This window comes from Microcaecilia unicolor, chromosome 4 (assembly GCF_901765095.1).
Source record: "Microcaecilia unicolor chromosome 4, aMicUni1.1, whole genome shotgun sequence".
In the NCBI taxonomy this organism is placed as follows: Eukaryota; Metazoa; Chordata; class Amphibia; order Gymnophiona; family Siphonopidae; genus Microcaecilia; species Microcaecilia unicolor.
The window spans coordinates 204,316,416-204,460,594 of NC_044034.1; the positions used below are offsets into that span (position 1 = coordinate 204,316,416).

Sequence of the window (144,179 nt, forward strand, 5' to 3'; positions counted from 1 at the left end):
GCTAAGGGATCTCCTCTGTATGGCCACGCAATAAGACTTTTCTTACCACATGGCCATGTTTGTCTGGGGGCTTTTTACCTTCAGTAGTAAAAAGGGCCCTGGCGCGTGGGAAAAACAGCCCCCTCCTCTAACGCAGGGCCCTTTTCCCCACAGCTGGGTAAAAGGACCCCTTAGCATGCACTAAATCTGTTAGTGCGCCATAGTAAAAGGACCCGCAGTTTTGGATTTTCAAAACTAAGTACATTATTTTAGTAGAATAAAAGTAGGAGCAAATCATTATGGGCATAATTTACCTAGACAGTTCTCAAAGGGAATGTAGGCACATGCTTTTCCTTTGAGAACTGATGAAAGTAACATTACAACTACTTGCATTGTTTTGAAAACTGCCTCCTGAAAGTAAGTCACAAAATATATCAAAATGTCAAAATATCTTCTTTAATTTAAAATGAATTCTTTAAGCTATTGATAGTAAAGTGAATACAATTAGGGGCAATGTATTCTGGATAAAGCAACTTCTGCTTACTACTGCCTGAAAGACATTATCATTCTTTGGTTTTCTGTTCCAAGTATAGCAGAACTCATGCCGATTTTTCTTACTCTTATGGATATAATAACATGCTTTTCTGTCAGCAGTAAATCAGAATAAGGGAGCAAGGGAAGTCCTGGAGTTTTCTTACGAATTTTTGTCTAGTACAAAGCTGAGACCACTCATAGAATGTCCTGCAATTTTTGGGGGGGAGGGGGATTTCTCTATTACTTCAATCCATGTCCTGCCGAAACAGTGTTTTCTACTTGTACCATTTGCTCAGACTAGAAATAGTTCTGTAGGTTGGGGACTGGCGCAGTGTCTGGCAGGCTTTACATAAATGGGTGATCCAATTAGTCCTACCAACTGGCTGTTTTTGTGATTGCCAGTGGAAATAATTCTGGTATCTTTCATTATCTTTTTCCAGCTCCAATAGATAAGCAGCCATTTCTTGTGCACTGGGGAAGTCATCAACGTGGATGAAAGCTTCTCGGGGCAAAAAGCGCTCATAGTTCTCCCGAGTTGAGCCAAGAACTATAGGTACAGCCGATGAGAGCAGGGCATTGCTCCAGAGTTTCTCAGTGATATAATCCTGGTGCTGTGAGTTCTCAAAGGCTAAATAGAACTTATACTGGGAAATGGTTTCATGGTGCTTTTCCCTGGACAGGTTCATGTGACCCTGTCCAAAGACATCTATTTTGATATACTTCCGTAGTTCCTCATAATATTTCACTCTTTTGGAACTTGGGTTCCAGTTGCTGACTGCCCATGCCACCATCTTGGATTTAGGTGGGATACTAAAGTTCCGAGGCTCCCTGAGTGTCTCTAACCAGCCATATGGGGTGAAGATGTCTGAATCAAGCCTGTAGGACATGGTGAGATTAATCAGGTCGTTCATAAAGTCCAAATTAGGGCTATGTGAAGGTGACTCCAGGTTGAACCAGATCCAGCGTTGATTCAACGGTCTTGGGTCTTGAGGCAGTTGTTTCTTGCTAAAACAAACATCCCTATGATGAAGGATTACAGCATCAGCACGATTATACCAGCTCCTGTCAGCTGTGAACTGGCAGCCTGAAATGCCGTACAATTCTGGGCACTTATCCAGGGGAAACTGACCTCCAAAGGGCCATGCCCAAAGTAAAATGATTAGCCCTGGCTTCTCATTTTCATCTTTAATGGATGTTCTGAGTTGCCCTTCTGACAAACTGTCATTCTTAGAGGGGCAGAAAACAAGTTTGGAGTCCCCATTAGTCTGAATTAAGGTGAATAAAAAGAAACTGATAACAATCTGAATAAAAAAGAATACAAAGATCTGCCTCAATGAGTAACTCTTCGTATTGGACTCCATGGCTGGAACTGAGAAAGAAAGCACACAAAAAAATAGTTATGCAGAAAACTTAACACTGAAAAGCAAAAAACATAAGCAGATCATCAAGAGCTGAGAAGCAAAATAAGCAAAATGGAAACAAAAGATGCAATTTTCATATTGCCTTTACAGTTGCAAAGTTTGTGGGTCCTTTCTATCTGCTGGTTGTGCATTAGAGTACAAGTGAAAGTATGTACATAATTTCACTTTGAAAGCTTCCAAAGAAATAACTTTCCCACAGGCACCTCATTTTTTTACTCACCCCCAAATTCTATATATTGTGCCTTAATTTCTGCATGGAAATCAAAGCATATTCTATAACAATGTATATAACTAGCTAATCAGCGCTGTCAACTTGATGTTAACAAGCAACTATCAGCACTCATTGACATTAATTCCGATTTACACTCACAACTCACTAAGCGTATTCTGTAACATGGTGCACATAAATTCCAAGTTGCACAACTGAAATTGGGCATGGTTATGGGCAGTACATGGGCATTTCTAAAATCTATGCACATTATTATAGATTACACCCGCTCTGTTCCTAATATATTTGGAAATGACCAAATTTGGTCATGTTGAGAGGTGCTTAGCATATTCTATATACTGCATGGAAATTTAAGCCTATTCTATAAAATTTAGGCATGCTTTAGAAAATATGCCTAGGCATTTTTTTTATCATATGGATTTTTCAGGGGCCATATATAGAATCTAGCCTTTAGCACATAGTTAAGCTCTGGAGCTTGTTGGCAGAGGATGTGATAAAAGCAGTTAGCATAAACATATCTGGATTTAAAAAGATTTGGACAGATTCCTGGAGGAAAAGTCCATTAACATACTATCCCTCACTGACTTAGGTAGAATTATTCAGGCACTAAGAATAACCACAGCGCCCAGAGATCCCATCCCATCTAGTTTGATCAAATGATTTCTCGATTTCTCTTCTTCCATTCATACGTGCTTCAATCGGGATCAGTCCCTGACTTTTGGAAACAAGCCACCATTCATCCTAAGACTGAGAATGTCTCTGATCCAACCAATGATCTACTAAACTATCATCCAGTAGTGAACCTCCCTTATACTGCCAAGATTATCGCGTTTACAGTACATTCCCAATTTACTGATTTCATAACTAAAACTCGTGTGCTACAACCCAACCAAACAGCAATCAGGAAACATAACAGTATAGAAACCACACTACTAGGTATTATGACTTACATTTATCATGATCTTGACCAGTTGAAATCAGTTTTTCTTCTATCACTAGACCTCTCTGCAGCTTTTGACTTGGTAAATCATTCAACGTCTCCACTCAATTGGTATTACTGATACAGTTCTAAAATGGTTTACCTCTTATCTTACTGACCACACCTATACTGTTCTCTGTAATGGTTCAACCTCAGCTCCATTCCATCCAGGTATAGATGTACCCCAGGGATCCACTCTCTCACCTACTCTTTTCAATATTTTCCTGACCCCTCTTCTTGAATTAGCACAATCCCTTGAACTGACAATGTTTGTCTATGCCGATGACATCCAGGTGTTCTACACCTTGGATACTTGTACTCCTGCTGATATTTCAAAACTAAGCCTTAAACTTTCTGCTATCACTAACTGGCTTCAAGAACACCATCTTTCTCTTAATCCTGAGAAATCTAAGCTCGTTCATTTCTCATCTACATGACATACCTCACTACCATCACATGTCTGTCTCGCCAATATTCCTGTTGCACAAACTGACTGTCCTTATTTTAGGTATTCTCCTGGATTCAGATTTGTCTTTTAAAGCACAGATTGCTAAAGTCGTTTGTGGATGTTTCTATAAACTGCATTCAATAGAGTCTATACACTCACTCATCCTGCCTTCAGCTCTTAATGTCCTGCTCCACTCTCTTGTGATTTTCCAACTGGATAACTGCAATTCTCTTTATCAAGGACTCAGAATAAAAGAATTAAAACATATCCAGATCATTCAAAATACCGCTATTCAACTAATCACTATCAGTAGGAAATACGACCAGATTACACCACATCTTAAAGAAGCTCACTGGTTACCAACTACTCATCGCATCACCTACAAAATTCTACTGCTTACATATAAAATATTACATTCGGGAGAACCTCTTTATCTCTCATCTCACATTATTCCATACTGCCTTCCTAGGTTGCCCAGGTCTGCACAACAAAATCAACTTGTAGTTCCTAGTTATCGTGTCCTCATTCATGAATACATTATACATTCTATTTTCTCTGTCCAAGCTCCTCACCTATGAAGTGACCTTTCCATTTTGGAAACCTCCCTAACAAAATTTAAAACAGATGTTAAAACACATCTATTTAAGGATACATACAGCTAAATTTCACTAGCTTTTCTTTTTCCGGGGAACTCCATACTATATAAGCCCCTTCCATTTTGTTTTGTCCATCCGTCTACAGTATCATTAATATATTTCTCCCTTTTTCCCCCCTTTAGTCCAGTTCTGTCTTTATCTTTGTAAAGGTTTGTCTTCTGTTTAATATTATACATAGATTGTAAACCACCCTGAAGACTCTTAAAGGGCAGGATAGCAAATGGAAAAGAAACTTGGAAACCATTAGTAAGGTAGACCCGGGGAAAGCCACTGCTTATTCCTAGGGGTGAGTAGCATGAAATCTTGTTACTTTCTGAAACTCTACCAGGTACTTGTGACCTGGACTGGCCAAGTATGGCAATTCCTTTGTCTCTCATGTCTCTTAGCACTCCCCAAACCACAGGTTACAAGCCACTCTTCCAAAAAAATAAAAATAAAAATAATACCCCACAGAATACCAAGGATCCAAAATAAAAAATGTCTTCCCTCAATAACTATACAAATACTAGGGATCACTCACTGATATAAAATTTGACCCTCTGCTACAATCTCTGTGAATGGGGGACAGTGTGCAGATGAATGATTTCTCTGGCCTATACTATCTTCTACAAGGACATACTCCATAGCAAAATTTCTGATAGGCCTTTACACTTGAATTCCAAAGCTGACGAGGATGAGCTTACCCTGGAAAAATATATAATCATGGTAGGAAGCAAGCTTTCAAGAATAGTGGGGGTGCTAAACCTAACACAAATGACTCCTTCCTGAACACAGGGGTCCTTTTACCAAGCTGTGGTAAAAAGTGGCATTAGCTCCATTACACAGGTATTTCCTGCATGCTAAGGCCATTTTTACCTCTGCCATAAAAATGCCTTTTCTCTCTTTTTTGTATTAATGGTCATGTTGTACTGATGATGATATAAGGTGAACACAACCCATTTGAAAGCAAGGGGATTTTCACCTCTGATGGTCCAATACCATCAATAAATTTGATTTCAATTGTTAGACACAATAGCGGTTATATATGCTGAGCATATTTTAATGTTCAACAATAATTATATTATGGATCACAAAACATCAAATATACAACTGTAGAATAAAGTTTTGCTAGAACTGGTGTAACAAAGGGAATCCCACATATACAAGTGATTTTAACAATTAAAGAAATAAAACATCAACTGCCCGGGGGCTCTTAACCAACACCTTCAAATTCCCCCTAAATAGGGATGTTATCACAGGTTTTTATTTCATGTAAAAAGAAACAGCAGAAAACAACTCTATTAAGCAGAGAAAAAAGCTGCTATTTTATTTTTAAAAAACAGTATATATATATATATATATATATATATATATATATCAAACATATAAATTGCGAGTGACCGTACTCACCCGCAAATGCGCAGTAGAGACCGAACGTTCAAGGAGCAACACTCCAAACCCCGCCTCCACCATCAGCTCCTGTTCCTGTACCGAACGTAATGCAGCCAATAGGGAGGGGAGGGGCGTGAAAATCGGAGGAGGACGTAATGCAGCCAATAGGGAGGGGAGGGGCGTGGAAATCGGAGGAGGACGTAATGCAACCAATAGGGAAGGAGGGGGCTTGGAAATCGGAGGAGGACGTAATGCAACCAATAGGGAGGGAAGGAGGGGGCGTGGAAATCGAAGGAGGACGTAATGCAGCCAATAGGGAGGGAAGGAGGGGGCGTGGAAATCGGAAGAGGACGTAATGCAGCCAATAGGGAAGGGAGGGGGCGTGGAAATCGGAGGAGGACGTAATGCAACCAATAGGGAAGGAGGGGGCTTGGAAATCGGAGGAGGACGTAATGCAGCAAATAGGGAGGGAAGGAGGGGGCGTGGAAATCGAAGGAGGACGTAATGCAGCCAATAGGGAGGGAAGGAGGGGGCGTGGAAATCGGAAGAGGACGTAATGCAGCCAATAGGGAAGGAAGGAGGGGGCGTGGAAATCGAAGGAGGACGTAATGCAACCAATAGGGAGGGAAGGAGGGGGGGTGGAAATCGGAGGAGGACGTAATGCAGCCAATAGGGAGGGGAGGGGACGTGGAAAATGAAGGAGGACGTAACTCAGCCAATAGGGAAGGAGAGGGCGTGGAAATCGGAGGAGGACATAATGCAGGCAATAGGGAGGGGAGGGGGCGTGGAAAACGGAGGAGGACGTAATGCAGCAAATAGGGAGGGAAGGAGGGGGCGTGAAAATTGGAGGAGGACGTAATGCAGCCAATAGGGAGGGGAGGGGGCGTGGAAAACGAAGGAGGACGTAATGCAACCAATAGGGAAGGAGGGGGCGTGGAAATCGGAGGAGGACGTAATGCAGCAAATAGGGAGGGAAGGAGGGGGCGTGGAAATCGAAGGAGGACGTAATGCAGCCAAAAGGGAGGGAAGGAGGGGGCATGGACATCTGGGAGAGGGAGGGAGGATGGAGAAGAGAACCACCATGTACAAGGGCACAGCAGGAATGACGAAGTGGCCGAGGCAACAAAAAACCCCGCAGCAGAAACCAAGCAGGGACATAGGCGTAGTTTGACTGTTTCATTTGGGGGGGCAAAGGATGGGGCGGAGCATATTAGCATATTCATTTGCATATATACATATGCAAATGAATATGCTAATATGGAGGAAGGAATTGAAATTTACAGGCAAAATATCACAGATGCACATTTCAAAAAGCTGACATATTTCAATTAATATATTCTGAATAAAATACTTTTTTACCTTTGTTGATCATTTAGTTTTTCTATTCGCTTTGGTCCCAGTGTCTTCTGTTTTATGCAGTGTCTTCTTTCCAGTAGGCTTCCCTCTGCTCCCCACCCCTCCCAGTCCCATCTATCTCCTGCTCCTTCCCTCTGCTCACCTCATTTCCCAGTCCAATCCAATTCCTGGTCCTTCCCTCTGCTCCCCACCCACCCACCCCTCCCAGTCCCATCCATCTCTTGCTCCTTCCCTCTGCTTCCCACCCTCCCAGTCCCATCCATCTCTTGCTCCTTCCCTCTGCTTCCCACCCTCCCAGTCCCATCTATCTCCTGCTCCTTCCCTCTGCTTCCCACCCCTCCCAGTCCCATCCATCTCTTGCTCCTTCCCACTGCTTCCCACCCTCCCAGTCCCATCCATCTCCTGCTCCTTCCCTCTGCTTCCCACCCTCCCAGTCCCATCCATCTCCTGCTCCTTCCCTCTGCTTCCCACCCCTCCCAGTCCCATCCATCTCTTGCTCCTTCCCACTGCTTCCCACCCTCCCAGTCCCATCCATCTCCTGCTCCTTCCCTCTGCTTCCCACCCTCCCAGTCCCATCCATCTCTTGCTCCTTCCCTCTGCTTCCCACCCTCCCAGTCCCATCCATCTCCTGCTCCTTCCCTCTGCTTCCCACCCCTCCCAGTCCCATCCATCTCTTGCTCCTTCCCACTGCTTCCCACCCTCCCAGTCCCATCCATCTCCTGCTCCTTCCCTCTGCTCTCCACCCTCCCAGTCCCATTCATCTTCCCTCTGCTGCCCCCCACCGCGAGGTCCAAGATCGTGACTCCGTTTACCCCCTCTCTTCCTCCCTCCCTCCGGCGCAGGCAACAGTCTTCAGCTTTTTCAGCGTTCCTGGCAGCAGTAGCGATGTACACGCTGCCTTCGGCTCTGCCCGGGAAGCCTTCTCTTCAAGTTCCTGTTCCCACCTATGCGGGAACAGGAACTTGAAGAGAAGGCTTCGGGGCAGAGCTGAAGGCAGCGTGTACGTCACTACCGCTGCCAGGAACAAGAAAGGCTTAGAGAAGATTGGTGCTGCCTGCGCCAGAGGGTAGGAAGAGAGGGGGTAGATAGACACGCTCGTCTCCGTCCGCTTCGCTGCTTCCCTGCCCTCTCTGTCTGCGTCCCGCCTTCCTCTGATGTCATTTCCTTTCGGGCGGGACGCAGACAGAGAGGGCAGGGAAGCAGCGAAGCGGACGGAGACGAGCGCGTGCCTGCTTGTTTTTTTTTTTTCACTTCTAGCGCCAGTCCACGTCATCGTCGTTTGGGGGGGGCATTGCCCCCCCTCGCCCCCCCCCCCAGTCTACGCCTATGAGCAGGGATCAAAAAACGTTCTGGGGCCAACAGAAAAGGTAAACAGGTACATTCACTCGCAGCACACACACACAAGTCCTGCTTTGCAGCATGAAGCAAAGACATGGCTGTCCCGCCCCTTTGGCTCACTGAACAGCAGGAGTCAGCAGAAAGGGCGGAACAACAACAACAACATGTATGGGGGGAGGGAGACCGGCACACAACTGAAAAAACGAGCCTGCCTTTCAAACTGCTCTAACAACTGCCTAAAAGGAGACACTGAACCTCCACTGCCACACAGATCCAACAACTGACTACAAGGAGACACTGAACCTCCACTGCCACACAGCTCCAACAACTGACTACAAGGAGACACTGAACCTCCACTGCCACACAGCTGCAACAACTGACTACAAGGAGACACTGAACCTCCACCGCCACACAGCTCCAACAACTGACTACAAGGAGACACTGAACCTCCACCGCCACACAGCTCCAACAACTGACTACAAGGAGACACTGAACCTCCACCGCCACACAGCTCCAACAACTGACTACAAGGAGACACTGAACCTCCACCGCCACACAGGTCCAACAACTGACTACAAGGAGACACTGAACCTCCACTGCCACACAGCTCCAACAACTGACTACAAGGAGACACTGAACCTCCACTGCCACACAGTTCCAACAACTGACTACAAGGAGACACTGAACCTCCACCGACACACAGCTCCAACAACTGACTACAAGGAGACACTGAACCTCCACTGCCACACAGCTCCAACAACTGACTACAAGGAGACACTGAACCTCCAATGAGACAGGGAGTACTAACAGCTCACAAGCACTCTCTCTCACTCACTCACTCACTTACTCACACACAGAGACACACAAGCACACACACACTAGCTGCTCATTCTCACACTCACTGTCTCTTTGGGAGGGCAGGGAACAGAGGACGGTGGCTTGACATGGGGTGAAAGAAGAGGACAGAGGAGGGTTGCTGGACATGGGGGAGGACAGGGGACAGAGCAGACTTGCTGCACATGGAGGTGAAATTAAAAAAACTCGCCCGTTTTAACGGGCTTAACGGCTAGTATATATATATATATATATATATATTTGCAATAATGGAATCCACCTATGTGAACCCCAAAAAAACAAGGTTTCCAATATTTTATGTAAAGAGTGAGCTCAAAATAACAAAAATAGGCTATGCATAACATAAATGTCCAAAAATGCATCTGCTTTGCTTTGTATCTTCACAAAATCTTCTCCCAAGAGAAACATCAAATATTTTGCAACATCTGCATAAAGTGGCATGCCAAGAACGCCTTGACAAGGTAAGGTCCCCCTCATCAGTGGCGTAGCCAGACTGCCAATTTTGGATGGGCCTGAACCCAAAGTGGGTGGGCACAAAATTTTCTCTCTACCCCCCTCCCCCAGCAAAATTTAGTCACGCTAATCAGATGCATTTGTCACACAGGGTAAAGTGCTGCTTTTCAGTGCATCAGATTTCAGAAAATTTATTTAATAGCCTAACACCCTTTTCAATGAGCTTTCAGAGGCCAAAATCTCCTGCCTCAGGTCAGTATAATGCTGTTATGGTATCCTCGCCTGACCTAAGGAAGGAAGTATTGGTCTCTGAAACTTCATTAACACAGGTACCATATTACTTTATCCTAAATTAAAAATAAAACTATTTTCTTTACCTTTCTTGTATGGCCATTTACTTTTTCTCATTGTCGCTCCCAGTCTCTAGATTCTGCTTTCCTTCGTTTTCGCTTAACTCTTCTGCCACGGTTTCCTGGCCATTTCTCATTTTTCTCTCCTTTTTCTTTGCTTTCTTCAATATTTTTCTGCCTCTCTCTCTCTGTCCTGATTTAATTCATTCTTACTATCCATTCTTTAATTTCCTTCATCTACTTATGGCTTTTCATCTTTTTCTCACCCTTGTTCTCCCCATGCCCCTTCCTCTTATTCTCCAGTCTTTCACTACTCTCCTTTTCCATCCAGCAGCTCTCTTCTTTCTCTCCCCATCCTTCCAGTCTCCCCTCTCTCTCCCCATCCTTCCAGTAGTCTCCCCTCTTTCTTTCTGCATCCTTCTGTCCAGTGTCACCTCTTTCTCCCTACCCTTCCATCCAGCGTCTTCCCTCTTTCTCTCCCCATCCTTCCATCCATCTACCCTCTCTCCTGATCCTTCCATCTAATGTCTCTCTCCCTTTCTAACCAGTGTCTCTGTATCACTCTACCCTTTTCTGTTCAGTGTCCCTTCTCTCTCCACATCCTTCCAGTCTCTCACCTTTCTCTGCATCCTTCCAGTCTCTCCCCTTTCTCTCCCCATCCTTCCATCCAGAGTCTCTCTCCCCATCCATCCGTTTTCCCTCTTTCTCTCCCCATCCTTCCATCTGTTTTCTATCTTTTCTCCCCATCCTTCCATGTTTTCCCTCTTTCTCCCCATCCTTCCATGTTTTCCCTCATTCTCTGCCATCCTTCCATCTGTTTTCCCTCTTTTTCTCCCCATCCTTCCATGTTTTCCCTCTTTTCTTTGACGAGGCCCGCCCTGCATGCCAGCGCCAGCCCCCATTGCCGGCCACTGCTGCTTTTCCTGTTGAGCAGCAGGGCCAGCGCTACAAAAATGAAGAAGCGCTAACGGCGCTAAGGACCGTAGGATGAGAAATGTTTAAAAAAAAAAAAAGCGCGGCACCGGCAGGCACTGTCTCGGCAGCCTTAAGGCATTGGCTGCTGAGGCATTGGCTGCTGGCTCGCAGGCTCCTCCCGCAGATGGGAGGAGCCTGCGAGCCAGCAGCCAATGCCTCAGCAGCCAATGCCTCAAGGCTGCCGAGACAGTGCCTGCCGGTGCCGCGCTTTTTTTTTTTTTAAACATTTCTCGTCCTATGGTCCTTAGCGCCGTTAGCGCTTCTTCTTTTTGTAGCGCCGGCCCTGCTGCTCAACAGGAAAAGCAGCAGTGGCCGGCAATGGGTGCTGGGGCTGGCGCTGGGCGGGCCTGGGCTGAAATTGGGTGGGTCTGGGCCCACCCAGGCCCACCCGTAGCTACGCCCCTGCCCCTCATTTTGAAAAAGCTGTGTCAGCTTGTTCACAAATCAAGACAAAGATGAATCAGGTTATATACTCTGCCTTCAACTTCTGCTCCACCTCCTTAAATGAACCAGAACCCAAAAGGAAACATTATAACATTTTTCAAAAAAGCCTCCTATTCCACAGGGTCATTTAAACCTGTAGGGAAAACTGTTTGCAATTTGTAAATCCATTTTTGTTCTCATTGATGTAACATCTTTGAAATATCAGCACGCCTCCCTTTATCATGCATCTGATCAATGGCTAAACATTGCAGATCTTGAAAGCCATGTCCCTTCTGTATACAATGTCTATCAAGCGGAGCTTCTATTTTCCTGTGAAGATACAGCATTTATATTGAGTAATCCTAATTTTCAGTTGCCGTTTCGTCTGGCCTTTGTAGCAGAACCCACAACGGCAGATAGTCATTTAAATCACTGCCTTTGAATTGCAAGAAGTAGAGGAACATAAAGAAATTTGCCTTTTCCTAGCTTCTCTCCATATTTCTATAGTTTCCAATATAATAGTGCAAGCAACACAGTTCTTACCACATTTATGATGGCCAATCATTTGAGAAAGAGTCTCAGTCCTGACATCCGAATGACACAACATATCTGTAGACTTAGAAAATACCCTTGTTTGAAAAACTCTCCCTATAAATGTAACGTCAACATCCAAAAAATGAATTATATTAGGATGGTTATTGTATTGAAATTTAATGGTTGAAAGACAGTCATTAAGTTTCTCTACAAATGATTGCAATTGTTCAATTGTACTGTGCCATAGCATAAATATGTCATCTTTATACTGACACTAGACTAATACTGGCATAAGCACCTGTTCTGCTTTAGGTTCTTTTGAGTATATCTCTGTCAGACATATACTACTATCGAGGCGGTCAAAGGTTATTACATAAACTTTATTCAAATAATTAAATGAAAAATCATACATCACCGCTTGAGTTGCAGACATCTTCCGCCTGCGACTGGGAGGCTTGGAGTGCAGCCAGGCAGACAGTCTCAGCAGGCACAAAGGGCCTGGGTAGCACGTCTGCTCCCGTTCTGAAAATTAACCTCTGCCTGTCTGCCCTTAGCTCCCAGCTTTTATACTGACCAATAAACATGATCTCATTGAATTGAATAAGGCTGACTTGTAGTTAAGGATGTGATAGTTTCTTAATGCATCCCCAGGAACTGGCAAGGTTTCCAGAGATTCATGTGAAACATCATCCTTAGCCCTAAGCATGTTGTCATTCCATTTAGTACAAATTACTTCATCATTTAATATGATAATGCTATCAATTCCTGTCCTGAGAGTCCATTATGCACTTTCAAGAGAGCATTAAATATCCATATGGGAGTCCATTATGTACAGTGCAATCCGCTTAAGTGCAAGGGTCTGGGACCAAAGAAATGCATGCAGTTAACCAGAGTGTACACTTAACCGTTGTGACCCAAAGAAGCTTGACATCTGATAAACATATGTACAGTACTGTTTATTATTATACGTACAGTATACAGTTTCAGTTAACTGACATTAGGCTAGCTAGAAGTAATCAGTTATAGTCCTCGGTACACTCTTGGGTCTTTGAGTTCCATAGACTACGTCTGCCAGACGGTAAAAACTGTCACAGCACTGACATCCAGTGGCCTCCAGATAGGCCCACACGGTGTTGAGACTCTCCAGTGGCACGCTCTTGCAAAAGTGACAGGAGGAGGTTGTTGAATTTCATCAGCATGTGCCTCGCTGCTCATTTTTTCATCTGTTCCATCATCAGCCGTTGTTGCCTGCATGTAGGAGCATATCTCAACATCAGTGCTGTCTTCAGCTGTTTGTAGATCGTAATCAACAGCTACATAGTGATGGAACTCCTCTTCAGTAACACCGGCTGGGATGTCAATAACCTCTTCATCTGACGCGTTTGCAACAGCTGCACCTGTTTCATCCCTCTCCACATCTTTAACAAAGCTTGCCCGCTTGTAGCAGTTCACAACGGTTGCCTGTGTAACATGATTCCAGGCTTCTTTCTGCATATATAGGGAATCCAACAGTGATAGATTACCAGCCAGTTCAACAGCACGTTTATCCTTCCCAGTCTGGTCATCCATAACGCTCATCAGATGACGTAGCACAAGAGCCCGATAATGTTGTTTGAAATTGGCTATTATGCCCTGATCCAGAGGTTGGATCAGAGAGGTAGTGTTTGGTGGCAGGAAGACCACCTTGATGTTAGACAGTCTGACATCATCCCTGTGTGCAGCACAGTTATCACAAAGCAGCAAAATCTGACACTTTTGTGCCCGCATTCTAGTGTCTAACTTCTTTAGGCACTGCTTCCAAATTTCCCCAGTCATCCATGAATTTGCATTAGCCTCGTATGACACAGGAAGTCGCTTAACTTTCTTGAAGCAATGGGGCTGTTTGCTCTTTCCAATGACGAGGGGTTCCAACTTCTCACTCCCATCCATATTGCAGCAATGGAGGATTGTCAGTCGGTCCTTCGATGTTTTAACTCCAGTAGTTTCGGCATGTTTGAATGCAAGTGTTATCAGGAATCGCTCGCCAGTAGAGACCATTTTCATCAGCATTGAAAATGTCATGAGGTGCAAACTCGTTCAAGATGGTAGGAAGAACTGAAACAACCCAATTTTCAGCACCAAAGTCATCAGCGTATTCTTTCTCACCATGCTGTTTCTTGAATTTTATGCTGTTCCTTTCCTTCCATCTTTCCAACCATCCAACAGTGGCTTTGAATTCATTCAGTCCAAGACTTTCTGCTGCCTGGTTAGCTTTCTCCATAAGCAGTGGACCACTGACAGGAAACTGTCTGCTCCTGACTCGAGAAAACCACCGAAGAAGAGCATCTTCTACCTCCTCAGCTTTTCCCGCCCGTTTCCGTATCCATTGTGGATTTGTATTGTTTTGCCAGTCTTCTAGAAGCTGGTCTTTCTGCTTCAAGACAAGTGAAATTTGACTGGGATTGACACCATATTCTTTAGCAATAGATGCTTGACTTTCTTTGTTTTCTAATTTTTTAAGAACTTCTATTCGCTCAGCCAGTGTTAAAGTCTTACAGTTCCGCCGCCGCCGCAACAACCCCGGTGCATGCTCCAACAACATTCTTTCCCCTAATCTGCTGGGGCAGTTAAAGAGGCGGTAAATTTGAAATCTCGGTTATCACATGCCAATCGGCTTCCATATTCCATGCACGCGCTTATGCGGAGCCTTTCCTGCAGAGAAGCAGTCTTGAACCATGCATATAAGCAAATCTTGCACTTATCAGTGGTGCGCTAAAACGAAATTTGTCCCTATAGAAATTGATGGTGCCAAAAATGGGACCGAAGTACGGCATGCAGTTAAACAGAGCATGCTCTTATCCGATGTGCACTTAAATGGAGTGCACTGTACTTCCAAGAGAGCATTAACTATGATATCATTACTTCATTATGTACTTTCAAGAATCATTAAATATGATAACAATACTTAGGCAGAACTCAATGTCAAGCACAAACTTTTCCATTACAGCGCCCAAGGTAATTTACAAAGGCTGTGAGGGTTGGAAGAACCGGGAAAGATCAGGTCCAGGAGGGGTGTCAATCCAGACCAAACACCAGAAGGACACAGAGAGATGACTCATTGTGATTAATTTATCACAACATACTTTGACTCCTTCAGAATATAATGTATTAACTAAGGGACTTTCATTTATTCCTTTCCAAAGTTGTGATCCATTTCAATTTTATTTATTTATTTGTTGCATTTGTATCCCACACTTTCCCACCTATTTGCAGACTCAATTTAGAGTGGACTTTGCAAAATTTGTGAGAATTTTGCAATTAAAATTACTCTTTGGCAATGATCATGTTCCCTCTGCTTTTTCGAACATTTGGCAAAAGTGTACCTGGTCTCCTTCAGTACCTATTGACCTGGCAATTGAAATTTTTAAAAAGCTAGCTCTACAGGATATGTTGACATTGGAAAAGAGACCCTATTATTTTCCCTCAAATTTGACCAAGCAAGAATGTGATGCTCTGTGAGATCTAAAAAGTAATGGAGATATAGTCATCAGAAGGGCGGACAAAGTTGAGACCATAGTGATTCAGAATAAACTGGAATATGTGAATGTGGTGTCAGCTGCTCCTCTCGGCCGCGTAATTGTCTCTCTCCCTTATCCGTGCTGTCTGCTTCCGACTCCACACTCGTCCGTGCAGTTCGCTCTCACTGCCACACAGTTCCGCTAGCAAGGCGGGGCAACACAGTTCAGCTTGCCAGTCTTTTAAACAAAGTTCAGCTAGTCAGGCTTTAAACACAGTTCTGCTAGCTGGGCTTCAAACAAAGTTCAGCTAGTCAGGCTTTAAACACAGTTCTGCTAGCCAGGCTTCCAACACAGTTCGGCTAGCCAGGCCTTCCCCCACCGCCTTCTTCAGCAAGGCCTCAAAACAGTTCAACTTAGCTAGGCTTTAAACACAGCCCAGCTTAGCCAGGCTTTCTCTCCAAAGTTCAGCGCTAGCCCAGCTTTCAAACACCGCCCTCTTCAGCAAGGTCTCAAACAGTTCAGCTTAGCTAGGCTTTTTACACAGCACGGCTTAGCCAGGCTTTAAAGATCCACCACCCTCATTTGTCAACACTTTACCTCTTGACATCCACCCGCTGGATCTCTCCTGACTATTATTCTTTTCTTGATACTTTTGGACTCCTCTAGAAGTCACTCTTCTTCTCCAGCCACTTCCTCTCCCACCTCCATTTCCTCTTCCACACCTTCTCCTCCTACCTGCTCCAACTCCTCCCATTCCATCCCCTCATTCTCCACCCCCTCCCTCAGGTGTTCCACCCTCTCCTCAGCTGATTCCATCTCCCAATCAGCCCCCTCTCCTTTCCTCTCCTGCAGCTCAGGTACTCGTTTGTCCTCATCTCTCCTATTCTTCCAAGCAGTCTGAAATCTGTGTTCTCTATGCTCCTGCCTCTGCCCCTCCCGCAATGCATTCTGGGATTTGTAGTTTTTCCACTCTGGCTTTTCTCTCTTCCCCCCTGCATTCTGGGCTCTGTGGCTTCTCTGATTCTCACATACCCCCCTGCTCAAAATATTGCTAGTCCTTTCCCTTTTACCATTTTCCCCATCCAGACTAGCAATCCTGGACAACACATCCACATGTTGCAATAACTTCCCCGCCCGATGCTCAATATAATACTGGAAGGGCTGTAATGCCAAATACCACCTCATGAGTCTTGCATTATTGTTCTTCATTTGCTCTAACCATTTTAAAGGTGTGTGGTCAGTAATCAGTTTAAAAGGGCGTCCCTCCAAATAATACTGACACTCTTGAATAGCCCACTTAATGGCCAGACACTCCCTCTCAATGGTGGCATACCGAGTTTCATGAGGCAGCAGCTTCCGGCTTAAATATAAAATTGGGTGTTCCTCCCCCTCATGTACCTGGGATAATAAAGCACCTAACCCCACACCTGAAGCATCTGTATGCAACACAAAAGGTTTCTCAAAGTCCACCATTCTAAGCAGGGGTTCCTCACACAATGCTAACCGTAAAGCCAAAAAGGCTTGCTTCTCTCTCTCTCCCCATCTAAGCTGATTAGGTCTATTCCCTTTCAACATGTCTGTCAATGGAGCCGCCAGGGAGGCAAAGTGAGGAATGAACCTTCTGTAGTATCCTATTAACCCCAGAAACCCTCTCAAACCTTTCTTGGTGGTGGGCAAGAGAAATTGACGGATACTCTTCACCTTGTCACACAATGGTCTCACCTGTCCATTCCCCACTTTATATCCAAGATACTTAACCTCCCTTTTTGCTAAATGACATTTTTGTGGATTCAGAGTTAGTCCTGCTTCCCTAAAAGACTGTAATACCTTCCTCAGCTGTACTAGATGAGTTTCCCAATCAGTACCATGAATGATAACATCATCTAAGTATGCAGCCGCATACTCCTGATGCGGCCTCAAAACCCTATCCAGCAGACGCTGGCAGGATGCTGCCGCCGAATTCAATCCAAAAGGCATCCTCTTGAACTGAAACAGCCCAACCGGTGTACAAAATGCTGTCTTTTGTCGAGACTCCAATGAAAGGGGAATCTGCCAATATCCGTTTGTTAGATCTAAGGTAGACAAGAACTGCGCAGGCCCCAGCCTGTCTATCAGCTCCTCAATACGGGGCATAGGATAAGCATCAGGATGGGACAGGGCATTAACTTGACGAAAGTCAATACAAAAGCACCACGTCCCATCCGATTTCGGCACCAGCACCACCGGACTAGACCAAGGACTCCCTGACTCCTCTATCACCCCAAAATCCAGCATTTCCCCCACCTGCTTGATTATTTTCTGCTGTTTAACTGGTGATAACCTATACGGTTTCTGTCGCACCACCCTCCCTTTTTCTGTAATAACATTATGAGTTATCAGATGTGTCTCACCAGGGCAAGACGTAAGCACATCTTGAAATTCTCTCAAAAGAGTCTGCATCTGTTCCTTCTGCTGCTTTTCTAACCCTTCCCCCACCACTGGCTCTTTGGGGCTAAAGATTTCCGAGATTTGAGGCCCTAAGTCTTCCTCCTCTTCCTCCCATACCTTCCCCACAAAGACCTTCCTCTCATAAGTACATAAGTACATAAGTAGTGCCATACTGGGAAAGACCAAAGGTCCATCTAGCCCAGCATCCTGTCACCGACAGTGGCCAATCCAGGTCAAGGGCACCTGGCACGCTCCCCAAACGTAAAAACATTCCAGACAAGTTATACCTAAAAATGCGGAATTTTTCCAAGTCCATTTAATAGCGGTCTATGGACTTGTCCTTTAGGAATCTATCTAACCCCTTTTTAAACTCCGTCAAGCTAACCGCTCGTACCACGTTCTCCGGCAACGAATTCCAGAGTCTAATTACACGTTGGGTGAAGAAAAATTTTCTCCGATTCGTTTTAAATTTACCACACTGTAGCTTCAACTCATGCCCTCTAGTCCTAGTATTTTTGGATAGCGTGAACAGTCGCTTCACATCCACCCGATCCATTCCACTCATTATTTTATACACTTCTATCATATCTCCCCTCAGCCGTCTCTTCTCCAAGCTGAAAAGCCCTAGCCTTCTCAGCCTCTCTTCGTAGGAAAGTCGTCCCATCCCCACTATCATTTTCGTCGCCCTTCGCTGTACCTTTTCCAATTCTACTATATCTTTTTTGAGATACGGAGACCAGTACTGAACACAATACTCCAGGTGCGGTCGCACCATGGAGCGATACAACGGCATTATAACATCCGCACACCTGGACTCCATACCCTTCCTAATAACACCCAACATTCTATTCGCTTTCCTAGCCGCAGCAGCACACTGAGCAGAAGGTTTCAGCGTATCATCGACGACGACACCCAGATCCCTTTCTTGATCCGTAACTCCTAACGCGGAACCTTGCAAGACGTAGCTATAATTCGGGTTCCTCTTACCCACATGCATCACTTTGCACTTGTCAACATTGAACTTCATCTGCCACTTGCACGCCCATTCTCCCAGTCTCGCAAGGTCCTCCTGTAATCGTTCACATTCCTCCTGCGACTTGACGACCCTGAATAATTTTGTGTCATCGGCGAATTTAATTACCTCACTAGTTATTCCCATCTCTAGGTCATTTATAAATACATTAAAAAGCAACGGACCCAGCACAGACCCCTGCGGGACCCCACTAACTACCCTCCTCCACTGAGAATACTGGCCACGCAATCCTACTCTCTGCTTCCTATCTTTCAACCAGTTCTTAATCCATAATAATACTCCATCCAAGGTTTCAACAAATTAACATGATAGGTTTGATTTCTCCCCCGTTCATTCCTCACTTCATATGTCACGGGCCCCAACTGCCTCTTCACTGTACAAGGTCCCCTCCATCTACTAGTAAATTTATGAGGACCATCCGGGATCCTGACCAGAACTTTATCCCCTTCTTCAAATGACCTTTCCTGAGTCCCTTTATCAAACCTCTCTTTCTGATACTCCTGGGCTCTCCTGAGATTTTCCCTGGATAACGCCCCTAATCTCCGTAACCGCCCCTTTAAGTCATACAGATATGAGACCACTGTCTTATCTTCCTGCCCCGGTGGAACCCACTGTTCTTTTACCATGTCAAGCACCCCCCTCGGAGCTCGCCCATACATCAACTCAAAGGGCGAAACCCCAAGGGAGGACTGAACACATTCTCGGCTCACATATAGAGCAAACGGCAGTAGTTGGTCCCAATTTTCATAGTGAGAGCCTAATCCTTTCCTCAACAAGGTCTTCAAGGTTTTATTAAACCTTTCCACTAGCCCATTAGTTTGGGGATGGTATGCCGAGGTGTTAATATGAATAATACCAAAAGCTTCCCATACTTGGGTAAGTGTGCCCGACCGGAAATTCGTTCCTCGGTCAGTCAATACTTCCCTAGGAAACCCCACTTCACAAAACAGCCTAATAAGCTCTGCTGCAATAACCTTGGCTGATAGGGTACGCAGAGGAACTGCCCATGGGAACCGCGTAGCCATATCCATGATCACCAGAATATACATAAACCCCCTTGTGGACCTAATAAGTGGGCCTATAATATCCATAGCAATTCGCCAATCCGAGGAAGTGGATGTAAGGGTACTGGCCCTGGCCCTCTCTCCGCCACCTTCTGACATAACCCACAGGAATCACAGTAAGCCTTCACCTCCTTATACACCCCAGGCCAATAAAACCGACCTAGCAGTTGTTTTAAGGTGTTCTGAGTCCCTTTATGTCCTCCCAATGGGTGATCATGGGCTACTCATAGTATCACCTCCCGAAACCCACGCTCCCAGTTCCCCTAGATCAGAATGTAATCAATTTGTCGAAATATACCTTGAAGGAAATGGAAATATCATTACTTTCCAAAGGGTTGTCTTATGTACCAGTGCAACCCTTTAATACTTTTCAGTTTCGAATTGATCTAGAAAAATTTATCTGCGCTTTGCAATTAAAGATTTTTTTCAATGGGAATGAAATGCGCGACACTGTTTCCCGTGTCAAGGACAAGTCACGGTGGGTCCCCCCTATACCCATAGACCCGGTAGTCAGTTTTTAAACAGCTTGTTCTTAGGGATGTCTACCAGTTTCATCAAAAAAATTCCTTCAGATTCAAAGATAATCTGACACATGATGAGTGTAGAGCCTTACATTCATTAAAGGCAAATAAGGAAGTGGTAGTGAAACAGGCGGATAAGGGGGGTGCCACTGTGATTTTGGATAGAACACAGTATGAAAGTGAAATTCTCTCACAGTTGTCTTATGTGAGTTCGTATGTTCAATTGGATTATGATCCTACGAAAGAATTGCAGGACTTGATTATGAATATCACACATACAGCGGAAGAATCAGGGTTCCTTACGAAAAAGGAATTTCTTTACTTAAACAGAAAATCTCCTATTGTTCCTGTACTGTATGTCCTACCAAAAGTTCATAAAGACCTTCGGAATCCCCCTGGTAGACCAATCATGTCTTCCCGTGGTTCCCTCCTTGAACCGTTATCAGTACATGTGGACACTTTTTTACAAGAGTTTGTAAAGGCTACTCCGGCATACATTAAAGATACAACGCACTTCTTAAATATTTTGCAAGCGGTACAGATACCAAATGGTTCTATTCTAATGGCGACTTTGGACGTGAAGTCCTTATACGCAGTGATCCTACAGGAAGAACTGTTAGTTATTATTGAGAAAACGTTAAATGCAAGACCTAGACCGCATCAAGTTCTGACATTTTTGAAAAAACTAGCGGAGATTGCTTTATGTAAGAACTTTTTTACATTCCTGAAGGACTTTTATTTACAAAAGTCTGGGGTAGCCATGGGTGCTACCTTTGCTCCAACTCTAGCCAATCTATATATGGCCTGGTTTGAAGATCATTGGCTAGTGACGTCTCCCTTCAAGGATTGTTTGGGCATCTGGAGACGTTATATTGATGACATCTTACTAGTTTGCTAACTCATCAGCCATTGACTTACCTGCTAGCTTGTCAGCCATTGACTTACTTGCCTGCCTGCCAACTTGTCAGCCCAATACTTACCTCCTCTCCAGCATCTCCCTGCTCGTTCCTGTCCATCAGCTCCATCATGCCCCAAACCGCCTGCTAGTTTGTCACCCATTTATTTACCTGCCAACCTGCCAACTTGACAGCCATTGACTTATCTGCCCCCCTGCCTCTCCCTTGCTCGTTTCTGTCCATCCGCACCTGCCTGCTCCACCCCGCCTGCAAGCTTGGCAGCCACTGCCTGACTTGCCTGCCTGTTAACCTGCCAGCCACTGACTTACCCACTCTCCAGTCCATCAATCCCTCCAATTCCAAGCTTCCGGCTCTTCGCTCTATCTACCTGCTTCTCACCTCAGTCACTACACTTACACCTGTCACATCGCAATCACTACTTATGGCCCCTGTCCACATCCTCTTCCTTGCCCTGTCCCTTCCTAATCTTTTTCCCCTCCCCTTACCCCTGTCTACCGCTGGAACTCATTGCCCACCTGTGTTCCCTCCCGTCCTGCCTGCTACGGCAATACCCTATTCACCCCCATCCCTCACCACCTCTCCATCTCTCTTGTCCCCCTCCTCCTTCCTAGCCCTTAATCTCCAACACCTCCTTCCTGCCATTAACCCTTCACCATTCCTCCTAAGTGCACCCCGTCTTCGTCGCCTTCGTCGCCCGACCTCCCCCACCCTCCTCCGCACTCTCTTACTCCTCCTCCTGCTCTCCGCAGGAGACATTAATCCTAATCCTGGCCCCCCTCACCTGTCCTCCTCCTATCCATGCAAACAATTCCGTGATGTCTCCAACCTCGTCTCTATTCCCCTCCTCCCCCCCTCTTCCCTTCCCTTCTCATGCGCCTTGTGGAATGCCCACTCGATCTGCAACAAACTGCCCTTCACCCACGATCTCTTCATCTCTCGTTCCCTCCAACTGCTCGCCCTAACCGAAACCTGGCTCTCCCCTGACGCCTCTGCCTCAGTCGCGGCCCTTTGTCATGGAGGTTATCTCTTCTCCCACACTCCCCGCCCAGATGGCCGTGATGGAGGCGTCGGGTTACTTCTCTCGCCCTCCTGTAGTTTCCAACCCCTCCTCCTACCGCAATCTCACTGCTTCTCGTCCTTTGAAGCTCACTCCATCCGGCTATTCTACCCATTACCACTCAGAGTTGCAGTCATCTACCGCCCCCCTGATAAGCCCCTCTCTTCATTCCTTACTGACTTCGACGCTTGGCTCACCGTCATTCTTGATCCCGCATCTCCATCCCTCATTCTTGGCGATTTTAACATTCACGTTGACAACCCATCCAACTCCCACGCTTCTAAATTCCTTACTCTGATATCCTCCTTTAACCTCCGACTATGCTCTACCACCCCTACTCACTGTGATGGCCATTGTCTTGACCTCGTTCTCTTCTCTTCCTGCTCACCTTCCAATTTCTGCACCTCAGTCCTTCCTATCTCAGATCATCACCTAATCACCCTCACACTTCATCACCCTCCCTCTCAACCTCGCCCAACTATAACCACTGCCTTCAGGAATCTCCAAGCTGTCGACCCCCCTACCCTATCCTCTCACACCTCCACTCTCTTCCCTTCTACCTCGTCTTCTGAATCTGTCAACACGACTGTCTCTACCTACAATGAAATTCTCTCCACTGCTCTGGATACCCTAGCACCATCTGTCTCTCGCCGCACTAAGCGCATTAATCCTCAGCCCTGGTTAACCCCTTGCATCCGTTACCTCCGCTCCTGCACCCGATCTGATGAACGACTCTGGAGAAAATCTCGCACCCTGTCAGACTTCACCCATTACAAATTCATGCTATCCTCCTTCCAGTCCTCCCTATTCCTTGCCAAACAGGTATATTATTCTCAATTAACCAATTCTCTTGGCTCCAACCCTCGTCGCCTCTTCGCCACCCTCAACTCCCTACTTAAAGTACCCTCCGCTCCCACCCCCCCCCCTCACTCTCTCCTCAAACACTAGCTGACTACTTCCACGATAAAGTACAGAAGATAAACCTTGAATTCACTTCCAAGCCTTCTCCTCCCTGTGGCTTCTTAACCCACTCCCTCAACCAACCTAACCTGGCCTCCTTCTCCTCCTTCCCTCAGATCACCGAAGAGGAAACTGCTCGCCTTCTTTCTTCCTCTAAGTGCACCACCTGTTCCTCTGATCCCATTCCCACCAACCTGCTTACCAACATCTCTCCTACAGTTAACCCCTCAATCTGTCACATCCTCAAACTCTCTCTCTCCACTGCTACTGTCCCTGACACCTTCAAGCACGCTGTAGTCACACCACTTCTCAAAAAACCATCACTTGACCCCACCTGTCCCTCCAACTACCGCCCCATCTACCCTTCCTCTCCAAATTACTTGAACGTGCTGTCCACAGCCGCTGCCTTGACTTCCTCTCCTCTCAGGCCGTCCTCGACCCGCTTCAATCCGGCTTTCGCCCACTACACTCAACAGAAACAGTACTCTCTAAAGTCTGCAATGACCTGTTCCTTGCCAAATCCAAAGGTCACTATTCCAGCCTCATCCTCCTCGACCTATCTGCCACCTTTGACACCGTCAATCATAAGTTACTTCTTGACACACTGTCCTCATTTGGATTCCAGGGCTCCGTCCTTTCCTGGTTCTCCTCTTATCTTTCCCAACGCACCTTCAGAGTATTTTCTAATGGCTCTTCTTCTACCCCCGTCCCGCTCTCTGTCGGGGTCCCTCAAGGATCTGTCCTTGGACCGCTTCTTTTCTCGATATACACCTCTTCCCTGGGCTCGTTGATCTCATCACATGGATTCCAGTACCATCTCTATGCTGATGACACCCAGCTTTACCTCTCCACTCCCGACATCACAGTCGAAACCCAGGCCAAAGTTTCGGCCTGCCTTTCCGACATCGCTGCCTGGATGTCCAACCGGCACCTGAAACTGAACATGGCTAAGATTGAGCTCCTTGTCTTTCCACCCAAACCCTCTTCTCCTCTTCCCCCACTTTCCGTCTCTGTTGACAACGCCCTCATCCTCCCCGTCTCTTCAGCCCGCAATCTCAGAGTCATTTTCGACTCCTCCCTCTCCTTCTCTGCCCATATCCAGCAGACAGCTAAGACCTGTCGCTTCTTCCTCTATAATATTAGCAAAATTCGCCCATTCCTTTCTGAACAGACCACCCGAACCCTCGTCCACTCGCTCGTTACCTCTCATCTTGACTATTGCAACCTTCTCCTCGCTGGCCTCCCGCTTAGCCACCTATCCCCCCTTCAATCTGTCCAAAACTCTGCCGCACGTCTTATCTATCACGTGAACCGATACTCTCATATCACCCCTCTCCTCAAGTCGCTTCACTGGCTCCCGATCCGCTACCGTATACAATTCAAGCTTCTCCTATTGACCTTCAAGTGCTCTCAATCTGCAGCCCCCCATTACCTCTCTACCCTCCTCTCCCCGTATGTTCCCACCCGTAACCTCCGCTCTCAGGACAAATCACTCCTATCTGTACCCTTCTCCACCACGCTAACTCCAGACTCCGCCCCGCTTCACCTTATGCCTGGAACAGACTTCCTGAGCCCATACGCCGTGCACCCTCCCTGCCCATTTTCAAGTCCTTACTCAAGGCCCATCTCTTCTCCCTTGCTTTTGGCGCCTAACCACCTTCCCCATTCCTGATACCTACACTGACTACATAGCTTATTACCTTTAGATTGTAAGCTCTCTTGAGCAGGGACTGTCCTTCCCCTTGTCTAAACTTGTACAGCGCTGCGTAACCCTGGCAGCGCTATAGAAATGCTAAGTAGTAGTAGTAGTAGTAATCTTTATTGTATGGCATGGAAGTATTGAAGAATTGCAAGCCTTTCATTTATGGCTCAATCAGTGCCATTCTAGGATTCAGTTTACACTCACGTGGTCTGCTGAGAAGATACATTTTCTGGATGTAGAAATCCATCTGTTGGGGAATCATTTTGAAACCAGAGTATTCACCAAAAGCACAGATCGCAACACATTCCTAGAATATGGCAGCTGCCACCCGTTGGCACTGAGACGAAGCCTTCCATTTTCACAGTTTCTTCGTTTCAAACATATTTGTACCTCAAAGGAAGATTATAAAGCACATTCGGAGGTTTTTGTTGTGAAGTTACTGCAAAGAAACTATCCACAGATAATTGTGAAGCGTGCTTACACCAGAGCAAAACACAACAATAGGGATTTGTTGTTGCAGGATAGACAATGCCAGGAACAAGATGAGCAGATGATGACTTTCATAACGAGATATACTCCCGGCGGTGAAGTCACAGCAGGGATAGTTAAGCAGCATTGGGACATTATCAGATCACATCCCCTGTTCGCCAACTGCAATCTGAGAACTGCTTTCTCGCGCTCAAAAAACCTCAAGGAACTATTAAGTCCTGCAGTTTTGCCTGACACTTCTACTCAGACTGTTGCAGCTTCCACTTTGTGTGGTCATTATAAGTATATGAAACCACGTTGTAAGACTTGTCCTGCCACGATTGAAGGAGCAAGCTTTATGCACGGTGACAGGATCTACACCTTGAAAAGCAGTACTACCTGCCGCACCTCGGGGATTATTTATTTCATTAAATGCCCGTGCGACAAAATATATGTAGGCAAATCCATTAGGTCCCTACATGAAAGATTAATTGAACATCGATCATGCATAGCGGCACAGAATATAGGAGCACCCTTAGTCCAACATTGGGTGTCTCATGAGCAAACTATCGACGATCTGAAATGCTGTTTCTTCTGATGGTTTGATAGACTGTTGACATAATTTGTGACGTACCATGGGGGGCGGGTTAAAAGACAGCTGTTTCTGGTTGTAAGCATTAATAAGAACGCTGAGCGCCATTTTCATTGTGAGAAGTGGTTGAGCACATACAGCTAAGATATGCTGAAATTCGGTAAGCCAGGGGCATGTTAATAAAGTAGAAAAATTGATAAATTGAGTATAAGTGATTAAGTGAGCATTGTTGAAGTGGGTAGATGTGACTGTGCTCTTTCTATTGTCAGATGCGGCGTCACTCCCCCTTGAAAAAGATTAACGAAAAGGGGACCTGTCGGGGTGCAAGAGTTCGCCAGCCGGCACAAGCTAAGTGCTGAGTATATTTTGTATTGAGTGCTTTAAAGTCACAAGTTTCTTACACCATTCAGCCTAAATAATTGTGTATTAACGGGGCTGAATGTAATGGTAGCTGTAGGGCGGTGGAGGTTGAGCAAATGGGCACATACAAGTGATCCACCATTGGGTGAGATGTGAATAATCATGTGCAAGATATGAGACTCTAATCCACCTAGTTATTTCAACAGCTCTTGTTTTAAGGTTACTCATCTATATACACTCAGTGTCATTTTTTGCAATATCCTAGAAATAAGCAGTGGATTTTCCCAAGCCCATTTTAATAATGGATTATCAACTTTTCTTTTAGGAAGCTATCCAAACTTTTTAAACAGGCTGCAATACAGTTGAAGAACAAATTGTGAAATAGGGAATATCTTGGAAAGTTAATAGGTCAAGCATACAAAAGAGCCATATGTAATAACAGTGATTTACTCTTGCAGGAAAAAACTTTTCAAAATTAATTAAAGTACCTCACCCAGGCTTCCGTTTTAAATCCTTACCAGCATTCTTAATCCCTTCAGAGATTAAAGGCAAGCTGTTTCTGCTAATCAACACAACAATGCAGTGAGAGACCAGGCTACAAGAGAAACAATTGGAAAAGCTGTAGCTGGCACCAGGCAGAAGTTGGTAGTTGAGCCATAAGGGTCTTGATAGAGCAGGTAAGAACCAGTGTGGAAAAAAAGAGGAAAGAGTGTCAACCCTAGTTTCAATTCCCAGATCGGGTCTTACATTCTCCAGGTTGGCTAGAACTGTGGTGCTATGGAGACAACATTCACAGCACCTGATGAGAAGGAAGACCTAATTATCATATAAAAATGGAAGTCATTGACTGCAGCAAGGTTCTGAAACATGTCTGTTCTGCGGTGAAGACTACTGTTGCAATGACTGTTTTAAAATAAGTTGAGATAAGTGATAAAATATAGGGCTATGCTTTCATCAGAAACAGAACAAGAAATTTTACTTCACTGGATGTCATTTTAAAAACAAATGAAATTTCATTTGTTTACAGTACTATTGAACCCACTTGCCTTCTCCTTTCTTTTCTTTTTTCTTTTTGTCTGTGTTCAATCAGTGGGCCAGATATTTAAATGAACTTATTTAGGTTTTTATTCACACAGATTTTAGTGTGTTCATCACATACTGGCTAACCGGATTCTGAATTGATGTTGTATATATTTTCTGCTGCTAAAGTTCAGTTGCTTGTTCTTTCATATTTATGGGGTCCTTTTACAAAGCTGAGGTAAGCACTAATGTGTGCTTACCACAGCTTAAAATGGCACACTGTGGGGTGCGCTGAGGTGTCCTGTGATCATTTTTAAAAGTGCACATGCAAACTGTGCACTAAAATATTTTAGAACATTTTTTTGCAGAGGAGTCATGTCTGGAGACAGAGAGTGGGCATGACTATTCAAATCGGTTAGTATGTCAGCATTGCCACACAACAACTGATTAACACTGAGGGGCCCTTTTACAGAGTGGCGGTAAGCCCAACACTGGCTTACCGCTCGCTCTTCCGGGACTATTGCTGGCCCAAAGCAGCCGCCAGTAATAGTCCTACCCCAAATATGCACCATTTCTGGGGGAAAAAGAAAACCCCGAAAATGGTTTGTGCAGTGATAACCCAGCAGTAATCAGGAATAACCGTGCACTGCTCGGTTACCACCGGGTTAGCGTGGGAGCCCTTATCACCACCTCAATGGGTGGCGGTAAGGGCTCCCCCCGTAATAGCCATGTGGTAAGTTTTTCACTTAGTGCACGGCCATTTCTTCAGAAAAAGACAGCCTTTTAACAGCTGTGGTGAAAGGGGGCCTCAGTGCGCATCAAAAACACATGCTGATGTGCAAGCCCCCTTTTACTGTAGTTTAGTAAAAGGACCCTTAACTGATTTGCACAGGATTCACACTTGAACCCTTACTGCCTTCAAAATGGGAGGTGGTAAGGGAACAATCTAATTTTTGTTAATGGCCATTTTCAGGCTGTGGGAAAAACAGCCTTAGCACGTGGTAAGGCAGTAAGTGATGAGATGGCAGTAAGGGCTCCTGCACTAACCTGGTGGTAACTAGGCAGCACGCGGCACTGCCTGATTATCGCTGATATATTTTTGTAGGTCCGGAAATGGCGCATTCTGTGAGTAGGAACTACTGCCAGTCTCCTACGGTAGCCCAGTGATAGTTCCGAATTGGTACACGGTAAGCCTGTAGTGGACCCCTCAGTGTGCAGTAGTGTAGATTTGTTATTAGCACAGAAACACCCACTCTACACCTCTGACACACACCCTCCTTGGAAAACATTTGTGTGTGCATATATTATACTTACCGCAGGATGCCTAAGCGTGTGCCACAGTAAACCCTTTTAAGGTGCATTAGGCACATGTTGGTGCCTAATAGAGATAATAGAATTCTAGGAATTTTTAGGAAAGGGATGGTGAATAAGACCGAAAACACTATAATGCCTCTGTATCGCTCCATGGTGCGTCTGCACCTTGAGTATTCCGTTCAGTTCTGGTCGCCGTATCTCAAAAAAGATATAGCAGAATTAGAAAAGGTTCAAAAAAGAGCGATCAAAATGATAAAGGGGATGCAACTCCTCTTGTATAAGGAAAGACTAAAGAGGTTAGGATTCTTCAGCTTGGATAAGAGACGGATGAGGGGAGATATGATTGAAGTCTACAAAATCCTGAGTGGTGTAGAATAGAGAATGACACGGGGATGGGGACTCGCAGTAACCGCGGGGATGGGGACAGAGCTTACAGGGACAGGGTGGGGACAGATCCCATGGGGATGGGGACAAACTTTGTCCCCATGTCATTTTCTACTTTGAAGCCTGTTAATGAACTGGACTGTTATTTATGTTTGAGTAATGCAGACAATGATATTTTGATTTTTTTGGAAAAACAAGAAAACATGCTGGTCACAACTAGCAAAATTTGCATGGGGGATCCTGTACTTCCTGCTACCAGCACATCTTCTAAGAATACATCTTCTATTGTAGGAAGGACTGTGGAAGGTAGGAGAGCTAGACTGAGTCCTTAGATTTTTGATGACTTCTTATTCATCCACAGATTTAAAAATCATAACAGTGCTTCATAGGGCATATTTCTCCACTCTAGGGCATACAGAACGGGTTGTATTTTGAACCCCTGGACATTTTAACAGGGTGGATTAGGATTCCTTGGGGTAGTAGAAATCAGCTATTGTTGGTATTGGAAGGGTAGAGAGTGGTGGGGAGGAAGATTATTATAGCTGCTCGCTGTTATTATTGTTTTCTATTTGTAATTTATACTCAACAGTTGCACAGCATATTGTTCCTTTTTATACTTTAATAAAAAGATTTAAATATAAAATCATAATTGTTCAAGGCTTCTGCAGATGAGGACAGATCCCATGGTGACGGGGCGGGGATGGGGACAGAACCTGCGGGGATGGGGCAGGGATGGAGACAGGGCCTGCAGGAACGGGGCGGGGATGGAGACAGAACCCATGGGGACGGGGCGGAGACGGAGACAAACTTTGTCCCCATGTCATTCTCTAGTGTAGAACTAGTAAAAGTAAATTGATTTTTTACTCATTCTAAAAGTACAAAGACTAGGGGCCACTTGAGGAAGTTATATGGAAATACTTTTAAAACAAATAGGAGGAAATATATTTTCACTCAACGAATAGTTAACAGCGGTTAGCGGATCTGGGTTTAAAAAAGGTTTGGACAAATTCCTGGAGGAAAAGTCCATAGTCAGCTATTGAGGCAGACATAGGAAGCAACTGCTTGCCCTGGGTTTTGTAGTATGGCGTGTTGCCACGATTTGGGTTTCTGCCAGGTACTTGTTACCTGGGTTGACCATTGTTTGGAAAACAGGATACTGGGCTAGATGGACCATTTGTCTGACCCAGTATGGCTACTCTTATGTTCTTATGATCTTAGTAAAAGGGCCTGTTAATGTTCTAAGACAGTGAGATCTGCTGCATTGATGGTCGAATTCAATTATCATCAGATAAATCCTCTTTCTCCAGACAAATCAACTGATTTATAACTGATGTAATGTTTTAAGAAAAATAGTCTGCCAAATCATCAGCAGAACAACTGGCAGACATATTCAAACTTGGATTTTTAAAAAGAGTTTTAACAGCATGGAACAATTGAAGAGCACTCAGCCCACTTTTTTTGTCAGTTTTGAACTATGCGATTAATTTTGTTCATCGAGGCCAGATTCATTTACTATAACTTATTCCTGTGCTGAAACTAATGAATTTAGTGAGTTTTGGCACAGGAGTAAGCTACAGTAAATGATTCTTATATGAAGGAACGAAATTAATCGCATAGCTGAAAACTGACAAAAAATGGACTAAGTGAGTTTTGGAAACAAGCTTGTCAATCCTCAAAATTCATTAACGTTGTGACTAATTTTTTTGGCGCAATAGAATTTTTTAGCCAACAAGCTCTCACTTTCATCATTTTTAGCAGCAGTTCTCCATATGAGTTTGTCATCTACTGCTTGCATCTCAATTCAATTTTTTTCACATGCTCTTTATTCACGTTTCAGCAATTCAAGATCAGGTATAAACCAGAGAGAACAAATATATTTCATTTTATCCCACTTTAGAAGGGTGATAGTAATTGCCAAAGAAGCCAAATTGAGTATTTCAGGATGAAATCATGTTTTGGATACAGCAAGTATTTCTCCTAACAAATGAAGCATGAAATTAATTTTATGATGATCTGATCAGAACCAAAAAGAAGATCAAGTTCATGAACATTCTTACCAGCTGCTAATGTGGGAATCCATTGTAGATTCAGATAAAATGCAAAATTCTTTTTAAAAAGCACATTAGGGTCATCTGAATCATGAAGATATATATTAAAATCACCTAATATGATGTTAGTTTGAAAATTCAAACAAAGCTGATCAATAATCTGCAACACCTGGGGGACAATAAACTAAAAAAACAACTGGCTTTTTTATTTTTATCCCAACTTATGATTAGGGTTAGACAGTTGACACCATTATCAGCATAAGCTACTAAACTAAACTACTACTACTAACAGGACAAATAAAGGATTAGGGAATGATTAAAATAGAAATGGGTACTGAACAGGAGTATAAAGCAGTCTCAGAAAGGTGGACTTTTAGTCTAAATTTTAGTCTAAAGTTTAGAATTTTAGTCTAAATTTTATCATACTTAACCACATAAGAGATAGCTGGACACATAAAACTGGATATTCCATGCCAATAATCGGACATGGTTCAGCCCAGGAATAACATCAGCAGTGGCTAAAAGAATGCTCACCCCTGCTGCTAGAATATCAATCCCATTATTCTAAACATTTACATGTCCTCTTAATGGGAACCAGAAAGAACCATGATCTGGAGCTCCTCATCATGATCAAAGAATGAGGATGAATGTGTGGGCCAAACCTTTCCCATCATGATTACCGTAAATGTACATAATAAGAAATGAGACTGCAGAATACCTAGGAGCAACCCAGAAAGACAAGGAGTATATAATACATAATTTTGCAGCCTCATTTGTAAGAATAAATCAAAGAATATTATTTTGACTATAACATTTCTTTTATGCTAGCAATCAAACTGACATGCAGGGTGCAGTTTTGCAGCCTTATGAACCCTATCTGTTTAATATATTCATGGAACAAAGAATTACTATTTTTTAAAATAATGCATTTTTTACTTTTTGTTCTATCAAGTGCTGTCACCTTTCCTTTCTTAAATTCCATTCTGTTTTATGATCTTTCTACTTTTATTTTTCAGTGTCACATGTGATGAAAAATTATAGCATTCAGTAGAGAAGTTATTAATGTTAGTTTTTTATTTTATTTTTATTTGTTACATTTGTATCCCACATTTTCCCACCTATTTGCAGGCTCAGTGTGGCTTACATAGTGCCGTAACAGTGTTAGCCAGTTCTGGTATGAACAATTACAAGGTGATATTGTGGTAGAATGAGGTTCATGTCTGGTAAATACATTAGGGGAACTTAGAGAGGAAGAGGAAGAGTTATGATATGTCCATTACGGTCTTTGGTTACATTATGTCGCAGGTAACCAGGTTTTTTAATGTTGGGTCAGTAGGGTATGCCTTACTGAACAGGTTTGCTTTTAGTGCTTTCCGGAAATGTAGGTGGTCCAGCATAGTTTTTACTACTTTTGGCAGTGCGTTCCATAGTTGTGCACTTAAGTAGGTAAAGCTGGATGCTTTACTGTTAATATGTATTATTTTATTGTTAACCAGTTGTTAGTAACTAGGGGAGCCTTTATACTAAGCTGCATGAGAAAAGATGTGGCATGGGTGGGGAATGAGTGGAGAGTGGACATGGGAGTGGTAACCACTTAGCTAAATAGTTACTACAGGGTTACCACAAGAGCCCTTACTGACTCAATATGATTTTACTTATGCAGTCTCTAAAGTTGTCCTGACAATCCATTCATTCATTTTTATTCTTTCTATCCTTTATATTTAATTTTATCTTAGTAGTATGTTTTATTTAGACACTGTGAGAAGCATGAATTGTTGTATCCATGTTTTTATTGTGTATTTTTATTGTATTAGTTCATGTTAAATGTAGTTCGCACTTATTTGTTGTTTATAGACTCATGAGGCAGGCACGTTTAGACGAAACACAGTGCTATGTCGAATCTTTAAGCTCCTATCAATAAAGAGTGTTTATCTAATGCTTAGATGCCCCTTGGTTTGTCTTTGGAGAGCCATTATTCATTTCCCACTTCATCCTTCCTTTGCGCCTTTTGTAGGATTTTGGTGTTCCTCCATCTTTGTGGATCCTGCGCACACTAATGGTAACATTAGTGCACAAAGTAGTTCTAAAAGAAAAAAGACCCACCCAATCTATATACAAAACAACCTTATGAAACAAATAATTTCTCAATACCAACGGTAATTTATAGTTTATATTTTATTAGAATTTATTATACCACTCAACCTAACTTGCAAACCTGAGTGGTTTACAAAACTAAGAGTATATAAATAACAGAAAGGTACTACAATATAGACAGGAAAAGAATAAATCATACACACGCAAGAAGGAAGGGTAATAGAAGGCAAAAAGGAAAAGGAGAGGGGGGAATGAGAAAAGAGGAAAGGAAGAAAAGCCAGGAGTCTGAATTTGATTCTCCCTCCTATAGTGAATCAAGAAACATTAAAAGCTTGATTAAACAGCCAGGTTTTTATAGCAGTCTTGAAATTTTTGAAGGATGATTCAGAACAAATGGTTAGCAAAAGATAACTGTTATTTAATTAAGTGGAGAAAAGACCTTAATGAAAAACTCAAATTGCCTGGTGTAATTTAAAACAGTAAATATTCACCATCACTGGTCAGAAAAAAACCCACTTTTCTAAAAATGTACAAAGACCATCTCAAATAATTTTATATATATATTAAATTTCAAACAAACATGAAAAAATAGCTTATCTTTCCAGGTGAAGGGCACTGTTCAAGTGTAGATTCACTAGGGCAGCAAAGAAAAACATTCCAAAAATCATCCAAAGAAACTGTTCAAACTTTAGTACACCAAATAAAGGACCCCGTTTCACCAAAGTCTCATCAGGGGAGAACAAGAGCAGTAAGGGCCCTTTTACTAAGCTGTGTAGGCGCCCATGCATCCCCGGGCAGTAATTCTAATTTTGACGCATGTCCAAAATGCGTGGCAGAAAATAATTTCTATTTTCTACAGTGTGGCGCTAACCAAGTGGTAAGTGGCAGTGTACGCACTGACAATTACCACCAGGTTAACGCGTGAGACCTTACCGCTAAGTCAATGGGTGGCGGTAAGTTCTCAGGGCCAAAATGGATGAGCGCTGATTTTAATTTTGCTCCACGTCCATTTTCAGCAAAAAAAGGCCTTTTTTGCAGGCGCGCTGAAAAATGAACCTGTGCACATCCAATACATGCATCTATACCAGCTGAGGACATTTTTCAGCGCACCTTAGTAAATTGGCCCCTAAATATTCTACTGCTCTGGGGGCCCTTTTTGGGAGTACTGAATTTTGAACATTTTCTTTAGGTGATTTTTGGAATCACAATGCAAACCAGGATGCACCTCTGTGGGACAGCACTTTACAAAACCAGATTTTATGGTGAGAATACTGAAAGGAAATTTTAAGACAATCCAGGAACATAAGATCTTTGAATTCAAAGGGATGAAATATTTTGACACCCACCAGAGAGGACTTAACAAAGATCTGAGTTTTCTATCCCACTATAAACCATAAAATGATACTTTCTCCCCCTCTTATCACCCATTCATCTCTCCCTGTCTCTCACTCACTCAGCTCTCCCTGTTTCTTATCTAACCCACCCTACCTTCTTCCTGTGAGACTGTCTTTGGAATGCTTTTGTGTTTCACGTATATATTCTGATATTTGTCAACATTTGCTCATTTCTGATCTGAAGAAGAAAGGTTGCCTTCAAAAGTGTTAATATATGGCCTAGCTTTAAGGCTACCACTGGAATATTGCTGGCCAAAGCTATGCAGCCTAAAAACAACTGAAAAAGTACTGACTAGGCCAAACAACAAGTAAATGATTTAATATTTGAGAATCTGCAAAAAGCAGGTCTGAACAATGAGTCCTGCCACAAATTGGTACAATTTTTAAATCAAATATAGCATCTGTAATGAAAGATCAGATGAATAAAATGGAGCTTATTAGTTTTGGTATACAATGATACAGAGGTTATACAGAGTTCTTAAGATGGTGTGAAAAGTATTGCGACACAGAGAGATGTGGAACTGTTATCTCAACGTTTCCCAAAACATGCTGATAAGACCGCATGGGAAAGTCTCATGGGAAAGTATCATCTCAGAAATTGAGAGCTAGGTATCTAACCATTGACTTCTATGGAGAGGTTTGTGTATAAAAGAGGGGACAATTTGCCATAGCTTTGGAATGCTCCCCAACGCTTCTGTCAGACGGCAGGGCTCTGTCCGGTTGTACCCAGAATCTGTCTGCTGAATGTACCTGATTAAAGTCTGATGTCTGTATTTGTACCAACTTGAAGACTTGTCTTTGGGTAAGAAATAAAATGTATCTATCTATTTAAACCTATCTCTGTCTTTATTCTATCTTCTCTTTACCTTACATTTAGCTTACAAGGCACATCACATACACTCAGTCTCTGGAGAAACTTAGACAGATTTTTATTAGGCATTATCTGGGAACATAAATGGCCCAGAGTATACCTAGATCCAGGAACACAGAAAGCAGTAGTTATGGGAATTAGAATTCGATTACAGCCCCTAATGCAAACCCAGAGCAGACCTCCTTGTGATTGGGTGGCAATGGAGGTTGGAGAAATCATACAGAACCTGTTATGTGACATAGGTATCGTTAGCCCCCCGTGTGATCTGGAGTCAGAAAGAGGTCCAAGAGGGGGGGAATTAAAACAGTGGTGACCAGCCGTACGCTGACCGTTCACTCTATCCTCTTTTCTCTTCTTTTGAACGCAAGAGGGGATACTTATATTGTGCGTTCAAATGTTCTATGTTATCTTTCTATCACTTTTTTCTCTTTTTCTCTTATCTTTCCTTCCCCAATCTCCCTGCTGTTATTCCTTCATTTTTCCCCTATCACGGACACTGCCCACTTCAGGGGTATTGGGCACCAATGTTCTGTCTGTTCTCACCCCTACTTTAAATACTCTTCTATTCTTCTGTCTTTTTACTTTCTTCCCTGAATGTCTTCATGCCTTGCACTGACCTAACACACCTGCTTCTCTGCCCTTGTCTATGCTGATCTCTATTTGTGGTCAAACCTTCGTTTCTGTCTTTCTATATCCTGTACTGTTTTTTCTCACCTTTTTTTCCTTCCTCCTATTCTGTCCGTCCCTTTGATTTGAAAGATGTGCGCAAGACTGTGCTTGTTGTGTGCTTGGTGCATAACACCGAATCCAGGCGACTGCGATTTGGGGTTGGCTGTAAGTTTATTTCAATGTTCAAAATCTTTGGATTGGTCTTTATGCTAGCATTTCTCGCTTAACAATCCTTAGAGATTGCGCATTTTTCTGTTTCCCATTCTCACCCTGTGTTCTGTCTTAATCCCTTCTTTTCAAATCCCTGTTCCCTTGTTCTCACTATGTATTCTGTCTTTCCTCCTTCTGTCGACCTTACTTTCCACTTTTCCTGTTCTCCTTCATCCTAACTTCTTCTGCCTACCTCTTCCTATTAGTCTTTTCTCTTCTGTATGTTCCCGTCTCGGGGGAATTTTCTTTACTCTGGGAGAACAGCACGCTTTCAGATTGCTCCCTTCTAAAATCCTTCTGGTTTCTCTGTTCTTATTACCACTCTTCAAAACTGACAGCCCCCACCTTTCCACATCTGCTATTGCCTTCACTCTGTGTGTGCGACACATACTTTTGATCTTGTGCTGAAACAGTTATCCACGAGATTTTTTAATGTCTCGGGACTGTTCCTTTTACTCTATGCCTCTAGGAGGGTATCTTCCTATTGGACTTCCTACAACTTTCTTTTCTTTTCAGCTGCAAACACTGCTTACCGCCGTCCAACTGCTGCTTTCCCCTTATCTCTCTAAGTCTTATCTGCGGTTGTTTTAAACTTCTCTGTCTCTCATGATAACTGCAAGAATTGTATATTCCTTCAGTTCTTTGCCATCCGTATCCACACCTTTGTGCACTACACTTCCCAGCATACCCTATTCTATTCTTTCAGTCCTCTGCACTATGCTTTCCCTCTAACAGCCCTTCTTCCTGTACTTTTCTCGGCTCTTTTTCATAGTGCAGCATCAGAACCTCTGATTTCCGTTTCTCCTTACACATATATAGTTTCTATCTTATGCTCCTGTGCTATCTTTCCAGCTGTTACACACATTTCCTGATCTTATCTTTCCTTTTTAATTTCTGTGACAGTATATGGCCGTCTTGTTGTCTGGGGGTGTGTCCGCTCCTTTTTCTTTTTCCTCCTTTTGCATCTTTGTGTGTGTGTTTCTGTACTCCGTCTGATTTGGATTTTTGTGGGCACTATACTGTGCCGTTTCTGTTTTTCTTAGTTCTTATCTCTGTATGCCGTTGTCTAAATCTGGCTTGGCTTTTTTCACTTTGAAGCGCATTTCCTGTCTTTTATTATCTACTGCGTAGTTCAACTGATTGCTCTTTTTCACTGCTGCTCAGTTCTGTGCTCTCACCCTACCCCCATAGCCACTTCTTTTTCCCTTAAGTCCAATCTGAATTCCTTCCTCTACAACACTTTGTTCTGCTCCCACTTTCTCTGCCATAATAATCCTCCCTGCCCTCTTCTCTGATGCTTTGCCGACTCCTAAAATTTATAAGGATGTGGCCCGCACGATACCAATTGGGGTAACTTAACACCTTACATACACCTTTTTGGCTTCTGGTGCAAACTAGAAATCATTTTTTTTGATTCCCTATAAAACTATCCCTTTTCCTTCTCAGTCCCATGTGGTGTGAGTCTTGATTATATACTCCCTCTTGGGCTTCGAATAAACTTGCCCGAAGAGCTGTAAGTTCTAAACCCCTTTTTCTCACATTTTTTTAATATCCTTATTCAGGCTTCTGAAACTGCCATTTCTTTCTGTAACTTTTAAGAGTTTTCCCTAACAAGCGCTGTAGTTCACTATCTCAAGGACATGAGAATCTGGGAAGCTTGCCCACTTTAGCTGCCTTATCAGTCCAGCACTGCTTTGGCAGAGGAGGCTCTACAGTTCACTTTTAAAAGCTCATAAAGTAATTTTTTTCCCCCTTCTCCGTCCGTTTTTTCTGTTCTATGCTGAGGTGGTACAAGTTAACCAGTCATTTACACAGGGATATTGTGAACCTCTTGCTGTCTATCCTCTGTCAACTGTATTGCTCCTAAATCCATCTAACTAACTCCCTCTCATATCTTTTTCATATCTTTCAACTCCGTTTTCCCCTCGACATTGGTACAACTTTTTTTTCCAACATATTCTCGACGGTGGACTTATGCAAGGGTCTTTCCCTTAACGCCGACGAGATTATCTGATTCTCTGGTATATTTCCTTAGCAGGTATCATAATTGTAAAATGACTTATCTTTTCATGCCTCATGCTGCCAAGTCCGTTATACGGGCACCTCTGAGCATGTAACAATGTACGGATGTATTCTTTTTCTTTCACTTTTAAGATTATGACACTGCACCTTAGTCTTACTCTGCATTCTCCTTTTATTAGGACGTTGTCTCCCACTCCCCAAAATTTATGCTCATACTGCCTTGACTTTTGTGCGTTGCCCTCTCTTTCAGCTCACCTCCCTTAAACAATAGATACTCTAATGCTTTCTCACTCCGTCTTTGAGTCATGATTTTAAACCCAAGACAGGTTTCTTTATTTTTGCGCTGCTAGTGACAGCCTGATAGACTTCATTGTGCTACACCATGTGCTTACAAAGTGTTAAAAAGGTATCTTTCCTTCAAACATACATAACTTAACCCTTTGAAAACCGGCTTTCTCCTTCTTTGTCCGAGTACAAGGTTAAGTATTTCTCAGACTTTTTCAGCTTTGTTTGTCTTGCATGATTGCTTTTGTACTGTTTGCTATATTATAACGTTATCTACAGGAAATACTGCACTTCCTCGCCTGCATTGTGGTTTTCGTCCTCCGACGGCATACAGCCTGGACTGGCTTATTTTAAATATTTGTAATAATGAGCTAGGTTATAATATTTCCTGATGAATATTTCCACGTCCTGAGAATGACAATCACTTTTAAATAATATGGTTCTATAAAGAGTTAAATTGTGTAAGTCTTTATAATAAGTTTGATATGAACCAAGATCCAACACAGAAAGTCACATAAAATTACAATGGTTTATTGTTACATTAAGAGCTAGATAATCCTTTGTATAACTTATATGATAGTATAAATATTCTGTACTATATAGAAGCATTTCTCTGCTTTTACCTTAATAGATATGCATATAAAATATGTTTTACCTTTCCGGTTGAGAAGATGATGGCTGCGTGCCATGAGAATACAGCGTTGTTTTACTTCAATTATTTCCTGTTGGTCCTTTATAACCCAACCTTCTCTTTCCTTCTAATGCTGCAGCTGTTCTGTTTGTCATCATTTAGACATATCATTTCAGTCACTGACTAGTATGTATGTTTTATGCCGTATCATTGGAAGTTCTTGATGTAAGAATCACATGTTTTAATTTGTTTTTTTCCCCTTTCACCTGTTTAGCCACAAAAGCTTCCTGCCATTGCATTCGGGTTTATTTTATTTACTATGTCCCTTTTCTGAGTGTATATTTATGGGTATGAGCTTGTCATCTTTACACCACGATTCTGGTGTCCTGTTTCAAAATTTATTGATTTATATGCTTCTCTTATATTTAATATGTCTTTGTTAATATACATTTTCTTGCCTTTTGTTGAAATCGGTGTTTCCTTTCACTATTCTATTTTCCATTGCTGCATGACAGTGATGTCTTTGGCATTTTTGGTTCTGGCTAATGTGTTCCAACTAGTGACTTTTTTTTGGACTGTGCCTTACCCGAAGAGCTTACATGTTTTTTTCCCTTTAAAATAATTTTTTTTGCTTGTTACTTCTGGATTAGGTTTCAGAGGTTCTTTCTAGGAACATGCCATATTTATTATTTCCTTTTTCTTTCTTTCTCCTTTATTTCTTAATATTTTTTCTCTCTCTACTTTATTGTACTAGTGTCATGCAATTAACTTTGATACCGATGTCTGGGACTTACATGCATTGAAGGAGATCCTTCAATGGATGACGGCATCTTATCTATTAGGGGCAGACTTCCATTCCATTTTCGGAGTGGCCTGCGGTTTCGGCATTATTGCCCACCTATGAGTTACTTGTATAGATGAGCGCGGGGTTAATAAAGAGACGTCTAACGACTTTCGTTGCGATTGTATACAGGTTGACTCGGGCATTCAATATTTTTGGATGGTTAACTTTTACACGAGAAGTTTCCTAACTTTCCAATGTTGTAGTTTGGTTAGTCATATACGAGAAGTTCCCTAACCACAAAATTTTGAGTGGGTTGTTGTACACGAGAAGTTCTCAAACTACAGGTCCTTTGGGGTGATTAGACGCACACGAGAAGTTCAAACGCACACGAGAAGTTCACTAGTCAGCGAAAACCCATTGGACCGCTGCTCTTCGACTCATGACACCTTATTCGCTGGTTTCTTGAGTCCTTTTTGGGAGTGTTTGCAATGTCCCTTTTTGGGGGCTCTGCCATGTATACGGAATAGTTCTTGGTAGGCTGGGAAACTGGGTTTCTTTACGCCTTTAGAAGCACACTCTGGGGAGCAGTTTTTATTAATTTGGGATAGAGTAGTATAAATCTATAATAGCTGACACTAAGTATTTATTTACTTTTGTACTGTCTCTCTATGCATATTTCTGTTTGCAGTTTATGTCTTGCTTTCTCCTAATGTCACTTGCGGTCAAAGCGTCGAGCTTTCCGCCAATTAGTAATTTTTATTTTGGGTCCCTATGTTGGAGTACATTAATAGATGCGTGAGTATGATTGTGTTATATCTCTGTATGTTTTACTATCAGGATAATCATTGCATGTTTTTGTAAACTGTTAACAAATTATCATTTCTAGGTCTCCTTGCTGTCTCTGAAGCTGCCTTTTGAACCACTGACCTTGTACCGGGTTCTAGATCTGGTCAATATATATATTACTAATTTAGTTCTTTTTTTCCCTCTATATTGGGTGATGTTGTTCACTACCTCTGGTTAAGACCCTAGGATTACTTTTATTACTCATTTTCATTAACCACCAATTGCCTTTGGTATAGTCCAGATCTTACATTTAACTATGGAAACTACCAACATGAAGTGCCTAGCCCTTTTGTTGTGTATGCTCACCATGCCTATAGTAATACTGGTGATCTGACATCTATTCAGAACCCTGGTAAGGACTTTCCGTCCGAAACAAAACCTTTCTATTTTGCGGTATGCCACCGAGATTTCGGACGGGCGTAGTGATCCCGCCAATTGTCCTCTTTCTCTATTAATTTTCTGCCCTGGAGATTACATTGCACGTGAGTATATTTTCATTTATTGCATGTGTTGCTATGAAGCTTGCCATTGTATATTCGAATTTTTTTTGGAGATAATAATAACAGATTGTAGTGATATAGGTGTTTTATAAGACTAGATTTGCCAATACTATTTGACACAACCCTGATATCGGTGTTCTACCATACCAGAGTTCTGGTACCCAATTCATTATGCTGCCTCTTGAGAGAGTGATAAATCACTTCCCAGGAGACCACATATATCTTATAAAGTTTTGCCAAATATGGCATTCTTGGAATAAGTTTCAGCCTGGACTCTCGTGGCCCCGTAAGGGCACCTTTAAGACCAAAACTCTGCAAAGGTTATTAAACTTTATTTACACATACACACCCGATTCCACCCGTCATCTCCACTATCAGATTCTCAGTAGATGGCTATTGACTATCACTGATTACGTGATCCCAGACACTGTCGATCTGACATCGTTATTGATACCTGGTGAGGTCAATCTTAATCCACGACCTAGTAGACGGCCCCCTACAAGAGCCGATTCACCCATTCCACATAAATTCAATGGTCCTAGAGGTAACAATCAGTGCCGGGACTATCGCTCTCAGCCTACTCCCAACCACCGAGCTGAAGTACAATGCAACCGTTGTTTCCAATTGGGACATTACGCCATGGAATGTCCATGCCGGCACTTTCCTCATAGTCAATACCGTCAACCTCCTTCAGACTCCCCATCGTTGCGTGTCTCCCAGATGCAGATACGACAACCACAGAGAGACCGCAGGCAACCAAGTGACCTCCCCTCGCTAGATAACCCACATCGGCAAGACTGTAGGAATGATTACCCTGATAATCGTGGCCGCCGGTCTCAACCTGCAAAAGGCCCACCCATCACTAATATACGACCCAGAGACTATCGTTCCCGGCCTAGCCCTGATCGTTATATAGATGTTCAGTGTTATCGTTGTCATCAATACGGTCATTATGCATGGGAATGTCCACTACCACCTCAAAATGCAGTTATGAATCAAATCCGCCGTCAAAACCGTCAAACCCGTCAAAATCCCCCAGAACGACAGTCATTCCCTTTGTGGAACCCGGATCAACGTAGACTGCAGTGACCACAGACCTAGGGATCAATATTAACCGCCCCATAATGACTGGACGTAATCCGAACCCGATCTAATTTTGTTGTTCTCAGTTACTCATATTACTCAGCTTCTCATTTAGTATCCAGAAACCATTTCTCTGTATCTGTATTGGTGTGATGTTTCGGTTTCTATTACAGGTGACATGTCTTTATCTTATATTTTTCGAGGTTTAATAGCAAGTGTATATTTATGGTACCACACAAATGACCTAACTGAGTCAGCAAGTTATTTATTTGCTTCTAAGCATACCTTCCCTGGGGAGTTCTTATCAACTGCAGGGATGAGCGATCCCCGAAGGATGTTCATTTTATATATATACCTGTACTGACTTATTTATGCCATTTTACTTGATACGGGATCCCTTTTTAATAAAAGCTGTGTATTACTCATTGTTAAAATATTTTCTGCTTTAACTGTTGCGCTGTTTAAATTGATGTGACATTCACTTCTTTAATTTTTTTATTAATATAAAGCCTTCATTTTTGAAATCTCTCTATGATATGTGTGACATCTGAAGGCTTTTCATTATTTCCTTGTCCAAGAAAGCAAAATATTAAATAACCATTATCCGATTATATGGAATAAATGCGAGAAATATTCCCTTGAACTGGCCATTTGGGGGAGCATTTTGCGCTGATCATAGATTTTATAGTATTCTTGGACTGAGAATTGGTGAAGCTTTCAGACATAAATTAGGAAGATTATACACTCCACTTTCTGATTCCTTTCTATTCAAAACAGCAACTATTACTCTTTTTATCTCTCTGTCTTTCACTGTGAGTGATTGTGAGAAGAACTGGTGTACATTATTTGTGTGCAGCGGTCCTGGAATTTATGCTTTGTGTATTTAACTAACACCTTGCTTCAACTAACTCTTACCACGTGGTGGCTTTGTCTTAAAACGATATGCTTCTCCCTACTTCTTTGACTGATTGAAAAAGGTTACTTAAACTCTATGTGAGGTCAATCACTGGTGTCTGCACTTTTGAATGTTTTTTTCATTTGTCTTTTTCAAGAAACCTTTTTCTTGCATTGCCATCTGAATATGCCTTGTTACAATTCAGATATATCATATTTTGTTTTATTTTTATTTTTCTTTTAAGCCTATTTTTATCTTACACCCTTCAGGGTGCTTTTTTTTAAATATTTTAATCTTTTTTAATTTTTTTAATTTTTTCATTCTCGATGCTTTGTTTCTTACCATGCCTCCTTCCTGAACCCCATTTATACCCACAACCCACCTCCTAGCATTATGACTTCCTTCAATAAATTTACTGGTCTGTTTTAGTTTTGCCTTTCTCCAGATGGATACACGAATTCCGCTGACGTTCCTCACCGAGGACACGACTGCTAGCAAAGAAGAATTACCCGATAATGTATCTGATCTGAAGGCTATGTTGCAGCAAAGAATCGCTAAATTAAAAGACAGATGCACAGACCCCAACATTACCTGGTGTGAGAAACGAGACATTATTCAGCGTGAGTTTCGACAGATGCATCAATTGGTCCATGAGCAAAAGAGATAGGCTCTCCACTTACTGGAGTTGCAAAAAGTTTTGGCCTCTACCCTTCCTTCTGAATCATCTAGCTCGTAAGTCCTGCTGGCCTCCTGCAGCTGAGGGCTCAACCCTTGGTGAATGGTAGTCATTACAGGTGAAGAATCCATACCTACTGGCTATACATTGCAACGCATTATCCGTGCCTTTTTGCCTATTTCTGTTCACCATATTCCTTGCCCTCCATACATCAATAATTGAACATTTACCATCATCTCTAAATTCTAATTGTTTTTTTGTAGATACAATTTCATATATACTATTGCTATTTATGTAAATTGGCTTTTCATTATTGAACCCTTCTGGTTTCCCTTTTGCTTTTGTACTTAATTAACACTGTTTTCTCCATGTTTACATTGTCTTTCATGTCTATTCAATTCACCCTGACTATGCCCACTAAGATATAGCAATGTATCATTCAGGCATACAGTTATTTTGCTTATTCCTTTGCCAGCCTCTGGCTCTTGATGGACTGATTATGATGGTGTATGCCTAGAATAAAGACATGAAAAGATCCCACTTTGTACACCACAAGTACGTCTTCAAGATCTATCCAGGCCCAAATGATGTTAGATCCCCCAAGGTTGTGGCAATAATCTTTACACCTTGCAAACTACTGGACCATAAGTTTTGGGTCCATGTGAAAGATATACGTGTTTACTCAGCCGCAGAACCAGATGTTACAAGCCTAACCATCTCAAGACCGACAACTTCCTTCAGCAAGCCAGCCTGAAAACCCAGCCCTGTTAGATCTTCCAGATCTTCCAGATTCTTCAACGCTTCCACCGCCTCAACCATGATCGATGAAAGAGAATTTAGAACTGATACTTAATTTGAGAACTACTGTTGCTGTTTATGGACATTATAGATTCATATTTTGTTTTATTTTCAGTTTAGCAACAATCCTGTCTAGATACTGAAAAGGTTTTATTTTTATTTTCCTATTATTTCCTATTATTTCCTTTATTGTTCTAATTGTTTTTCTAAAAGTTTTCCCGTTATTTCTGTTTATGTAATTTAAAGTGAAAATTGATATTGTTCAGATACAAGGGTAACATCAAACCCTAATACTAGCTAAGATATCATAATGTAGATGTAAACTCTGTTAGTATCAACCTGTTATGCAATTGTTTAACTTTGGTGTAGGCTTACTTGAGCCGCATGTCTTTCTGTAGGTTTGACTAAGCTCCAAGAGGGGTAACGGATATATACAATGCTTCCCATACTTCCAGGTCATACTTGCTATCCACTTATTAGTGCTCATGATTGGATGCCAATGATGAGTACTAGTAAGGTCCAGGAATCCTGACCTATTTTAGGATTCTGAATACCTACAACCTTAAACAGCCTATTAGTATGATCCACCTGAAATTGCTATTACCCGCATACCTATATTTCATGGGATTTTGTAAATGAGCTCATGGATTAGTCCCATTCATAAAAACATTTCTCGCTACAGGTTTGAGTAAGTCTCAACCGAAAACTAAACAAATTGTACCAGTTGATCTTAAGACTCAGACAATTTGATGGCCTCCTAGAATACCTTCTGGAATGGATGGTACCAAGGTACGTTAACCCTGGTGTCACCCTATGGGATAGGGTGAAGAGGGGAATGTTAATATATGGCCTAGCTTTAAGGCTACCACTGGAATATTGCTGGCCAAAGCTATGCAGCCTAAAAACAACTGAAAAAGTACTGACTAGGCCAAACAACAAGTAAATGATTTAATATTTGAGAATCTGCAAAAAGCAGGTCTGAACAATGAGTCCTGCCACAAATTGGTACAATTTTTAAATCAAATATAGCATCTGTAATGAAAGATCAGATGAATAAAATGGAGCTTATTAGTTTTGGTATACAATGATACAGAGGTTATACAGAGTTCTTAAGATGGTGTGAAAAGTATTGCGACACAGAGAGATGTGGAACTGTTATCTCAACGTTTCCCAAAACATGCTGATAAGACCGCATGGGAAAGTCTCATGGGAAAGTATCATCTCAGAAATTGAGAGCTAGGTATCTAACCATTGACTTCTATGGAGAGGTTTGTGTATAAAAGAGGGGACAATTTGCCATAGCTTTGGAATGCTCCCCAACGCTTCTGTCAGACGGCAGGGCTCTGTCCGGTTGTACCCAGAATCTGTCTGCTGAATGTACCTGATTAAAGTCTGATGTCTGTATTTGTACCAACTTGAAGACTTGTCTTTGGGTAAGAAATAAAATGTATCTATCTATTTAAACCTATCTCTGTCTTTATTCTATCTTCTCTTTACCTTACATTTAGCTTACAAGGCACATCACATACACTCAGTCTCTGGAGAAACTTAGACAGATTTTTATTAGGCATTATCTGGGAACATAAATGGCCCAGAGTATACCTAGATCCAGGAACACAGAAAGCAGTAGTTATGGGAATTAGAATTCGATTACAGCCCCTAATGCAAACCCAGAGCAGACCTCCTTGTGATTGGGTGGCAATGGAGGTTGGAGAAATCATACAGAACCTGTTATGTGACATAGGTATCGTTAGCCCCCCGTGTGATCTGGAGTCAGAAAGAGGTCCAAGAGGGGGGGAATTAAAACAAAAGCTAATCAGAAAATATATTGTTAGTCCAATAAAAAAGGTACCATGTTATTTTCAGTAATTTTATGTTTTATTTCTATTTATTATCAATAAAAATAGTAAGTGCAAATTGTACTAGCTCCCTGGAGTTTCTATTTGTGTTGTATAGTGTGGATTGTGTGTTAGATCCTTTTTCCCCTTGCTTTTCTTTGGGTATTGTAAAACACTTACAAGTCGATATTCAAAGCGATTTAATGGGCAAAAAATGGCTCCTGGGTGATTAAATTGCTTGTTCAGGGCTAGCCAGTCATTTTTAGCAGCACTTAACCAGTTAGTGCTGCTGAAAAGGTCCAGTTGTCGCCTGTTTTCAAAACCAGGTATTATGGAGCCATTCCAGGGACAGATTCAGCACTTGGCCAGTTCGGTGCCAATATTCAGCAAGGTAACTATATAAATAGGACCTCATAAAAGTTAGTCCTATCTTTGAGGCCCCTTTACTAAAGGGTTGGTGTACAGCAATGGGCTTGTCATGCACCAATCCGGAACTACCGCCCAGTAGGAGCCGGGCGGTAGTTCCCACCCCCAGCACGCGCCATTCCTGGTGCTACAAAAATCTTTTCTATTTTTATTACCTAGCAGTAATTGGTCAGGGCCATGTGCTGACTGGTTACCACCAAGTTAGTATGGGAGTCCTTACCTCCTTACCGCCACCTCAATGGGTGGCAGTAAGTGTGCCTCCCCCCCCCCCCCCCCCCCAGAAATGGGCGTGCAAGTGGTTCACTTACTGCACAGCCATTTCTCTAAAAAAAGAGAGACAGCCTTTTACCCACTGCAATAAAGTGCATCAAAAACACACACTGATGCTTGTGCAAGCCCCCTTTTACCACAGCTTAGTAAAAGGACCCCTTTATGCAGTGGTGTCCTATATCCAGTTAAGTGCTGAATATCACAGCTAACCGGCTGTAGTGTAGCTGGAGTCTGGACATGACCTGGCACTGAATTTCTGGGTATATCACCGGCAGTGGTCAGCTCAATGCTGAGTGCTGCCAGCTGATATTTTTGTGAAACATGGTCAGTCAAACCTTAAACCTTGATATCAAACATATAAATGGCAAGTGACCGACTCACCTGCAAATGCGCAGTAGAGACTTCCCTCTCTGTCCCGCCCTCGCATCAAGACATGATGATGTCAGAGGGTGGAACAGAGAGGGAAACGGAGTCGGACTGTCGGACACTGCTGCTGCCGCTGGAGCCTGGAAACGAACATCACGCGCACCAACCTCCACCCTCCCCCCCATCCCCGCCGCCGCTCCCGCCCCCTCCATATCGGGCCCCCTGCACTGACCTGACAGCGCCTCACCTCCGTGTGGAAGCGCTGCAGGCAGCAGCAGAGTGATCTGCTGCTGCCTGCAGCGCTTTCACACGGAGGTGAGAGGCGCTGTCAGGTCAGTGCAGGGGGCCTGGCACGGAGGGGGGAGGGAGCGGCGGCGAGGAGGGTAGCTGGAAATCTCGCCCGTTTTAACGGACTTAACAGCTAGTCTAGTATATTTCTTTGGTGTGGCATCCACAGGACATAATGAAGCATGTCCTAAATACAACTATGTTTGCCTTGAAACATTTCCAGTAAGGGGTTCCCTCCTGAATGTTGGCACTCTCCTTTGCATAAGTAGCAAGTTTTCTCTTTTTTTTCTTGACCCCAGCTTGAAGAAGAAATGGCTGATGGGTGATAGGATAGAAGTCTACACAAAATCTATACCATGAAGTTACCAAAAGATACTTTTAAAAGAAATAGAAGAAAATATTTTTTTTCACTTAGCACATAGTTAAGCACTGGAGCTTGTTGTCAGAGGATGTGGTAAAAGCAGTAAGCGTGTTGTCTGGGTTTGGAAAGGTTTGGACAACTTCCTGGAGGAAAAGTACATAAACCATTAGTAAGGTTAGACCCCTAGGGAGAGTAGCATGAAGTCTTGCTTCTTTTTAGAACTCTACCAGGTACTTGTGGCCTGGACTGGCAAATGTTGGAAACAGGATACTGGGCTAGAAGGACCTTTGGTCTGACCCAGTATGGCAATTCTTTTGTCTCTCATGTCTCTTAACACTCCCCAAACCAAAGGTTATAAGCCACTCTATAAAACACACACAAACACAAAGGATCCACAATAAAAAGTCCCTTCCCTCTATAGGGATCACTCACTGATATAAAATTTGGATTGACCCCTCTGCAGCAAACTCAGTGAATGGGGGACAGTCTGCAGATGAATGCTTTCTCTGGCCTGCACTGTCTTCTACAGGGACACACTCTGTAGTAAAGTTTCTGATAGGCCTTTATACTTGCATTCCAAAGTTGATGAGGATGAGGTTGCCCTGGAAAATGTTTGATCAGAGTAGGAAGCAAGCTTTCAAGAATACTGGGAGTGCTTAAACTAACAAAAATTACCCCATCCTAAACACAGGGGTCCTTTTACTAAGCTGCAGTAAAAAGTGGCATTAGCACCCTTACATGGGTCTTTCCTGCATGATAAGGCCATTCTTACCTCACAATAATACTAATAATAAAAGTACCCATTTCCACTTAACGTTTACTCAAACATAAATGTACACACACATACATTATTATTAGTTTGGTTCCATTGATTTACATTTTTACCTCAGCCATAAAAATGCCTTTTTTTTCTCTTTTTTTGCATTAATGGTCAGGTTCTAATGTACTGATGATGATATAAGGTGAACACAACCCATTTGAAAGCAAGGGGATTTTCACTTCTGGTGGTCCAATCCCTTCAATAAATTTGATTTCAATAGTTAGACTTAGTAGCATTTATATATATTAAGCATATTCTAATGTTGCCATTATTGTGCAGCCATTTTTTAAATTACCATTTGAGCACTTACTATCATGCATTTTGTAGACTGTAAGTGCTCCTGCGTATTCTGTGCGCTAACAGTCTGTGCCCTGATCCTGGCTGGACAGATTTGAGTGGGCTGGAATGGAGTTCAGATGACAACTTCAGAAGTTGGAGAACAAGGCTAGTACCAGGCAGACTTCTATGGTCTGTGCCCTGAAAATGGCAAGGACAAATCAAGATCAAATATACATATGTATTATTACATCATATCTTATGCTATGAGTTTATCTTGCTGGGCAGATTGGATGGACCGTACAGGTCTTTATCTGCCATCATCTACTATGTTACTAACCAGCTAGCACATGATAATATAGTGCAGGAATGTCCACTCTCCTCCCTTGACAGGCTCTTAAAAATAAATAAATTAGAATTTTTTTTAGATTGCAGTCAGCATGTGCAGATTTCAGTGTTACCACAGGATGCGTTCGGTGCGCATTAGCGCCTAACACAGCTTAGTAAAAGGGCAAAGTGAAGGCATTTGCTTAATACTGGGGGTATTCAAACACCCACTGCACCCACAGAGTTTGCATCTATAGATACCCCTTCATGGATCTACCATAATCAATGGATGCCTCCACTGTACATGGTGGTTCTTTCTCTCCTTAGACCTTCCTCCCCTCTAAGATGCACAGTGCTGTCTGGAGGACAGATACTCCAAGGTAGGAGCTTATTCTTTATAACAGGAAACCCAACCCTGACCATTGTCATTTATGTCCTTCTCTGTGCCAGCTCTATTTCCATCTTTGTATGTTTACAGTGCCTCATCCAGGCTTCAGATTTAAATACTTACCAGTACACTTAGAGGCAGATGCAGCAACCAAACGTAATAAAATCAAAATCGTTAAAGTCCCTAACAATTTTTAAAAAACGAAGAATGCACCAAAAAAAAAGTCACACATGCTCAGATCGGTATTGAAACGTACAATGTATCAAAGAATCACAATACACATCGGTAATCGGCCCCTAAATCATGCGCAGAGCAGCCAAGCGTTTTTCTGGCTGCTCTGCGCATGCTGCAAACGTCAAAACAAACAAACAAAAAAGCCACAACACATACACGTGGCTACCCGGTCAGCAAAATCCAAAAACAAAGGAGCAGGAGGGGCAAGGGCGCTCGTCCGGAGCGTCCTGTATGGACGGCCTTGCCCCCCCCCCCCCCCGCTGCTCCCCACTTTCCGCCGCTTCCCCCCCCCCCCCACGAAAAACCAAAATTCTAGCAGCCCCGGTCCCCCTCCCTTCCTGTTCTTCTGCTTTGCAAAAGCTAACTCCACCTCCCGTCATTCTTCCGCCCCGTGCCCCGCCCCCGCTGCCCCCCCTAAGGTCGACTACGCCGCTCCCCCCCTCCACTGAGACCCCCCTCCCTATTACCGACCCGAGCAGCGCCTCTCACCTCTTTCTGAAGCGCTGCACGGGCAGGAAGATCTGTTGTGTTGGTCGCAGAGTCTCCATGACGTCTCTTCTTCCCTGGCCTAGGCCCCGCCTCCTTCTGACGTAAGTAACCAACGTCAGAATTTCGCTTTCTCGTGGGGGGGGGGAGTGGTGGACAGTGGGGAGCAGCGGGGGGGGGGGGGCATGGCCGTCCATACAGGACGCTCCTGATGAGCACCCTTGCCCCCTCCCGATCCTTTTTTTTTTTTTTATTTGATGTGTTTTCTGACGTCCTTTGGACCAATCACAGTGCTTTTAGCTCTGCTAATGCGCTGGGATTGGCTCAAAGTTTCACTTTACGATTTTTCCTGGCACAGAGCTGTCCTAACGAGAGGTCCAGACCTCTCGTTAGATTTCCTGCCTTTTTCCTGCGTAAAGGCAATCGGAAAAGGTTAGTGCATCTCGTTTCAATGGGGTTTTTACACTAATTGCTCATCTCCATTCCATTTTCGTTAGCTGCTAGCTTCCTCGGTAAAAGCCCTTTGATGCATGCAAGGGATCAAATTTTCCTCGTTGGAGGGTCATTAAAGGCTCATTAAGCTTTAGTGCATCTGCCTCTTAATCTGTTCAGAGATTAAAGCAAGCTGTTTCTGCTTGAGGTTCAGTTGCCAATCAACACAACAATGCAATGAGAGAGGAGGCTACAAGAGAAACAATTGGAAAAGCTGTAGCTGGCACCAGGCAGAAGTTGGTAGTTAATCCATAAGGGTCTTGATAGAGCAGGTAAGGCCCAGGGCGAAAAAAGAAAAAAAGGAAAGAGTGTCAGCCCTAGTTTCAATTCCCAGATTGGGGCCCAGATGCACTAAAAAATTGTTAGAGCCCTTCCCTTACCGATTCCCTTAATGAATCAGTAAGGAACGTGCATGCATCAAAGAATAGGAATGCAAATGAGCTGCTCGTTGTAGCTCACTTGCATTCTCTATTCCGTCGTTAAATAGTTGGCCAATCGGCTGGTCAAGCATGCGCAGAGCAGTCAAGCGTTATGCTGGCTACTCTGTGCATGCCAAATACGCCTCCTGTGCCGCCCAAAGACGCCACGCCGCTCACCCCCTCCAATGTGCCTCCATCCCCTCCATCGAAAATCCGATGCGGCTCCATCACCCCCTCCATCACCCCCTCCATCGAAAAAGATGTCCTTTTTGGCCGTAATTCACCCCCGCAATAATAAAAGCTTCCTTTTTGGCTAAACGCATTGTGATTGGCTAAGAGACTTCCGGGTCTCTCAGCTGAGTGAAGCACAGCCAAAAAAGACGTTTTTATTATTCCGGGGTCCAAAAAAGAGCCTGCAGCATCGGAGCCTGTTTGATTTCCTTTTTTTTATATATAGTGAAGAACGTCCATAAAGGACACTCCTGGTGAGCACTTGGGCTGTTTTTCGGGTGGAGCACTCCCATAATGGCCGTCCATGACGAGCACTTGGCCGTTTATGCCCCCCCCCCCTCTATTTTTTTTTTTTTTTACATTTTATGAAGTTTTCCAATCCCGCGCAGCCCCAACAAGAGGTACAGACCTCTCGTTAGATTTTCCACCGTTTTCCAGCATTAAGGCAATCGGAAAAGGTTAGTGCATCTCATTACAATAGAGGTTTCTACACAATTTGCTTATCTGCATTCCATTTTCGTCAGCTACTACCGTTGTCCGAAAAAAGTATTTAGTGCATGCCAGGGTTTACTACTGGCTCGTTAAGGGCTCCTTACGTTTAGTGCATCTGGCCCTGGGTCTTATATTCTCCAGGTTGGCTAGAACTGTGGTATTATGGAGACAACATTCACAGCACCTGATGAGAAGGAAGACCTAATTATCACATAACAACCCATGTATGGGCATACTACAGCTACTTTTTACCGTAGTTTGGTAAAAGGACTCCTATATATCTTCATGTCTTTTTATACATATATATCTTCATATTTTTAGATAATTCACACCATTTTGTGTACATAACCTATCATATCCAACTATTTTTGTTTTATACACCAATACAATAGAGCAGTGGTTCCCAAACCTGGTCCTGGAAGCACTCAGACGGTCAGGTTTTCAGGATATCCACAATAAATATTCATGAGAGAGATTTGCATGCACTGCCCCCACTGCATGCAAATCTCTGTTATGAATATTCAATGTGGATATCCTGAAAACCTGACTGGCTGGGCTGCCTTCAGGACCAGGTTTGGGAACCACTGCAATGGAGGGTTATATTCTTTCAGAATTGTTTTAGCCTTATTTCCACTTTTTTGAGGTTTTGGCACACTCTTTGCTGCCAATGTGTTTCAAAGGAGAGAAATTTTCTTTTTTATGTTCTGTTTCATATAATGACCATTTTTATTGCTGTTTTTTTTTCCCACGTACTAAGGCCGTTTTTCTCACAGTCTGAAAATGGCCAATTTTCTATTTTCTCAATTAATGGCCATGCACTAATGTTGCTGTTAGCGCGTGGCCAATAACAAAAATTAGCACATAAGCCCTTACCACTTCCCATTTTGTAGGTGGTAAGGGCTTAAGTGTGAAACTTGCACAAATCAGTTAGGGGTCCTTTTACCAAGCTGCAGGAAAAAGGACTGTGTGCTAGCAGCAGGGGCTGTTTTTCCCATGCACCAGGGCCATTTTTTCCGCAGTGGGTAAAAAAGCCCTCTTTCCAGATGGCCATGTGACAGGGAGCCCTTTGAGGTGGTGATAAGAGCTCCCGCGCTAACCCAGCGGTAACCAGGCAGCATGCGGTGATGCCTGATTAGCACTGGGTTATCGCTACACAAGCCATTTCCGGGGGCTTTCTTTTTCCCCCAGAAATGGCGCGCGCTCAGGGCACTACTACCACCGGTGGCTGCATTGGGCCATCGGTAGTCACGGAAGAGCGAGCGGTAAGCTCTGTAATAGGGCCCTTTAGTGTGTGGTAATGTACCTGTGCTAACTGATTAGCACAGAAACACACACCCTCCTTGGAAAATTTTTGAAAATTCTTTTCCACACTGTTTGCGCGCACATATTACCTCATGATGCCTAAGCATGTCCCACAGTAAGCCCTTTTAAGGTGCATTAGGCACATGTCAGCACCAAATACTGTTTAGTAAAAGGGCCCATTAATATTCTAAGACAAAGAGATCTCCGATCTCAATAGAAGTAAATTTGTCCCAAATACAGGGCCCTGTTTACTAAGCCGCGCCAGCATTTTTAGCGTGCACTAAATGCTAGAGTTGCCCATATGTTCCTAAGGGGTGACTTAGCATTTAGCATGTTCTAATCTTTAGCGTGTGCTAAAAACGCTAACACGCCCTTAGCGCTGCTTAGTAAACAGGGCCACAATCTACTGCAATGATGGTCAAATTCAAGTGAGGCAAAATTATCATCCGACAAATCCTGTTTCTCCAGACAAATGAACTGATGTAATTTTTATTTACAAAAATAGTCTGCCAAGTCATCAGCAGAACAACTGACAGACACATTCAAACTTGGATTTTTAAATCGTTTTAATAGCATGGAATATTTGAAGAAGACTTTTCCAAAACTCACTCAGTCCACTTTCTTTGTCAGTTTTGAGCTATATGATTAATTTTATGCATCGAGGCAAGATTCATTTACTGTAGCTTATTCCTGTGCCAAAACTCATTAACTGAGATGTCCTTTTACAAAGCAGCAGGCTTACCGATTGCTAAAACAGAAGTACCACCAGGCAGCCGCAGCAGCCTGTCAGTAGTTCCCACCCCCAGCATGCACCATTTCCAGCGCTACAAAAATATTTATATTTATATTGCAATTTATATTGCAATATTTATATTTTTGTAATGCCAGTGTGTATCCGGCGGTAATCAGGCAGTCCCGTGTGCTGCCCAGTTACCGCCGGGTTAGCACGGGAGCACTTACCGCCACTTCAATGGGTGGTGGCAAGTGCTCCTCCCTGAAATGGCCATGCAGCAAGTGCTTCAGTTGCTGCATGGCCATTTCCTTAAAAAAAAGAAAGACCTGCCTTTAATTACTGTGGTAAAAGGAGACTTAGGTGCACATCAAAAACACGTGCCAACGTCTGTGCAGGCCCCCTTTTGCCGCAGCTTCATAAAAGAAACCCTTAGTTCTGGCACAGGAATAAACTATAGTAAATGATTCTTAGCTCAAGGAATGAAATTAATCGCATATCTGTAAACTGACAAAAAATAGACTGAGTGAGTTTTAGAAACGTGCTCGTCATTTCTCAAAATTTACTAACTCTGTGACTAATTTTTTTGGAACAATAAAATTTTTTAGCCAACAAGATCTCACTATCAGCATTTTTAGCAGTAGTTCTCCATATGAGTTTGTCATCTACTGCTTGCATCTCAATTCAAATTTTTTTCAAATGCTCTACATTCACCTTTCAGCAATTCAAGCTCAGGTGTAAACCAAAGAGAACAAATATATTTCCTTTTAATCTTGAACCAAAAATAACATCAAGTTCATGACCATTCTTATGAGCTGTTGATGTGGAAATCCATTGTAGATTCAGATACAATACAAAATTGTTTTTAAAAAAGTAAATCAGGGTCATCTGAGTCATCAAAATGTATACTGAAATCATCTAATATGATATTAGTTTGAAAATTCAAACAATGCTGAGCAATAATCTGGCAACCCCAGATTATTGTTTTTAACATGTTAGGACAAATAAGGGATTAGGAATTGATTAAAACAGACCTGGGTACTGAACAGGAGTCTATTCCAGGAATACAGTGCAGCAAGAGGAACAGAGTCTGGAAGAACAGAAACTAAAATGACACCTGTTCAAAAGTAGCACATTAATAGTAAAATAATCTGTTTTAACAGTAGTCCATGTTGATAACTATACCCTTCAAATTCGTATCTTCTTTTCTCTCACTTCAACACACCCAGAACTGGAATTATTTCCTGTGTACTCCCCTTCTTGACAAGGGCATTCATATTTGATACCACTTTTGAGTTCTAGTTATCTTTTTCCTCCCCAGTGTGAATTTTTCAATCAAATGGAAAGATGTTTCATTTAAAGCCTTAGGTATTGATGTTTTAAAATTTGGCCTGAACCCCACTACACAATCTCCGAAGGAACCCTCCTAGGCTATGCTTATTTATTTTTTCTTGTAAACCGCTTTGAACTGCAAGTTAGCAAAGGCAGTATATCAAATGCAAATAAACAATCAACTATTTCCTGATCTTCCTGCTAGCACCACTCCCCAACCTCTTACCCTACTCATGTTTTTTCACAGAGCAGGAGAAATCTCCAGGCATGCCTGCCCAGTCAGTGAGGCAATGGCAAATGGTGCCTGCACACTGAAACTGGTTCCATTGCTAATTTCTGTCATACAATAAAATGGTGTTGGCCTCAGTCTGCTGGTACTGTTTACAATCGCTGCATCAGTGGAGCAGGAGTAACCAGGGATTGTCCATGTATCTGTGAAAAGATATCAGTGGGGTAGAAAGTTGGGTGGGGGTTAGAGGATCAGGAAAGGACCCAGAAAGGGTTCTCTTTTGGGGTGATGGCAGGGATGAGAACCCATTTCTTTTTTTATTTTGGTTTATTTTTCATTTAAAAAAAAAAGAGTCAGGCTGATATTTTTAAAGGCTGGTTGCCACAGCTGAATTAAATTTAGATATTTAGTGCCAATTTCTGAGTAGTGGACAGTGTTGAATGTCCAGACTCAAAGCTAACCATTGGTGCTATCCAGATATTGCCAAATTTAGCTCAATATCTAAATGAGTAACTAGACAAAATTAGGATATCCTGAATACTGCTGCTAACCAGATAACTCACAAGGACAACTCTGGCACTACTTGGATAACACTGGGGAGGACTATCCGGGAGGAAGGAATTGGTCCTGAGGGCAGCTACTAAAATCATCAGTGGTCTTTGTATAAAGTATATGAGGAAAGATTACAGATCTCAATATCTATACTTTGAAAAAAGGTGGGAGAGGGTAGATATGCTAAAGATGTTTAAATACTTCCATGGCATAAATGCACAGAAGGCAAGTCTCACTTGAAAGGAAGCTTGGGAATGAGGGGCCATAGGATGACGGTAAAAGGGGCAGACTCAGAAGTAACATAAGGAGTCGTTTTTATAGAAAGGGTGATGAATTCATGTAATGGTCTCCCAATGGAGGTGGTGAAAAGAAAGACTGTATCTGAATTTAAGACAGCATAGGACAAGTACCTATGATATCTAAGGGAGAGTAGATGGCATGGATGGGCAGATTGGATAGACCATATGGATGGGCATAATCGAAAGGGGCCGCCCTCTCCTCCTCCCCCATTCTCTATTTCTGTGGATAACACTCTCATCCTTCCTGTCTCATCAGCTCATAACCTTGGGGTCATCTTCGACTCCTCCCTCTCCTTCTCTGCACATATTCTGCAGACTGCTAAAACCTGTCGTTTCTTCCTCTATAATATCAGCAAAATTCGCACTTTCCTTTCTGAGCACACTACCAGAACCCTCATCCACACTCTTATCACCTCTCGCTTAGACTATTGCAACTTGCTTCTTATAGGTCTCCCACTTAGCCATCTCTCTCCTCTTCAATCTGTTCAAAATTCTGCTGCACGACTAATATTCCGCCAGTGTTGTTATGCTCATATTAGCCCTCTCCTCAAGTCACTTCACTGGCTTCCTATCCGTTTCCGCATACAGTTCAAACTCCACTTATTGACCTATAAGTGCATTCACTCTGCAGCTCTTCAGTACCTCTCCACTCTCATCTCTCCCTACATTCCTCCCCGGGAACTCTGTTCACTGGGTAAATCTCTCTTATCTGCACCCTTCTCCTCCACTGCTAACTCCAGACTCCGTTCCTTTTATCTTGCTGCACCATATGCCTGGAATAGACTTCCTGAGCCGGTACGTCAAGCTCCATCTCTGGCTGTCTTCAAATCTAAGCTAAAAGCCCACCTTTTTGATGCTGCTTTTAACTCCTAACCCTTATTCACTTTGTTCAGAACCCTTATTTTATCATCCTCACTTTAATATGCCCTTATCTCTTGTTTGTTCTGTCTGTCTGTCCTAATTAGATTGTAAGCTCTGTCGAGCAGGGACTGTCTCTTCATGTTCAAGTGTACAGCGTTGCGTATGTCTAGTAGCGCTTTAGAAATGATAAGTAGTAGTAGTAGTAAGGGCGCCCATCTCCGGGAACGGCTACGAGAAGGGGCGGTCCCAACCGTATTATCGAAAAAGATGGGCAGCCATCTTTTCTTTCAATAATATGGTTGGGGCCGGCCAAATGCCTAGGATTTGGGCGGATTTGAGATGGCCACCCTCGGTTTTCAGCGATAATGGAAACCGAAGGCGGCCATCTCAAAAACGAACACATTCAAGGCATTGGGTCGTGGGAGGGGCCAGGATTCGTAGTGCACTGGTCCCCCTCACATGCCAGGACACCAACTGGGCACCCTAGGGAGCACTTTTAAAAATAAAAACAAAACATTAAAATACCTCCCAGGTGCATAGCTCCCTTACCTTGGGTGCTGAGCCCCCCAAATCCTCCCCAAAACCCACTCCCCACAACTCTACACCATTACCATAGCACTTATGGGTGAAGAGGGGGCACCTAGATGTGGGTACAGTGGGTTTGGGGGGGTTGGAGGGCTCCCATTTACCACCACAAGTGTAACAGGTAGGGGGGGGGGTGGGCCTGGGTCCACCTGCCTGAAGTGCACTGCACCAACTAAAAACTGCTCCAGGGACCTGCATACTGCTGTGATGGAGCTGGGTATGACATTTGAGGCTGGCATACAGGCTGGCAAAAAAAGTTTTTAAAGTTGTTTTTTTTTTGGTGGGAGGGGGTTGGTGAGCACTGGGGGAGTCAGGGGAGGTGATCCCCGATTCCCTCCGGTGGTCATCAGGGCAGTTGGGGCACTCTTTTGGGACTTGGTCGTGAAAAAAAAGGGTCCAAAAAAAGCGAACCAAATTTTCGCTACGGCTGCCCTTCTTTTTTCGATTATCGACCCAGGGCGGCCATCTCTTAAGCATGCCCTGGCACGCCCCTGTCCCGCCTTCACTACCCTTCCGACATACCCCCGGGAAATTTGCTCGTCTCCGCGACGGACTGCAGTTGGGGGCGCTCAAAATCGGCTTTTGATTATACCGATTTGGGCGCCCATGGGAGAAGGGCGGCCATCTCCTGATTTGGGTCAGAATATGGCCACCCTTCTCTTTCAAAAATCAGCTCGATGGTCTTTATCTGCCTTTATTTTTCTCTGTTTTTATATATATTTAAAATGCCACTGAAAATCTTGGAATGGTACCAGTTAATGTTACTTAACCAGATAGCAACACCTGTTACCTGGATAAATCGATTTTTCTATTAGCAAATTGTTTAATTATTTTCATTTTAGATAAATAAAACAAACCAAACAATAAAACAAATCAAAAACTGTGTGGAATAATCAAAATGTCTGTGCATAGCCCTAACAAAATAATAGGGAGGAGTACAGGGAATTCCAGAACCTGTTCTGAATGAGCTGGTCCACTTCAGAAGAGCAGGGTGAAACTGTCAGGGCAAAGACAAGAAAGGAACAATTTTCTTAGGGAAAATGGGGGTGGGAAAGAAACTGATAAGGAAGCTGGAAAGTTAAAGGGAGTATGTAAAATTGTAATGGAAAAAAACTATAGGATTTTCTCCAACTTTGTAAGTAAATACTACTGCTGTTTCTAGATCAATAATGTTTCCCTCCTCCCCCCCCCCCCCCCCCCCCCCCCCCCCCCCATCAACACACACACTTTTCCTTTTTCAAACCTCTACTGCATTGCATTGTTTTAATCATTTTCTATTTTGAGGAGATTTCTTGTTTCTTCTCTCTCTCTCTTTTATTGTCTTCTTGTCCCTTTTCCACTTCTTTTTTTGTTTTTTTAAAGTTTAATTTCCTTGCCTAATCTCTTCCCCAGCACCCAAAAAATATAAGATGAAACTTAAAACTCACCAGTCTAGTTCAGATCCAGTCCAGAATGCAAACAGGCTTTGAAGTGAGGGGAATGAGCTGAAGGGTAGAAACTGTAGAAATATGGATCAGATGCTGACAGATCATTGGAGAATTCATGATAGCTGTATTCAGTCGTATGACACCAGGGCACCAGTAAACGGCAGCCAACAAGGCAAAAATAGAGAGGAATAAAGTCATACTTTTCTTCCAAAATTCAACACATCTTCATCTTTAAATCCACATTCTTATATTCTGTGAAACTCTGTGGTGATAGATGCTGCCACCAAGATAAAGAGGATTCCCAGGTAAGCAGTGAAACCAGCAGGGATTTCTAAAAACTAATTTAAAGCAATGTAATGGAGGTACCCTGACCTGCATAAGGAAGTCTGTTGTAATTTGATCTAGGTCAAGAACCAGTAAAAAAAAAACAAAATTAAAAAAGAGCAATCACCTGTTTCTTTGTCACTCTTGTTATTTTCCTACGGCAGAATGGTTTATCTTTCAGAGTGATCTGGACAAAAAGGTATGAGGTTTGCCTCCAATCCCTAATGCAAAAGCCTGTGCTCCACCCAGGTCAGTTAAGCTTTCCTCAACACAATAAAGCACCTCAGGTTGTCCTCTCTGTAGCCTTCCACATACCCAGGTCCTGTTCTACCTGGTGCTAGTCTATAATTATGTGCCACAACCCAATCATGGCCCAAGTTTATTATTGGGTAATAAAAGATTATCTTCTAGTTTATTTTTGTGTTCTAGGATTAAGGAAAATGTATAAAACCTAAAGGGATTTAGAGGCTCATTTTCAAGAGAAAAACATCTAAAAAATAGCACAAAGTGGAATTTAGACATTTTTATCTAAACAACATCCAAATCATGATTTTCAAAACTTAGATTTGAGACATTTTTCTTTGCAATGTGTGCAAATCTCATGGGGGCATGTTGAAGAGGGATTTGGGCATTCCCAAAACTTGGACATTTTTCTGCCATAATGGAACAAAGCAAAAATGTCTGGGGCTAAAGGTTAGACGTTATGGTCTAGACCTGTTTCAGTCATACCTAAGTCACTAAAAGGTGCCCTAAATGACCAGATGACCCCCTTACTCCACCACTGGTCACTGACACCCCCCCTTCCCACCCCCCACAGATATGAAAGAAACAGTACATACCAGCCTCTATTCAAACAACAGAATCAGAACCCAGAAAAAGTTATTTATGCGTTCATATGTCCCTGCAAACGTATGTATATTGGCAAGACCAAGAGGGCTCTTAATAAAATGGTGATAGAACATCATAGTGCACTGAATTAGAGAAATCCTTGATCGAACATGTGATTAAAATGAATCATAGATGTGAGGAATTCCATTTTTTGTGCTACGCAGCCCAAATATCCATTGGAGAGGAGGGGATGTAGACAAGCTGCTAGTTCAAATTGAACAAAGAATGATATTTGAAATTGGGGGACAGTTAAACCAAATGGTTTAAATAAAGAGTTAGATCATATGGCCTGAGTTAAGTTTCTCAATGGTGGAGTTTTGCCACTGGATTCTGTTTCATTTATAAACAATGAGGAGATGAGGTATTTTTAGTAAGATGTGATCTAATTTGCCAAAAAGGACATTTTTTTGTAGAGCACGTTACAAAAAAAGCTGTATAAGGTTTCTTAAGTAGATATATGATATTGTATATGTTGTTTTGTACATTTATTTGTATGTTCTTATGCATATTTATTTTTCAGATACATTTCAGCTTTTTATTATGTTAGTGTGCCTATTATATTTACCCCCCCCCCCCCCCCCCCCCCCGTTTACTAAGCCATGCTAGAGACTGCCGTGCGGCAATGCCAATACAGCCTATTCAAAGTGAATGGACTGTGTCGGCATTAGCGCAAGGCAGCCGCTAACCTGGCATATTAAAATTGGGAGTTAGTTCATCTGCAGACTCCCTGAATATCGGACTTACGGAAGCTGTGATTGACTCTGTAAGTACCAACAGACATCGATTTGTAAGTATACCTTTTATTATTTGACTATATCGTTTAGAAAGTCTGTTAGGTTGTTGTTTACATTATGGCCACACCTGTTCAAATTGTAGTAAGATATTTCCCTGCAAAGAAAGGACACAGGTGCAAACATATAAAAATGACTATCAAACATCTTTTCAAAATATTGTATATTAAAATTGTCAATTGATCAAATGATAAAAGGAAAGAACACATACCTAGTCTGTATCTCTACAAATAAGAACAACTAAAAAAACTGAAAAAATATATATGAAAATATAAATATATAAATATGAAAAATGTGGAAAAAATACTAATATGAAAAAATAATATAATAATTAAAATGATGATAAAAAATTAAAAAAATGAATGGTGTAAAATTAATAATTGAACAATGCATGAATAAATGGTGAATTAAAATAATAACCAAACAACAAAATCAAAAAGCAAAACAATATTAATAAAAAAATATAAATTAAAATATAATTAGTGTGTAATATTTACTTGCAAATTGCATATCAGGACAAGGAAAAAGAAAATGCAAAAAACCCACCACAAACAGCTGGAAATGTTACATAGATGATATTTTTTAATATGGAATGGGACAGTCAAAAATTTGGAAAGTTTTTACAACTGGTTAAATACTTTAAATCCAAATCTCAAATTTCAGATGAGTCGTGATGATAAATGCATACCCTTTTTAGATATAAAGATCAGCATTAAAGGCAATAAATTTATAACAGACATCTATAGAAAACCCACAGATGTCAACAAATTTTTGAATTACAGTAGTTGTCATAGTCGATCTTTGAAAAAGAATCTACCATATAGCCAATTCTTACGGTTACGGAGATTATGCTCCGACCCACGTACCTATCATTTTAGGTCGGTAGATATGACCAAACGTTTTTGTGAAAAAGGATATCCGCTTAATCATATTAATGAAGGATTCAAGAGAGCATCAAGTTTATCAAGATCAACATTATTGCAACCAGTTAAGAGGAAGAAAAATGATAAGATTGTTTGTACACTTCCGTTCAACCACATTGTCTAACCCAATTGTTAAGATCATCAGGAAACATTGGTATTTACTACAATAAGTCTCATCTCTCAATAATAAAGAATTACTCGTAGCTTTTAAACGTGAAAAAAACCTCAAAGACATATTGGTTCCATCAACGATGCTTAATGTATCTACAACAGTAAGAAATTTACCGGTTGGGCATTATCCTTGTGGATCTTGCTCAGTATGTAATGTCAACATGAAAACTAATGTTGTCCACATTCCATCATCCAATAAAAGTATTCATCTCAAAGAGTTTTCAAATTGCAAAACCAAAAATGTCATCTATGTAGCGATCTGTCCATGCGGGTTAGAATATATAGGTAAAACCAAGAGACTTAGAGGGGCATAATCGAACGCAAATGCCCATCTCCATGGGCGTCTATGTCCGAAAACGGGTACGTGAAGAGGAGGGACAGACCGTATTTTCGAAAAAAAAATGGATGTCTTTTTTTTGTTTCAAAAATACGGTTTGTACGGACCAAATGCCATGGATTTGTTTGTTTCTGAGCTGGGCAGGTTTTTTTTTTAGCGATAATGGAAACTAAAACCGGCCAGCTCAAAAACGTCCTAATCCGAGCCATTTGGTCGTGGAAGGGGCCAGGATTCGTAGTACACTCGCCCCCCTGACATGCCAGGACACCAACTGGGCACCCTAGAGGTCAGTGCGGTGGACTTCAGAAAAAGCTCCTACATGCATAGCTCCCTTACCACGGTTGCTGAGCCCCCAACCCCCTCCTCCAAAACCCACTACCCACAAATGTACAACACTACCATAGCTCTTAGGGGTGAAGGGGGCACCTACATGTGGGTACAGTGGGTTTTGGAGGCCTCCCATTTACCAGCACAAGTGTTACAGGTAGGGGGGATGGGTCTGGGTCCGCCTGCCTGAAGTGCACTGCGGTACCCACTAAAAGTGCTCCAGGCCTCTAGGACTTGTTGCTGCTGTAGAACCTTGGCACACCAGTTGACACCTGAAGACTAATGTCTCCGAAAACGTCCTTTATTGGAATAAGCACGTTTACTCACAGTTAACTGCAGATCAGAGGTTGTGCCCCAATGGCAAAGAGTCTCCCTAGTACTGAGATTAGCAGTAGATCAGAGCTGGCAGAATGCTGAACAATGCCCACTTTCAGTAACGTGGGTAACACATGAAAGGGAGCTATAACTGGCTTACAAAAATGGCCACTACCTCATGGACTACCGGAAACAAAACAGGGCACACTCTGACCCAGTAAGCAGAGGGAAAAGCACCATGGGAGTAGAGCCTACCAACATCGTGAGCATTTAACACTAGCTAGGGGAATCACGGAGCCCAATACCCTACACCCACCACAATGCACTGCTGATGTGACTGTGCAGTGCGCATAACAGAAAAGGTGTCACACTCACCCGAGAGCCACATCAGAACCAGGGAAAGGCTGTCAGAGGATAGAACACATTCTGCTGTCATGGAGGTGGGTACGGCATTTGAGGCTGGCATACAGGCTGGGAAAAAAAGTTTGTAAAGTGGGGTTTTTTGGTGCGAGGGGGTTAGTGACCACTGGGGGAGTCAGGGGAGGTGATCCCCGATTCCCTCCGGTGGTCATCTGGTCATTTGGGGCACTTTTTTGGGACTTGGACCTTGAAAAAAAGGGTCCAAATAAAGCGGACCAAATTCTCGTCAAAAACGCCCTTCTTGTTTCGATTATCAGCTAAAGACGCCCATCTCTCCTCGGCCGATATCCACGCCCCAGTCCTGCCTTCACCATGCCTCCGACACGCCCCCGTCCACTTTGTTCATTCCTGCGACGGAGTGCAGTTGAAGACGACCAAAATCGGCTTTCGATTATACTGATTTGTTTGCCCACGGGAGAAAGACGCCCATCTCCCGATTTGAGTCGAAATATGGGCGTCTTTCTCTTTCGAAAATAAGCTGGTTAGTATAAGAATCATTGAACATAAAAGTGCTTTAAAAAGGAATGCACTTGAAAAACCATTGGTAGCACATTCAAAGAATCTAGGACACCGCTTTCAAGAATTACGCTTCTGTGTCATATTTGTCTACAAGAGTAGTTGGCATGGAGGATCAGCTGATAACTTTCTCTTGAAAAGAGAACAATTTATTTTTGAATTACAGACCTTATATCCAGATGGTCTAAATATGGAAACAGATCTATCTGTATTTCTTTGAATTTGAGATTTACATACACCCATATCTAATATAATATGTTTTATGGTTTTTATTTTTAATATGTATATATTTTTTACTCATTTTTTATCATTTTACTTTTTATTATTTTTTAAATTTATTATTCACCAACTTGCAATAAACTTAATTTCATATATTAGTGTATTATAATATTTCTTTATTTGATTATTTTAAATATTTTACTTGCTGTCTTATATATAAGGATATGGCGAAAAAAAGTGAGGAGAATGAATGAGGATACCAAATAATATGTTTATTCGCATAAAAAATGACGAAATTCTCATAAAAAATGACCCGACACGGCCGTGTTTCGGCCCGAAGGCCTGCCTCAGGGGTCTTTAAAACCTCAGAGAATGTGACTTGAAATATGTACTCCAAGGCAAATGATAAAACAAGATTCTCTTGGGTCTCCTCTCTTCTAAAAAGGTTTTTTTTTTAAAAGAACGGACCAGGCTTGTTATACTCCTCTCCAAAGAGACGTTTGCAATTGTAGGATACAACACTTTACACAAATCATTTTAACACCATTTGGCACTTTGGCATTTTAAAGCAATCACAGGTTTGAGGTGTTGATTTAGAATTTAAACAGGATATGAGATATAAAAGGAAGTCCGTTTACTTAAAATGGTTTTTCCAGCTTTGATAGCAGACTACTTGCTGGTGATTTGGAAACACAACAGTAAGTAAACCTTTTTTAAGACCATATATAATTTTTTAAGACATTGACATTAGCAACTTGCAAGCTTAACAATGGTGTTTTATATAATAGCAATCGGAAAAAGATGGTGTTATAAAAATATTAACTTATAAATGTTTGAACTCTTGTTCAAATGCTGTCAGTAATAAGAATATATCTTTACAAGATCAGTGCATTATGAGACCTTAAGGTTCATCGAGGGTAACTATAATTTATATTAGCTTTGATGCATACTTGATTAAATACTGATTTTAAGTAAGTATGATACCAGGTCCCTGTTGTTCGAATTAGAATTATACAGCATAGGAGTTTGAGGTATCAGTGCAAATTTATGTTATCTCATAAATATGCATTTGATGACAATAAACTGCATAGGGGTAGCACCGCAATTTATATTAGTGGTTTGGAAGCTTATATTTGACGATTTGCATACTAATAAGTACATATTAAATTCAGAAGCGTAGCCAGGTGGGGCGCAGGGGGAGCAGTCGCTCCCCTAAACAGCTGTTTTAAAAAGTGGCGCCTTTGCGCCTCAACCGATAAATGTTTTTTTTCTGCTCCCTCTTCTTCTGCCAGCGCTCTCCCATCCGCGAGATCACTTTTTACTTCCCGATGCGTTCTCCCTCCTGCGCCGGCAATTATCATTCAACCTGCCAGCGTTGGGGCTTCTGCTGCTTCTCCTCCTCAGGCGCGCGTCCCGCCTACTCTAAGCAACTTCCTGTTTTGCGCAGAGGTCGGACGCGTGACTGAGGAGGAGAAGCAGCAGAAGCCCCAACGCTGGCAGGCTGAATGATAATCACCAGCGCAGGAGGGAGAATGCATCGGGAAGTAAAAAGTGACCAGAGACGGGCAGAAGAGAGGGTGAAGCCAATTTGTAGTATGCTGGAAGGAAAGGGGAAGACGGCAGGGAGCTGGATGGGAGGGTCAGAGTGAGAAAGGGAAGGGACACGTGCTGGTTGGAAGGAGGAAGAAAGGGGCTCAATGAGAAAGAGTCAGAAAGAAGGGGAGGAGAAAGATCTGGAAGAGACAGTTACTGAATGGAGAGTGGGAAGGGACAGGTGCTGGTTGGAAGGAGGAATAGAGGGGACAAATACTAGAAGGAATGGTCAGAGAGAAGGGGCAGGTGCTAGAAGGAAGAGTCAGTGAGATGGGTTAGAAAGGGGACTGATTGTGAAAGGAAGGTGGAAGAGAAAGGACAGACTCTGGAAAATAGGGAGAGAGAAGGGAGAAAGGGGGCAGACATTGGATGGAAGGGGAAAGAGTGCAGGCTGGATGGAAAAAGTAGAGGAGGCACACACTAGGTGGAAGAGGGTTAGGGGCAGACACTAGATTGAAGGGGGGGAGAGAGGGGCATCCTATTATTTCACAGTTTTTTTTGTTGCTAACTCTCCCCCCTTTTCCAGCACCTTCTCTTTCCTCCCTACTGTACAGCACCTTCTTTCTATTTTCACTCCTCTACCCAGTATATTCTCTCTTGTTTTCTCTCACCCCCTCCAGCATCTCTCCCTAACACTCCATCCAGCTGGATGGAAGGGGATAGGCCTCTAAAGGAGTTGAGTGAGGGCAATTGCTGGCTTGGAAGAGGGAGGGAATATTGGAGGATGCTAGACATGAGGTGAGTAGGAAGACAGGGGAGACACTGGACATGGGGGAATAAAAAAAACAGAAGGGGGTACTGGACATTACACAGGGATGAGGACCAAGAAGGGGTATGCTGCACATGGGAGGAGTAGGGATATAGGGGAGATGCTGACATGGAAAGGAGAGAAGGACAAGGAGGAATGCTGCATACAAGGGGGGAGTAGGGTGTCAGGGAGAGATGCTGGATGGAGGTGAGGGAAAGAGGACATCCTGGATGGAGGGGGGTAAGAGAACATGAAAGAGAATATACTGGTCAGAGGAGTGAAAATAGAAAAAGGGTGCTGTATAGAAGAGAGGAAAGAGACAGTGATGGAAGAGAGGGGAATAGCAAAAAAAAAAAAACCTATGAAATAGGATGAAGAATGGGAGGGCTGGAGTAAGGGAGATGAAAACTGTAGGCAGATGTGGTTAAAAATAAAAAGGAAGATTGAAGACTAAGTAGTAAAAATGAATGAAGTCTAAGAGGCAGAAAACTAAATGAAGGAAAGCTGAAAGGAAAAGATCAGAGGAGAGAAAGTGAAGAAAGGAGGAAGGGAGAGAAGAAGTGGCAGATGAACTGGAGATCATGTGAAGAAAGTTAAGAAAAGCCAGAAACTGGAGACTGAGACAAACATGACGGGAAAAAGAAAACAAAATGACCAAACAACAAAGGTAGAAAGAAAAAATTTATTTTTAATTCACTGAATGGAAAATGTCAGTTTTACAGTAAGTTTACACTGCTTTCTTTATATTTTGCAGAGTGCTGTTTTGATTTCTCTTTCGCTAGTGTTGCAGTGTGGCTTCTTGGGTTTTAAGTTTAGTCTACATATTCATATTTTAACTTTGTGGTAATTTATTCTGTACCTGGCAAGGGTGTTCAGTGTTTGTGACTGAGGCCAGGTACTCTGTTTGCACCTAGTTTCTGTTTAAGCATCTGTAAGAATTCAACTTGTTCCAGTTTTCTAATGGGCATATTGATGTTCTAGTTTCTACTGTAGTATTTCCTGTATTGCATTTTTCTAGATAAGGTCTTTGTTGTGTTAACTTCTGTAAATCAGTGGTGTTATGGTCAAGTAGATTATATAGATTTTGAGTGACTTTTGTAGGCTTTGTATTACAGGTACAGCTGTTCCTCGGTAGAGTACAGGGGCATTCCTGCTAATGGTGTCACCAGACTCATGGCTGAAGAATGGAGTGTTGGTTCTCCTGAACCACAGAGGAAGGGCCAGCGCCAGTGGCACCAGCACTGCACTCTTCAGTCATGATCATGACAACACTAGCAGCACGAGCACTCCTGGTTGACAGAGCATGAAGTGCAGCTAAGTGCTAAAGAGCCAATGTGGGGTGAGGATGCTCTAAGTTAAGAGTGTGAATGGTAAATGACTGCAAATACTTTGCTTCATAGTTCAGGAAAAATTCAGTGAAAAATGTTTGGGCAATTCATAATGTGTTACCGAGCAGCATTCTTAGATGACTATCAGCTAACTAACCATAACAAAAATAATATCAATTTTTCTATTGTGCAATGCGTTTCTCCACTACCAGGGAAGTAGACACATACTCATACTATTTCCTGTGGTTTCCAATTTGACTTCTGCTAGTTCAGTTGTGTGATCGTTGCTGGCGCCTATTTTACAAAAGTCTGCTCCCCCTGACCTTAAAACCTGGCTACGCCTCTGATTAAATTACAACCAAGTACATATGACACCAGTTTTTTTGAATTTAAATCACATTTTCTTATAAAAGTTGTTTTACAGACCTGTATGTCACCATTTTTTCATTCATTTTAATTTTATTATTATTTACTTATTTCTTATTTTTTAATAATTTTGTCATTTAGGGACATGCTGTTTGTGCTGGGTTTTTTGCATTTCCTTTTTCCTTGTCCTGATATGCAATTTGCAAGTAAGTATTACACACTAATTATATTTTCATTTATATTTTTTATTAATAATGTTTTGTTGTTTGGTTATTATTTTAATTCACCATTTATTCATGCATTGTTCAATTATTTTTCCACCATTCATTTTTTATTTTTATTTTTTATCATCATTTTAATTATTATATTATTTTTTTCATATTAGTATTTTTTTTCACATTTTTCATTTTTTAGTTTATCTAGTGGTACAAAAATATTTATATATTTATATTTTCATATATATTTTTTTCTGTTTTTTTAGTTGTTCTTATTCGTAGAGATACAGACTAGGTATGTGTTCTTTCCTTTTATCATTTGATCAATTGACAATTTTAATATACAATATTTTGAAAAGATGTTTGATAGTCATTTTTATATGTTTCCACCTGTGCCCTTTCTTTGCTGGTAATATATATATATATATATATATATATATATATATTTCATATGTATATATATATTTTTTATACTATATTTTCCTATTTTATTGTCTAATTCATTTGACTATTATAATTATTCTAGTAAAAAAAGCCTGTTTCTGACACAGATGAAACAGGCGCTAGCAAGGTTTTCCTCGGTGTGTGTATGTTTGAGAGAGTGTGTGTGAGAGTGATTGTGTGAGAGAGAGAAAGAGTGAATGTGTGTGTGTGACAGAGAGAGAGTCAGTGTGGGTGCGAGTGTGTCTGTGAGAGAGTGTGTGTGTGAGAATGAGAGAGTGTGTGAGTGTGTGAATGTGACACAGTGTGAGACATAGAGTGTGTGGTGGACAGTGTATGAGAGTGAGAGAGACACTGTATATGTGCCAGAGATACCTTCCCCCCTCCCTCTGTGTGGTCGCAGGACCCCTCCCCCTTCTGGTCCCCTTCTCCCCCTGTGGTCTCAGGACCCCTCCCCCCTCCTCCTCCTCCTCCCTCTTCCTTCTCCCTCCCCCCTGTCAGGACTCTGGACCCTCCCCTCTGGCCTCATAAGGACAGATGACATCCCATTGCAACGTTGGTGGCGCAGTATCTGCCCTCTGCCAGGCCACCCCAAAGTCACCGCCCCTCACCCCTACATCCCCCCAAGTTGCCACCACTACCACCCTCCACCCCCCCATATGTTGCCACCGCTCCCCCCAAAGTCGCCGACCCTCACCCCTACACCCCTCCCAAGTTGCCGTCACTACCACCCTCCACTCCCCCCCCCCATGTTGCCACCGCTCCCCCCCTCCACCCACCCCCCAAGGTCGCACTAGCCACTGCTCCACCCTCAACCCCCCCCAAACAGGTCGCTGCCGCTTCCCCCCCTGTCCTACATCAGCTCAGCGCCGCTCCCCCCCCCCCCCTCCGTCCGATACAAAAACCAAAAAAATAGATTTGAACCTGCAAAAATGGTTTTAAGAAGGAAGCGGGGCCCCGCAGCCAGCCATCGGTTGTCAGCTGTGCATCTGCTCCTCTTCTCACCTTTGACGTCACTGCGTAGCAACGTGAGAGGTGAGAGGAGGAGCAGATACACAGCTGACAGTCGATGGCTGCCTGCTGTGCCCCGCTTTCTTTTTAAAAATATTTTGCAAGGTTTTTTTGTTGTTTTTGTATCGGACAGAGGGGGGGTAGTGGCACTGAGCTGATGTAGGACAGAGGGGGGTGAGCGGCAGCGACCTGCTTGGGGGGGGGGGTAGAGGGTGGAGCAGTGGTTGGTGCGGCCTTGGGGGGGTGGAGGGTGGAGCAGTGGCTGTTGCGACTTCGGGGGTGGGTGGAGGGGGAAGCGGTGGCAACATGGGGGGGAGTGGAGGGTGGTAGTGATGGCAACTTGGGAGGGGTGTAGGGGTGAGGGTCGGCGACTTTGGGGGGCGTGGCAAAGGGTTGATACTGCGCCTCCTATATCCAATCAGAAGCGCGACACGGTCAGTGAGTGTCTGCTCCGCCCTCGACGTCATCACGTTTGACGCATGGGCGGGGCAGACCCTCATGGTGGAAAAGCGATCTAAGCCACTTCACTTTTAGAACGTTGGGAAAGTGAGGCTTCATTAGAACGTTGGAGGTGTGTTTTATATAGAGAGATATTTATAAATATTTTATAAGTTTTTATCCATTTTTTAAATTGAAAGTGACTCTCATTGTTAACAATTCATGTCTATGTTTTACATGTACATTTTATAATTTATGACTATGTTTTACATATTTTATATTTTATATTTGGTTTAATTTGTAATTTTTAATATTAAATATCATTGATTTGTTTTTATCATGTTTAGATTCTATAATTTAATATGTTTGTTTATTATAGCACCTGACGCATAGCTCCCTTACCTTGGGTACTGAGCCCCCAAAATCTCCGCCAACCCCCACTCCCCACAACTCTACACCATTACCATAGCCCTAAGGGGTGAAGGGTGGCACCTACATGTGTGTACAGTGGGTTTTGGGGAGGTTTGGAAGGCTCAACATTAACCACCACAAGTGGAACAACTTAATACAGGAAATTGAGGAAGAGAGAGAGACAATTCACACTTTTTCTGAAACTCCTGTTTATCACCCAAGTGAACTGAGATTTAATTTTGAAAATAAAGGAAGAAGGAGAAATCAAACTAGAATAATTATACCACTAGATAGGGCATAATCAAACGTCGCCGGCCAAATGCCAGAGTTCGCCGAGTTTGAGATGGCCGGTTTTGTTTTTCAGCGATAATGGAAAAAAATGCTGGTGACCTCCAACCCAGTGATATCCAAGGCATTTGGTCATGGGGGGAGCCAGCAATTGTAATGCACTGGTCCCCCTGACATGCCAGGACACCAACTGGGCACCCTAGGGGTCAGTGCGGTGGACTTCAGAAAAAGCTCCCACATGCATAGCTCCCTTACTTTGGGTGCTGAGCCCCCCAACCCCCCCCCCAAAACCCACTACCCACAAATGTACACCACTGCCGTAGCTCTTAGGGGTGAAGGGGACAACTACATGTGGGTACAGTGAGTTGTGGAGGGCTCCCATTTACCAGCACAAGGGTTACAGGTAGGGGGGGATGGGCCTGGGTCCACCTGCCTTAAGTGCACTGCGGTACCCACTAAGAGTGCTCCAGGCACCTGCATACACACAGGCCTCTAGGGCTTGTTGCTGTTGTATAACCTTGGCACACCAGTTGACACCTGAAGACTAATCTCTTTGAAAAAGTCATTTGAATAAGCACATTTACTCACAGCAGTGGCGTAGCAAGGGGGGGCAGGAGGGGACGGTCCGCCCCGGGTGTCAGCTCGGGGGGGGTGCTTCCTGCCAGCTCCCCCCCCCCCCCGGGTGCAGCACGATGACCCCCCCCCCCCCGACCCAGTGCCTACCCTCCTCAGCTCCCTCCAACCAGCTGAGCACCCTACCTTTAAAGAAATTTCGGAAGCCGTGGAGAGGCAAGGCGCAGCGCCTCGCGCCTGCAAGTAAAAGAAGCATGGATCGTCATCGGGCCTTCCCTCACGCTGTCTGTCCCACCCTTGTGGAAATAGGAAGTTGCGTCAGCGGAGGGCGGGACAGACAGCGTGAGGGAAGGCTCGATGACGATCCACGCTTCTTTTACTCGCAGGCACGAGGCGCTGCACCTCGCCTCTCCACGGCTTCCAAAATTTCTTTAAAGATAGGGTGCTCAGCTGGTATTTTTTTCTGTTTACCAGTACAGTCAAATAATTCCATTCCACTTAAATAAATATTTTTTGTTATATATAAGGGAGTAGTATCTGGATTTATTGTAAATCAAATTGATTCAATTCACAGGAATTCATATTCACCTTTATGCTTTCATCCGGTATTATCTTTTAAGGATGATGTTTTATTTTATGTTCACTCTCTCTTGTGAGCTGAGCACAGTTAGTTCCCTCGGCTGGCACGACTACATATTAGAGGTATTTTGATACTGTGTGAAGTCTTACCACAGACGGGTGACATAGTAAGTGCTCATGCCTAACTTCATGAGTGCATATATACCCAGTTATGGTACTATTCTGTAAAGGAAAGTAAGTGCCTACTTTTCCTTTATAGAATAAGCACCATGTAAGTAAATATAGGCTTTCTGTTACCTAAAATCAGTAATTGTTTTGCATTTATCTTCAATAAAGAGATTTGGGGCACCCCATATTGTCACTGAGTGATTGTTTGAAGTGATTTCTAAAGCAAACAAAAAGCATCAAGAGCCTTCAAAAATGGAACAAGTTTTTAATTCATGGATCTGACACAGGCCATGTTTCAGCACACAGCGCCTGCATCAGGGGTCATAAAGAAAGAGGAATACCAGATTCTTAAAAGCCTAATATAAGGCTATCAACTAGGTAGACACTCAATGGTTTCCTATCTGCAGGTATAGCACTTTGTCACGTTCTCGAGGACCTTGGCATTCTGTCAGGCTTCTTCCCCGGGAGCACTGGGTTCGTGAGTCCTTGGGCCACTACCATGGAGCAGCAGTGGCAGGCAAGGTCACCTTCAAGGTAGAGATGAGGCAAGACTGGAACCCCGGACTGGAGTTCTGCACAGGAATACACAGGACTGGAACGCACCACGCGCACTGGAGTGGAACCCGCTGGACTGGAACACACTGGAGTGGAGCCCACTTGACGAACCCATGGGACTGGAACCTGCTGGACAGGAACACACTGGACCTAGGCTTCACCTACGCTTAGCCACTGTTCCCCGAGGGTTGAGCCCTCAGGTTCGGGCGGCCGGCAGGGCTTACAGGAAAATTGGAACTGGAACTAGCAGGCAGGAACAACAGGAGTCAGGATACAGAAGTGCCCCCAGGCACCTAGGCGAAAGCAAGGCAGACAGGCAGGGAATGTCTGGGTTCCGGCAATAGTCAGGACTGACCGCAGGCAGAAAATAGCCGGGTCCAGGCAGTAGGCAAGTCAGACAGCGGGCAGAGAATAGTCAGATCAGGCAATGGTCAGGTCAAGGAGCAAGCAGAGAATATCTGGGTACAGGCAGTGGTCAGGTCAAGGAGCAAGACTATGGCTGGAGCTCCAGTAACAAGGAGTACTGGCAACAGACAGAACTAGGGCTGAAGCTCCAGAAGCAAAAGAAAACACACACGGGAAAACCAGAAAGCTAGACACAAGAAGACTAGAAGCTATACACAAGCTAACAGGAAAGCTGTGCCCAAGCTAACCAGTCATACGCTAGAAACTCACTCTAAGCAAACACAGGAGAACTAGTAAAGCTGTACACAGGCTAACAAGCAAAGCTGTGCCCAAGCTAACTAGTCATACACTAGGAACTCACATTAAGCAAACACAGGAGAACTAGTAAAGCTGTACACAGGCTAACAAGCAAAGCTGTGCCCAAGCTAACTAGTAACAAGCTAGAACTCACACTGAACTGGACAATGTAGCAGTGGACAGAGCACTCTAACATACCAGGGACCTTAGACGATGCAAAGGCAAAGGCTGCAGTCTCTAAGTGCTTAATAAAGCCCTTCAACCCCAGAGGCGCAGCTGCAGCAATCTCTAAGTAACTACAGAGGCTGATCAGGCAAAAAGCCACAGAGCAGGCAGAAAGCGCAGTGAAACACAGAGAGGCTTCCCACACCCAGGTGTAGTGTAGTGAAGCAATTAGAGTCATGCTGGAAGCAGCCAGCACACAGAGAGAGAGAGAGAGAGAGAGAGCTAACCCAGGCAACACCCACAGGTGCAGTATAGTGAAGCAATTAGTGTCATGCTGCTGGATGCAGCCAGCATAGAGAGCCAGAGCTAGCTCAGAAAGGACAGACAGAAGAAACAGGAGCCACCTAGGAAGCTGACCCCCAGGAACAAGGTAAGTCTGAGGGTGGTCACGGCCACAGACGTGACACACTTATATATCGCTCCTACCTCAAGGTAGAGCCAAGTTCAGAACTCATATCTGCCTCGCTGGAAATTGCTGCAGTCAACGTGCATCACTCATCTCTCCATGAACACCTAGTTTGTGTGCTGTTTTACAGACCACCAGTTATTTGGAATAGTAGTCACCCCGATCTACTGGAATTTATCTCCCACATCTGTATGGCAAATTCGAACATAATTCTGCTGGGAGATCTTAACCTCCACTTAGATCATTCTAGTTCACCAGATACTATTCAATTCTTGGACTTTCTTCGTCTTTGGGACCTAACCTGCTCTGACATTTGTCCATCTCACTACAAAGGGCACTCATTAGATCTCCTCTCTTTTAAATTTTTTAATGATGCCAATTTTTATCTGCGTGACATTAGATGGTTCGAAACTTCTTGGTCTGACCACTACAAACTACATTTCACCTTACGTTGGTGAACTTCATGTTTTCCCCAGCGTCATAAGATTCACACGTACTATTCTAGAGGAGTCATTGACCCTTCTTTATTCTGGAAGTCTTTTTATAGTGATGATAGTGTGTTCAAACAAACTCATCCCATTACCTTACTGCTCTGGAAAATAAATGCAAGGCTGTGCTAGTTTTCTTGCACCATTACAACTCAAAACTTCCTACATCCACAGTTCAACACTATGGTTCTCCGCCAGTCTTAAAACCTTAAAATTTGAGACCAGGAGACTTGAAAGAGCTTGGCGTAAACGGAAAATGGATCTAACGCTAGGAGCCTGGAAAAACTGTCACTGAAAATATAAGTATGCCATCAGGCAAGCAAAACGAAATTATTTTTCCACTAAGTTAGAGTCTGCAGGACAGGACATTAAAAAGGTGCATCAACTACTGAACTCCTTCCTTGATACCCGGAGGTTAGAAGTCTCTAGTGATGAGCTTCCATCTGTCACTCAACTTGCAACTTACTTCAAGGAGAAAATCCTAGACTTACGTTCAACATCAATTAGTAGTATTTCAGATGTGGATGCTTTCTTAGGATCCCTGGCAATGTCTGAGGATTTCTGCCCGGCTGATCGTACATGGACCGCCGTCAATACTCTATCCTTTGATAACGTATCTACTGCAATAAAAAAGTTCTCTAACAAATACTGCAGATTGGATGTCTGTCCAAACCACCTTTTAAAAGTCGCTCCAAAATGCTTTGTTAAAGATCTGACTTCCTATCTAAACTATATGTTAGGTTCTGGGACTTTCCCTCCTGAACATGGTAATATCCTTCTCACACCCATTCCTAAAAACCTTAAGATTAGATCTGATGTTATTTCCAATTATCGCCCAGTGGCTTCCATACCTCTGGTTATCAAATTAATGGAGAGTATGGTGAACACCCAGTTGAATGAATTCCTAACTAACTTTGACATCCTCCACCATTCGCAGTCAAGTTTCCGTACCCATTATAGCACTGAGACAGTTCTAGTCACCATCTTATCAAACTTCAAACAAGAGCTATCCATTGGCCGGAAAGTACTACTGCTTCAATTTGACATGTCAAGCGCCTTTGACATGGAGAACCATGACATACTACTCCATCTACTAGACTCCTTTGGGCGTGGGAGGGTCGGTTATACACTGGTTCAAGGGCTTCTTAACCTCAAGATCCTATCAGGTCAAAGTGGATTCTGTCATCTCTGCCCCATGTAATGCCTCTTGCGGGGTCCCCCAGGGTTCGCCCTTGTCACCCACGTTATTCAATATCATGCTGATACCACTAGCCACAGCTTTAGCGAACCTCGGCCTCAATCCATTCATCTATGCCGACGACATAACCATCTACATCCCCTTCCATACCACCGTATCTGAAATAGCTGATATCATTGAAGCTAGCTTCGCAACTATTGAACACTGGGCTCAGGTGTTTCGGTTTAAATTAAACAAGGAAAAAACCCAATATCTCATACTCTCGTCCCCCCATGGCACACTCGCTGAAACTACAGTTCCCCTTAAAGACTATGCTTTACCAATTTCCAACAGTTTGCGACTTTTAGGAGTGAATCTGGACGTGCACCTACAGTTAGACAATCATGTGCAAATGGTCCCCAAAAGAATGTTCAATGCTATGTGGAGGCTCCGGCGCATTAGACATTTCCTTCCCAGAGAGTTGTACCGTACCCTTGTGCACTGGTTAGTCCTGTCCCATCTTGATTACTGCAGTGGGATTTATGCGGGCTGCAAAGCCTCACTATTGATAAAGTTCCAGACCGCCCAGAACACTGCTGCGAGACTGATTTTGGGTAAACAACAATACGCACATGCACAGCCTCTGCACTACCACCTTCATTGGCTACCTGTACAGGAACATATCTCTTTTAAAATCTGTGCTTTAACCCACAAAATTATCTATAGACTTGCCCCGGACTATATGCTCAACTTGATTGATCTTCCACTAAGAAATTCTGTGCCTGCTACACGGTCCTATCTTCAACTGCACTTCCCCAACTGCAAGGGTGTCAAATATAAGATGATTTTTTTCCTCTTTCCGCTACTGTTGCCCAAAATTGTGGAACGCTTTGCCAAAGCACCTCAAAATGCAAATGGACCACACCCTCTTCAAGAAAATGCTGAAAACATACCTCTTTGTTAAAACGTACTCTCCTAGTGTCCTGTTTTGGTTGTTGGTGAGCCCTTAGGTTCTCTGAGGTCCTGCAAGGCCTCAGAGGACAGCCGCGCACCCCGAATCTTCACCCGCGGCGACCGCCGTTCACCGAGGGTTGAGCCCCCAGCTGCAGGCGGCCAGCGGGACTGCTGGAACCGCGGGGTGACGGCCGGCCTGGCTGGTAGTCAGCAACACAGTCTCTGAAGGGCAGCTAGCAAGGGCGGCTAGCTGGGAGAAAACACAGTCCCTGAGGTGGCTAGCAAGGACGGCTAGCAGGGAGAAGAACACAGTCTCTGAGGTGGCTAGCAAGGACGGCTAGCAGGAAGAAGAACACCGTCTCTGAGGTGGCTAGCAAGGACGGCTAGCGGGAAGAAGAACACAGTCTCCGAGGTGGCTAGCAAGGACGGCTAGCGGGAAGAAGAACACAGTCTCTGAGGTGGCTAGCAAGGACGGCTAGCTGGAAGAAGAACACGGTCTCTGAGGTGGCTAGCAAGGACGGCTAGCAGGAAGAAGAACACGGTCTCTGAGGTGGCTAGCAAGGACGGCTAGCAGGGAGAAGAACACGGTCTCTGAGGTGGCTAGCAAGGACGGCTAGCAGGAAGAAGAACACAGTCTCTGAGGTGGCTAGCAAGGACGGCTAGCAGGAAGAAGAACACAGTCTCTGAGGTGGCTAGCAAGGACGGCTAGCAGGGAGAAGAACACAGTCTCTGAGGTGGCTAGCAAGGACGGCTAGCAGGAAGAAGAACACAGTCTCTGAGGTGGCTAGCAAGGATGGCTAGCAGGAAGAAGAACACAGTCTCTGAGGTGGCTAGCAAGGACGGCTAGCAGGAAGAAGACAGTCTCTGAGGTGGCTAGCAAGGACGGCTAGCAGGAAGAAGAACACAGTCTCTGAGGTGGCTCCGAAGTCCACTGTGTCGGCTTCTGACATCTGAAACGGAAGCACCGGACCCTTTCCGTCCCGGGGTTTAAATCTCCCGCCAGTCCATCCCTATTCCGCGGCAGGAACCAATCCCGCCGGCCTGGGCAGGCAAGGACCGCCTGGATTGGCTAGCCTGTCATGTGGGCGGAGACTCCACCTCAATGCCCCAATCTGGCGTGAGTAGGCGGAGCCTGCTCACTGGTCCGCTCTGGCATCGAGGAACGACGACGCCGGCGCCGCCATCTTGGCTGGCGTATCCCCTTCTCCGAGGTCGGCGCTCGCTCCAGCGGATTGCCGGCCTTGGAGCGGCCCGCGGCAGCACCGGCCCCGTCGGCGGCTCGTTTTCGCCGCCCTGGATCCCGCGGCCTCCTTCGGGTTTCGCCCCCCGCAACGGAAGCCCAGGTAAGGGCCCGGAACAGGACAGTATCCTCCCCGGATGCCCCCTTTTCCCTGGGCCCGGGTTTGGAAGGATACCGGGCGTGGAAGGCTTTGACCAATTCTGGAGCATGTACATTCGCCGCGGGCTCCCAGGAGTTGTCTTCAGGCCCAAAATTCTTCCAAGACAATAAGTAATAGAGCTTTCCCCGCTGTCTTTTTGCATCCAGGATCTCGTCCACTTCAAACTCTGGATCGGGATCTGCTTCTAGATCTTCAGTCTCCTGCTGTTGAGGATGCCATCGAGACCCTCGAAAACTCTTTAATAAGGAAACATGGAAAGCGTTATGTACCCGCAGGGTACTAGGTAGCCGCAACCGATATGTCACAGCTCCAAGTTGAGATTGGACTGCAAAGGGTCCAATGTACCAAGGTCCCAATCTACGGGAGGGTACCCGAAGCCGGAGGTATCTCGTGCTTAACCATACCTTCTGCCCTGGTTGCAAGACGGGCGCGGTTCTCCGATGCCGATCTGCGAAGACCTTGTATTTGGTGGCTGCCTTCTGCAGTTGTTCTCGGGCCGTTTCCCAGACTTTTTGCAGATCTGTCAGAGTTTCATTAACCATGGGGGTCGGAGATCCAGACGGAAAAGGTGCTGGAAGTCGGGGATGTCGTCCATACACCAAGAAGAATGGAGAGTCTCCCGAGGCCGAGTGGATACTGTGGTTATAAGCAAACTCGGCCCAAGGGAGCAGGGAGACCCAGTTATCTTGGCGCTTGTTGACAAATGCTCGTAGGAACCCTTTTAACGTTTGATTCGTCCTCTCGACCATGCCATTGGTTTGGGGATGATATGCTGATGAGAAATGGGTTTTCACCCCCAATGCAGTACACAAAGCCCTCCAGAAACGCGAGGTGAATTGGGGCCCTCGGTCACTAATAATCCGAAGAGGCAGCCCATGAAGTCGAAAAATGTGTTGAATGAAGAGTTGAGCTAATGCGACCGCCGAAGGAAGTCCCGGCAAGGGAACGAAATGGGCCATTCGAGAAAAACGGTCAATTACCACCCAAACCACTGTATGCCCCCGGGAACTGGGGAGGTCGGTGATAAAATCCATGGAAAGCTCCGTCCAGGGCCCGGTCGGTATGGACAGTGGTTGTAGCTTCCCCATGGGGGTCCCGATCACCGGTTTGGTCCGGGCGCACACCGGACAGGTGGTGACAAATTGAAGAATGTCCCGCCTCATCTGAGGCCATTGATACTGTCTGGTAATGAGACGCAGAGTCTTTTGATACCCAAAATGTCCCGCCCATCTGGACGAATGCCCCCATTGCATTACCTTCACTCGTTCAGCGGCCGGCACTAGTTCTCTCGTAGGAGCCACTTCCCCCACGGCCGCGCTGAGGCATGCCGGATCCAACATGGAATGGGTTTCCTTAGTCTCCTCTGGTATCTCAAAAGCTCTGGAGAGGGAATCCGCCGGGGTATTTTGAGCAGCCACCCGGAAAACTAATTGAAAATGGAATCTGGCGAAAAACAATGACCATCGGGCTTGTCGGGGATTGAGCCGTTGAGCCTCTTGTAGATACAGGAGATTCTTGTGGTCAGTGATCACTGTGAATCGATGTTCCGCTCCCTCCAGCAGGTGTCTCCATTCCTGCAGGGCTAATTTCAATGCTAAGAGCTCTCTGTCCCCTACTGTATAATTACATTCAGCCGGGGAGAATCTACGAGAGAAGAAAGAGCAAGGCTGGCGCCGGCCCTTAGAATTTACTTGCGATAGGACCGCCCCGGCTCCCAACGCGGACGCATCCACCTCCACAATAAAGGGTTTGTTTGGATCCGGGGCTAACAAAATGGACGCTGAGTTGAAGGCCTCCTTTACCTGGCGAAAAGCCACCTGCGCCTCGGGCGGCCAGTCCCGGACCTTCGCGTTTTTTCTCGTGAGCGCTGTCAACGGCGCCGTCAGTTGTGAATACTGGGGAATAAACTGGCGATAATAGTTCGCGAATCCCAAAAAATGTTGCAGTGCTTTCAATCCCAGCGGTTGTGGCCATTCTCAAATGGCCCGGAGTTTGTCCGGTTCCATCTGGAGACCCCCGGGTAACAGAATGTGCCCTAAAAATGGTAACGACCTCTGGTGAAAAGCGCACTTGCTGAGCTTAGCAAACAGGCGGTATTGTCGTAACCGCTGCAGCACTGCGCGAACATGACCTACATGTTCCGCGGGGTTTTGGGAAAACACCAAGATGTCGTCTAGATAAACAATTACCGTGGAGTTCAGCAAATCCTCAAGCACAAAATTAATGTCGCTGGAACACCGCAGGGGCGTTACATAGGCCAAATGGCATCACCCGATACTCGAAATGTCCCTCATGGGTGTTAAAAGCCGTCTTCCATTCGTCCCCTCGCCGGATCCGCACAAAGTTGTAGGCCCCCCGTAAGTCCAACTTGGTAAACATCTGGGCTCCTTGCAGCCTGTCAAAGAGTTCGGGAATGAGCGGTAGAGGAAAGCGATCCTTTACCGTGATGGCATTCAAACCCCGATAATCGATACAGGGCCTCAAGGAGCCATCCTTCTTAGTGACGAAAAAGAACCCGGCCCCGGCCGGGGACGTAGAGGGCCGGATGAAGCCTCTTCGCAGATTCTCCCGTATGTACTCCTGCATCGCCTTGGACTCCCCTCGGGACAGGGTATACAGTCGGCCCCGCGGTGGCATGGTATCTGCCATCAAGTTAATGGCACAGTCAAACGACCGATGAGGCGGTAGAACTTCCGCCTCTACTGGACAAAATACATCTGCAAAGTCCCGATAGTCCATGGGCAGGGAGCCCAGCTCTATCCGCGCCCCCCCGGGCATACTAGTAAGTGCGGGGCAGCTGCCGGTCCGGCCCTTACAACAGTTCTCCCGGCAGGAACTGCCCCAAGCTTGGATACTACCCTTGGTCCAGTCAATAACAGGGCTATGAGTCCGTAGCCAGGGCAATCCTAGAACCACCGGATGAATGGTCCGGGATAGGACCAGGAATTGGGCCTCTTCCCGGTGATCCTCCCCCACCTGCAAACCCAGAAAGGGAGTGATCTCCGTGACCGGCTGCGGTAATGTAGTTCCCTGGATGGAGGTGATTTGCAGCGCAGGCCGCCGCGGGAGCGTGGGCCAGCCCATCTGTTGTAGCAGTTCGTACCCAATAAAGTTGCCCCGGGACCCAGAGTCCACAAGGGCCCGTGTCTGGATAGCGGTCTCGTGCCACCGTAGAATTACCGGTAGTGTGATCAAGGAATCCGGTAGGGGAGCGGAATGCCCCAAGACCCCTCCCCTCAAGGTGCCTTGGGGGAGACGTTTCCCGCCCGGGCGGGACAGGCTCGAATAAAATGTCCGGCCTCCCCACAATAGAGGCACAGTCCGTCCCACAAGCGGTTTTTCCTGTCAGAAGGGGCCAATCGCTGACGGCCCATCACCATCGGCTCCTCCCCATTCTCCTTGGAGTCCCGGTTCCCACGGCGAGGAGACGGCCCCTTAGTAGTCCGGGAAGTTCCCCGTGCCCACTTCTGCTGTTCCGCCCGGGCTCTCGCTCGCTCATGGAACCGGGTATCTACACGGATACAGAGCGAAATCAGGGCGTCCAGTTGGCCTGGGACCTCTCGCCCTGCCAATTCGTCCTTGATTCGTTCTTGTAACCCCTCCATAAAAATGGCCATTAAGGACTCCGGGTTCCAACGGAGCTCCGTGGCTAACGTCCGAAAACGAATGGCATAATCGGCCACCGTTCCCTCACCCTGATGAATTCGCAGCAGTTCCGATGCCACGGAAGATGGTCTCCCAGGAAGGTCGAACACCATATGGAACCGGCGCTGAAATTCGCTATAGTCATCCAGGATGGGGTCCTGTTGCTCGTTAAGTGGGGCCACCCAGGCCAGGGCCTTCCCTTCGCATAGGCCCATGATATATCCCACTTTACTTTGGTCCGAAGCAAATGTCTCCGGTTGCATCCGGAAGGCCAAGTTGCACTGATTGAGGAACCCCCGGCACCCTCCGGGGGCCCCATTATATCGCGTCGGCTCAGGGAACCGAGGTCCCATGCTGAACCCTCCCGAACGGGGAGTCGCTGCAGCCCCCTGGACCGCAGCGGCCTGGTTCTGTACCTGAAGCGTAGAAAGTTGAGAGCATACGTTCTGGAGCGCCCCCGACAGGGCGTTCAGCTGCTCCTGCTGCTGCTGAAGTACCTTGGCCAGGTCCCGTAGATCGGGCTGCGTGGGCGAGCTCATGGCTTCCGTTTCCTGTCCTGTTTTGGTTGTTGGTGAGCCCTTAGGTTCTCTGAGGTCCTGCAAGGCCTCAGAGGACAGCCGCGCACCCCGAATCTTCACCCGCGGCGACCGCCGTTCACCGAGGGTTGAGCCCCCAGCTGCAGGCGGCCAGCGGGACTGCTGGAACCGCGGGGTGACGGCCGGCCTGGCTGGTAGTCAGCAACACAGTCTCTGAAGGGCAGCTAGCAAGGGCGGCTAGCTGGGAGAAAACACAGTCCCTGAGGTGGCTAGCAAGGACGGCTAGCAGGGAGAAGAACACAGTCTCTGAGGTGGCTAGCAAGGACGGCTAGCAGGCAGAAGAACACAGTCTTTGAGGTGGCTAGCAAGGACGGCTAGCAGGAAGAAGAACACAGTCTCTGAGGTGGCTAGCAAGGACGGCTAGCAGGAAGAAGAACACAGTCTCCGAGGTGGCTAGCAAGGACGGCTAGCAGGGAGAAGAACACAGTCTCTGAGGTGGCTAGCAAGGACGGCTAGCAGGAAGAAGAACACAGTCTCTGAGGTGGCTAGCAAGGACGGCTAGCAGGAAGAAGAACACAGTCTCTGAGGTGGCTCCGAAGTCCACTGTGTCGGCTTCTGACATCTGAAACGGAAGCACCGGACCCTTTCCGTCCCGGGGTTTAAATCTCCCGCCAGTCCATCCCTATTCCGCAGCAGGAACCAATCCCGCCGGCCTGGGCAGGCAAGGACCGCCTGGATTGGCCAGCCTGTCATGCGGGCGGAGACTCCACCTCAATGCCCCAATCCGGCGTGAGTAGGCAGAGCCTGCTCACTGGTCCGCTCCGGCATCGAGGAACGACGACGCCGGCGCCGCCATCTTGGCCAGCGTATCCCCTTCTCCGAGGCCGGCGCTCGCTCCAGCGGATTGCCGGCCTCGGAGCGGCCCGCGGCAGCGCCGGCCCCGTCGGCGGCTCGTTTTCGCCGCCCTGGATCCCGCGGCCTCCTTCGGGTTTCGCCCCCCGCAACGGAAGCCCAGGTAAGGGCCCGGAACGGGACACCTAGTTACTCTGTTGTCTAATATTCCCCAATGCATTCCCCCTCTTGCCTAGTTTTCCGCTGTTAGTTATTGCTCCCCTTGTATATCCTTTGTTCACTTTATCTGCATCTTCACAATTTGTAATTTCTTTGCTAAATTCTTCTGTAAGCCACATTGTGCCTGCATGTGTGGGAAAATGTGGGATACAAATGAACTATAAATAAATAAATAGCCCCATTTAAGAAAAGGAATGCATATTTATGTTCTGATATTTCAACATTAGGAATTTCAACTGTTCCTTCCCATGGATATATTTTGCAATAGTGGTCATCTGGGCCAGCCCTTTACTGGAGGGATTAAGGAGTTTCCTCCTCAGTCCCTTACTGTTAATTTCTTCTCTGAAGGAGGAAGAAACTATTTTTTTTCTTTTTTAGGGTGGCCTCCCTTTGTAGAGCAGCATAATTTGCAGCATGTTTTTCTTCTAATTCAGTAGCCACCAGACCAGAGCATCAGAGTCTCCTTTTGACATTTATTTATTTTGATTTTGCTCACACCTGTTTCATTAGTAGCTCAAGGTGAGTTACATTCAGGTACACTGGGTATTTCTCGGTCCCTGGAGGGCTCACAATCTAAGTTTGTACCTGAGGCAATGGAGGGTTAAGTGACTTGCCCAAGATCACAAAGAGCAGCAGCAGGATTTGAACAGGCCAAGACCGGTGCTCAGAAATTGTAGAATTTTGAACGCCCCCTGCTATTTAGCCTTGCCTATTCTTCTGTCAGCAGATCAGGGTGTGATGCTATTCCATGCCTTGCAGGCATCACAGTGATACCTTGAAAAGCATAAACAACTAGAGAAGGGTTTGAGGAAGATGTTTTTAAATAGGTGCAGCCATAATAAAAAGTGCTTACCTTTTGTTACGCAAAAGTGTGTCCTATTTTTTGACAGTTGTGGTAGCAACCTGGTTTTCCAGTTGCACCCTCAAAAAATATTTGATTACATTTGGTATATGACCTATTTAATAGAGGGCTAACTGCACGCTAACAGTGTGATGCCAATGTGTTAATTATTAAATATCAATTCAAAACTGAAATCTCAAAACTGACTTGATAACTTCCAAACATTGTGCGGTCACAACACACCCCATGACTCATCTTGCTCCTGATTGGCAGTGTTGGTATTGGGTTCTTTCATTAATTAAAAGCTAAGTGCTGCTTGATAAAGTTTTATAAGTGATAAAAAAAATTGTCAAAGTACGATATTGAAGTTAATAAGTACATACATAAGTACATAAGTAATGCCATACTGGGAAAAGACCAAAGGTCCATCGAGCCCAGCATCCTGTCCCCGACAGCGGCCAATCCAGGTCAAGGACACCTGGCAAGCTACCCAAACGTACAAACATTTTATACAAGTTATTCCCGAAATTGTGAATTTTTCCCAAGTCCATTTAGTAGCGGTCTTTGGACTTGTCCTTTAGGAAACCATCCAACCCCTTTTTAAACTCTGCCAAGCTAATCGCCTTCACTACATTCTCCGGCAACGAATTCCAGAGTTTAATTATGCATTAGGTGAAGAAAACTTTTCTCCTATTTGTTTTAAATTTACTACACTGTAGTTTCATCGCATGCCCCCTAGTCCTAGTATTTTTGGAAAGCGTGAACAGTCGCTTCACATCTACCTGTTCCACTCCACTCATTATTTTATATACCTCTGTCATGTCTCCCCTCAGCCGTCTCTTCTCCAAGCTGAAAAGCTCTAGCCTCCTTAGTCTTTCTTCATAGGGAAGTCGTCCCATCCCCGCTATCATTTTTGTTGCCCTTCGCTGCACCTTTTCCAGTTCTACTATATCTTTCTTGAGATGCGGCGACCAGAATTGAACACAATACTCAAGGTGCAGTCGCACCATGAAGCGATACAATGGCATTATAACATCCTCACATCTGAAATCCATACCTTTCCTAATAATACCCAACATTCTATTCACTTGCCTAGCTGCAGCAGCACACTGAGCAGAAGGTTTCAACGTATTATCAACGATGACACCCAGATCCCTTTCTTGGTCCGTAACTCCTAATGTGGAACCTTGCATGACGTAGCTATAATTCAGGTTCTTTTTTCCAACATGCATCACCTTGCACTTGTTCACATTAAATGTCATCTGCCATTTAGCCGCTCAGTCTCCCAGTCTCGTAAGGTCCTTCTGTAATTTTTCATAATCCTCTTGCGAGTTAACGACTTTGAATAACTTTGTGTCATCAGCAAATTTAATTACCTTGCTGGTTACTCCCATCTCTAAATCATTTATAAATATATTAAAAAGCAGTGATCCTAACGCAGACCCCTGAGGAACCCCACTAGCTACCCTTCTCCATTGTGAATACTGCCCATTTAACCCCACTCTCTGTTTTCTATCCTTCAGCCAGTTTTTAATCCACAATAGGACATTTCCTCCTATCCCATGACCCTCCAATTTCCTCTGTAGCCTTTCATGAGGTACCTTATCAAACGCCTTTTGAAAATCCAGATACACAATAATATATGAAATCACATCTATATAAATAATTCCCACCTCCAACGTTCTGAAGCTCACTCCGTGGCAGTGAAGCCCTGAAGCCGTGAACCCATGAAGCCCTGTAGTGTTCGTGGGTTCAAAGTACCAGTCATAGACCCCCTCAGCCCCGCCCCACCCACACATAATTCGCAACTCCAACGTTCTGAAGCTGCCTCTGTCCAAGTGAAGCCCTGAAGCCTTGAAGCTCTGTAGTGTTCATAACCTCACAGCCGCACTCAGCCCTGCCCCCGCACAATACGTCACTCAACCACTCACAGCACCCCTCTCACTCCTGCTCCAGCCAACCCACCAGCACTCAATGAAAGCTGCCGACCCCTCCCCCTCCGCCACCACCACCACCAACTTTGCACCCCCCCTGCCGACGACATCAGGCATTGACTGTCGGCTCTGCAGCCGCTCCTCCTCTCGCCTCCACGTCACTGCCCCTGGAGTAAGACCCCGGAGGAGAGCAGTGACGTGAGAGGCAAGAGGAGGAGCGGCTGCAGAGCTGACAGCCAATGCCTGATGGCTGTCTACGGTGCCGCGTTTCAGGTTTAAAAACATTTATTGCTTTTTTTCTTTTTGTAGTGGGCATTGCTACTGAACAGGATAAGCAGCAGCGGCCGGACAGTGTTACCAGTGGCAGCTGTGGGTGGCAAGGGGGTTTGATGTGCGGGGGAGGGGAGGCGAGGGTCGCTGAACATGGGTGGATGGAGGGGGGCAGGAGTGGGGAAAGAGGAGGAGGGGAGGGTCACTGGACATGGGTAGCTGGAGGGGGGGCAGGAGGAGGGGAGGGTCGCTGGACATGGGTGGCTGCAGGAGGGGCAGGGGGAGAGGAGGGTCGCTGGACATGCATGGCTGGAGGGGGGGCAGTGGTGTGCTGGAGCCGGCTTGCAAGAGCCGGTTGTTAAATTTTCTTCCGACTTGCGAGCTGGCTCTGGCTCTCCTCCCTCCCTCCTGATCCGATCCCTCACCGACTTCTTGTCCTTCGAATTCTTCGGGGCAGGCAGTCTTGCCTGCCTGCTGCCAGCGCTGACTCTCCCCTGCTGCCGGTTCGCGCTTTAAAATGGCCGCCGAGACTTCCAGAGGTGGCCTCACGAGACTTCTACTGAAGTCTTGGCGGCCATTTTGAAACATGATCCGGCAGCGGGGAAGAGTCAGTGCTGGCAGTGGGCAGGCAAGACTGCCTGCCCCGAAGAATTCAAAGGACAAGGAGTCGGTGAAAGACCGGATCCGGAGGGAGGGAGGAGAATTCGCTGAGGGAGGGGTGGCAGGGGAAAGAAGGGAGTCGCTGGGCATGGGTAGATGAAGGGGAGAGAAGGGTCGATGGGTATGGGTGCATGCAGGGCAGGGGAGAGGAGGGTCACTGCTGGACATGGGTGAATGGAGGGCAGGGGAAAGGAGGGTCACTGGGTATGGGTGCATGCAGGGCAGGGGAGAGGAGGGTCACTGGGTATGGGTGCATGCAGGGCAGGGGGAGAGAAGGGTCGCTGGACATGGGTGGATGGGGGGCAGGGGAGAGGAGGGGAGAGAGAAGAAATGCTGGACATGGATGATGGAGGGGAGGGAAGAGTGAGGAAGGAGATGAGATGAGGGGAAAGGAAGAGAGGAGAAAAACTGCACATGGATGAAGAAAATAGGCAGAAGCTGAGTACCAGAAATAAAGAAGAAAGGAGGAAAGGAAAGAAATAAATGGAAAGGAAGCCCTGGAAACGGAGTTAAGAGGACAGATAGCAGCAGAATCGGATACTGGGCCAGCATGATCAGAAAAACAGTCACCAGACAACAAAAGTAGAAAAAAATCATTTTATTTTCATTATAGTGTTTGGAATATGTTCACTTTGAGAATCAGGTGCTCAACATTAAATGTTTATATTTATGTATTTATTTACTTATTAATGGCATTTTATCGCACATTAAACATGAATTAGATTGGAACCTGGGATCATTTAATTTTTTTTCCTGGAGTAATGCATTGCCACCCCCACCCCAGGCTCTCTCCCCGGCTATAGCCAGCTCTGCAATTTGGGGGGGGGGGGGGGGGCGCAGAGGTGGACGGGGGGGGGGCGCAGAGGGTGACCGGGGGGGACCTGCGAGGTGGGGGTGAGGGCACACACTCACTCACTCACTGTCTCTCGGGCCCTTGCTGATTTCTTACACTTTAAGTTCATGCTGACCTCCTTCCAATCTGCTCTTTTACGTGCCAAACAGGATTATTATATCCAACTGACCAACTCTCTTGGCTCTAATCCTCGACTTCTCTTCACCACATTGAACTCTCTCCTCAAGGTGCCCCCTCCCCCAACTCCCCCTTCATTATCTCCTCAGACCCTTGCTGAATTCTTTCACAACAAGGTTCAAAAGATAAACCTTGCTTTCTCTGCCTCACCAGCTCTCCCTCCACTAGTCCGTTCCCCTCTCTCTCCTTCCCCTCATTCCCTTTCCTCCTTTCCTGAAGTTACTATTGAGGAAACTACACTTCTCCTTTCTTCCTCAAAATGTACCACCTGTTCCTCTGATCCCATTCCCACCCACCTTCTTAATGCCATCTCTCCTACTCTTATTCCTTTTATCTGTCACATTCTCAACCTCTCACTTTCCACTGCGACTGTCCCTGCTGCCTTTAAACATGCTGTGGTCACACCTCTCCTTAAGAAGCCTTCACTTGACCCTACTTGTCCCTCTAATTACCGACCCATCTCCCTCCTTCCTTTTCTCTCCAAATTACTTGAGCGTGCTGTTCACCGCCGCTGCCTTGATTTTCTCTCCTCACATGCTATTCTTGACCCATTACAATCTGGTTTTCGCCCTCTCCACTCAACCGAAACTGCACTTACTAAAGTCTCCAATGACCTATTACTGGCTAAATCCAGAGGTCAATATTCCATCCTCATTCTTCTTGATCTTTCTGCTGCGTTTGACACTGTCGATCACAGCATACTTCTCGATACCCTGTCCTCACTTGGATTCCAGGGCTCTGTCCTTTTCTGGTTCTCTTCCTACCTCTCCCTCCGCACCTTTAGTGTTCACTCTGGTGGATCCTCTTCTACTTCTATCCCTCTGCCTGTCGGCGTACCTCAGGGTTCTGTTCTTGGTCCCCTCCTCTTTTCTATCTACACTTCTTCCCTTGGTTCATTAATCTCATCCCATGGCTTTTCCTACCATCTCTATGCTGATGACTCCCAAATCTACCTTTCTACCCCTGATATCTCACCTTGCATCCAAACCAAAGTTTCAGCGTGCTTGTCTGACATTGCTGCCTGGATGTCTCAACGCCACCTGAAATTAAATATGACCAAAACCGAGCTTCTCATTTTCCCCCCCAAACCCACCTCCCCGCTCCCCCTGTTTTCTATTTCTGTTGATGGCTCTCTCATTCTCCCTGTCTCCTCAGCTCGAAACCTTGGGGTCATCTTTGACTCTTCTCTCTCCTTCTCTGCTCATATCCAGCAGACCGCCAAGACCTGTCGTTTCTTTCTTTACAACAACCGTAAAATCCGCCCCTTTCTTTCCAAGCACTCTACCAAAACCCTCATCCACACCCTTGTCACCTCTCGTTTAGACTACTGCAATCTGCTTCTTGCTGGCCTCCCACTTACTCACCTCTCCCCTCTCCAGTCAGTTCAAAACTCTGCTGCCCGTCTCATCTTCCGCCAGGGTCGCTTTACTCATACTACCCCTCTCCTCAAGACCCTTCACTGGCTCCCTATCCGTTTTTGCATCCTGTTCAAACTTCTTCTACTAACCTATAAATGTATTCACTCTGCTGCTCCCCAGTATCTCTCCACACTCGTCCTTCCCTACACCCCTTCTCGTGCACTCCGCTCCATGGATAAATCCTTCTTATCTGTTCCCTTCTCCACTACTGCCAACTCCAGACTTCGCGCCTTCTGTCTCGCTGCACCCTAAGCCTGGAATAAACTTCCTGAGCCCCTACGTCTTGCCCCATCCTTGGCCACCTTTAAATCTAGACTGAAAGCCCACCTCTTTAACATTGCTTTTGACTCGTAACCACTTGTAACCACTCGCCTCCACCTACCCTCCTCTATTCCTTCCTGTACACATTAATTGATTTGATTTGCTTACTTTATTTATTTTTTGTCTATTAGATTGTAAGCTCTTTGAGCAGGGACTGTCTTTCTTCTATGTTTGTGCAGCGCTGCATATGCCTTGTAGCACTATAGAAATGCTAAATAGTAGTAGTAATAGTAGTAGTAGTAGTAGTCTCTCACATACACTCTCTCTGACACACTCTCTGTCTATCACACTCTATCTCTCTGTCACACACACACACAGTCTCACACACACACACAGTCGCACACACACAGACACTCTGTCTCTCACACAAACACACACATACTCTGTCTCTGTCTCTCTCTCATTCTCTCTCTGACACACACACTCCATCTCTCACACACACTCTCTCTCAAACATACACACTCCAAGGAAAACCTTGCTAGCGCCCGTTTCATTTGTGTCAGAAACAGGCCTTTTTTACTAGATAGTATATAAATTGGACCGATGAGGAGCAAGGTGAGTCATGGGGTGAGTTCATCATGTGTAAAGAGTCACTACTGAGGTCCTTAATAAAGAGTTATAGCGTTCTTTTACGTGGAGCAAACATTTGCAGATTATCAAGTCAGTTTGGGAGTTTCAATTTTGATATTTAACTATTTTGACCCCTCTGTTATCTAAATGTTGACCACATAAAGGGACTGTGTTAGCACATGCTAATTGTGCCATTAAGGGGCCCTTTTACTAAAGTACATTAAGCACTTAATATGCTGTCAACATGCGAAAACAGGCTACTGCAAGACCGCATTAAGGCATTTTGTGGTAATTTCCCTGTTTCTGTGCATTAAGGGGCCCTATTATTAAGATGTGGTAAAAGGGGGCCTGCACTAGCATCAGTACATGTTTTTGATGCTCACTGAGGCCCCCTTTTACTGCAGCAAGTAAAAGGCTGCCCATTTTTGATGAAAAGAAATGACCATGTGGTAAATGAACCATCTACTGCATGGCTATTTCTGTGGGGAACCCTTACTGCCACCCATAATTTAAACTTGAGCAGACACAAATCTAGTATAAAGAGAAATATCTCAACACACATCACTATTGGGCCCTTTTACCTAACAGCAGTAAAAAGTGGCCTGTGGTGACATCAGTGTGTGGGATTGCCGTGCATCGAGGCCACGTTCTACATCCACCAGTAAAGTGACTTTTTTTAAGGAGGCAGTAAATGGCTATGCGGTAAGAAAACTCAATTGAGGTGGCGATAAGGGCTCCCATGCTAACCCAGCAGTAACCGGACAGCGTGCGGCAATGCCCAATTACCGCCGGGTTATCGCCGCACAAGCCATTTATAGGGGGGGTTTCTTTTTCCTTTGGAAATGGCGCGCACTCCTGTTCCTCCTTTCCTCCAGGATATACATGTTCAGGTCAGCAAGTCTCTCCTCATATGTCTTGGAATGCAAATCCCATACCAATCTCGTAGATTTTTTTTCCACCACTTCAATTTTTTTACATCCTTCACAAGGTACGGCCTCCAAAATAGAACACAATACTCCCAGGTGGGGCCTCACCAACGACTTGTACAGGGGCATCAACACTTCCTTTCTTCTGCTGGTCACACGTTCAGCATCGCTTCCATTACTTTTCCAGTAATCGAAGTGAGGCTTACCGGCCTGTAGTTTCCAGCTTCTTCCCTATCACCACTTTTGTGAAGAGGGACCACATCCGCCGTTCTCCAATCCCTTGGAACCTCCCGTCTCCAAGGATTTATTAAACAAATCTTTAAGAGGACCCGCCAGAACCTCTTTGAGCTCCCTTAATATTCTGGGGTGGATCCCATCCGGTCCCATGGCTTTGTCCACCTTTAGCTTTCCAAGTTGTTCATACACATTCTCTTCCGTGAACGGTGCTATATCCACTCCATTCTCAGATGTACTTTTGCCAGTCCCTAGCGGTCCTTCTCCAGGATTTTCTTCAGTGAAAACAGAACAAAAGTATCTATTTAGCAAATTGGCTTTTTCGTCATCTTTTTCTACATAGCGTTTTGTTGTATCTTTTAGTCTCACAATTCCCTTTATAGTCTTTCTCCTTTCACTAATATACCTGAAGAAATTTTTGTCGCCCCTCCTTACATTTCTAGCCATTTGTTCTTCTGCTTGCACCTTCGCCAGACGTACCTGGCAAAGGCGCACATCATAAGTCTTACCACCTCCACCACAAAAGGGTGGTGGAGGTGGTGAGACTTATGATGAGAAAACCCAGTGTATCTTTTGAGAAGAATAAGGTAACACTGGCATTTAACTGAATTTTCAGTAGGATTGGTATTTTAAGTGTGCTATTTAGAGTATATGTGCGGTAATTAAAACATTTCCGCACAGCCATTTACTGCTGTAGCCCCTACCACCTCCTATTTAGGAGGTGGCAAGGGCTCCAGTGGTAACCTGGAAGTAATAGGGCAGCGTGCAGCACTGCTTGATTACCTGCTGGGCATGCCTCCCCCCGGTGCTAGAAAATAAAAGGGCATTTTCTAGCACCGAAAATGGTGTGTGGGAGAACTGGAACTACCACCGGGCTCCTGGGCAAGCCTGGCAGTAGGGCCGATTTGCCAGTGCCAAGCTGGTGGTATCCCTACTGTCCTGTGGTAAAAGGGCCCCAATATGTTACAAGTGTTCCAAATCTTGCCTGATATTATGGAAAATTAATTAGTTTTCCTGGAGGAAAAGTCCATAGATTTGGGAAAATTCTCAGTTCATCCCTGGGGTACTAGCAGCATGGAATCTTGCTACTTTTTGGGACCCTGCCAAGTAATTGTGACCTGGATTGGAAACAGGATTTCAAATTTCATGGACTTTTGGTCTCACCCATTATGGCAATTCTTATGTTCTTTTTATTCACTTGTTTTTATGACAAATCGATACCTTATTTATCTTTATTAATAAAATGGGTAAATACTTTTATCTTCTTTTAAAAAAAATATCTGTTGTAGTTTAGAAAAACACAAGAAGAATACTGCATAGAAAGCAAACAAAGAACCTATGGAGGACAATTCTCTAGCAGGGCATCTGGGAGTAGTATATTCCATAAAGGAAAGTTGGTGCTTTACTACTACTACTACTACTTAACATTTCTAGAGCGCTACTAGGGTTACGCAGCGCTGTACAAATTAACGAATAAGGACGGTCCATGCTCAGAAGAGCTTACAATCTAAAGGACGAAATGTCAAGTTGGGGTAGTTGAGATTTCCTGGAAACTAAGAGGTGTAGTGATTAGGTGCCGAAGGCGACATTGAAGAGGTGGGCTTTGAGCAATGATTTGAAGATGGGTAGGGAGGGGGCCTGGCGTATGGGCTTAGGGAGTTTGTTCCAAGCATGGGGTGAGGCGAGGCAGAAAGGGCGAAGCCTAGAGTTGGTGGTGGTGGAGAAGGGTACTGAAAGGAGGGATTTGTCTTGAGAGGGGAGGTTACGGGTAGGGACGTAAGGGGAGATGAGGGTAGAGAGGTAAGGAGGGCCTGCAGATCGAGTGCATTTGTAGGTGAGTAGGAGAAGCTTGAACTGTATGCGGTATCTGATCGGAAGCCAGTGAAGTGACTTGAGGAGAAGGGTGATATGAGTATATCGGTTAAGGCGGAAGATAAGATGAGCGGCAGAGTTCTGAATGGACTGAAGGGGGGATAGATGGCTAAGTGGGAGGCCGGTGAGGAGTAGGTTGCTGTAGTCAAGGCGAGAGGTAATGAGAGAGTGGATGAGAGTTCGGGCGGTGTGCTCGGAGAGGAAGGGGCGAATTTTGCTAATGTTATAGAGAAAGAAGCGACAGGTCTTGGCTATCTGCTGGATATGCGCAGAGAAGGAGAGGGAGGAGTCGAAGATGACACCAAGGTTGCGGGCAGATGAGACGGGGACGATGGTTATGCTTTAGGCATAACCATACCAGCCATAGGCTTGTGCCTAAATGCTGGAGTTATATGCACATAAGAGGGAATTCTATAAATGATGCCCAAACAATTATCTATAAAGGACATGTTCAATGCGGATCCCGTGCCAAACTTTGGGGTACCAAACCTTTGCCTGCTAAAGCCTGGTATAAATGCTGGTGCTCAAATTAGGGGCCCCTTTTACTAAGCTGCATAGGCGCCTACGTGGGCCCAATGTGCACCAAAATGGACTTACTGCCCAACTACCACATGGCTCTTGTGGTAATTTCATTTTTGGCGCACATCCAATACACGCGTCTGAAAAATATTTTTTATTTTCTGGCGCATGTAGTAGATGCACGCCGAGTGGCATCTGATGCGTGTAGGTCATTACCACCCAAATTCTTTACCGATAAGTCTATGGCTGGTGGTAAGGTCTGAGACCCAAAATGGACGCACGGCAATTTTGATTTTGCCGCACGTCCATTTTGATTTTGCCGCATGTCCTTTTTCAGGAAAAAAGAGGCCTTTTTTACAGGTGTGCTGAAAAATGATTCTGCGCGTGCCCAAAACTCACGCCTACACTACTGCAGGCCATTTTTCAGCGCACCTTTGTAAAAGGACCCCTAGATGCGGTAAGGCAATATTGCAACATTTCAGAATGCCCCTGACACACCCCTGGCCATGCCCCCTATTCAGATACGTGCAATGAGAGTCATGTGCCAAGCCTTATAGAATAGTGCACAGCCAGTTGCACGTGCAAATTGTAATTGATTCCAATTACCTGCAATAATTGGTTGTTAGCACCCAATTATCAAAAAGGCATACCACAAAGATTCAATGCGAAGAAATGCAAAGTGATGCACTTAGGGAATAGAAATCCATGGGAGACGTATGTGTTAGGCGGTGAGAGTCTGATAGGTACGGACGGGGAGAGGGATCTTGGGATGATAGTATCTGAGGATTTGAAGGCGACGAAACAGTGTGACAAGAGGGTGGCCGTAGCTAGAAGGTTGTTAGGCTGTATAGAGAGAGGTGTGACCAGCAGAAGAAAGGGGGTGTTGATGCCCTGTATAAGTCATTGGTGAGGCCCCACCTGGAGTATTGTGTTCAGTTTTGGAGGCCGTATCTTGCTAAGGATATAAAAAGAATCGAAGCGGTGCAAAGAAAAGCTACGAAAATGTATGGGATTTGCGTTACAACATAAGTACATAAGTACATAAGTAATGCCATACTGGGAAAAGACCAAGGGTCCATCGAGTCCAGCATCCTGTCCACGACAGCGGCCAATCCAGGCCAAGGGCACCTGGCAAGCTTCCCAAACGTACAAACATTCTATACATGTTATTCCTGGAATTTTGGATTTTTCCAAGTCCGTTTAGTAGCGGTTTATGGACTTGTCCTTTAGGAAACTGTCCAACCCCTTTTTAAACTCTGCTAAGCTAACCGCCTTCACCACTTTCTCCGGCAATGAATTCCAGAGTTTAATTACACGTTGGGTGAAGAAAAGTTTTCTCCGATTTGTTTTAAATTTACTACACTGTAGTTTCATTGCATGCCCCCTAGTCCTAGTATTTTTGGAAAGCGTGAACAGACGCTTCACATCCACCTGTTCCACTCCACTCATTATTTTATATACCTCTATCATGTCTCCCCTCAGCCGTCTCTTCTCCAAGCTGTATAGCCCTAGCCTCCTTAGTCTTTCTTCATAGGGAAGTCGTCCCATCCCCGCTATCATTTTAGTCGCCCTTCGCTGCACCTTTTCTAATTCTACTATATCTTTCTTGAGATGCGGCGACCAGAATTGAACACAATACTCAAGGTGCGGTCGCACCATGGAGCGATACAACGGCATTATAACATCCTCACACCTGTTTTCCATACCTTTCCTAATAATACCCAACATTCTATTTGCTTTCTTAGCCGCAGCAGCACACTGAGCAGAAGGTTTCAGTGTGTTATCGACGACGACACCCAGATCCCTTTCTTGGTCCGTAACTCCTAACGTGGAACCTTGCATGACGTAGCTATAATTCGGGTTCTTTTTTCCCACATGCATCACCTTGCACTTGCTCACATTAAACATCATCTGCCATTTAGCCGCCCAGTCTCCCAGTCTCGTAAGGTCCTCTTGTAATTTTTCACAATCCTGTCGTGATTTAACGACTTTGAATAACTTTGTGTCATCAGCAAATTTAATTACCTCGCTAGTTACTCCCATCTCTAAATCATTTATAAATATATTAAAAAGCAGCGATCCTAGCACAGACCCCTGAGGAACCCCACTAACTACCCTTCTCCATTGTGAATACTGCCCATTTAACCCCACTCTCTGTTTCCTATCCTTCAACCAGTTTTTAATCCACAATAGGACATTTCCTCCTATCCCATGACCCTCCAATTTCCTCTGTAGCCTTTCATGAGGTACCTTGTCAAATGCCTTTTGAAAATCCAGATACACAATATCAACCGACTCCCCTTTGTCCACATGTTTGTTCACTCCTTCAAAGAATTGAAGTAAATTGGTCAAGCAAGATTTCCCCACACAAAAGCCATGCTGACTTGGTCTCAGTAATCCATGTCCTCGGATGTGCTCTGTAATTTTGTTTTTAATAATAGCCTCTACCATTTTCCCAGGCACCGACGTCAGACTCACCGGTCTATAATTTCCTGGATCTCCCCTGGAGCCTTTTTTAAAAATGGGCGTTACATTGGCCACCCTCCAATCTTCCGGTACCACGCTCGATTTTAAGGATAAGTTGCATATCACTAGCAGTAGCTCCGCAAGCTCGTTTTTCAGTTCTATCAGTACTCTAGGATGAATACCATCCGGTCCAGGAGATTTGCTACTCTTCAGTTTGCCAAACTGCCCCATTACGTCCTCCATGTTTACCGTGAAGTCAGTAAGTTTCTCCGACTCGTCCGCTTGAAATACCATTTCCGACACCGGTATCCCACCCAAATCTTCCTCGGTGAAGACCGAAGCAAAGAATTCATTCAGTCTCTCCGCTACGTCTTTGTCTTCCTTGATCGCCCCTTTTACCCCTCGGTCATCCAGCGGCCCAACCGATTCTTTTGCCGGCTTCCTGCTTTTAATATACCGAAAAAAATTTTTACTATGTTTTTTTGCCTCTACTGCTATCTTTTTTTCATACTCCCTCTTGGCCTTCTTAATCTGCGCCTTGCATTTGCTTTGACACTCCTTATGCTGTTTCTTGTTATTTTCAGACGGTTCCTTCTTCCATTTTCTGAGGAGAGACTTGCGGACCTAAACATGTATACTCTGGAGGAAAGGAGAAACAGGGGTGATATGTTACAGACGTTCAAATATTTGAAAGGTATTAATCCGCAAACAAACCTTTTCCGGAGATGCGAAGGCGGTAGAACGAGAGGACATGAAATGAGATTGAAGGGGGGCAGACTCAAAAAAGATGTCAGGAAGTATTTTTTCACAGAGAGAGTGGTGGATGCTTGGAGAACTCTTTTTTTTATTGAAAAAAACTAAAAACAAATTACACACATGAAAAAACAACCAACCCTCCCCTCACATCCCCCATCAACATCCTACCTATACACAAGCAACCTACCTATATACAAACCCCCCTCCCCCCACATGATAATACATTAAATTTATCTACCAAATACCCCAGAGTCCCCAAAACCCCTGCAAACAGCCAACTGAAAGCCCCTCATGGTGGTTTTAGCCTGACATGCTTCCACCACCTTGCGGATTTCTCCACCCCCTTCTCCACCCTTTCCCACTTTGCCGCTTCCTGCACCGCCCTCACCACATCCCAGCTGACGTTTTCCGCCGACCGGACATCCTGGTGCAGGGAGACCCCACACCGCGCTATCCAAAGGCAGTATCGGAGTATCACTGATATCAGAAAGCGTGTCTCCGGATCCAAGCGCCCTACTTTTACAGATGGACCGTACACCCAGTCCGCATAGGTGTACCGACGGAAACTGGGGATCTGCAACAGAGAGGAAACCCGGTCAGAAACATGGACCGAAAATGGGCATTTCTGCAGGAAATGCTCCATTGTTTCCTTGACCCCAGCACATTCCCCCCTTGGACATCCCCTGTCCTGCACTTTCCGATCTTTCAAGTTGGCTCTCACATACAGTTTACCGTGAAAGGACAGCCACGCAATGTCTGTGTATTTCACAGGGATCCGGTCAGATGTAATCAACCGCAACCCCTGCTTTAACACTGGGTCTGGCGCATCCCGCAGCGCTAGGGGCGCTGAAAACATCTGTGATCGAACCCTCTCCATCCAAACCCCCCGCTGTCCTTCTTTCACCTCTGCCACTGACACCCCCCACACCCTCACCAGCTTCACCAGGGTCTTGCAATAGCCTACCCTCCCCGGGGCCCCCTTCCGCAGAGCTACTATCCTTCCCCCTTGCTGCCATAGGTCCCAGTACCTGCTCCACCATTGCAGAACACTCCGTGCCCACCCCGGGGGCTCCTGCCCAACCGCCCTGCCCAAATTAAACTGCAGGAACAGCGCACTGAAGAACAGGACCGGGTTTACCATTCCCCCCCCCCCCCCCCCCTCCTTCCTGGGCAGATATGTAACATTACGCTTCACTGGGTTCATCCTGTTTCCCCAGAGCAACTGGAAAAACACGCTATATAGGGCTGTATAGCGGCTTTCCGGCAACAAGCAGATGTAGCTAACAAATAAAAACAAGGGAATTAGATGAGCCTTTATCAACTGGACCCGCTCCCTCATCGACATTCTCCACCCCTTCCATCTGTCTACCCGTGCCCTGGCTTCTTGGAGACACTTATCCCAGTTGTATAACCTATAATCCCCCTGGTCAAAATAAATCCCCAGAACCCTGAGCCGCTCCCCTGGCGCTGGAAACTGACCACCCAACTCAAATTGGTGCCCTTGATCTTCCCCAACCCACAGGCTATTCGATTTTTGAAAATTGACCCTCGATGCTGTGACCTGCGAGTAATCCTGGATCAGCTCCTGCAGTCTTCCTCCCTCCCTTTGGTCCGCCACCCACACTGTGACGTCGTCTGCATATGCCACGACCCTCAGCTGACTACCTTCCCCTACCTCCACACCTTGCAGTCCCTGCGCCCCTCCCTTCTCCACCCGTCTTATAAAAGGGTCGATGGCATATGCATACAACAGCGGGCTCAGCGGACACCCCTGCCGCACCCCTGCCCCCACCGTAAACCCCTTCCCCCTCCACCCATTTACCAAGGGGAAACACCCAGCCTGCCTATACAGCAGCTGCAGCTGCTCTACCCACCCCTTCGGGAACCCATAGTGTTCTAGAATTCTCCACAGGACATCCCATTGCACTCTGTCAAATGCTTTATCCTGGTCAAGTGTCACCACCAACCGACCATTCACACCTTCCCTACTGTGTTCAACTCCCTCTCGTACCCATGCTGCTGCTTCCAGGACCCCTCTGCCCTTAACCCCGCATGCTTGGGAGGCCGCTAACAATCCCGCAGACACCTGCCTCATCCTTTGAAAAAGCATTCTTGCGAAAATCTTCCGATCGGTGTTGAGCAGCGCTATCGGCCGCCAATTGGCCAGCAGCGATGAGTCCTTCCCTTTGCTCAACAAAATCAGAGCTGCTTCTGTCAGGGACCTGGGGAGGGAACCCTCCGAACGAGCTGCCTCCCATACCTTCAACAAGATCGGCCCCAGTTGCGCCTTAAAGGCCTGATAAAACTCGGTCGGCAGCCCGTCTGGCCCCGGCGAGGTCTTCTTGTGGAGTGCCTCAATGGCTTCTTCCACCTCCTGCACAGTCCATGGTTGCAAAAGGCCCTGGAGCTGGGGTCCCCAATCCCCTATCCCTGGGGTCCCTTCCACATAGCTCTCCATCTGCTCTTTATCTATCTGCTGGGCCGAGAGGAATGCTTCAAAGTAATCCCCTACTACACCTAAAATCCCCTCCTTGGAATCCTGAAGGATCCCTCGTGTGTCGCGCACTCCCTCAACCACCCTATGGTCCCTCCTCTCCCTACAACAGGCGAAGGGATCCGGGCTAACCATCTTTCCGAAATCTCGTTCATACACCAATGAGGTGTAACGATTGTACTGCACCTTTTCCAGGAGCTCTTGGAGTTCCCTTATTTCCACCTCACTCCCCCCCTGAGAAATTAATCTATCCCTCTTCTGTTTCACTGCCAGACCCAGCTTCGTCCTTTCCCTACCCTCCCTTCTCGCCTGCCTCAAAAAAAACCCCCGTGTGCGTCTTTTCACCGTGTCCCACCACCCACCAATCGATGAAAATGCTCCTTGTACTGTAACCTGGTCGTCCAAAAACCCAAGAAATTCCTCCCGCACCTGCCTGTTACCTAACCACTTTAAGTTCAGCCTCCACAACCCTCTCCCTGGCCTCTGTGCTCCCGCTCCCCCCACCTGAAGGAGAACCATATGGTGGTCCGAAAAGTCCACATCCACAATCTTTGGGCCCCCCAGACCAACCCCTTTCCTCACCAAGAAGCGATCTATTCTGCTCTTGCACTGTCCTCTAAAGAATGTGAACCCCTCCTGCCCCTCACAAAACTCCACATGTGTGTCAACCAACCCCGCCTCCCGCATAATCCTCGCCAGTCTCACCCCATCATAGCTCACCTGCATTAACCGTCCCCCACTATCCATTTTCCTCAATATAGTGTTGAAATCCCCACCCCAGACTACCTGGCGTGAGGTGTACAGGTAGGGCCGAATTTTCCCAAAAAGGAGTACCCTTTCCCTCTTACTCTGGGGCCCGTACACGTTGACCACCCTCAACGCTCTTCCCTCCCAAATCACATCTACCACTAGACATCTCCCCACCCCCAACTCCACCACCCTCTGGATATTCACCCGGTGCGTCTTAAATAAAATTCCCACTCCCCCATACCTGTCCCCCGCCAACCCCCACACCGAGGGTCCCCACCTCCAGGCCCGTCTCGCCTGCCTGATCTTTTCCAGAGACGTCAGCCGGGTTTCCTGTATCAGGAAACAATCCGCCCGGACCCGCGCAAACCTGTCATACGCCAAGCATTGCGCCTTTGGGGAGGAGATACTGGCCACATTAAGGGTAGCAAATGTTAATACAAGTCCCGCCATTCTCATGGAGAGTAACCGAGCTGCTCAACACCTCCTATACTCTGCACCCGAACCTCCTGATGTTCCCCCTTCGCACCCTGAGACAGGTCCTCTTCCGTGCGGGCATCGTCCTCCCCCACCCGATCCCCTTCCCCCCCCCACCAGTCCCACCTGTACCTCCCCTCCCCCTTTCTTCCTTCCTTTCTTCTTCTTTGTGCTATCCAATCCCACTTCATTACCCCTCACCCTCCCTTTCCCCCTTCCCCCAACCTCACCCCCTAACTCCTCCTCTAGGTTCTCCCTGTCCTCCAAAACCTCCTCCAATTCCACTCTGTCCCCCCACTCATACACTTGGGCCGATGCCCCCTGCACAACCCCCTCGGCCTTCCTCTTACTCCCCTTCCCTCTCCCATCCCTTCCACCCTCCCCTCCCCCTGCCTCCTCTCTCCCCCCTCCCTCTTCCCTACTGCCCTGAACCTCCCCTCCCTTCTTCCGACTCCCTGTACTTCCCACCTGAACCTCTTCATATTTCCTTTTGCCTTCTGCTGTCCCCCCTGCCTCTGCTCCCTCCTCCATCAACTCCACCCTCGTCCCCTCCATCTGTTCGCCCTCCTCACCCTCAGCCCCCCCATCCTCCTCTCCTAACACCTGATATCTATTCCCCCCCCTCGCCCCCTGCTGCGGCACCTCCCCGCCTACCGCCCGTGTCCCCCCCCTTTCTAGACTTCCTCCTCCTCTGTGGAACTCGCACCCAATCCCCCTCCTGCTCCTCCCCTGACGCTCCTTCCTGCCTCCCCTCCCCTTCTCCTACCAGCTCCTCCCTGCCCAGCACCCCGTGCCCTGCCCCCTCCTCTTCCCCTACCACCCCGCCATACCCCTTCCTCCACATGTCCCACTCATTATGGGACGCCCGAGGGCAATTCCGGAATGCATGCCCCAGCCCTCCACAGAGATTGCACCGAATCGAGGTACAATCCTCCGTGGAGTGCTGGGTGTCCCCACATCTCCCACACTTTACCACAGGGCAGGACATGCTAAAATGTCGAAATGAACCACACCTAAAGCACTGTCGTGGCTGTCCTTTGTAAAAACACAGTATCCTGTCACGGCCGATGAAAGCTGCCGAGGGGATGTGCTGAACGACATAGCCGTCCTGTTTTAATTTTACCTGGGCTCCCCAACCTCCTGCCCAAACCCTACTCGGATCCGGTAGCTTAGTAAGTGGTGACTTCAGCTCCGCATACCGCTGGAGCCAATAAGCCAGATCTGCCCCTGAGATAGACTCATTCCGCACAAGTAGGGTAACCTGCACCAGGTCCGGCTTGCTGATCGGAATCACCCTGAAGTCCCGCCACTCCTCCTTCCCCCTTACTCCCTCATACCGTTCCCAAAAAATTTCCATCCCCCTCTGGGTCATAAAGCTTACATCATATTCGGGGATGTTGACGGGGTGTATACAAGCATAAAAGTCCTCAGGTATGAACCCCATCCCCATCACCTGTTTCAAGACCTTTTCCCGGGACGGCATTGCTCCGTCCCCTATCCATTTAAGCTGAACCACATTGCGTCTTTTTGGTAACTGCCCACCCCCTTTCCCCATTCCCCCAAAACCCCTGCCTGTCCCTTCATACCCCGCAAGTCCTCCCCCTCCCTCCTCCCCCCTCCCTGGACCACTGCAGCAAAGGACACAGACCCTTGCCCCCATCGCCCCCCTACCCCTGAGCTGGTGCCAGCCCTACCCTCCAACTCCGCCCCCCTCCCTTGCTGCCCCTCAGCCTTACTGTCTTCCCTACTCCCCCCCACCTCCTGCCCCCCCGTACCCGTAATGATGTCATCTCCCCCCTCCCGCTGCCCCTCCCCCCTGCCTCCCCCCCTTCCTTTTACTCTGGGGCCTCCCTGTCCCTCAGGAACCATACCCCCTCTTCCCTGATGCTGGCCCACCGACATACCTCCATCCCCTGCTGCCCAGACACCTGAGTCCCCTGCATCAGGCAAATCTACACCAAAAGAACCTTCCCACTGCAAACCTTCAGCAGCCCCAGAATCCCGCAACAAACCCCCTTCAGCCTGCCCTCCCTCCGGCTGAACCAAGTCTGGTACCGCATTACCGGCAGTCCTTGCGGCCATTACTTGCTGCGGGGCTGGCGCTGCAAGAATCTCCCTGTCTGCCCCTTCTTTCTCACAGCCTTCTGGGTGCCTTGACTCCTTTCTCTCTGATGGCTCTGCTCCGGTCCCGTTGTCGAACCCGTGCAAACTCCCTCCTCCTGCGCCCTGATTGGGCAAACCTGCCCTCTCATCTGCTGTGAGTGGGCAGAGCTTCCTCGAACCCGGAAGCTCCGCGTATCGTCTCTCCGCTCCTTGCTGAAAATTAGCCTCTGTCCCCCTTAGCGCTACAGCCTTCTGGCTCGCCTCCGATGTTCCACCGGCTGTCTGTGATGTCACTTGCAGCTGCGAACTGCCCTCTGCACACTGCAAATCAGCCGTCTCTCGATCAGGTATGACGTCCTGCCCCTTCGATCCTCGTGGGCGGACCTGCTGCGCTAGTAATGGCACTGCGCTTGTAGGTTGCTGACCTCCCGAAACCGATGCCTCCAGTGGAAAAAGAACCACCTGTGGCTGCAACCGCTTGTCCTTGCTTGCAGCCCACTGCTCCATTCCGGGTACACCGCCCTCTTTCTTCTGCATCGGCTCAACCAGAACTGCATTAGACAACAGGCTCTCCCCTGTAGCGCCTGACCCTGTGTCTAGTATCTGGAATGATTGTCTCTGAAACTCTCTCGCTTCTGTATTTTCCTCCACAGGTCTCTGTGTCTGAGAAGTCTGATCCAGACCAGCCCTGACGTCCCTGAGCTCTGCTGTCTCTGGAAGAGGACCGGGCTGGCTTGCCAGGTACTGCATATACTTTAATGTGGCTTGTGTACCGCTCCCGGTCAGTTCTGGCACTGAAGAATGCAGGGACCCAGGAACTGAACCCTCTGTCTTCTTCCCTCTCCGTTCTGCTGTGGGGTCTGATCGTTTACTTCCCTGGCCTCCAGCGAGAGAACCAGAAGCCATTCTTTCCTTGTTCACATAAATCTCGCGCAAAGGGTTCCCAGGGCCTTTTTTTAAAACCCCAAGCAGCTGTTCTTTCTTCCCAAGCATTTTTTTTAGACGTGTTTCTTCCTTTTCATATAGGTTCTTGTGTGTTGCTGGAGCTACTTTAATCATGGTTTTAGCCATCTTGATACGTTTACCCAGATCCACCACCTCTTTCTCCACGGCCTTGATTCTCCTAACCACTTTAATCAAACCACTAGCCGGGTCCTCTGGGTCCTGGATTCTCTCCCAAAAATCTTCCTCTTCCGAGGACACGCTGTCCTCACTGCCTGTCTCCTCAGATTCAGGCTGACTCTCCTGACAGGTATCCATCTCCTCCACCTTCTCTCTGCCCGGCAAACTCCCTTCTTGGGCCTTCACCAGCTCTCCCCCCCTCTCACCTTCTGGATGTTGTAGGCCAGTGAGGGGGGTACCGGACTGGCTTCTGCCCTCGGGCTGCTGTTCTCTCCGGTCTACCGGGCTCCTCTCCCTCCTCTCTGCGGCTTTAACAGAGAGGGAACCGTTCTTCCAGGCCTTCTGGTCTTGGGCCCCAGGAGGCCCCATATCCTGGGCCTTGCCTGAGGACCGCTCCCCAGGGACCTTCCTCATTTCTGGGGAAGGGGCTAGGCCTCACTCCCTTCCCCCTGGAAGCCTGCAGAGCCTCTGGCAACACTTCCTCCTCCTTCCAAGCTTCAACAGCAACTGCCTTGGAATGCCCTCCCGTGGGAGGTGGTGGAAATGAAAACGGTAGCGGAATTCAAACATGTGTGGGATAAACATAAAGGAATCCTGTTCAGCATAGGCGTAGACTGGGGGGGGCGAGGGGGGGCAGTGCCCCCCCAAACGTCGCGAGGCGCTGCCGCGCCATTAGTTAAAAAAAAAAAAAAAGTAAAAAAAAAAAAAGTAAAAAAAAAAAAAAAAACACATGCAGGCACGCGCTCCTCTCCGTCCGATTGGCTTCCCTGCCCTCTCTATCTGCGTCCCGCCTTCCTCTGACGTCATTTCCTTTCGGGCGGGACGCAGACAGAGAGGGCAGGGAAGCCAAGCGGACGGAGAGGAGCGTCTCCGACTACTCCTCTCTCTTCCTCCCTCCCTCCGGCGCAGGCAGCAGTCTTTTCCAGCGTTCCTGGCAGCGGTAGCGTTGTACACGCTGCCTTTGGCTCTGCCCCGAAGCCTTCTCTTCAAGTTCCTGTTCCCGCATAGGTGGGAACAGGAACTTGAAGAGAAGGCTTCCGGGGCAGACCGAAGGCAGCGTGTATATCGCTACAGCTGCCAGGAACGCTGGAAAAGACTGCTGCCTGCGCCGGAGGGAGGGAGGGAGGAAGAGAGGGGGTAAACGGAGTCACCATCTTGGACCTCGCGCGGGGGGGAGCGGTGGGGAGCAGAGGGAAGATAGATAGTACTGGGAGGGGTGGGGCGCAGAGGGAAGGAGCAAGAGATGGATGGGACGGAGGGATGGTGAGCAGAGGGAAGGAACAGAAGATGGATGGGACTGGGAGGGTGGGAAGCAGTGGGAAGGAGCAGGAGATGGATGGGACTGGGAGGGTGGGAAGCAGTGGGAAGGAGCAGGAGATGGATGGGACTGGGAGGGTGGGAAGCAGTGGGAAGGAGCAGGAGATGGATGGGACTGGGAGGGTGGGAAGGAGCAGGAGATGGATGGGACTGGGAGGGTGGGAAGCAGTGGGAAGGAGCAGGAGATGGATGGGACTGGGAGGGTGGGAAGCAGTGGGAAGGAGCAGGAGATGGATGGGACTGGGAAAGGAGGTGAGCAGAGGGAAGGAGCAGGAGATGGATGGGACTGGGAGGGGTGGGGAGCAGCGGGAAGGAGCAAGAGATGGTTGGGACTGGGAGGGGTGGGGAGCAGAGGGAAGGAGCAAGAGATGGATGGGACTGGGAGGGGTGGGGAGCAGCGGGAAGGAGCAAGAGATGGTTGGGACTGGGAGGGGTGGGGAGCAGAGGGAAGGAGCAAGAGATGGATGGGACTGGGAGGGTGGGGAGCAGAGGGAAGCCTACTGGAAAGAAGACACTGCATAAAACAGAAGACACTGGGATCAAAGCGAATAGAAAAACTACATGATCAGACAACAAAGGTAAATAAAAGTTTATTTTATTCATAATTAATTGAAATGTGTCAGCTTTTTGAAATGTGCATCTGTGATATTTTGCCTGTAAATTTCATTTCCTTCCTCCATATTAGCATATTCATTTGCATATGTATATATGCAAATGATATGCTAATATGCTCCGCCCATTTTTTTGCCCCCCCAAATGAAACAGTCAAACTACGCCTATGCTGTTCAGAAGGAATGGATCCTCAGGAGCTTAGCCGAGATTGTGTGGCAGAGTCGTTGGTGGGAGGCGGGGCTGGTGGTTGGGAGGCGGGGCTAGTGCTGGGCAGACTTATACGGTCTGTGCCAGAGCCGGTGGTGGGAGGCGGGACTGGTGGTTGGGAGGCAGGGATAGTGCTGGCCAGACTTATACGGTCTGTGCCAGAGCCGGTGGTGGGAGGCGGGGCTGGTGGTTGGGAGGCGGGGATAGTGCTGGCCAGACTTATACGGTCTGTGCCAGAGCCGGTGGTGGGAGGCGGGGCTGGTGGTTGGGAGGCGGGGATAGTGCTGGCCAGACTTATACGGTCTGTGCCAGAGCCGGTGGTGAGAGGCGGGGCTGGTGGTTGGGAGGCGGGGATAGTGCTGGGCAGACTTATACGGTTTGTGCCCTGAAGAGGACAGGTACAAATCAAAGTAGGGTATACACAAAAAGTAGCACATATGAGTTTATCTTGTTGGGCAGACTGGATGGACCGTGCAGGTGTTTTTCTGCCGTCATCTACTAGGTTACAGGCATATTTTCAAAGCACTTAGCCTTCCAAAGTTCCATAGATATGTAAATACCAGTAATAAAATTTACACCAGAACTACACAAAACATAACCCTTTATTTTCTGATTGTTCAAACTAATCTAACACGATTGAAGTGTAATATTCCTGATTATTCAAGCTAATTTATCACGAATGAAGTTTAATCCCATACCTTTTATTCCTTATTACGAAAATGAACTTTCTTCACCTGCATTATCTAATCCACTCTGTCACCTCCATCTTAACTATGTATTTCTCTTTTCCTAGAATTGATGATCACCAATACGGAACAATGTAAGCCACATTGAGCCTGCAAATAGGTGTGAAAATGTGGGATATAAATGCTACAAACAAACAAAACAAACAAATTATTGCTCGTTAAGGGCTTGTTAATTTATTAAGTTGCATGTGCGACTTGGACATGCACCCAAATCTCTGTGTGCAACTTTGGTGCCATATATAGAATCTGGGGAATAATGTATAGTACTCTCTAAGTTGTAAGTGCAAGTCCTATTACTTGGTTCCAATTTGCCATTTCCAAGTTTAACTCATTGGTTGCATTTATGCTTTTGTTTGGTTATTTTACTATTGTTATGCAGTTAAGAAAATTCTAAGGGCCCTGCTTGCTAAGGTGTGCTAACAGTTTTAGCGTGTGCTAAAATTTAGTGTGCACTAATTATGTAAATGCCCATAGAAATAAGGAAGCCTACACAGCACGTGCTAATGCTTAGCGCATGCTAAAAATGCTAACATGCCTCTAGCATGGCTTAGTAAACAGTGCCCTAAGTTTTATGTTAGCCTGTACCTACTGTACACTATCTTGGGTGAAACTCATCATAAAGGTGGTTAATAAATTCCAATAAATAAATAAAAATAAATAAGAATAAATTTTAAAAAATCATTCTATCACCTGCGGCAATTACGCTCCATCAGAAATTCTATAGATAAAGACTCCTTACATACCCTAGTTTACGCCTATATTACAACACGATTTGATTACTGTAATATAATTTATACAGGCATTACTAAATCTGACCTAAAACATTTACAAACTATTCAGAACACTGCCGCCCATATTATCTGTCGAGCCTCAAAATACGATAGGGCCACTCCTCTTTTATGTCATTTTCACTGGATCCGGATATACTTAAGAGTAAAATTTAAGATTCTCATTTTAACATATAAAGTGCTTCATACAGCTACTCCATCTTACCTTGCAACCTTAACTATTCCATACACACTGTTGCGAACGCTCCGTTACAGACTAGTGATTCCACCACCTTCTAGGGCTAGATGGGAATCCACCCGTGGATCAGCATTTTTCTTTTTGTCCCCAGCATTGTGGAATTTCCTAACATAATTAATTAGGTTAGAACAATCATACCTTCAGTTCCATAAAGCTCTGAAAACTTATTTTTACCAAACAGCTTTTGAAATATAACATTGTTTGAGTAGGAAGACCACGCAGGTATGCAGAATGCAGAACACTGTACAAGGAGACATAAATCATTAGATAATTGTGTATGACTGTTGAAATGAGTGTCTATGTTATTCTTCAGTATGGAAGTTTTGTCTGTACTGTCCTATCATATAATGGATTTCCTAGTTTTGCTATGCAATAAGTGACCATATAGTAAATGATAAACGATAAGTGTAATGGGTGCACTGCAGAACTAGGATGCTTCACTTTACAACCCATAACCAAAGAATCACACTTTCAGACTCTCTATACCAAACTTTTTACTTTACAATCCAGCAGAGAAAATAATTATATTCAAGTTCTGATGTCACTAATGGCAACACAAGCTCCATCCACTGCCAGACAGTCTGTGAAGTAACGCAAAACTGTACAAAAAAGACACTCAGAGCCAGATGCACTAACTCCACGGAAAGAGCCCTTCCCTTACCGATCCCTTAGCGAATCGGTAAAAAATGGGCATGCATGAAGGAAATTGCATGCAAATGAGCTGCTCGCTGTTAGCTCATTTGCACGCAATTTCCTTCCTAAGGGGAAGCCAGTCAGCCAGCTCAGCATGTGCAGAGCAGCCAAGCGTTATGCTGGCTGCTCTGCGCATGCCAAAGACGGCTTCATACACGACCTTCATTAATGCCCGGTTACCACGTGAGCCCTTACCGCTAAGTCAATGGCCGACGGTAAGGTCTCAGACCCAAAATGGATGTGTGGCAATTTTCATTTTGCTGCACATCCATTTTCGGCAAAAATTTTAAAAGGTGTCTTTTGTAGGTGCGCTGAAAAATTATTCTGTGCACGCCCAAAACATGTGTCTACACTACCGCAGGCCATTTTCAGCGCACCTTAGTAAAAGGACCCCTAAGTTTTTTTTTGTACGTGGGGCAATAGAGGGTTAAGTGACTTGCCCAAGGTCACAAGGAGCTACAGTGGGAATTGAACCAAGGTTGCCAGGATCAAAGACTGCTGCAGTAACCATTAGACTACGCCTCTGGTGGAGGAGTTACTGATTGCTTTGTTACTTTTGTTTGCCCCAGTCTGCCTTGCCTCCTCTGTGTCTCATCTCCTGAACTCCTTGATTCCTTGCCCACACCTGCTAGTCCCCCCAGCCACACCCATCCCTCTATATCTGGTCTCCTTCCTCCTCAAACCCACACACCTCCCATTGTACCTCCTTAACTGCTTGTCCTCTGCCTCTCATTGTTCCTCTGTTTGTCCAGTCCAGTTTGTCACTGTGCTCTGTGCTGCAGCTGTTTGCATGATGACTGCTTACTGGTGGTGGAAGAGTGAGTGGTTAGTGGTGCAGCTGTGTGTGTCAGGACTGTATGTTGGTGATGAGAGAGTGAGTGTTTTGTGCAACTGGTGTGTGTCTCACGACTGTGTGCTGGTGCGGGGATCAGGGGCGTAGCTACGGGTGGGCCCAGGGCCCACCCAATCTTGGCTCAGGCCCGCCTGCCAAGTCTCCTACACATTCAGCGGGAGACTCCCGCTTTGGCAGGTCATCTCCTGCACTCCCGCCAAAGTGGGAAAGTCTCCTGCTGAGATGATCCTCCGCCGCTACCGCCACCGCTGCGTCTCTGTGAGCAGCCTCAGCAAAAGAAGAAAATGAAGCGCGGAGCCGCAGCAGCCTTCAGGCATGCACTGTCAGCTCTGCCGTCCTCTGCCCCCGCTGACGCCAATTTCCTGTTCCGAGGGCTGAGGACCGGCAGACCAACAGCACATGCCTGAAGGCTGCTGCGGGGGCGGCCCCGCGCTTCATTTTCTTCACCTCGCACCTTTCTAATGCTTGTCCTCCTTGGGAGCCAAAGTGTCCAATAGGAAGCTATCTTGTACAATGGTGTGAGTGGCCAATTGCCAGTCATGCTGTGTCACGGTTTGGTTGGCAGAAACGGGAACAAGTAACATGTAAGAGGTGAGTGAAAGACACAGGGGGACTAATGATCCTTAACCAAAACTTCCCTCTGCATGTAACCCCTGGAAGCCGCGGCGCCTTCCTATGCAGGGGTGGGCAGCAGCTGCGGGGGCCAGGGGGACCTACAGGCACTGAGTGTAAGGAAGTGGTGCAGCTTTGAACAATAGCACAGAGAGCCCACTGCTGCTGACTCCTATGAATGCAGTGCTGTTCTCACCTTCCTGCCATCTGACAAGAGCAAAGAGAGAGAAGAGTATGGTAATTTTGTTTTCGGGTTTGGGTTCAGCCCCACTATACTATGCTGTGTGCTGGTTACATGTTCCTAGACTCACAGGGGTGTTTATTCAGCCCACAAAATAACAAAAATACGTCATGCTGTGTGAGGAAGCAAACAGAAAATAATTACATGTTCAACTTGTTAAAAATATTTTTTGCTTTGTAATAAAAAAAAAACATAGTTTTAAGAGACTATACTTTATTGCTTTTACTTGAGTTTTTTTTTATAATGACTTTTACTTTACTACTTTTGAAACCAGTACTTTTACCTTTTTATATAAGTACTTTTAAAAGGTAATGACCCCATCCCTGCTTGTGACTGTGGGCAAGTCACTTAATCCTCTATTGTCTCAGGTACAAAAACTTAGATTGTGAGCCTACTCGAGACAGAGAAAATACCTGCATAACATAAAACTATAAACACAGAAAGGCATTATATCAAAACCATGATTCTTTAAATCTCATGTAGACCCCATACCATTTTGGTCGCCTTCCTATGAACTGCTTCAAGTCTATGTCTTTAGTGAGATGTGGCTTTCTTCTTTTGTTGAGGCTGCTCACAGTGGCAGCCTGAAGAAGGGATACAGTTGAGCTCTCTGGCTGATCTCAGCAGCTGTTTGGGTGCCTGGGGAAATAAGGTACGTGGAAACAAAAAATGCTGGTGTGGAGGAGCATACAAAAAATATTTTGTTTGGAAGGGGAGGAGGAAGAAAGTGTGTCAGGGTGTATGTTACATGGGGGGGGGGGGAGAGAGAGATCAAAGATGTTGGATGGGGACAGAAAAAGGGGAGACACTGGATGAAAGGAGGGAGAGAGAGGAGATGGATGAAAGGAGGGAGACACTGGACAGAAGGTGGAGAGCGAGGGAAGATGGGGTGGTGGAAGGGAGAGAGAGAGAAAGGGGACATGCTGGATGGAGGTGAGAGGGGAGAAGCTGGATGGAAAGAAAGAAGAGTTGGGATGCTGGATAGAAGAGGGGTACAGAGAGAAAGATGGTGGGAGAAAGATGGGGCATGGAAAAGGGCAGGGGAGAGACAAGCTGTTGGGGAGAAGGAAGGGGAGCAAGGGGGAGACCCTGGTTGGTCAGATGGAGAGAGAAACAGGAGAAATGCTGGATGAAAGGAGGGAGAGAGAGGAAAAATGCTAGAAGTAGGGCACACTACTCATGCCTGGTGGGCACTATACAGTATATATACTAGTTTCTGACACAAATGAAACGGGCGCTAGCAAGGTTTTCCTCGGAGTGTGTATGTTTGGGAGAGTGTATGTGAGAGTGACTGTTTGTGAGTCAGAGTGAAAGTGTGAGTGTGTGAGAGAGAGAGTGTGGGTGTGAGTGTGTTTGTGACAGAGTGTGTGTGTGAGAATAAGAGTGTGTGCAAGTGTGTATGTGAGACACAGTGTGAGAGAGAGTGTGTGTGTGTGGGCGAGAGAGAGAGTGTGTGTGAGACACAGATTCTCTGTGAGAGTGAGTGTATGAGACCAAGCGAGTGTGTGAGTGACTGTGTGGCACATAGAGAGTGAATGTGATACAGTGTGAGACAGAGTGTGTGAGAGTGAGAGTCAGAAAGACATTGCATATGAGAGAGAGAGTGTGAGCCCTGTCCTCCTAATCCATGCCCATCTGTCCCCTGCCCCCTCCATTCATCCTTTTCCAGCAATTCCCCTCTCTCCCTGAGCCCTGCCCTCCCAATCCATGCCCATCAATGCTCCTCTGTCACCTGTCCCCTCCATTCATCCCTATCCAGCAATTCCCCTCTCTCCCTGAGCCCTGCAATCCATATCCATCCATGCCCATCTGTCCCCTCCATTCATCCCTATCCAGCAATTCCCCTCTCCCTGAGCCCTGCCCTCCCATGCTCCTCTGTCCCCTGCCCCCTCCATTCATCCCTTTCCAGCAATTCCCCTCTCTCCCTGAGCCCTGCCCTCCCAATCCATGCCCATGCATGCTCCTCTGTCACCTGCCCGCTCCATTCATCCCTATCCAGCAATTCCCCTCTCTCCCTGAGCCCTGCCCTGCAATCCATATCCATCCATGCCCATCTGTCCCCTCCATTCATCCCTATCCAGCAATTCCCCTCTCCCTGAGGCCTGCCCTCCCAATCCATGCCCATCCATGCTCCTCTGTCACCTGCCCCCTCCATTCATCCCTATCCAGCAATTCCCCTCTCCCTGAGGCCTGCCCTCCCAATCCATGCCCATCCATGCTCCTCTGTCACCTGCCCCCTCCATTCATCCCTATCCAGCAATTCCCCTCTCTCCCTGAGCCCTGTCCTGCAATCCATATCCATCCATGCCCATCTGTCCCCTCCATTCATCCCTATCCAGCAATTCCCCTCTCCCTGAGCCCTGCCCTGCAATCCATAACCATCCATGCCCATCTGTCCCCTCCATTCATCCCTATCCAGCAATTCCCCTCTCTCCCTGAGCCCTGCCCTCCCAATTCATGCCCATCCATGCTCCTCTGTCCCCTGCCGCCTCCATTCAACCTTTTCCAGCAAGTCCCCTCTCTCCCTTCCATGACCCCCCTCGCATCCATGCTCCTCTCTCTTTCCCAAGTCCCAGCCTGGCCCGCCCTCTTTCCCCCCCCCCCCCCTTCGCATCCATGCCCCCCCCCCTTCGCATCCATGCTGTCGTTTTTCCCTTGCCCTCCCGTTCCCATTGTTCAAGTTTACTGGCCACCCTCTTCTCTCCCCCCCATATCCCTTTTTTTTTTGTTTCTTCTTTTTAAATTTACCTCCGTGGCGGTTCCGGCAGCGAAGCGTCAGGGAAGGAGGCGGCGCTCCCGACGTCTAGCCTTCCCTTCGCTGTGTTCCGCCTTCTTCTGACGTCAAGGATGACGTCAGAAGAAGGCGGAACACAGCGAAGGGAAGGCTAGAGACGTCGGGAGCGCCGCCTCCTTCCCTGACGCTGTGCTGCCTGATTTGTTTGGTTTTTTTTTCCGCCCTCGACGTCATGACGTTTGACGCGAGGGCGGGGCAGAGACGGCTGGCTGGCTTGAAGGCTTCACACCACGAATCCACGAACCCTTCAGCCTGGGAGTGACGTCAGATGGCTTCAGAACGTTGTCCTCAGAACGTTGAGGGTGCGTTTTATTATATTAGATAGTGCCCACCCATATTAGCTCTGGGCCTAGCCAAAATGTCAGGTCTGGCTACGCCACTGGTTCAGGTGCTGGGTTTGGTAGGTAGGTAGAGGTGTGCTCAGTGGTGTTTCTGGGGTTACTGGGTTACACCTGTGGTGGTGAGACACCTGCATATCAATCAAGAATACTGGCTTACACCTTGCTGGAGGTGGATGACAGTTTGGAGGGGAGGGCGTGGAGGAGATATCATTAACAGAGAGTCTTCAGGCACCAGACCTGCTTCCTGGACCTCACTAACCAGGAATGCTCTCTGCACGCACACACACTCCCACCCCCACTCCCCAGCCACCCCTCCCCCTGCATACCCCACCCCCCTCCCCAGCACACAGCTCCATAGCATGGCAATTAGTAGGCTCACAGTCCATCCCCTCTGGGATTCACCTCTCCCACCCTGTCCCCAAGCTGCTGGCAATGGCCCAGGCTTTGCAGGAGCAGAAAATGTGTCCTCCCCTGTGGGGCTTCTACTGTCCTCACAGTCATCAGTCCATCCTGCTGCCTGTGCTGCACCCTGGAAATCTGATTGGCTGGGTGGATGATCTGCTGCTGGGCCCAGCATCAAGCAAGGAAGTGTCTGATGCCCCTGAGGAACCTGACCTCATAGTTGTCTCACTGGCCTGGGGTGCTGTTGGTTCCATCCTTGGACACTTGGATGACTCTGCAGCTAAGATGGGTGCTGTGAAGTTTGTCTGGGTGGTGTGGACTGCAGGACTGGTGGTTTCTTTGGTTTCAGTTGGAGGGTCATGCACTTGCTGTGTGGGCAGTGTGCTTGCTAAGGCCACTGTGTAATCCTGGAGATCTCGCTGGATCCTCAGAAGCTGCTGCCAGATATTCTGGGTGGGCTCCTATCTCTCCTGCTGCATGGTCCGCAGCATCTGCCCACACTCCTGTTGGACTTGGAGCCTCTCACGCAGCAGCTTTAGCTTCTGTTGCCGGTAATCCGCCAGCTGCAAATTCTGCCTCAGTAGTTTGTTGGCCAGCTGTAGCACCTGCCACCTGTGGCAGTAGGGTCCCCTATGGGCTGGCTGTGGTTCCTCATCAGACTGTCTCTATTAGGCAATCTGCAAATGCCGTGGTGGGGGGGGGGGGGGTGGAAGTGGGGGTGGAGGTGGCATATTCCACCACTAATTGCTCCTGCCCTTCATCCCTTGTAGGCTGCTCCTGGCTGGTGTCTTCAGCATGCTCTTCCTCTCCCAGGGTGCCCTCCTGTGAACCCTCAGTTGTCACCAACTTGGCCTCAGGCACAGGAAGACCATGAACACAGACTCCTGCACTAAAAAATTTGTCTCCTTGCACAATGAGAAATGTTCTTCCAGGTGCAGAGGTATACATGTGCTGCACATGGAGGGAACGTCCTACTATTGCCACAGATGTTTTCTTGATGCGTGGACCAGTACTGATGTCTTGCACACTGGTTTTTTTTAAATCAAAAAGTCTATGACATTTGCGATATGTCTTTTTTAAAAATATTTTCAAATATCAGAAAACACTTATTTACTTCTTCAGTTAAGGCTCGGTTTTTTACTTGTTTTCTGATAAACTTTTTTTTTTTTACCACTTGGATGTCATATCGAAAATGTCCCTCATAATCTACTTTATTATAATTGCATCAGGGAGTTACCTCGGTGTTGAATACGGGCCCGGTTTCAGACTGCAGTTAAGGAACTCTTGTCCGATACCGATGAGGATGCCTCGTGGGATGAAGGGCAAGATCCCAGGTATTTCTCTTTTGAGGAGTCTTGTGGTCTTTAGGGCCAGTCTTAGCAAGTGTGGGGCCCTGTGCAGACCAATTTGGTGGGGCCCCATCCTAGCCCTGCCCCCACCCCAGCTCCACCCCATTGATAAGATTATTCAATTTTTAGAAAATGTTTTATTTATGAAATTTCAAATAAAGACAAATGAAGCTAAACTTGTACAGAAAAACTGATTGAAATAATAAGCACAATGCTATCATGAACCCCACCCCCCCTCCCCAGAAATTATTCAGTTCAAGTCCACTACAATTAGTAGTTCCAATTCTTATACCCCGGGGGGTCAGAGGTGCGGACACACAATCTCTCCACTGCAAAACACTATACACAAACTTGTGCAAAAACACACTCATAACCTTACCAAACCATAACAGCACTAATTCCAAGGACAGGATGAGCTACAACCTTATGCGTGGAAAGGCAGAACTGTAATTACACCAGGGTCTAAAACACCAATACACTACCTCGTGGAAAAAAAAACAAAATAAAAAGAGCTGCAAATACTACACGCTAGCAGGATACTGCACCTTGATCACACATGAAAAACACATGACACAACAGATATGAAGGCAAAATACTGAACTGGAAAGTTACCTCAAGAAGTCAGACTCAGCATGCAGCAATACTAGAAAAATTGAAACTTACATGCAAAATATCACAGATGCACATTTCCAAAAGCTACATATTCCAATTAATAAATTCTGAATAAAATACTTTTTTTCTACTTTTGTTGTCTGATCATTTAGTTTTTCTATTCGCTTTGGTCCCAGTGTCTTCTGTTTTATGCTGCAGTGTCTTCTGTACAGCGCTGCGTAACCCTAGTAGCGCTCTAGAAATGTTAAGTAGTAGTAGTAGTAGTAGTATGCAGTATCTTCTTTCCATTTGATATTTTTTCTCTCACCATGTCCGCCATCCTCCTGTGTCCTTATGTGTCCTTTCTACCATCTGTATCCCTGTCCCTATCCTTTCTCAAGTTTCAGCATCTGCCTTCAAAGTGTTCCGATCCAGCCCTAAAATTCAACAATTTTCCCTCCATCCATATCCAGCATTTCTCCTCACTCCCCTCCATCCATGTGCATCTACTTTCCTCCCCTCCCCTACATTGGGTGGCGAAATTGGGTGGCGGAGCCAGTGGGGGGAAGAGGGGTTGGTGGTTGGGAGGCGAGGATAGTGGTGGGCAGACTTATACGGTCTGTGCCAGAGCCAGTGGTTGGGAGGCGGGGAATAGTGCTAGGCAGACTTATATGGTCTGTGCCACAGCGGGTGGTGGGAGGCGGGGCTGGTGGTTGGGAGGAGGGGATAGTGCTGGACAGACTTATGTGGTCTGTGCCCTGAAAAAGACAGGTACAAATCAAGGTAAGGTATACACACATGAGTTTATCTTGTTGGGCAGACTGGATGGACCGTGCAGGTCTTTTTCTGCCGTCATCTATTATGTTACTATGTTACTAGATAATAAGCTCCTTGGAGCAGAAACCATTCATTACTGAACATATGTACAACATTACATTACAATGGGTCTTTTATTCCATCCCTCCTTCCCTGTTCTCACAATAAGGATATCAAAAGACAATAGGAGTAACAACTCACCTCACATTCAGAGCTGGCTCAAAAGCATTCAAAGTTCATCAAAGGGAGGCTTACTGAGGAAGTAAAGCAAATGGGAGGAGGTGTGGGTGGATAATTGAAATTTTAGCTAGGTAACTGGTTACAGAGTTGAGCTACTGTAAGCTGCATGGGCAGCAGTGTGCGGAAGAAGTGAATGAACCTAGCTTTCTCTTGGCAGTTTGGTTCTGATCTGATTCTGTACCCATTCCTGATTTCATTCCTTCCTCATGTGGTCCTCATTTTGGTGATTGGACAAGGAAAGTGCAGAGTAAGTTGAACAACCAAGCTGGAAATCAACTGTAATTATTTAAAAGACCACGTAAACCTGAAATAGAACAGGGCTGTTTGCTGAACAAAAGATCTATAACCACGCAAGCAAACTGGTCTATTTACTTTTGGGCAGTTTATTTCACTAACACAATACTAGGTAAAAGTTGACACTTCTAAAGTGACCCTATTCTTGCTCAGGCTGTAACCATGGGCAGTGCAGTCTGGAAGACAATAGCAAAGCAATTATTCAACCAAATCAACAATATGGGGTAAATTCAGTAAATGGCACCTGAAGATTGGCACAAAAATAAATAGCGTTAGGCACCGTTTATAGAATAGCACTAAGTGCCAGAAACCATGACTACATTTAGGCATATAGCAAAAGAGAGGGTCCAAAAGTACATCAACAAAGACAGGAAAAAAGCACAAATTGTCTTCAAGAGTGGAACAATCAGGAGTCTATTCATTAAGGGGCCCTAAAGGGTTGGCGTTCGGTAAGGAGCTTGCTGCGTGCCAATCCGGAACTACCGCTGGCCCAAAATGGGTGCTAGAGATAGTTCCACCCCAGTGTGCACCATTTCTGGCGCTAGCAGTAATTAAGGAAAAATATTACCGCAGGGGGTTACCCAGCGGTAATCAGGTAGTGCTGCTTGCTGCCCGGTTACCGCCAGGTTAGTGTGGGAGCCCTTACTGTCACCTCAATGGGTGGCAGTAAATGCTCCTTCTGAAATGGCCATGCAGCAAGTGCAAACTTATCACATGGCCATTTCATTTTTTCTAATTTTCACCTGCTGCAATAAAAGGGGCCCTGGCGCGTGGCAAAAATGGTCACTGCCACTAGAGCAGGGCCCTTTCTACCACAGCTTGGTAAATGGACCTCTAAAGGACTCCTGATTGTTCCATTCTTAAAGACCCATTTGTGCTTGTTCTTTGCTACATTTAGGCATGACCATTTATACCAACCAGGGGTGTAGCTAGGTGGGGCCACAGGGGCATGGGCCCCCACAGATTTAGCCCTGGCCCCCTCTACTTTCGACCCCCCCTCCCGCCAACCCCCGCCACTTGCGACCCCCCTCCCACCACCGCCGACCCTCCCTCACCGCCACCAGGTACCTTTGCTGGCGGGGGAAGTCTTCATCAGCGCCGGTCTCTGGTGCGTTCACTGATTTGTTTCTGTGAGTCCTGACGTCCTGCATGCACGTCCTGTATGTAGCCCTGTGCAGGTTACATTTGTTTCTATCTGTATTTTCCTTTATATGATATTTTAAATGGTTTGTTATAAATTTGATATTGTAAGCCAGTTTAGACATGAAATTGTGTTAAGCAGTATATTAAGTCAATAAATCAAGTCAAATCAAATGAAACCTACATACAAAGATACTGCTACTTAACGAAGCCACAATCCTTAATTATATATTAGCAAAATTAATTTACCAGTGGATCTGTGATCTGTGCCCAAAACTGCATGCTCAACTTTGATCAACCTATATAGAATGCGTCAGAAAGAGTATTCCTACATTTACATGATTTGTGCACAGCAAGGGCATATTTTGGGAGGAGCACGTTTGCAATATACACACATATTATATAAAATACACATATACACCAATAGAGTACACACACACATTTGCACCTTCTTAGGAGAGAGCATAAATGTATGTATTGGCATTTACACCAGTGCTTATCAAACGTTGGGGACCTTTTACTAAGATGCGGTAAGCACTAACTCGTGCTTACCATATGGGAAAATGCACTACCATGGGGCATGCTCAGGCATCCTGCGGTAGTTTTGGGATCTGTTTGTGCTTCCCTTGAGCTAAAAAATACTTTTTATTTTTTAGCACTGGGGGCGTGTTTGGGGACAGAGAGTAGGCGGGCCCAGCTATATTGCCATATGCCAACCGATTAATGCATGTTTTTGTACCAGCCGCTGCTGCTCGACAGAAGCAGCAGCAGTGGCCAGAAAATGGCAGCTGAGCTGATGTCGGACAGAGGGGGGGAGCGGCGGTGACCTGTGGGGGTGGGGTGGAGGGTGGAGCAGTGGCTGCTGCGACCTTGGGGGGAGGGGGTGCGGTGGCAACCTGGGGGGGTGGAGGGGCGGCGACCTCAGGGGGGCATGGTGAAAGCCTGAAACTGCGCCTCCAACGTTCCGAATGCTGCTATGTTGTGATTGGGCATTGTCGCTAGTGACGCATTCGGAAGTGGGAGACAGAAGCACGAATGCCTCAAGGCTTATGTCCACGCAGTCAGCTTCAGAACGTTGGAGGTGCTTTTTATTATATAGGATTAGGAAAGCAATGGAAAACAAAAGTGAGGATGTTTTCAAGCATGCTGACTTTAGTAAAATGGGAGAATACCTGAAGAAGGAGCTGATGGGATGGGAGGATGAACGAGAAGTGGAAGGACAGTGGTCCAAGCTGAAAGAAGCTATAAATAGGGCCACAAACCTTTATGTAAAGAGAGTAAATAAAAGCAAGAGAAAAAGGAAACCGATATGGTTCTCTAAACAAGTGGCTGAGAAAATAAAGGCTAAAGAGTTGGCATTCCTGAAATACAGAAAGACTCAAGAAGAGGAACACGGGGAGGAATACCAGATGAAACTGAAAGAAGCCAAGAGAGAGATACGTCTGGTGAAAGCGCAAGCGGAAGAACAAATGGCTAGAAATGTAAGGAGGGGTGACAAAACTTTCTTCAGGTATATTAGTGAAAGGAGGAAGACTAAAAAGGGAATTGTGAGACTGAAAGATGCTGAGAACCGCTATATAGATAATGATGAAGAAAAAGCAAATTTGCTAAATAGATACTTTTGTTCTGTTTTTACAGAAGAAAATCCTGGAGCAGGACCGCAATGGACTGGCAAAAGTACATGTGAGAATGGAGTGGATATAGCACCGTTCACGGAAGAGAGTGTGTATGAACAACTTAAAAATCTAAAGGTGGACAAAGCAGTGGGACCAGAAGGGATCCACCCCAGGATATTGAGGGAGCTCAGAGAGGTTCTGGCGGGTCTTCTTAAAGATTTGTTTAATAAATCCTTGGGAGAGGTTCCGTGGGATTGGAGAACGGCGGAGGTGGTCCCGCTTCACAAAAGTGGTGATAGGGAAGAAGCTGGAAACTACAGGCCGGTAAGCCTCACTTCAATTATTGGAAAAGTAATGGAAGCGATGCTGAAGGAAAGGATAGTGAATTTCCTGGAAGACAATAAGTTGCAAGATCCGAGACAACATGGGAAATCGTGCCAAACGAATCTCATTGAATTCTTTGACTGGGTGACCGGAGAATTAAATCAAGGATGTGCTATGGACGTAATCTACTTAGATTTCAGCAAAGCTTTTGACACGGTTCCCCACAGGAGGCTCTTGAATATACAAGACTGGCTGAAGATAGGACCCGAAGTGGTGAACTGGATTAGGAACTGGTTGACGGGCAGACGCCAGAGGGTGGTGGTAAATGGAGTTCCTCAGGAACGGTGCTGGGGCCGATTCTAATCAATATATTTGTGAGTGATATTGCCGAAGGCTTACAAGGTAAAGATTGCCTTTTTTGCAGATGACACCAAGATTTGCAACAGAGTGGATGCCCCGGAGGTAGTGGAAAGCATGAAAAAAGATCTGCGGAAGATAGAAGAATGGTCTAACGTTTGGCAATTAAAATTCAATGCGAAGAAATGCAAAGTGATGCACTTAGGGAGTAGAAATCCACGGGAGACGTATGTGTTAGGCGGTGAGAGTCTGATAGGTACGGACCGGGAGAGGGATCTTGGGGTGATAGTATCTGAGGACCTGAAGGCGACGAAACAGTGTGACAAGGCGGTGGCCGTAGCTAGAAGACTGCTAGGCTGTATAGAGAGAAGTGTGACCAGCAGAAGAAAAGAGGTTTTAATACCCTTGTATAAGACGTTGGTGAGGCCCCACCTGGAGTATTGTGTTCAGTTTTGGAGGCCATATCTTGTGAAGGATGTGAAAAAAATGGAAGGGGTGCAAAGAAAAGCTACGAGAATGGTATGGGATTTGCGTTACAAGACGTATGAGGAGAGACTTGTTGACCTGAACATGTATACCCTGGAGGAAAGGAGAAACAGGGATGATATGATACAGACGTTCAAATATTTGAAAGGTATTTATCTGCAAACGAACAAGTAGAGGACATGAAATGAGATTGAAGGGGGGCAGACTCAAGAAAAATGTCAGGAAGTATTTTTTCACGGAGAGAGTAGTGGATGCTTGGAATGCCCTCCCGCGGGAGGTGGTGGAGAGGAAAACGGTAACGGAATTCAAACATGCATGGGATAAACATAAAGGAATCCTGCTCAGAAGGAAGGGATCCCCAGAAGCTTAGCCGGTGGTGGAAGGCAGGGCTGGTGGTTGGGAGGCGGGGATAGTGCTGGGCATACTTATACGGTCTGTGCCAGAGCCGGTGGTGGGAGGCGAGGATAGTGCTGGGCAGACTTATACGGTCTGTGCCCTGAAAAAGACAGGTACAAATCAAAGTAAGGTATACACAAAAAATGGCACGTGAATTTATCTTGTTGGGCAGACTGGGTGGACCTTGCAGGTCTTTTTCTGCCGTCGTCTACTATGTTACTATCCAACTCATAATTGAAAGTGATCGTCGGCCATTTCCCGATACAAATCGGGAGATGGCCGGCGATCTCGGAAAAGCGGCGAAATTGGTATAATCGAAAGCTGCTTGTTTTGACAGCATCGCCGCTTTCCCGTCACCTCGCCGGCAAAAGTTCAAAGGGGCGTGTCGGTGGCGAAGCGAAGGTGAAACATGGGCGGGTATGGGCGTGGCTACCAGATAGCCGGCTTTTGCCGATAATGGGAAAAAAAATACGGCGTTAAGCAGTATTTCGCCGGGTTTACTTGGTCCTTTTATTTTCACGACCAAGCCTCAAAAAGGTGCCCAAACTGACCACATGATCACCGGAAGAAAGCGGAGATGACCTCCCCGTACTCCCCCAGTGGTCACTAACCCCCTCCCACCAAAAAAAACCCCACTTTAAACACTTTTGTTTCCAGCCTGTATGCCAGCCTCAAATACCGTACCCACCTCCATGACAGCAGAATGTGTTCTGTCCTCCGACAGCCTTTTCCTGCTTGTGATGTGGCTCTGGGGTGAGTGTGACACGTTTTCTGTTATTTGCACTGCAGAGTCACAACAGCAATGTATTATGATGGGTGTAGGTATTGGTAGGCTCTACTCCCCTGGTGCTTTCCCCCTGCTTACTGGGTCAGAGTGTGCCCTGTTTTGTTTCCTGTTGTAGTCCATGCGGTAGTGGCCATTTTTGTAAGCTAGTTTTAGTTCCCTTTCCTGTGTTACCCACGTTAGAGAATGTAGTTCTTACCTTGAATGGTGCTGAAAGAGAGCATTGTACACCATTGTGCCAGCTCTGACCTACTGCTAATCTTAGTACCAGGGGACTCTTTGCCAGTGGGGCACAACCTCTGATCTGCAGTTAACTGTGAGTAAACGTGCTTATTTCAAGAAAGGACTTTTTCAGAGCGATTAGTCTTCAGGTGGCAACTGGTGTGCCAAAGTTATACAGCAGCAATAAGTCCTAGAGGCTGTATGCAGGTCCCTGGAGCAGTTTTAGTGGGTGCAGTACATTTGTGGGTAGTGGGGTTTTTTTTGGGGGGGGGGGGGGTTGGGGGGCTCAGCTCCCAAAGTAAGGGAGCTATGCACATGGGAGCTTTTCTGAAGTCCACCGCAGTGACCCCTGGGAGCCCGGTTGGTGTCCTGCCATGTCAGAGGGGCCAGTGCACTAAAAATGCTGGCTTCTCCCACGGCCAAATGCCTTGGATTTGGCAGGGTTTGAGATGGCCGACATAACTTCCCATTATCAAACCCCGGCCAAATCCAAGGCATTTGGCTGGCCGGAACCATATTATCGAAACAAAAGATGGCCGGCCATCTTTTTCGAAAATACGGGTCTGGCCGTTTGCGGCACCGCCAAAATACATCGCAGGCCATGTATTTCGCCGGCGCCGTTCGATTATTCCCTTCCACGTTACTATATAAAGTGAGGACGTTATAATGCCTTTGTATTGGTTCATGGTGTGACCACACCTCGAATATTGTGTTCAATTCTGGTCACCGCATCTCAAAAAAGATATAGTGGAGTTAGAAAAAGTTTACATATGCCAAACGATTAATGCATAGTTAGTGCAGGCACTGTTCCCTCTAAGCTCCATCTACAGTCCTGCCAGTGGGGGGAGGGGCGCTGTTTCACTATCACATTTTCAATAGTGAAGGACAGGCAAGTTCTGCAGGACTCCAGGGAACCTGCCTGTCCCTAGTGATTGAAAACACAATATTGAATCAGCACCCCCTACGGGTAGCAATGCTATTGGAGGACACCCGCTCCGCTTAGAGGGAACAATGAATGCAGGAGCCCTTACTGCCTTATAAATAGGAGTCTGTAAGGACTCCCACTCTAATGGCCATGTGCTAATTGAGAAATTAGCACAAGGCCTTTAATTGAAGAAATGGAAAATGCAACCATTTTCCAGCCTCACTAAAAGTGGCCTCAACAGTCGGGGAAACCCATGCACTAGTCATAGTGTAGGCCACTTTTTAGCACAGCTTAGTAAAAGGGCCCTTTTATGTGGCTTCGTCTCCATTATTGCGGCCACTGAAAGCACACAACACCCTGAGGCCTACCTTTCCATACTTGCTGTGGTTCCTGGCCCTCCTACAGTGTTGCATCATCTTCCAAATTTCATGGAGCCTGCAGAAGTTAATGTATAGCGCATGACCTGTAGGTTAATTAATTTGCATGTGCATCTTCGATCATTAGGTGTCATTTATTGATTCTGGGGGTAAGTGCTCCTATATTAAGTATGAATTATCCAGTTAGCAAGCGCTGGTTGGATAACATTTCCATACCTAATCCCTGCTCATGAAACACTCCCTTTAAAAAATATTTAACATTGAGTTAGAGCGCAGAAAAGGGAAACTTACCGTAAAACTCAGTAAGAATTTTCACATGCTAAGTGCACCTAAGGTCTTAAGGCCCTTTTGTAAAAGGGCTTTTAATTTTGTACTTAGTTTACTTTGGGATCCTTTTACCAAGCTGCAGGAAAAGTTGTCCTTAGCACGTCCTTACACTGTTTTTTTCCACGTGCTAAGGCCATTTTTCCCACAATCGGGAAATGGCCAGTTTTCTGTTTTTTTCAAATTAATGGACATGCACTACTGTTGCCATTAGTTTGTGCATGCAATGAAGAGGGTCAAAGAACACAGGCACTAGTCCAAAAAGAGGTTTTTGGCATGTTGTCTTGGTGTCCTGCTCCGCACCAGGAACTAATTCTGTCTTTAGTATGGATTATCATCATGATGAGTTACTGCTTTATGAGCAACCATTCTAGCATTTAATGTTGTTTGATTAAATTGACCCCTGAGGCAGGCATTAGGTTACGCCAAAATACAGCCTGTGTCAGGTCATCAATAAAAGTGTACTTGTTCCATTCTTGAAAGCCCTTTGTGCTTCTTTTTGGGCCATTAACTTGTGGTCATTAACATAAAATAACATGTGAGCACTTACTGCCACCCATGTTGTAGACAGTAAGGGCTCATGCATTAATCCTGCGCTAATCAATTAGCACACGTAGATGCGCTAACTGATTATCATATACAAATAAGTACAAATAAGATGTGGCTTACATATTCTATAAAGGTACACATAAGTACCTGTATACAATATGTAAGCCGCATTGAGCCTGCCATGAGTGGGAAAGCGCGGGGTACAAATGTAACAAAAATAAATATAACCCATGTTCCTTCTGTAATGCTAAATGAATATTTTCTTATATGTTTCCACTATACATGATGTATTGTAAGCCACATTGAGCCTGCAAAGAGGTGGGAAAATGTGGGATACAAATGCAACAAATAAATAAATAAATAAATTAGTACAGACCCATTCTCCAACCCTCAACGTGCTCCCTCCATGGAGAAAATCAAAAACTTTTGCACGTGGTTTACATGTGGTAATTCCAAACTTACCGCAGGACGCCAAAGCATGTCCAGCATTTTAATGCCTAACACAGCTCAGAAAAAGTGCCCCTTCGTTAATTGCATTATTGTTTGTTTTATTCTCAAATTGCTTATCAAGTGTGATGCTTGCAAGAGATTTTGTAACATCTTAGACATAAAAAAGCAGCATTTCTAGCTTGAATTTTCATAACTGATAGTTCCCATTATTTAAATGTGGAACTACAAACGTATGGGTCAATATTTAGACTTGGCAAGCAGTTTCATTTTTGCTTTTTTTTTTTTTATAAATGTATGTATTTAATAATGCTAATGTCCTGTACAATATCAGTTTCCATGTGGCTAATAGGCAACTAGTAAGTCATAACACCTCTGTCCCAGATCAAGGCCTGAGGTTGCATCTACCCAGGGGCGTAGCTACGGGTGGGCCTGGGTGGGCCCAGGCCCACCCAATTTCACTTCTGGCCCGCCCACCCAATCGCACACACACGCCCGCCCACTTTTCTTCCAGGCCCACGCCAGCCCCAGCTCCCATTGCCGGCCACTGCTGCTTTTCCAGTTGAGCAGCAGGGCCGGCGCTACAAAAAGAAGAAGCGCTCAGCTGATTGAGCTGAGCGCCAACGCTAACGAGAAAAAATGTTTAAAAAAAAAAAAAGCACGGCACCAGGTCCGCAGGCAGCCTTGAGGCATTGGCTGCTGGCTCTGCAGGCTCCTCCCGTCTCCCTACATCACTGCCCCTGTTTCGCTCCAGGGGCAGTGACGTAAGAGAAGGGAGGAGCCTGCAGAGCCAGCAGCCAATGCCTCAAGGCTGCCTGCAGACCTGGTGCCGCACTTTTTTTTTTAAACATTTTTTCTCGTTAGCGTTGGCGCTTAGCTCAATTAGCTGAGCGCTTCTTCGTTTTGTAGCGCCGGCCCTGCTGCTCAACTGGAAAAGCAGCAGTGGCCGGCAATGGGAGCTGGGGCTGGCGGGCCTGAATCAGGAGAGGGGAAAACAGATGGAAGGATGGGGCGAAAGAGGGAAAACAGATGGAACGATGGCAGAGAAAGAGGGAAAACGGATGGAAGGATGGCAGAGAGAGGGAAAATGGATGGAAGGATGGGGAGAGAAAGCGGGAAAACAGATGGAACGATGGCAGAGAAAGAGGGAAAACGGATGGAAGGATGGGGAGAGAGAGGGAAAACGGATGGAAGGATGGGGAGAGAGAGGGAAAACAGATGGAAGGATGGCAGAGAGAGGGAAAACAGATGGAAGGATGGGGAGAAAGAGGGAAACGGATGGAAGGATGGGGAGAGAGAGGGAAAACGGATGGAAGGATGGGGAGAGAGAGGGAAAACAGATGGAAGAATGGCAGAGAGAGGGAAAACAGATGGAAGGATGGGGAGAAAGAGGGAAACGGATGGAAGGATGGGGAGAGAAAGAGGGAAAACGGATGGAAGGATGGGGAGAGAGAGGGAAAACAGATGGAAGAATGGCAGAGAGAGGGAAAACAGATGGAATGATGGCAGAGAAAGAGGGAAAACAGATGGAAGAATGGGGAGAAAGAGGGGAGATGGATGAAAGGATGTAGAGAGAAAGGGGAGAGACTGGAAGGATGTGGAGAGAGAAGGGACACTGAACAGAAAAGGGTAGAGAGATAGAGAGACACTGGTTAGAAGGAGGGAGAGAGAGACATTAGATGGAAGGATCAGGAGAGAGGGTAGATGGGTGGAAGGATGGGGAGAGAAAGAGGGAAGACGCTGGATGGAAGGGTAGGGAGAAAGAGGTGACAATGGATGGAAGGATGCAGAAAGAAAGAGGGGAGACTATTGGAAGGATGGGGAGAGAGGGGGGAGACACTGGAAGGATGGGGAGAGAACGAGGAGAGCTACTGCATGGAAAGGGGGAGTAGTGAAAGATTGGAGAATAAGAGGAAGGGGCATGGGGAGAACAAGGGTGATAAAAAGATGAAAAGCCATAAGTAGATGAAGGAAATTAAAGAATGGATAGTAAGAATGAATTAAATCAGGACAGAGAGAGAGAGAGAGGCAGAAAAATATTGAAGAAAGCTAAGAAAAAGGAGAGAAAAATGAGAAATGGCCAGGAAACCGTGGCAGAAGAGTTAAGCGAAAACGAAGGAAAGCAGAATCTAGAGACTGGGAGCAACACAATGAGAAAAAGTAAATGGCCATACAACAAAGGTAAAGAAAATAATTTTATTTTTAATTTAGGATAAAGTAATATGGTACCTGTGTTAATAAAGTTTCAGAGACCAATACTTCCTTCCTTAGGTCAGGAGAGGATACCATAACAGCATTATACTGACCTGAGGCAGGAGGTTTTAGCCTCTGAAAGCTCACTGAAAATGTGACTAAATTTTGCTGGGGGAGGGGGGGTAGAGAGAAAATTTTGTGCCCACCCACTTTGGGTTCAGGCCCACCCAAACTCAGCAGTCTGGCTACGCCACTGCATCTACCTACCCATGAGTGTGGCTGCAACTTCCAACTAACCTCCTCTGAGATGAATGAGATGACATGCCTCACTTCTATATCCCCCTTTCTAGGGTGGATACTCTTTCGTGGTATTCTTGCTTGAGGTCCTGCTCTTAGTGGATGTCATAGCATGATTTGAAAGTAATGTCAAGATGTGTTCCCTGCCAACACATCTTATAGTGTACTCCTTTTTCATACCAGCTTCCTCGGTTCCCTGTCATGTTGTCTCATGTATCTCACACCCCATGTGTCTAGCCCAGGGCTCATCACTGACCCCACCTTTCCCCATTCCTGCCTTATGCCAGCCAGCCAGCTCCTGCACTATGCAAGCCATGTTGAATGTGCTGATCTCAAGGACAATCCTTTTACATACACAGGGCGCCAGCAGAAGGAGGAGGAGGCAGGAATGTCTGCTCCAGTGGTGGAGGAGGAGTAGGAGCAGGAGGAAGAGGAGGTAGGACTGCCTCAATCGGTGGTGGAGCAGGAGGAGGACCACTGGAAGGATATGCCCCCGCTTCAGGAAGAGGAGGAGGGCCCAGATACACAATATTAATATAAGAGTTTAAAAAAGGTTTGGATAAATTCCTAAAAGAAAAGTCCATAAGCCATTATTAAGATGGACTTGGGAAAATCCATTGCATATTCTTGGATAAGCGGCATAAAATCTGTTTTGCTGTTCTGGCATCTTGCCAGGTGCTTGTGACCTAGATTGGCCATTGTTGAAAACAGAATATTGGGCTTGATGGACCTTTGGTTTGTCCCAGTATGGCAATGCTTATGTTCTTATGTTCTGTAAATACATGCCTATCTTGCATAGTGCATATTTGCAAGGGGGCATCCACATGGGCACAGCATGGCCAAGATGCATACTTAAGCATGTACATTATAGAATACCATAAAGTATGTGCATTTGTTCAGCATTTAGTGTGCACCTAACTTCTAGGTGTATTTATACCTGGTTAGACTAGTCCTACTACATAAATGAAGAGTGACCGACGTGCCGCGCATTCCCAACGTGCTTACAGCCAGGACCAGATCGACCCTGCTGGGCAAATCAAGAGCCAGCATGCGCACGATCCCACCAGGACAGTCACCTGATTCTCAAAACTCTGGTGCTGTTCAAAACAGCACCGGAAAATACCATCCTTCCAGCGCCGAAAAGAACTTCCCAATGCCCGACGCTAATAACATGGAAGTAAGGAGGGGGGGGGACGTTCCCAGCACATGCTCACAAGACCTGTGCAGAGGTGCTGTATGGTAACTCCAGTAGCGAGGGGAGTCTGGGCTCCGGTGGAGAGTGATCCTCCTTCGGGGTAGCACACCTGCATGTACAATCTCTTCAGCATGAAACATTTCATCTACAGCTGGGTTAAACCTGCGCTTTGCAACGGGACAGAGTTACAAGAACATGCTGCTTGGTGGCATTATAGCTCCACAAAGGAAGGTTGAGAGTTTCTGCCATTTTGGTGTCTCATTTACTGCTGCTGCTATTGTTGATATGCACAGGCTGTTGATGATCAGTGGGTGATTAACAGAAGAAAGAGCTGTGCTGTAAAGGGATGATTGTAACTGCTAATTTATAAATAATCAAGGATCAATCATTCAACATGGTAAACCACAACATATTACTAAGACTGCTAAGTCACTTTGGGATTGAAGGAAATGTAATCAAATGGATCAAAGGTTTTCTAACCACCAGAACCTACCAAGTAAAATCAAAGTCAAATATATCACCATCATGGAAAGCAGTTTGCGGCATACCCCAGGGATCACCATTATTACCAATACTCTTCAACATGATGATGATTCCTCTAGCATACTCCTTATCCAATCACGACCTTAACCCATTCATTTATGCAGATGATGATACAATCTACATCCCCTTCAGACATGATCTGACAGAAATAGCCAATAAAATCAACGATGGCCTTAACATCATGGACTCCTGGGCTAACTCATTCCAACTGAAACTAAACACTGAAAAAACACGTTGCCTCATCCTCTCCTCTCAACATAACAAGTATAAACCCACAACCATAAATACTCCAGAAGAAATTGGAGAGTCATGGGATAGGAGGTAGTGTCCTATTGTGGATTAAAAACTGGTTAAAGGATAGAAAACAGAGAGAAGGGTTAAAGGGTCAATATTCTCAATGGAGAAAGGTAGATAGTGTGGATCCCCAGGGGTCTGTGCTGGGACCACTGCTTTTTAACATATTTATAAATGATCTAGAGATAAGAGTAACTACTGAGTTAATTAAATTTGCTGATGACACAAAGTTATTCAAAGTTGTTAAATCGTAAGAGGATTGTGAAAAATTACAAGAGGACCTTATAAGACTGGGAGACTGGGCATCTAAATGGCAGATGACGTTTAATATGACCAAGTGCAAAGTGATGCATGTGGGAAAGAGGAACCTGGACTATAGCTACGTAATGCAAAGTTCCACGTTAGGAGTCACCAACCAAGAAAGGGATCGCGGTGTCATTGTTGATGATATGTTGAAACCCACTGCTCAGTGTGCTGCAGCAGCTAAGAAAGCAAATAGAATGTTAGGTATTACTAGTAAAAAAGGCCCATTTCTGACACAAATGAAATGGGTGCTAGCAAGGTTTTCCTCGGAGTGTGTATGTTTGAGAATGTGTGTGTGAGAGAGAGAGTGAATGTGTGTGTGTGACAGAGAGAGAGTGAGTGTGGGTGCGAGTGTGTCTGTGAGCCACAGTGAGTGTGAGAGAGTGTGTTTCACACAGATACAGTGTGTGTGTGAGAGAGTGTTTGTGTGAGACAGATAGAGTGTGAGAGAGTATGTGTGCGATACACAGACTCTCTGTGAGAGCGAAAGTGTATGAGATCGAGAGATTTGAGAGTGACTTTGTGACACATAGAGAGTGAATATGATACAGTGTGAGACATAGAGTGTGTGGTAGACAGTGTATGAGAGTGAGAGAGACAATGACTGTGAGAGAGAGAGTGTGTGTGTGAGAGCGTGTGTGTGCCAGAGATACCTCCCCCTCCCTCTGTGTGGTCACAGGACCCCCTCCCCTCCCTCTCTATGGTCGCAGGACCCCTCCCTTTCTGGTCCCCCTCCCCCCTCCTCTCAGGTCTCAGGACCCCCCTCTCCCCTCCGTCTCTGGTCTCAGGACCCCCTCCTCCTCCCCCTCTTCCCTCTCAGGTCTCTGGACCCCCTCCCCTCTGGCCTCAGGACCCCTTCCCCCTCTGTTGTCTCAGGCTCCACCCTTGCCGCCCTCGCCACCACGCCCCCCCCCCCGAGGTTGCAGCCGCTCACCCCTCCACCCTCCCCCCAGGGTGCCACCGCTCCTCTCTTCCACCTCCCCCCCCCGAGGTCGCCACCACTCCCCCCCCCCCCCCCCCCCACCATCCGACGTCAGCTCAGCTGCCATTTCCGGCCACTGCTGCTTCTCCTGTCGAGCAGCAGTGGCCGGTACAAAAAAAAAAAATTACACCTGCAGAAATGCTTTCAAAAAGGAAGCAGGGCACTGCAGGCAGCCATCGGCTGTCAGCTCTGCATCCGCTCCTCCTCTCATGGCTCTCACATCACCGGCCATGGAGGTGAACCCTGGAGGAGCGCAGCGACATGAGAGGTGAGAGGTGGAGCGGATGCAGAGCTGACAACCGATGGCTGCCTGTGGTGCCCCGCTTCCTTTTTGAAAGCATTTCTGCAGGTTTTTTTGTTTGTTTGTTTTTGTACCGGCTGCTGCTGCTTGACAGGAAAAGCAGCAGTGGCCAGAAATGGCAGCTGAGCTGATGTTGGATGGAGGGAGGGAGCAGCGACGACCTTGGGGTTGGGGTGGAGGGTGGAGCAGTGGCTGCTGTGACCTTGGGGGGGTGGAGGGGTGGAGGGGCAGCGACCTCGGGGGGCGTGGCGAAAGCCTGAAACTGCGCCTCCAACATTCTGAACACTGCTATATTGTGATTGGGCATTGTCGCTGGTGACGCATTCGGAAGTGGGAGACAGAAGCATGAATGCCTCAAGGCTTATGTCCACGCAGTCAGCTTCAGAACGTTGGCAGTGCTTTTTATTATATAGGATTAGGAAAGCAATGGAAAACAAAAGTGAGGACGTTATAATGCCTTTGTATCGGTCCATGGTGCGACCACACCTCGAATATTGTGTTCAATTCTGGTCGCCGCATCTCAAAAAAGATAGAGTCAGGGCCGTGCCAACACGGTAAGCGCGGTAAGCACCGCAGGGGGGCGCCTGCCTTCAAGGGCGCCGCTGCGGTGCTGCCCTACCTCCCACCTACCTTTAAAAAAAATATTGTGAAGCCGAGTTGCAGGCAGCGCCTCGCGTCTGCCCGGCTGGGGACGGTGTAAAAACCGGATACAGCGGGATCCTCGGGATCTTCCCGGATTCGATCGCCAACATTTTAAAACGTCATTTTTCTTTTGGTAGTCGTATACATATGAACATTTTACATGTAACCTCCTAATGGTTTTTTTTGTTTTCTCTGTGTATGGTATTTAACTCAGGACATTAATCATTATTCTCCCTGACCCTCCCATTTGCGCACAATCTCGTCCACCTTAAAAGGGGCGGGGCGAGCCCCCGTACTATCGTAAATGTGACTGGTTCCTCGGCGGAGGACGGTAACTTGACGTCAAAGGGGGCGTGGTAAAAGGGCCGAGCCCCCACACGGCACATACAGGTAGTTCCTCGCCAATACAGGTGGTTTTGTCGCCGGAGGACGGTAACGTGACGTCATAGGGGCCGTGATAAAAGGGGCGAGCCCCCATACGTCACATCGCAGTGGGCCTGACCAGAGGGCGTGACCTAGCAGGATCTTTTTTCTCGGAGGTTAAAACAGGACACGGGTTCGTAGACCACTAAAGCCAGTAGGCGGAGTTTGTTTGCAATAGACTGAGCAATTGCTACTGAGCAATTGACAACAGTAGGAAAAGATTTGTAGAAATAACGGACTGGTTATGCGTGGTCCATCTGTAAATCTAATCCAGTTGGATACAGATGGTAAAATGTAATTGTGATCCTGTTTCCTGATTGGTTCAACTGTTATTGTAATCTGCCTTGGGAAGCCTGGTGTTATAAAGATGGAATACTACTACTACTATTTAGCATTTCTATAAAAAAAACTCTCCATTAATTGGGGCACATGGAATCACATCTTCATCTAATCTGTCATGTAGACGTTGACATTTTAGATATACAAATGGATCATTCTATTTCTAGGCATATTTCATGGACAAGTGGTTTTATAATTCAAAACAAAAATAAATATTTTATTTAATGCAGATCTCTTTTACTTAAACATAACTAAATGGGCTAGAATCCCCTAATGCAGCCCATCGTTTTTCTTATGTTTTGTTCTTATGACTTATAGTGTGCTAAAACAGAAATCTCTTATTTCTATCTGTTCGATAATTGTGAACACTATCCACCCTAAAAGGTTGTTATGTGGCTGTACAGGAGGAATTGTGATATTGAATAAATAAGTGTATGTTTGTGTCCCTAGTCACGCATCCAAAGGTTGTATAATCCTTTCAAGATAGCCAGTTCATCGTTTAACAAATTAGTGGAACATAACCACAGAGACAAGGTATGATTGCATTTTCAAAGTGTTAATACTAGGGCTCAGCTAAGAAACAGGTTTTTGAGTTAGTCTTCAAAATTGTTTTCAATTGTGCCATCACCAACCAGCTGGATGTGACCAAACTTGTTTTCAATTGTGCCATCACCATCCAGGTGGATAGGCAGTGCCTTAAAAGGTGCAGGATAAAGGGTTTGTTTTGGTTTTTTTTTATGTTTTTATATTTGATCTCACATTTTACCAAGCAAACTCAGTTTCAATGTGTGTTATATTTGAGAATAGAGTGAGATAGAATAATGGGAGCAAATAGATGGATATGTCTGTAATATTTAATAAAGTTGAGATTAGCATATATACCGAGCTGTGCATTTAAAAGTTTATCCTTTAATCATACCACATGTTCAGAAATCATAGCCATAAGTATAGGCAGTTATTCAAAGTTTATTGTGTGCAGACACCAGAACAGGCATCCATCACATTGAAAAAGTTAACAACTTCCACAGAGTACATTAAAAATTACATTTTTATTTCCTTATTTCCATCTTCCAAAATTCCACACAGTAGATGTACAAACCAGCAGGACCCAAAGCAGTCTAAAACAAGGAAAAACAAACAACACAGTTTATACCAAATTGTTCCACAAATGTACTATTTATACTATTTGCAAAATAACATGTTGCATTTGAATTTCACAATTTATTCCTTTGTACTGTTGTTATACATGTGTTTCATATCCTGCAGTTGCAGAGACACAGAGGTACAGGTCTTAGGGCCATGTTTATGTTATCCCCCAGATTATACAGTATGTACTGCGCATAGATGAATGTGTGTTTACATGCATAAAACTAGGCGTATTTTATAACAGTGCGCAAAACTGTATTGGCTTTAAAAACCAATCAGCATTGCTAACAGCTCCTAATAATCAATAATTAGCACTTGTGAAAAATTACAATGTATGAGTGAGATTGGGAAGTGTATTCTGTAATGTACTGAGCCTAAATTTTAAGGTACACAAGCTAAATGTATGCACACAGGGAAAAAGTGGTATGTTTATGGGCTTTACCAAATGTATGTACATAGTTATATAATAAGGACCACTGCGCATAAATGTACATGCAAGGATTTACACCAACTTTTCATTAGCATAAATGGATGCCTGCAGATTCTGTCGCAGTAACTAAGTCAAAGTATTCTAAATACTTTGTGTAAAACTATGAGTGGTATTTTGAAAATGCTTATGCTTGATTGCTTTGAGAATATATAGTATATATATATAATTTTCAAATAACATTTTTATTTGAGTAGATTTTAAAATTAATTTAAGGAAGAACTTAGCTAAAGTATCAAGATCCTGACAGGAAATGCTGAGGCAACAGGAACAGGATGCCGACTGAGGCAGGAACAGAGCACCTGAAAAAAAACAGAAGCAGAGCCTCTGAAAACAGAAGCAGAGCACCTGAAAACAGAAGCTGCAATGCTGACTGAGGTAGGCCCAGGCCAGGAACAGAACACTGAGGAAGGCCCAGGAACAGGGTACACACAGAGGTCTGCCCCAGTGTTTCTGTTCCTGGAACTGCCCCAGTGTAACTGCTCCTGCCCAGGAATAGGAACAGAAACAGGAACAGGAACACCAAGGCAGGCCCAGGGACAAGAAGAGGATCACCGTCACCAAGGCAGGAACAGGCACAGAAACACTAAAAGTGAAAGAGAAAAAGATTAGGATGGAACTGTTGCAGGAATTACCACTATTGTTAGCAGAATCTGTGGTACTTCAGGAGTCAAACACCACACACCAGAATGAGAGAAAAATCTTCTGTATTTGCCAGCAAACAAAGTAGAACATCAGCTCTAGCTCTGTTCTTCAGCTCTCTGTGTCTTGTCTCTCTCGTCTCAGCTCCTTCTCTTCTCTAACGTAAGCTGCTTCTGCTCTCCTTTATATAGGGTCCTAAGCCCTTCTGGCCCCCTTTTCTCACCAGATGGTAAAGAATAGATTGATTACCCTGTCTTGAACTAATTATCTCTATACATTTACTCCAAAATATCAGTTACATAGGTTTGAGATATTTCCTAAACTGACCTATGACCTGGGGCCTCTCAAACTAGACAATGTAGCACCTATCTCTTGCATTTTATTAAATTCTCATATTCCCAGTCAACTTCATAACTTAGGTTCATTGAGTGGCCAATCTTACTTAATGGCACACAGACATGGTTTGTTATTACTTTCAGAAGACCAGTCCTACACTTAGCTATTCATCAAGGAGTTTCCCTGACCTCTTTCACCTAGCTAGGACTGTGGATAATTCAAACCAGATGATGACCTCTTAAACTGCAGACAAAGCTCACTTGAAAATCAGATACTGGATTTAAAAGATATTCTACATAGAAATAGAACTTATTAATTAAACAGAATAAAACATATTTTAGAATAAGCAGAAATCAGAATTCCTTATAAGACAAAATCTAAATCATCTATAATATCTAAACAGCATTCAGCCTACTCTTTTAAAACTGCAGTATGCCTTACTGAGAATGTGTGGTAAATAATACCTATGAACAATCCATCACTCAAAACAGGAAAAAGAAAGTTTCATTTCTCTCTAACCTTTCTAAACTCTAGTCTAGCAAAAGCTAGACTTTTGAGCAATCTAAACCAGATGGCATTCTTCCACTTTACAGGACTGAAGCAAACTTTAAACAGAATTAACAAATATGATTTCTTTGTCCAGGCTGCCTCAGAACAGTTACAAGAACACTGAAACAGATGAAAATGGAACTTGGACAGACAGGAATGCTGAACTCCCGTCCCGAGACAGGCACAGGAACACTGAACACCGAAGCGCAGGCAGCTAGGCACAGGAACTCGGACTGAAAAGGAAACAGGAGGGCATAAAACGATTTCTGCCTCAGCCAATGGTCAGTCGGGTTACCCACACCCAGCCTCTCCCCCCCCCCCCTCCACCCCCTCCAACAACAGTACTCACCGGGCTCTTGAGGCCTTGGACGATATACTGCAGGAATACTGGAAACTCCGCTGCAGGAACACTGGGCTCTCCCACGATGGACTGTGACGCAGGAAAGATGAAGAGGCTGCAACAGGAGGGAATCAAGGATGAACGACCTGCCTCGCTTACCGAGACCCGGCAAAGACCCTGCTTCTATCCATCGCCCCTCTGGGACATTCAAGCAAAGTGCAACTCACCAGGCTATGACACAGCCAGGTGTAACGGGAACACTGAGTGGCGTGGCAAGGCGCAAGAACCCCTTCTGACTCGATTGACGCAGCCAGGCATAGGAACCCCCCCTGACTCGTTTCACACGGACAGGCAAAGGCACCCTCTCTGACCCGTTCCACGCAGCCAGGCACAGGAACTTGGACTGAAAAGGAAACAGGAGGGCATAAAACGATTTCTGCCTCAGCCAATGGTCAGTCGGGTTACCCACACCCAGCCTCTCCCCCCCCCCCCCTCCACCCCCTCCAACAACAGTACTCACCGGGCTCTTGAGGCCTTGGACGATATACTGCAGGAATACTGGAAACTCCGCTGCAGGAACACTGGGCTCTCCCACACTGGACTCTGATGCAGGAAAGCTGAAGAGGCTGCAATTTCCAAATTAGAATTCTATGGCTTTATCAATACGGACTTCAATGATTAAATGATGACAGGAATATTGCTATATGGTTCTAAATCAACCCCGACACTTTGGACATAGGTATATTGCATCTCGAATCTCTTCTTGTATTCCCACACAACTGTAGTGATACCAGTCGAGGCAATCACCTTCACATAACACCATATTGTCAGCTACTGGTCTGATACATGCATCTTTTGCATAGCAGTTTTCGTTGGTTCCTTCTATCAGTGTTTTCACCAGTACACTGCAGTATGTCAAGGTGCTTGTACTTTGTGGAGGGTGACGTCGGGTTATTTTCAAATGTGGGATACATGGCTTTTCATTCTTGTCCTCTGCCTTCGTTCCTGGTGTATACTTTTTATGATCACCCATAAGGGACTGTCCATTGAAATTTTGTAATTCATTTAATATCCATGTACGTACTGATTTCATATCATTCTGACAGAAGTCAAATTGTTCTCCTATAATGATTATGTGTGCGAGGACACAAACAAAAACACCACAGTCAAAACCGTTGCCCTGCCTTGGTATATCCATGGGTGCATAGCAATTCCATTCATCTATGTTTGGTGTTTTCCTGCCTGACATTTTATAAAGTGACATAATAAATGCCATGATATCACTAACAGTATCTTCCTTCACATTGTGCATAGAATCTAGATACAGTATGTTCTTATGCTTAAAGATAACCAGCACAAGCACCCAGTGGTTACGGTCAATATTAACTGGCATAAGCCACATGTCATGCTCAAGCACTTTATATTTGTTCAACTGCTTTTCAATGAATCTTTCTCTATATTTTTGGTGCTTTAGGTAGAACATAAAATAGGTACTGAATGTATAAATGCTTGCATTTACTTCAAATTTGCTTATTTTTATTGCTCTTGTTGTAATAAAGCCGTCAAGTACAGTGTCTGTTAGCCAATTACTGTCTTTCAACGATGTTAAATCTCTGTGGTCAATAATGTATCCACCTATACGTATTTTTGCCTTGGAGTCCAAGTGTGGAAAAGTTTCATTTATGTTCATCCACGGCTTTGGGGTGATCAGAGGCTCTATTTCTGTCTGCTGTTCCGTGTGCGTCATCGTGGGAACAGATTCATTGTACTCCAGATTCCTGTGTGTTGTTAAGTCTTCAGTGTTCATAGATTTTTTCTTACCTTCATGGAGAATATTGGTTTCATTTTCCAGAAAGTCTTCTTTTTTATTGACTTCTCTGGTTGCCGTTATATTCGTTTTACCAACACAGGGGTCCAAAATATATTCCTCTTCTTCATATTCATGTAAAAAATCTTTGGAGGGAACTATAGAATCATTTTGCTGGATGATTGTGTAGGTTTCTTTTTTACGTGGGAATTTTCTTCCAGAACGAGCCTTTCCCCTTTTGTTTCTAGCCAGTGTTGTAAGGTTGATAGTTTTAGTGCCTACCTTTGGAGGAAGCATACCAACTGCTTCCCTTGCACCTAGAATGTGAAGGCATGTTCTAGTGGAGTTGCAAGAGCACTTCTGTTCTGGGAATAGCCTTACATTGTAGTAATCCCCACCGTGTCCCTGTACAACAAATATTCCCAAAGAGGGTACAAGAACAATGCTCTGCCGTTTAATTAATGCTCGTCCCTCTGCAATATTGCAAGCAGATGGTGTTGGTTCCATCTTCGATTTTGATGTGTTGGAATCTGAATGCAAACTGATAAATTTTTCTACATCCTCAGGGGTACAGTATTCTTTCGGGAGTTTAACTTGTTCTTTATCTTTACTATGTGACCTATAAATGTCTTTTAGATGATAATTTCCCAGGTGGCACTGCCCACGAATGATTTCTCGTATATAGAAGTTTTGTAGATGGTACAAAAACATTACCATGCACTCCATCTGTATCTCTTGTTGTTCCACTACGCGTTTCAATATAGAGTTGAAACTTTCTGAAATATTAGTCGTTATCCCTTTCACATAGTCTACAATACCGTTTTCTTTCAATATCCAGGACACCGCATGACAGATTATACTGTGATGCAATTCTTGCTCAAAGTATTGTACGAATGATGTACTCCAATTCCTACGTTTTAAGCTCAGTTTCTCATAGAAGATCTCTTTAGAATTGCACTTCAGGAGTTCCATGATCTCATCTACGTAGAACTTTATTTCTGAATTTTTTCTGCAGTGCTTTTTTGTCCATACTTTTACATCCTGGCGTATGTGGTTCCAACAAATGACTCTTTTAAATGTAGGAAATACATGATCAATAGCTTTTTGTATGGCGGTCTCCCTGTCAGATACAAATATTACGTTCTCTTTTTGAATTCTATGACAAATTATTCTGAAACCGTTCAGAAATGCCCAGTGGGTAAGGAATTTTTTATTGCTGTGTAACATGAAGCACAATGGTATTACTGGAGATTCCTGAAACATTTCATGTTGGAACACAATGGAAGAAAGGTAGTAATCACCAAGATTAAACGTGTCGTATGACAGGAGTATTGGTTTGTCTTTCACAGATCGTGTTAGGTCCTGAAACAGTGTGGCCATTTTCCTGTCACCCATCATTAGTAAGACATCGGGATGAACAGTGTAGGACCAGACAAACTGTCCAAGAAGATCACAGTATTCGAAAACACTGTACATGTCATCTTGTGTAAGACGTGCTTTTCTTCGTTTATTGTTTTGCTGGTTTTTAACTTGTTCCACATCTCTTGGAAGTGTACCTACAATGTCTTCCATGGTGCCTTCGTTACATATCCTACGGTACACAGACATGGGTTTACCTGTCTCCTTTCTTATTCTTTTGAGAAGTGACGGTGCTGATCTTATATGCTCCCTGTCCATGTTCCTCACTCTGTTTCCATGACTCATGGATTTTTCCGTTGGTTGTTCTCCAAGGTAATGGACGAGTATCTCTGTACTTCCAGGGTCGAGAAGCTGGTAACTGTATCGATGGAACTTACCGTTCCCTGTTCTGATTCTGTGATATGTTTTTCTCAGCACTGGGTCTTTTTTAGGCCAACGACGGAGACCACCATGGAACCACGCATAGCCGTCGGCCCGCCAATCTTCCTTTTTTTCCTCTTCGCCAGAATATGTGAAAAGAAATGCCTCTCCTGCTTTAGCATTTGTTGCTGCTTTTCTAACAGCCTTTCTTATGTTTGCATTCTTCAGTAGATGGATGGCTTCTTCTATTGAGTACATAGTGTTCTTGTTAGCATACACTGCCATCTCAATTCAGGAGTTAGAACCCTTCCTGTATGAAAATAGAACAGTGTTTAAGGTGTATGCTCCCTGTAAATTAGAATGCATTTATGTTTATTTTAGTAACGTTCATGTACACCACATTATGTTCTAAAACTTCTACTTCTGCTGCACTATGTTTAACTAGCCGTTAAGCCCATTAAAATGGGTGAGTATTGTTATGTGGGTTTTCCAAGGCCCCCCTCCCCTCGCTGCTGCAAGGCACCCTCCCCCTACCCTCGTTGCTACAAGGCTCCCTGCCCTCCCTCCTTCCCTGCCAGCTCCAAGGCCCCTTCCTCATATCTCCCATGTCCAGCATTTCTCCAGCCCTCCCCTCCCTCCCCCCCAGGTCACCGCTACCAGTTCCCCCCCCCCCCTCCACCCGGGCCCTCTGTTCACCACTGAACTTACAGCGCCGAAACTGCAGCAAGCAGATCAGCTGAGCTCCCGTCGGCCTTCCTTCTCTGCCTGTGTCCCGCCCTCGTGTGACGTAACGTCGGCGAGGGCGGGACACAGGCAGGGAAGGAAGACCGATGGGAGCTCAGCTGATCTGCCTGCTGCATTTTCGGCACTATAAGTTCAATAGCGAAGAGAGGGCCTGTGCCGGATGGAGGGGGGTCAGCGACTGAGGGTGGTGGGAGCGGTAGCGGCAACCTCAGGGGCGAGCGGTAGCGACCTCGGCGGTTCCCTCCCTCCACTTCGCGCAGTTTCCCTCTCTGTTACACCCCTGTCATAACGTATTGACACAGGGGCGGGACAGAGAGTGAAGTCTGTAGTGCGCATTTGCGGGTGAGTATGGTCACTCGCAATTTATATGTTTCATAGTCATGTAATACATCTGATGTTACCGTAACTACACAGTGGGACTTCACATTCATTTCTTTTGTCTGTCATGTAATGTGCATGTCACAAAAGTCTCTTGGAGTCCATGTGCATCAAACAGAGTAAGTGTGACAATATACTGTTTGTAACTCTACTCTTGTGCGTAAATGTCTTTATCGAAATAGGAGGATAAGCGGTCTAATAAATCACTGGGATATGCTACTAAATAGCATGTCTCAAATATGTGTATGAATGTCATTAAATTTTACATGTCATTCACTTTTTCAGGGGACTTAATCTAGTGTTTGAACAAATCTACAGCACAGTATCACAGAAACGTTTACAAATGTTCCTTGCTCGAGTCCCCTGAGAAAGTGACAGTGAAACAACTGCTTGTTGGGACCTGCGCACCTTGTACAGATAAGTCAACAACAGTAGGTATGAAGTGAATGGAACTGCTAGTTGCTTCGCAAATGTGGAATGACATGTGAGATTGCATGACATTCATAAAGAAAATATAATGAAAACCAAACATAAAAGGGATTTTAAAATCTATATCCAAGGCAGGAGGAGGTTGTTGTGGTCAATGATAACATATAATCACAAAAACAAGGATTAAGACATTTGACACATGCTATTGAGCTGCAGATCCCAGTGAGATATGGGCTCTACTGAAAAGGAGGGGGATAGGGACACAGAGGGGCAATACTGAAAAGGGGGAGGAGGAGATAGGCACACAGAGGGGCATGACTGGAAGGGGGAATGGAGATATGGGGACAATGGTGAACAAGGGGTGAGATGGGGACAAAAAGGTAATGCTTGAAAAAGGAAAAAGATATTAATACTGTGGTAGTGTTGGAAAAAGGGGGAAGATGGGGAGAAAGGGCAATGCTATAAAAGGGGACAACAGGATGGCAGATGCTAGATAAGGGGGAGATGAGGAGACCAGGTAGGCTTGTGCTCAAAAGGGGTGGGTGGATGGGTACACAGAAATGGCAGATGCTGAACTTGGAGGTAGGATACAGACAAGGGACACAGAAGGTAGATGCTGGACAGGCCCAATATTCGTGCAGAGGAAAGACGGATAGTGCACTTGGACACAAAAGAAATGTCAGATGGGCAAAAGACCCTGTAAAGGCAGAAGAAACAGAAAAGAAACATTGGGACCAAAGCACATGAGAAAATAAATTGTTCAAACAACAGTAGAGGGGTCCGAGTGCATTTTGTTAAGTCATTTTGGATGTACTGCAGCCCAGATTTTGATGGGTAGAATCAGGGACTGCAAATCACATATGGATTTGGGATGCAAGTTTACTGTAGGACTGGTTGAAAAATCTCCCTTCTGGAACTGGGACGCATGGCAGCTCTATACACAGCTATTTCATACTCGGGACGTAAAATGCAAGATATGTGCCAAACAGATTTAGAGAAGGAAATGAAGAAGACAAGAAGAAATGGAAAGGCCAACCTGGGAAAGAATTTGTAAGACTGACTCATGGGACATGTAAAAAAAAAAAAAAATGGGACCAGCCAAATTCCCAGACAACAAAGGTAGAAATTTTTATTTAATACTTTGTAAGGATTCAGATGTACCTGCTTTCTAAAACTTACAGGAGAAAAAGCATTTCTGTCTCTTTTTTTTTACCAGTCTTGCACTGTTCGTAGAGTCTGGGTGCCTTGGACTGAGTGGTGGGGGTGGGTGGGCTGTATTTCATTAATTTTTTTTTGGTTGTGGCTCCCTATTCTGTATTAGATTGGTAGAGTGGAATGTGGTCAAAATTTCGGTTTCTGCAAGGTGATTCTGACCTGCATTGGCCACTGTTGGCAACAGGATACTGGGCTACATGGCCCATTGGTCTGACCCAGTATGGCAACTCTTATGTTTATATATATGAGGGTCTGTCCATGTTCTGCATGTGTGACTGAGGTGAAGGATTATGGTAGCATGTACTGTCTGTGTAGGAATGTGTAACAGTGCAGTTTGTACCAGTTTCCCAATAGTTGGTATATCGGTGCTC

General features: G+C 45.4%; 1 protein-coding gene and 1 long non-coding RNA gene across 3 annotated transcripts; both read right to left on the reverse strand.

Moving 5' to 3' along the window:
• Positions 1 to 419: 419 nt before the first annotated feature.
• LOC115468955 (alpha-(1,3)-fucosyltransferase 6-like) lies at positions 420 to 60,117 on the reverse strand. Of its 2 annotated transcripts, XM_030201141.1 has the most exons (3): positions 55,804 to 55,889; positions 49,703 to 49,869; positions 420 to 1,882 (listed from the first exon to the last, which is right to left on the reverse strand). In XM_030201141.1, exons 2-3 carry the CDS (start codon positions 49,710 to 49,712, stop codon positions 789 to 791), a joined length of 1,104 nt encoding a protein of 367 aa, XP_030057001.1. In that variant the 5' UTR covers positions 49,713 to 49,869; positions 55,804 to 55,889; the 3' UTR covers positions 420 to 788. The 2 variants fall into 2 exon arrangements, with proteins under 2 accessions (XP_030057001.1, XP_030057002.1); XM_030201142.1 differs by lacking the exons at positions 49,703 to 49,869; positions 55,804 to 55,889 and adding an exon at positions 60,055 to 60,117.
• Positions 60,118 to 137,471: 77,354 nt separating this feature from the next.
• Positions 137,472 to 138,048, reverse strand: LOC115467999. Its single transcript, XR_003941798.1, has 3 exons — positions 137,977 to 138,048; positions 137,684 to 137,859; positions 137,472 to 137,571 (listed from the first exon to the last, which is right to left on the reverse strand). It is a non-coding gene; the product is annotated as an uncharacterized LOC115467999 (long non-coding RNA).
• Between the last annotated feature and the right edge of the window lie 6,131 nt (positions 138,049 to 144,179).